At 44.0% G+C, this 144,179-nt stretch overlaps 1 protein-coding gene across 1 annotated transcript; it reads right to left on the bottom strand.

Moving 5' to 3' along the window:
• Nucleotides 1–69,094: 69,094 nt before the first annotated feature.
• On the bottom strand, nt 69,095–143,879 carry SH2D4B (SH2 domain containing 4B). The gene is made up of 8 exons (XM_043926257.1): nt 143,554–143,879; nt 123,317–123,476; nt 121,696–121,843; nt 106,378–106,525; nt 90,889–91,105; nt 87,142–87,266; nt 72,759–72,979; nt 69,095–69,263 (listed from the first exon to the last, which is right to left on the bottom strand). Exons 1-8 carry the CDS (start codon nt 143,735–143,737, stop codon nt 69,171–69,173), a joined length of 1,296 nt encoding a protein of 431 aa, XP_043782192.1. The 5' UTR covers nt 143,738–143,879; the 3' UTR covers nt 69,095–69,170.
• Nucleotides 143,880–144,179: the final 300 nt, after the last annotated feature.

The raw sequence follows: 144,179 nt of genomic DNA, 5'->3' as shown, positions 1-144,179 counted from the left end.
TAATACTTTGTTGCACATCTGAGTTTATAGTGAGACTTCTACTTGCCATATGACTCTTCCCCATCTTCAAATCATGGACTCAGGTGACATGCCACCCACTAATCCTGATGTGAACTCGCCTCTGGAGTCCAGCACTTCCTCGGTGATAATGGCTGGATGGCGCTCTCTCTCTATAGTCTTTTGCAGCCCTTTCTAAGAGACATACCTTGGAGGCTTATGCTCAGTTTTGTTGCTCTGCATTGTGCTGTTAAGACTACCCCTGAGATCCTTCCATCTTCCTCATCTTCCCTTCTCTCACTTTACTGATGAGGAAATCAAGGACAATCATAGAAATAATGCCTCCAGGCCACACAGCTAGATAGAGTGGAGTTACAGCTGCTCATGAATAGAGTCTTCTCTCTTCCTAAATTGAAGCAGGATATTCCTCCTCATAGCCCTGGGAATTCAGCCAGCTCTCCCAAGAGATGAGGACACTGGCCCACAACACCGCCTGCACTGCAGCATGGCACACTCCCCCGCAGACATGACCCCAGGCACTTAATATGTTCAAGTTTTACTGCTGGTCCCCAAGAGGAACTGTTTGTTGCACAGGCACAGCTCATGAGATACAATCACAAAGAATCTTTCCAACTCTCTGTCTCTCCTATAGATTAACATATCCTGCGAGCTGCCCTAGGGCTTGGAATATAGCTTGTACTCAATAAATTCTCACTGACACTGATTCCATTGCTATGTAATTATTACAGTAACATGATAACACAATAATTAGATTAACGATAGCATCTGCAATTTGTTATACAGAGCACTTTGTGTGTGTCACCTCTCACACAATGACCTTCTACAGGCATCATCACAGACGTTGTACAGATGAGAAAACCAAGACCCAAGGTGGCACAGGAAGCAGGATTTTGAATCCAAAATCTGTCGGAAAGCAAATCAAAACCTCGCTCTCTAAAAGGGTGATTGCTTTCCCCCTGCTAAAATCTTCTAATGCCCTTTAAGTTTGCTCCAAGAGATTAGTTTTTTCATCTGCCCCAGGATTAATTTCCAAGATTTTCCTGGTTATTTCTGGTTATTATAAAGTTCTGTAGTCATTTGAAGTCACAAAGCTCTGTCTTGATTGTGAAATTAGAAGGACTGAACTGAACTGAATAATCAACACTTCAATCTTAATTTGAAAATAAGACTTATCAGCTTCCTTGGCTAGGGTTTCCCGCAGTTACAAAGCCTCTCTCTTCTTGCTCATCTTTGTTACCACTTGTTACCTGCTGTTTCTTTTAACTTTTTAATATTTTATGTGGAAACTTCCAGACACACACAAATGTCAAAGAGTAGTATGATCAATCCATTACTCACCTTCAACCGTTATCGCCTCACCAACCCATGGCCAGTCTTGTTGCAACTACACCACACCCACCCACCATTATCTGGCCAATGTTCTGAAAACCACCTCCCAGTGTTGGCCAGTGGAGAAATTTAACGAAGAAGGAAAAAAATCTTACCTGAATAGCAGGTACACTCTTGTGCTCTCTGGGCCTGGCAAATGTTTAAAAGATATTTTTTTTTAGTGGAGGAGATTTGGTGAGTTCTCCAGAGAGTCCTGTAGGTATTGGTCCCCTGTTATTCCTTCAGTGTGAACACGCACATCTCCATTTGGTGAATGGCTTCGTCAGGAATCCAGTGGCCCATCCCTAGAGTTTTGTTTTGTTTTTTTGGCTGAGGTCCCATCAGCCCTGCAAGCAGCCTATTGCACAGCAGTGAAGATGACCCAGACCCATTCCCTCATCAAGAGCCTTCATCTGCTCAGTGGGAAACACTCAGGCAACCCTTGTCCTAATTAATTCTAGAAACATGGGCAAGTGTGATTCTGGTCACCTCTTCTTCAGCTCATCCATCTGTTGCAAGCTTCTCTCTCATCCTTTAGATTTCTAAGTGCAACTCTTACCAATGTCATAGAGTAGTTCCATAGAAGTACTTCTCATTATTCTTGATGTCAGGAATAGGCACACCAGCACCTGTCCAAAAAAAAAAAAATATTCTTCCCAACCCTTTTATACCTCAACATGAAAAGAAGGTTAAGAGCCCTAAATCAGTGTTGCTCAGAGCATGGTTCTGGCAAACAAGATACAGAGCCTGTGATGGGTTATAAACCAATGCATTGCTGCTTCCTTCATCAATAAAGTCTTGCTATTAAAAAAAAAAAAAAAGTCAGCTGAACTAAACAATGTGCTTAGCAATGTAGCTGATCTATTTTCTGGTTCAAGTTCCTCATGTCATTGGAGACTGCAAACAAATTGCTCATGGACCGGCTTGAACAGTTCTTGGCCATTTACTTTGGGAATTATCCACAGTGGAAGCATTGGAATAAACTAGTTTGTTCCTGCCAAAATTTGATTCTTCAATCAAAACTGAGACAGTAAGAATCCTGTTCTAATCCTGAGATATATAAGAAAAGATCAAGGACTCAGACCTATACAGAACAACCACAAAGATCCAGGTTCTAGAAAGATTTCATAGGCATGGTTCCTGGCCTTCACTTCTGTGGTGGTCACTTGCAAATCCTATGAAGTCATCTGTTTCCACTTGCTGAAGCCAACAGCCCTATCCCTGGTTCTTACCCTTCAGAGCAAGCAGTCCAGATTTCCAGCCTCAAATATTATATTTCCTTATCTGTGGGCTCTCTCTCATCTACGAGTCTACTTTGCTCTCCCAGCACAACAACAAATGACTGAGAAGTCCGTATATAATTATCCTGTCTCCTTCACTCCTTACCGGGATGATTCTGAAATACATGCCCTACACTGGTGCTCAGAGTTTCCCAGCGAAGCACAGCCAAGAACTCACCACATTCTGAGAGCTCTTCACAAGGAAGATCCTCCCAACTGCAACTTCTGGAGAGAAGCTCGCCAAGAAACCTGAGATGCTGGTTCAACTTGGCAATTAAGATACTCTGAGAGGAGCGTCAAAGACAAGGTGTTGTTGCCCTTGCTTGCTTGCCCTGTATCTGCTTCATCAACAACAAGGGCATATTATGGGCAAAGGACCATTTGAAGCCAGACTAGGAGAGGCATGGACCTGAGTTCAATGTCAATAATCTTTCAAAAAGGATTCAGAGTGGACAGCTAGGAAGAGCTGCTTACCCAGCCCTTCCTGGACCACGCACTTGGGATCATTCATTGCTAGAGAATTGGAATTCTGGCTCTCAAACCCCACTTGCTGGGGTGATGAGTCATTCCACAGTGTGCAGATTGACCGCGCTCTCTTGCCCTCTGCTGAGTCTGGTTTCAGCGTGCCTGCCAGGTCCCAGGGGCACCTGAGCATCCTATTCAGGTGAGCAGCACAGAATTTAAGCAGCATGTACAAAAATGATGAGGCAGAGGCTGAGTTCTGAAACTCATGCTCTCGTGGGGAGACTGGTGAGAAAGCAACCACAGCCAAATGTGGTTTCTGGGTTTCAAGTCAGAACTTTGACTCTGCAATAAGGGACAGACCTCAGTAAATAAAACATAAAATGAAAATAGGTGAGTTACCTTGGGAAAATCATTTCTTCTTTCTGATCTATTCCATTTTCTCACCTTGAAATTCAAGCCCTAATTTTCGTTGGGGATAGTTTGAAGACTCAGTGAAAGGACTTGTGAAAACATTTTGTAAAATGCAGAGTGTGATAAAATGAAAGGGATGGGGTGATATTTGAATAAATGATACATTTGTATTCTATAATTCTCATTATATGCTAATGGTTACCCTAACTATATAACATTTTCCTTCTAACATTAAATATTAAATTCATCACAAACCATATCTAATCTCTCAGTAAATCCTGCTAGTGATGACTTCGGAATATATCCAGAAGCCCAGCATTTCTCTCCACTCTTGCTGGACCTCCCTGGCCTGTCTGGTCCAAGCCTCCATCCACAGCCTTCTCACTCCTCCCTCCCACCACCCAACATCAACCTTTTAGCAGGCAATTTTTTAAATTGTGGTAAAATAGTAGATGATCCCTTCCGAATGTAAATCAACCATGTCTCTCTGCTGTGGGAACCCTGCATCATCCCCACAAGTCCTAGCAGGGCCCCTCGTCCAATATCACTAGTCCCTGGCTCCCTGTGACACCCTCCACCTCTCTGCCCTTCATTCTCCCACTCCAGCCATGCTGGCTGCCTTACTCCACCTCAAACAATAGCACATTCATGCCTTAGAGCGTTCGAACTTGAATCTGCTATCTGCAATGCTTTCCTCCAGAGCGCTGAGAGCTCACACACCTTCACCTCCTTCAAGATCCTTCTCAAATACCAAAGGCATTCCCCACGCCTTGGTATGAAAAGTAGATTGCCACCAGCACCCAGCTCCATGTCCTACACCCTGTGCCCAACCTTCATTTTTCTCCACAGCACTGACACCATCTCACATGTTAGATAATCTGTTCGTTTTCCTAGAGCCTGCCTCCTCAACTAGACTGTCTTCTCCTTGAGGGCATAGAAATCTCCTTCTTTCACCTGAAGGGTGAATGGTCCACTGCAGTTACCTAATACATATTTGTATGAATGAGTGCACGAATGATTGAAGGACATATTGATCAGCCAATCAATCAACCCACAATATACTCTGCACACCCCACAGAGTGCAAGGATCGTCATAGGGGAGAATGGATACCATGCACTTTGTAATCTGTAAAGCAGTGCTGATTCAGGTTTTTAAGGCAGGAGTGCTGGGATGACCTGTGCTGGGAATCTCAGTACACAGTCTTACAGGGTGTCAGAAATAACTTCACCTAAACGGGACCGTTGATTCTCTGCCTAGGGGCTTAGACTTGGCCTTCATGATTTCTTTCCAAGCATCCTGAATGGACTAGCTCCACGGTCTTTTCTGCCCCCACAAGAATTCAGCAACAGCAGGAATCCAACTCCCCACCTCTGTGCTCTATTTATACTCCTTGATGCCTCTTTATGAAAGTTAAAGTGGTCAGAAGCTGAGAGAGGCACAAATGTGCAGATAGCACTATTGATTTTTCCCTCCTGAGAGAGACCAGGCTGCCAAACTGTGTGGCTACAAAGCAGGCGAAATGGCCTGGCAGGGGTCCCAGTCCCCTCCACTACCACCCCGCCCCTGCCACCAAACACATGATTCGTTCTCTGATCCCCACCTCCCACCCTTGAAACCCACAAGACCCCTGTTTCTCTCTTCTCTGCTCTGAACCTTCCAGACCCAGGAGCCATCACAGTGGCAGTAACTAGCCCAGCAGTTGGTTTCTGCCATTTTTATTTTTAGGCGTGACGCTGTCCCTGAAGAGAAAATAAAAGCAAATAAAATTCAGGCTGCTGCTATTGATCTCCAGTCATTTCTGAACGTTGCTACAGCAACCAACAGGGGCTTTGCAGCCACTCTTTCCCTCCTCCCCACACCCTCCTCCCCGTCATGTGGCACAGGACCCCGGGCCATCAGGATAGCATCAGCACAGCATCCCGTCATGAAAAAGCAGTCGTCCACGGCTTTGGAGGAAAGAATCACCCAGGATCCAGGGCCAGGCAGTCGGTTCTGTCCACGCGGTCCATTCGCTGCCAGGCCAGCCCCGCAGCCAGGCCAGGTCCCAAGCGACACGCAGAGGGAGGCTGAGCAAGTGCTGTTAAAACACTGATGCAGACAGAGGGAGAAGAAAAGGAAAGAAGCCTGCAACATTTCAAGAAGTTTACAGCCTGGACTTTCCCTGCCTCCCCCGAGGAACTAGCCAATTTTCAGCAGCCCTAGTCATGAAGTCAGGGAGATTTGATTTTGGTGGCTCTGCCTGCTTCACCTCCAGGCTCCTCAGGGACCTGGTATGCCCCACCCCCTCCTCCATACAACCAGGGACCTGGCTTCCTGCTCTGTGGTGGAAGCCAGAAAAATCAAATTAAAATATGTATGCTGGGTTACAGGTGACAGCAACATACGGGCCAGGGAGGGGGCCGTGCCTAAAGCTCAGCTCAGGTCAGCTCTGGCAGCTGGGGGGACTGGGAGGACTGGATCAGGACCCCAGCCCCTCACATAGCCTGCAGCTTAATAACAATTACTATCATGGGAACGGTGCCAATCCATTCCAGCACATGTGTGTCCAAGCCACGGGTCTCACCATGGCAGTCAATATACCCATTCCTATGTGAGCACAAGATGGTTAAACCTTCAGCTGCTGCTAGAGTACATGGTGGATGATGCAAAAAAAAAAAAAAAAAACTTTATGGGAAATGTCTTCCAGGTAATAGGTAGCAAGCTCAGAGCTGTTCTATTTCCACCCAAATCAGAGCAGTCTATAAAACCCTTCATACACCAGCAGGAATGGGAGTGGAAGGTGTTTGTAATGGGCAATGCTGCTGCCATTCACTGCTAAGTGTGCTCTGACTGAAAGACTCCTGCAGTGGCCAGATCTCTGCAGCAGAAAATAGCCACAGATGGAGCTGGGCCTGCAACTACGAAATTCATGAACATGCACAGGGAAGGGGTCCCAAGGGCAGCCTGGAGCAGGCCACCACCAAGGTCTCTCCAGCCCCTGGGCTTCTCCCCTCAGATCCCTCCAGTCTCGGAGTAAATCCTTATCCCTGTGTGCTTCGTCCAAGGTGCTCTCCCTGTCTGCCTCCAACCTCCCCTCCCCTTGGAGACCAAGACCTTGAGAAATAAAACCATGATGACTTCTGGCTAGTTCTGCTTTCAGTTCTCCCTCACCCTTGTAGATCAGAGGCCAAGCATCCACTTAGGTGGAAGAAGGAGGAAAAAGAAACTGGGTTATTATCTTTTCTGCCACTAATCACTCTCGTAGTCATTAATCTGAGGACTGACACAGAGTTCACAGTCCCTTCCCGAAAGCTTATGTGTCCTCAGGGCAGAGACTATGCAGTTTGAGATAGGATGCAAATTTAATGTGTACTTAGTGATGAAATTTAATGTATATTGAGTGGTTCTAAGTATTGTAAGTATAAATAGTTATAGCTGCTCCAAATGCATTGCATGCATTGGTCAGTTCATCCTCATAGCATCTTGTATGGGAGGCACTATTATTGCTCTCATTTTAGAAAGGAGGAATTTGAGACACAAAGAAAGCAACTGACGTCCCCCCAAGTCACACAGCTTGGGATTGGTGGAATCATAATTCAAATTCAGGCAGGCTGAGAGCAGAGCCTCTAGCTCTTTACCATGAGGTTTCACCACCAAGACACATCCTGTCTCATCCTATCTGAGAGACACTCCAGATGCTGTGGGAATAAAACAGTAATGCAGTGGTTAGACAGTGCCTTCCTTCCCAGCCCTTTCCAGCTGCCTGCCCCTTTACACCCTCAGCGGGCCAGTGAGCAAGATGACTGTAGGGATAAAGAAGAGGAAAGCCAGGGCTGGCTGGAGTTCATCTGAGTTACAGACATGGCCAATTTGTTGAACTTTTAAAGTACTTCTGAACTGACAAAAAGTCACTGCTCAGCCCCCTCCTTGAGACATGCTCCTCTCGCTGACCCCCACCCCGCCACTCAGGATCCAACAATTAAGCGGGTGTGAGGTCTGTAGAAGGCACCCACTCTTCAGGTCTCTTGAAGGCACCAGAGAGGTTGCTACAGTTTATTCATCAGCCCCAACTTGGCCTGATGCTCTACCTGAGTCTGGTGTCGGGGGTGACAAAGGAAACTGAAGTCCCTAATGGTCTCCTGTGTGCCCAGCTGAACCTTGTTCCCTGCCGGGGCCATGTGTGGCTTGACCCCTCACCAGCTTCAGTCTCTGATTCCTGGTTTTTCCCAGCTCAGGCTGGTTGACCAGCCTCCCAGGGGCATGGCTTCTTCCAGCCCCTCCCTTGAAACTGGGCTTTATTCCTATTTCTTAGGCATGGATCCAGATGGATGCCCCCTTCTGCTTCTGGCACCCCAGCTACAAGCTGCAGCACTCACACCCTCTCCCATCACTCTTCTGCCCCAAGTTTTGCGTCTTGGTGGCATGAACAGCAGGTCCCTCTTGGGAAGGGGAGTGGGTACCCCTGTGGCCCTCCAGCCACTAGTATGGACTGTCCCATCCCCTTACTCCTTGCTAGCAGCTCTTCTATCACCCAGTTAAGTCCAGTTCAGCATTACTGGGAAGCTACTGCTTGTCGGATGTTAGTGTTACAATGAACTGGTTGAGAAAATTGCCCTGTGCTCAACTGGTGGCAATAACTGCTTTGTTATAATAACTGTGCATCAGACACTGTCCCTAAGCATTTTACATTTATTAAACTTAATCGTGATGTTAAACTCATGAGAGGATAGTTATTGAAGAGGCCACTGAGGCACAGAGAGGTTGAGAAACCTCCCCAGGTCACATAGCAAGTCATAGAAGTGTCTAGATTTGAATTCAGCATCTGTACCTGCAACCACCATACTGTGGCTGACATTCTATAGCACAAAACTGTGAGTACCAGGACAGGAAAGACCTAAGTTCTCCCCGGTCCTTTAGACATATGAATTCAAATCCAAATGGGCATATTTAGGAAAATCCTTTAAAATATTTATCCCAAGACCTTTCACATCTCAAAGGCAGCGAGAAAATGGAACTGGCCAGTTTCTGGGTGAAGAGACAAGATTTTCAGGGAGAAGTTTCCTTTCTTGGCTACTAAGAAGTCTTTCACCCTGTTTCAGAGAGAGCTTCAGGCTGCTGAGGGAAAGCAGAGGATTCTGGTTGACCCTGGAGCTGTGCTCACTGGCCACGCCTGCCAGCAAGCCCAGCCACACAGACATTTTCCTTCTTTCCAGGGAACCTGCAGGTAAAGATCAGATTTTCCGGGTGATCACAAATACCCTCTGGCGCGCGCCCCAGGAGAGGGCGCCAGGCCAGCGTCCTCATGGTGCAGTGGCAGCTCCTCGGCACCTGGAATTTGGGAGTACCTCACACAGCCATTTTTCCAGCCAGAGCAGGCTCTTTGCGGATAACCAGCTAGATGGCGCCACCTGCTGGAGAAATGAAGCGTCTTCCCTCTGGCGGTAGCATCAGTGAGCCCTGTTTCCTGTGGCTTCTAGCCCTGGTCCTGGCCTACCTCCTCCAACCCTGAGCCAGGCCGGAGAGGAGCCTTCAACAGAAAGCTCAAGCCAGGGACACAAGTATCCATATCTGGATCTTCCACCGGATTAATTAGCATATTGTTCATTTATTTATCTGCTCTTCTTTCTGCTTCTTAAGGCTCTAACCCCAACCCTCCCCTCCCCTCCGGACCATTTTCGCTGTCACCTTCTGGTTAGGGCTTCTAAGTCCTTAAACATTTTGAGCCTCAGTTTCTTCATTTATTAAGATGCAGCACTGCTGTGAACAAGATAGCACACCTGTTTCAGGCACTCAGGGAGGAGGAAAGGGGACTAGTGATTGACACACATCTGCCTAAATGAACGTGTGCTGGACATAGGTCATGACAGGCCCATAACAAATGGGAAACACACGTTGATAGATATTCTCAGGTTCTCAAAAATTTCTGGACAATACCATTTCCTTTGTAAAATGTGTACAGAAGAACAGAGCCCCTTTTAGGTAAGGATTCTGGGCCATTCATTAACATAACTACCTATGGGCTTGCAAGATGCAAAACTCAAATCATAGCCCCAGAAAGACAATAAATTACTATATAACACTGGCTTTTAGAGTCTTAACAGAACCATAGATGTTATACTTGAAATGCCAAGCTCTACTATTTTACTTAATAAACGTTATTTTTCTTCACTTTCTATTTTGTTACTTGTTCCCTATAAGGTAATTCCCTCCCATCTATTATGGGAATTGTGTCTGAATTGTGTCTCCCCACCTTGCCAACAAAAAAGAGAATCATATGTTGAAGCTCTAACCCTCGCCATCTTAGAATGTGACTGTATTTGGAGATAATTATCTCTCTAAAGGCCCTAAGTTAAAATTATGGTGGGTCCTAGTCCAATCTGATTAGTGTCCTTATAAGAGAATTTGAAAACACAAAGGTTAGCCATGGACTAAAAACAATTTTTCAAGACAAAGAGCTGGTATTCAGATTAAAGAACTCTTACAACTTAATTAAAAGAAGGAAAAAATGTAATAAAAAAAAAATGGGCAAGTTTGAGACAGACATTTCCCGAAAGAAGATATACAAGTGGCCAACAAGCATATGATAAACATATTCAACATCACTAGTCCTCAGAGAAATGCTAATTAAAACCACAATGTGATACCACTACACACCCACTGGAATGACTAAAGTTAAAGACATCAATAACAAGGGTTGGTGAGGTTGGTAAGGATGTGGAGCAATGTGAACTCTCTCTCCTGCATTCCTGGTAAGAATGAAAAATATTATGGCCATTTTGCAAAGCAATATAACAGTATTTTATAATGTTAAATATTCATTTATTGTTGTTGTTCAGTTGCTAAGTCATGTCCGACTCTTTGCAGCCCCATGGATTGCAGCACACTAGGCTTCCCTGGAGAAGGCAATGGCACCCCACTCCAGTACTCTTGCCTGGAAAATCCCATGGACGGAGGAGCCTGGTAGGCTGCAGTCCATGGGATCGCTAAGAGTCGAACATGACTGAGCAACTTCACTTTCACTTTTCACTTTCATGCATTGGAGAAAGAAACGGCAGCCCACTCCAGTGTTCTTGCCTGGAGAATCCCAGGGATGGTGGGAGCCTGGTGGGCTGCCGTCTATGGAGCCGCACAGAGTCGGACACACCTGAAGTGACTTAGCAGCAGCAGCAGCAGGCTTCCCTGTCTTTCACTGTCTCCCAGAGTTTGCTGAAACTCATGTCCATCAAGTTGGTGATGCCATCCAACCATCTCATCCTCTGTCACCCCCTTCTACTCCTGCCTTCAACCTTTCCCAGCATCAGGGTCTTTTCCAATGAGTCAGCTCTTCACATCAGGTGGCCAAAGTATTGGAGCTTCAGTATCAGTCCTTCAATGAATATTCAGGACTGATTTCCTTCAGGATTGGCAGGGATGATCTCCTTGCAATCCAAGGTACTATCCAGAGTCTTCTCCAGCACCACAGTTAGAAAGTATCAATTCTTCGGCACTCATACTTCTTTATGATCCAACTCTCACATCTGTACATGACTATTGGAAAAACCATGACTTTGACTAGATGGATCTTTGTCAGCAAAGTGATGTCTCTGCTTTTTAATATGTTGTCTAGGTTTGGCATAGCTTTTTTCTCAAGGAGCAAGCATCTTTTAATTTCAAGGCTACAGTCATCATCCACAGTGATTTTGGAATCCAGGAAAATAAAGTTTGTCACTGATTCCATTGTTTCCCCATCTATTTGCCATGAAGTGATGGGACCAGATGCCATGATCTTCATTTCTTGAATGCTGAGTTTTAGGCCAGCTTTTTCACTCTCTTCTTTCACCTTCATCTAGAAGCTCTTAAGTTTCTCTTTGCTGCAAGTCTGAGGTTGTTGATATTTCTTGATTCCAGCTTGTGCTTCATCCAGTTCAGCATTTTGCATGATGTACTCTGCATAGAAGTTAAATAAGCAGGGTGACAATATACAGCCTTGATGTACTCTTTTCCCAATTTGGAACCAGTCCATCATTCCATGTCTGGTTCTAACTGTTGCTTCTTGACCTGTATACAGGTTCCTTGGGAGGTAGGTGAGGTGGTCTGGTATTCCCATCTCTTTAAGAATTTTCCACAATTTGTTGTGATCCACAAGTCAAAGGCTTTAACATAATAATGAAAGAGAAGTAGATGTTCTCCTGGAATTCCCTTGTTTTTTTTACAATGCAACAGATGTTGGCAATTTAATCTCCTGTTCCTCTACCTTTTCTAAATCCAGGAATTTCTCAGTTCACTTCCTGTTGAATCCTAGTTTGAAGGATTTTGAGCATTACCTTGATAGCATGTGAAATGAGCACAATTGTGCAGTAGTTTGAACATTCTTTGGCACTGGAATGAAAACTGATCTTTTCCAGCAATTCCATCCATAAGTATTCATTAGAGAGAAATAAAAATATATATCCCCATGAAAAATGCATGCAAATAATTATGATAGAATTATTCATAAAGGTGAAATACTGGAAACAGTGTAAATAATATAGACACACCATGGAATACTACAGAGCCTTGAAAAGAAATAAAATATGAGTGAATCTCAAAACATTATACTAAATAAAAGAAATCAAGCAGAAAAGTCTATGTACTGAATGATTCTGTTCATGAAATTCAAGAAGAGGCAACACTATAGTGACAGAAAGCAGATCAATGGCTGCCTGCGGCCAGGGTAGAGAGAGGGGATCAAGAGCAAAGGGGCACAGGGCATATTTTGGGGGGAAAGGGACTTGGGCTTTATGAAAATGTTTTATTTATTTATTATTTTACCACTTTTATAAACATCTTTATTAAATGTATTTTTATTAATTTTATTTAATTTTTAATTAAATTTTAAAATTAATTTTAAATTTTTTTAATTAAATGTATTTTTTAATTAAAATGTATTTTTTTACTTTTAATTATATGTATTTGACATATAACATTGTATGGCAGAAACCAACATAATATTATAAAAAAATTTTAAATAAAAGTAGAAACTAATAAATTATAAAATTATGTTTAAAATCTACTTATTTAGCACACTTTTAGAATAGAAATACCCTATATAATAGCTTTCAATGTAACATTACTAAGAAAACAGAAACAAGTAGAGTTGAAATTTAATGCTCTATTATGAGCAGACAGTGTTAGGGATAGGGAGATCCTGCCTTCCTCTCTGAGCTCTCTAGTTCGTATCCACTCAACGCCAGCCACAATAGCTTTCTCCCCATTCCTCAGGGCCCTTACTTCAGTTGTAAAGGGATTGTTGTTAATATTGGTTAGGAAGGAAGTAACATAATTGTGTATACTTAATAAAATTCATTAAAGTGTACTTTGAAATAAGTGAATGTTATTATATATAACTGTATATTTCCATAATAAACAAAAAGAGGACCAAAACCAGAGAGAAAATTTGGCCACGTAGAGACTCCAGAAGGCAACTCAGGGACTCTTCCTCTGAGTTTGCCCATGTTCCTGTCTATCCACACGTACTGTACTCTTTTCCTGTTAATAATACCTTGCCTCACTGAAAAAAAAAGAGAGAGAGACAGAGAGAGAAAGAGAGAGGGACACCAGGAGTGAATGTACAGAGAAAAGACAGTGTAAGGACACAGCAAGAAGGCAGTCGTCTGCAAGACAAGGACCTCAGGAGAAACCAAACTTGCCAAAACTTGATCTTGGATTTCTTAGCCTACAGAACTCTGAGACAATAGAGTTCTGTTGATTAAGCCCCCCAGCTTGGTTTCGCTACAGCAGCGCTAGCAGAGTAATGTATCATCTTAGGACTAGAAAGACAGTTGCTGACCTTCCATCGATGAGGAGGTCAGCCAGGAGGAAGGACTCTGGCTGGGCTGGACCTGCACTTACAGCCAGGCAGGGCCTGGTGGGGACCAGCCCCCCTGTTTCCCTCCACGATTCCAGGCCCAGAGAGGGTTCTGAACTGAGTGGGCAGCTGACTGCAGCCTGGAAGGACCTTCCCTTAGGCCCTGGAGAGTGGCTGCCAGATTTCTGCTTCTCTCCATCCTGACTAAAGAGTCACCAATTCCCGCTGCAGAGGAGAGTGCTCATAAACCGCAGTGCCCAACTGCGGGGGTCACGGCAGGGCAGGGTCACCCTCTGCGGGGCTGTAAACAGGGGCTGAAGTTTATGGCTGTGTGAGATGTTTACAACAGAAACATTTGTTTCTCAAACTGCTCTAGGGTTGCTGAAGTAAAATTTCCTCTAAGGCTGAAAAGTACCCATCCATCTGCTTGACAGTGACTTCCCCGCAGGCAAAGAGAGCAGAGGCTTGGGCGACTGGAATGGGTTGGGCTAGGGAGGTGATGACAAATCAAACCGAGACCCAGGTGGTGCTGGGGACGTTGTATACTTGACCAGAAGATAGTAAAAAAAGACAAAAACAAGAAAAAAACCTGGCTCTGATTTGTGAATTTATTTGTATGAAACGTTTTAACAAAGAGTTATAAAAGCGACCACAGTTAATTATACATTCAAAACATTTTATATTGAAAATAGGGGGAGAACAAGATGGTGGAGGAGTAGGTGGACTGGAGTACATCTCTCTCCACAGATACATCAGGAATACACCTTCAGACACAGAAGTGCATGCAGAACACCAGCTGAGAACGGACAGGAGGACCTGAGCAGTGGAAAAGAATATATAGAGCCATGCAAAACTCGGTAGGAGAAAGGAACCAGGAGGAAAAACAGGAGTGTTAGTAGGACTGGACCTGCCCTCGGTGGGTGGGGGAACTGAAGCAGGGGTCCGATCCCCACATCGGGGCAATTGTCTGAGTCAGAGGAGAAACATTTAAGGCTGAGAGTGAAACAGCTGATCTGTGGCAGCCTAAATGGAATGAGACAGTCCTTGCTGCAGCCATACATACCCCGGACAGGAATGCTGGTCCCCTAGAAGGCACCATGGCTAGGAGCTGGAGTTTAGGGATTGTGGATCCTAGGGCAAGGGCTGCTGTTGACTGGGGAGAGACAGATTGAGGGGATGTGAGGGAGGAGACTGTGGTGGGAAATACCTGTGGAGGAAAACCAGGCAGCCGTGGAAGCAGGGTGATACTGCTGAGTCACGGGTAGGGGGTGGAGCCATCACCATAGCCTCTGTCTCCCCACATGCCAGTATCAGCAGCTGAACAATAGAGAGGCTGGCCCATCAAATGCCTGATGCACTGAACTACAGAGTAGGACCCACCCAGGGTGCCCCTTTAAGTGTCTGATGCGCTGAAGTATAGAGTAGGACCCCAGCCAGGGAGGCCCCCCTATGTTCCTGACGCACCAAACAACAGAGAAGGACTCCAGGCAAGGGAACCCTCTAAGTGCCTGAACAGGTGGAACTACAGAGAAAGACTGACCAAAGAGGCCTTCTGATCACCAGCCACAAGGGGCTCGAATAAAGACTCTGATAAGAACATAACTCCTGTAGTGGAGGCAGTTCATGTCCTTGCACACTTGGCGCTGCCAGAGTGCCCATAAGCCAAGCAGCTGTGCCACCTTCATGCTCAACTCTTACTGGGGCAGAGCTGCCACAGGCAAAAAAATCTTGCATCTATGCACGCAGGGGATGCTTTGGTCGTGTCCAATTCTTTGCAACCCTGTAGGCTGTGGCTTGCCAGGATTCTCTGCCAGAAAGTGGGGTTCTCCAAGCAAGAATACTGAAGTGTATTGGCCAATACTGATTGCCATACCCTTCTAGAGCCCTGTATTTCCTGCTGCCCTAGCCGCCAACTCCCCTGAGTACCTGGTGCTGCCAGAACCCCTGCAACCCAAGCAGCTGCACCACCTCCACACCTGGCCCTCACAGGGGCAAACCCAAGTCCTCCAGGGCAGCCTCAGGAGCAAACCCCAGTGGATGGCCCATATCCAGAGGTGGAAATAAAACCATAATTGAAACCCAGGGAAACTGTGGCTAAGGAAGACTCAAAATCTTCCCACCAGCTGTACTGCTGCAGATTAAATCCACATGATCAACTAGGCAGACTCTGTGCCTATGGAATATATAAAAGGTCATTGAAAACTCCCACAAAAGAATACATACGAGGTCTGATAGCTGTGGACATTGGAGGCAAGAACACACCGGAGCAGGACCAGATTAGAATCTGAGCTGCCCCCACAGCAGGTCCAGAGATCAGCACACTGTTGGAGGCCATCCTAGGGAGGTGAGGTGGACTGTGACTCCCAGCGATGGAAAGGACTCTGGCAGCAGTGACTCAAGAAAGACATTTGTTATTTTTATGTTTTAACTTGTTCTATAGATTCGTTTGGATTTTTTTCTTTTTTCCCCCTCTCTGTTGCAGTTGTTGATTTTATTGGCACTCACTATGAAATCCAATTAAGCGTTTGAACTTTTTTTCTCTCAGTCACATTTTTATTGTTATAAACCTCTGCCTCTATGTTTGGCTTTGCAGTTCTATTGAGTTTTCCTTATTTTTTTCTTTTCTTTTTTTTTAATTTAAAATTTTTTAAACCTATTATTTTTTCTACATTTATTCCTTTGTTTGCTTTTCCTACTGTTTTTTTCCCCTTGCAGTTAATCTTTAATGCATATAAATCTTCTTTATCTACCTCTATTCAACTTTATATATCTATTCTTTATTTCTTTTCTTTCTCTCCTTTCCTCTCAACATATGTGTTAGTTTTATTTTCATTGCTTTATTCCCCAATTGGCACCTTGCTTTAGTTTTGTTTTCCAGTTTGTGCTTTCATTAGTTTTGTTCTGGGAGATACAATTTTTGTTTCTTTTGTTTGTTAGATCAATCTGTTGTACTTTATTTTTGCTGGATTGCTTATAGGTGTATATGTATATGTGTATATCCAGTCACACTTTTTATTTTTATTATAAACCTCTGCCTCTGAGTTGGGCTTTTGCAGTTCTGTGGAGTTTTCCTTTTTTCCTTTTTTTCCTTTTTTCTTTCTTCTTCCATTTTTTTTCTCTTTTTTTATAATTTTGATTCTTAATTTTTTTAAACCTATTATATTTTTTCTAAATTTATTCTTTGTTTGCCATTCCTACTGTTCTTTTCCCCTTGCAGTTAACCTTTAATGTATATAAATCTTCATCTACCTCTATTTAACTTTGCATATATATTCTTTCTTTCTTTTCCTCTCAACATATTTGTTAGTTTTGTTTTCATTGCTTTATTCCCCAGTTGGAACCTTGTTTTAGTTTTGTTTTCCAGTTTGTGCTTTAGTTAGTTTTGTTCTTAACTGGTTAATATAATTTTTTAATTCCTTTGTTTGCTGGGTCAATCTACTTTATTTTTGTTGGACTGTTTTGACTTTGCTCGAGAGTGTATATGTATATGTATATACTCCATTATTTTAATTATTATTTGCCTGATTTTGTAACCACCATTTGTCTGGGGTTTATCTTTGGTTTCTCATTTTGGGATATTTGTTTTAATCTCACTTAATGTCATAACAAACCACTTGTGGAATCTTTGTTCCTGACCAGAGATCAAGCCCTGAGCCTTTGGAGTGGGAGCACTGACTCCAAGACCCTAGACTACCAGAGAACTAACCCTGATACTGCTGCTAAGTCACATCAGTCGTGTCTGACTCTGTGCGACCCCACAGACGGCAGCCCAACAGGCTCCTCTGTCCCTGGGATTCTCCAGGCAAGAGTACTGGAGTGGGGAGAACTAACCGTCAGTTCAGCTCAGTTCAGTTCATTTCAGTCGCTCAGCCGTGTCCAACTCTTTGAGACCCCATGAATTGCAGTACGCCAGGCCTCCCTGTCCATCACCAACTCCCAGAGTTTACTCAAACTCATGTCCATCGAGTCAGTGATGCCATCCAACCATCTAATCCTCTGTCGTCCCCTTCTCCTCCTGCCCTCAATCCCTCCCAGCATCAGGGTCTTTTCCAATGAGTCAACTCTTCGCATCAGGTGGCCAAAGTATTGGAGTTTCAGCTTCAACGTCAGTCCTTCCAATGAACACCCAGGACTGATCTCCTTTACGATGGACTGGTTAGATCTCTTTGCAGTCCAAGGGACTCTCAAGAGTCGTCTCCAACACCACAGTTCAAAAGCATCAATTTTTCGGCGCTCAGCTTTCTTCACAGTCCAACTCTCACATCCATACATGACTACTGGAAAAACCATAGCCTTGACCAGACGGACCTTTGTTGGCAAAGTAATGTCTCTGCTTTTTAATATGCTATCCAGGTTGGTCATAACTTTCCTTCCAAGGAGTAAGCGTCTTTTAATTTCATGGCTGCAGTCACCATCTGCAGTGATTTTGGAGCCCAAAAAAATAAAGTCTGACACTGCTTCCATTGTTTCCCCATCTATTTCCCATGAAGTGATGGGACCAGATGCCATGATCTTCGTTTTCTGAATGTTAAGCTTTAAGCCAACTTTTCCACTCTCCTCTTTCACTTTGAGCAAGAGGCTTTTTAATTCCTCTTCACTTTCTGCCATAAGGGTGGTGTCAACTGCATGTCTGAGGTTATTGATATTTTTCCTGGCAATCTTGATTCCAGCTTGTGCTTCTTCCAGCCCAGCATTTCTCATTATGTACTCTGCCTATGGGAGTATCAAATAGCGAGAATTCACACAAAGGAAACCACTTGAATACAAGACCCAGCATCATCCAACCACCAGCAGCACCCTGTGCAGGATGCCTCATCTAAACAACAAACAACAAAAATACAAACCCAATCATCAGCAGACAGGATTACCACCTCACTCAGCCTTGCCCATCAGAGGAAAAACAAACCAACAAACCAACAACAACAACAACAACAAACACTCAGCACAAATCTCACCCTATACATAGCTTACACTAACCACTGGACAAACCTTAGGAGGGTAGAAACCAAAAGGAAGAAAGAATTCAACCTTTTTCAAGGAAAGAATTCAACTATGCTTGAAGCCTGGGAAAAGGAGACCTCAAACACAATAAGTTAAAAAAAATAATGAAAAGTCAGAGAAATATTACAAAAATGAAGGAACAAACTAGAAACACAGAAGACCAACTAAATGAAGGGGAAATAGGCAAACTACCTGAAAAAGAATTCAGAATAATGATAGTAAAGATGATCAGAAATCTTGAAAACAAAATGGAGAAAATGCAAGAATCAATTAACAAAGACCTAGAAGAATTAAAAAATAAACATACAGAGACAAACAACACAATTTCTGAAATTAAAAATACTCCAGAAGGAATCAATAGCAGAATATCTGAAGCAGGAGAAAGAATCAGGGAGCTGCAAGATAAAATGGTGGAAAAACTTCTGAAGACCAGAACAAAGTAAAAAAATGAAAAGAACTGCGGATAGTCTCAGAGACCTCTGGGACAATATCAAACATGCCAACATTCGAATTATAGGGGTCCAAGAAGAAGAAGAGAAAAAGAAAGGGTATGAGAAAATTTTTGAAGTGATTGTAGTTGAAAATTTCCCCAACATGGAAAAGGAAATTATCAAGTCCAAGAGGCACAGAGTCCCATCAGGATAAACCCAAGAAGAAATGCCAAAACACATACTAATCAAACTAACAAAGACTAAACACAAAGAAAAAATATTAAAAACAGCAAGGGAGAAGCAACAAGTAACATACAAGGGAAATCCATATGCTTAACAGCTGATATTTCAGCAGAAACTCTGCAGGCCAGAAGGGAATGACAGGATATATTTAAAGTACTGAAAGGGGAAAATCTACAACCAAGATTACAGTATCCAGCAAGGATCTCATTCAAAACTGATGGAGAAATAAAAAGCTTTTCAGACAAGCAAAAGTTAAGAGAATTCGGTACCACCAAACCAGCTTTACAACAAATGTTAAAGGGATGTATATAGTCAAGAAATACAAGAGAAGAAAAAATATCTACAAAATCAACCCCAAACAATTAATCAAAAAGGCAATAGGAATATTCATATCAATAATTACTTTAAATGTAAATAGACTAAATGCTCCAAACAAAAGACACAGACTGGCTGAATGGATACAAAAACAAGACCCATATATATGGTGTCTATAAGGAACCCACTTCAGTCAGACCTAAAAACACATATAGACTGAAAGTGAGAGGATGAAAAAATATATTCCGTTCAAATGGGAAGCAAAGGAAAGCTGGAGCAGCAATCCTCATATCAGACAAAACAGACCTTAAAATAAAGAAGATTACGAGAGATAAGGAAGGACACTACATAATGATCAAGGGATCAGTCCAAGAGGAAGACATAACAATTGTAAATATCTATGCAGCCAACATAGGAGCACTTCAATACATAAGACAAATACTAACAGACATAAAAGGAGAAATTGACAGTAACACAATAATAGTAGGAGACTTTAATACCCCACTCACACCAATGGATAGATCATCAAAACAGAAAATTAATAAGGAAACACAAGTCTTAAATGATACATTAGATGAGATGGATCTCATTGATATCTTCAGGACATTCCATCCAAATGCAGAATATGCCTTCTTCTCAAGTGGACATGGAACATTCTCAAGGAGAGACACATCTTGGATCACAAGTCAAACCTCAGTAAATTTAAGGAAACTGAAATCATATCAAGCATCTTCTCCTACCACAGCACTATGAGACTAGATATCAATTACAAGAAAAAAAACTATAAAAAAGACATACACATGGAAATTAAACAACACGTTTCTAAATGACCAACATGTCACTGAAGAAATCAAAAGGGAAATCAAAAAATTTCTAGAAACAAATGACAATGAAAACATGACAACTCAAAACCTATGGGATGCAGCAAAAGCAGCTCTAAGAGGTAAGTTTATAGCAATAAAATCCTACCTCAAGAAACAAGAAAAACATTGAATAGACAACCTAACTTTACACCTAAAACAACTGGAAAAAGAAGAACAAAAAAAAATTAGCAGAAAGAAAGAAATCATAAAGATCCAAGCAGAAATAAATGAAAAAGAAATGAAAGAAACAATAGTAAAGATTAATAAAACTAAAAGCTGGTTCTTTGAGAAGATAAACAAAATTGACATGTCCTTAGTCAAACTCATCAAGAAAATATGAGGGAAGAATCAAATCAACAAAATTCAAAATGCAAAAGCAGAGGTTACAACAGAAAATGCAGAAATACAAAAGATTATAAAAGACTCTTATGAACAACTATATAGCGATAAAATGGATAACCTGGAAGAAATGTACAGATTCTTAGAGAAGTTCAATCTTCCAAGACTGAACCAGGAAGAAATAGAAATTATGAACAACCCAATTACAAGCACTGAAATTGAAGCTGTGATAAAAAAATAAATCTCCCAAAAAACAAAAGCCCAGGACCAGATGACTTCACAGGAGAACTCTATCAAACATTTAGAGCAGAGCTAATGTCTATCCTAAAACTCTCAAAAAATTGCAGAGGAAGGAACAGTTCCAAACTCATTCTATGAGGCCACCATCACCCTGATACCAAAACCAGACAAAGACAACACAAAAAAAGAAAACTACAGATCAATATCACTGATGAACACAGATGCAAAAATCCTCAACAAAATTTTAGCTGACAGGATTCAGCAATACATCAAAAAGCTCACACACCATGATAAAGTTGGGTTTATTCTAGGGATGCACGTATTCTTCAATATACACAAATCAATCAATGTGATACACCATATTAAAAAATTGAAAGATAAAAACCACATGATAATCTCAATAGATGCAGAAAAAGCCTTTGACAAAATTAAACACCCATTTATGATTAAAACTCTTTAAAAAATGGGCATAGAAGGAACCTACCTCAACATAGTAGAGGCCATATATGATAAGCCTACAGCAAACATTATTCTCAATGGTGAAAAACTGAAAGCATTCCCCCTAAGATTAGGAACAAGACAAGGGTGTCCACTTTCACCACTATTATTCAACATAGTTCTGGAAGTCCTAGCTACAGCAATCAGAGAAGAAAAAGAAATAAAAGGAATCCAGATCAGAAAAGAAGTAAAGCTCTCACTGTTTCCAGATGACATGATACTGTACATAGAAAATCCTAAAGATAGTATCAGAAAACTACTGATCAGTGAATTTAGCAAAGTTGCATGATACAAAATCAATAAACAGAAATCACTTGCATTTCTATATACTAACAATGAAAAACCAGAAAGAGAAATTAAGGAATCAATCCCATTCACCATTGCAACAAAAAGAACTTAATATCTAGGAATAAACCTACCTAAGGAGACAAAAGAACTGTACACAGAAAATTATAAGACACTAATGGAAGAAATTAAAGATGGCATAAACAGATGGAGAGATATCCCATGTTCCTGGGTAGGAAGAATCAATATTGTGAAAATGACTATACTACCAAATGCAATCTACAGATTCAATGTGATCCCTGTCAAATTACCAGTGGCATTTTTCACAGAACTAGAACAAAAAATTTCACAATTCATATGGAAACACAAAAGACCCCAAATAGCCAAAGCAGTCTTGAAAAAGAACTCCATTCTTCTTTCTGGAGGAATCAACCTTCCTGACTTCAGATTATACTATAAAGCTATAGTCATCAAGACAGTCTGGTACTGGCACAAAAACAGAAATATATACCAATGGAACAAGATAGAAAGCCCAGAAATAAACACATACACCTAAGGGTACCTTATTTTTGACAAAGGAGGCAAGAATATACAATGGGGCAAAGACAGCCTCTTCAATAAATGGTGCTGGGAAAACTGGACAGCTACATGTAAAAGAATGAAATTAGAACACTTCCTAACACCATACACAATACAGAAAATAAACTCAAAATGGATTAAAGACCTAAATGTAAGAAATGTAGACCAGAAACTATAAAAACTCTTAGAGGAAAACATAGGCAGAACACTCAATGACATAAATCAAAGCAAGATCCTCTATGACCCACCTCCCAGAGCAATGGAAATAAAAACAAAAGTAAACAAGTGGGACCTGATTAAACTTAAAAACTTTTGCACAGCAAAGGAAACTATAAGCAAAGGTGAAAAGACAACCCTCAGAATGGGAGAAAATGATAGCAAATGAAACAACTGACAAAGGATTAATTTTCAAAATATACAAGCAGCTCATATAACTCAATGCCAGGAAAACAAACAACCCAATCAAAAAGTGAGAAAAAGACCTAAACAGACATTTCTCCAAAGAAGACATACAGATGGCTAACAAACACATGAAAAGATGCTCAACATTGCTCATCATTAGAGAAATGCAAATCAAAACTACAATGAGATATCACCTCACACCAGTCAGAATGACCATCATCAAAAGGCTACAAAGAATAAATGCTGGAGAGGATGTGGAGAAAAGGGAATGCTCTTGCTCTGTTGGTGGGAATGTAAATTGATACAGCCACTATGGAAGACGGTATGGAGATTCCTTAAAAAAAAAAAAAAACTAGGAATAAAACCACTATATGACCCAGCAATCCCACTCCTAGGCATATACTCTGAGGAAACGAAAATTGAAAAAGACACATGTATCCCACTGTTCATTGCAGCACTATTTACAATAGCTAGAACATGGAAGCAACGTAGATGTCCATGGACAAATGAATGGATAAAGAAGTAGTGGTACATATACACAATGGAATATTACTCAGCCATAAAAAGGAACACATTTGAGTCAGTTCTAAGGAGGTGGATGAACCTAGAACCTACTATACAGAGTGAAGTAAGTCAGAAAGAGAAAGATAAACACCGTATTCTAATGCATAAATACAGAATCTAGAAAAATGGTACTGAAGAATTTATTTACAAGGCAACAGTGAAGAAACAGACATACAGAACAGACTTATGGACATGGGGAGAGGGGAGGAGAGGGTGAGATGTATGGAAAGAATAACATGGAAACTTACATTACCATATATAAAATGGATAGCCAACGGGAATTTGCTGTATGGCTCAGGAAACTCAAACAGAGGCTCTGTATCAACCTAGAGAAGTGGGATGGGGAGGGAGATGGGAGGGAGTTTCAAAAAGGGGGGGATATACGTATACCTATGTCTGATTCATGTTGAGGTTTGACAGAAAACAACAAAATTCTGTAAAGCAATGATCCTTCAATAAAAAATAAATTTAAAAAAATTTATATTGAAAATAATATCATTTAAAAGCTTACATCGTTTAAATCAAGAGTGTCAGGTCTCAGCTGCAGCCTAAGCTGGATCTATGTGTGTGCTCAAGCGCTCAGTCATGTTCAACTCTTTGCAACCCTATGGACTGTAGCGTGTCAGGTTCCTCTGTCCAGGGGAGTTCCTGGCAAGAATACTAGCGTGGGTCGCCATTACCTCCTCCAGGGGATCTTCCAGACCTAGAGATTGAATCTGTGTCGTCCACGTCTCCTGTATTGCAGGCGGATTCTTTACCGCTGAGCCACCAGGGAAGCCCCAAGCTGGATCTGGATCGGTTCAAAAGAGGCTGGTGAAGAGGACTGGGGGCTTCCTGCTCAGCCAAGGGGAGATGGGCCAGGACAGGCTTGACCCAGAAGCAGAGAGTGGCCCAGGGACACGGAAGGACTGACGCACATATGTTGCAGAATCTGCTCACAGGCCAGTCCCAGGAACTTGCTGGCTCCTCAAGAGAACAAAAATCAAATCAAAAAGCAGCTTTTCCCCTAAACATGCTGAAGATCCAGGCGTGGGCAGCATCTACATTGCTCCCCAGGCAGATCAGATTCAAAGCATTAACGGATTTGTTTTCTGTGTACTTCCCTCCCCTCCCCTAGTTCCCCCAGGGGCACCCCAAGCTGAAACAAAGTCTCCAAGACACAGACACTGATCTTAGTAAAAATAGCCAATGGGGATTTGGTGTGTGACTCACAGAACTCAGACAGGGGCTCTGTGACAGACTGAAGGGTGGGATCGGGAGGGAGATGGGAGGGAGGGCTGCAAGGGAGGGGACATGGGTGTACCTATCACTGATTCTTACTGATGTGTGACAGAAAGCCACAAAATTCTGTAAATCAATCATCCTTCAATTAAAAACATTAAAAAACAAAACAACGCTCCAGCTCCAACATGATTTTCCCAAAGCAAGAGCTTGGATTTTGCTCCCTGAATTTATTTAAGGCTGGAGAGAAGGAAGGGAGTAGCTGATGGTGACAAGGATAGTAGAGAAATGTGGGGAGGGAGCATCCGTTGGAAGGAAAAAAGTACCAACAAGCAAAAGATTGGGGAGCCAACTTAAAGGGCCCTGGCAGTCCCTCATTGACCCAACCTGTGGACAAGAGCCCTGGACTCCTGTGAACAGGTAATGTGGGCCTTGGGCAAGGCTAGTGCAGAGCACAGAGAGAAAACCTTCACATGACCATCAGGGAATGTTTGAATGGCCCAGGGCAATGGTGGGCACAGCCCTCGTCTGACAATACCATGAGAATATCGTCTATCGCCTGGTAACCTAGAGGAGAGAGAAGCACCAGTCCCATCTTGTCACAGGTTCTGCAGCGCTGGCTGGTACCATGGGAACTTCAGAGTACTAAGTTTAGCATCTAGCAGAAGTCAACAGCCCCCAGTGGGAGATGCTATGATGAGAGCTGGAGGGAGCAGAGAAGCAGAAAGGTCTGACAGAAAATGGCCAGAGTCAGAGCCATTCGTGAGTACCCAGAACTCCAAGAGCCCTTAGATCAAGGAAGGATTGCAGGGAGAAGTCAAATCTGACCCCATATTCAAACTGTTTTTTTTTTTTTTTTTTCACTTGCTTTCTGTTGCTTTTGTTATAATAATCATACATAATGGTCCTCCTCAGAGAATCCTGCCTGACTGCTAAACTAAAGTGCCTTTATTCAGAACCCTGTCCACCTGTAGACGGCAGGAAGGAAGAAAGAAACTAACACATCCCCCTGCCTGAGGCTTGCCATTTCTAGGAGATTTTTACAAGATTAATGACCTTTTTACTTTGTTTCCTCACCTCTCCCTTACTCCCCCATCTCTGATCCATAAAAAGAACCTGGCATCCAGACCCAGGTAAGATGGTTATTTTGAGATGCTAGTCTGCCATCTTCTCTGTCAGCTGGCTCTCCAAATAAAGTCATATTCCTTGCCTCAACACCTCACCTCTGATTCATTGGATTCATCAGCTTATTATGTGGTGAGCATAGCATGCTTGGACTCAGTAACAGAGGAAGAGCCCAGGCCCTGGGTGAGCAGATGGAGCAGGTCCCCTGAAATCAGATGCCTCCTGTTAGTATAACCCCATTTGTTCTTCCAGCCAGACTAATAAGGAATTGGGCTGATCCAAGACATGGCTGAAAATGCAGCTTTCATCTGGCAAAACCTGTTTGTCAAGTTTATGGCATATCTGATGGGGAAAAAAAATGATGACAGGTACACCACAAATTATGCAAATAGAAAACTAATGTAAGATTTTTAATTCCAGGAAAATGAAAAGTTGTACAAGAGAGAAAATGTAATCATAGGACCAACTTGACCTTTAGTGAACAGTGTTTTTCATTAAATTGAGAGGACTTGGGTGGATGAGGAGACTAAAAAGGGGTGGGGGGTGCAGAAGACAGGAGAGCTGACTCTACATCTACTGATGAGAAGTCAATGGGTAATTGCCTAAAACTGAAAGGTCGAAAACAGCAGTCCAAACTCATAATTCAGAAAAATAAAGATAAATACTGGAAAAAATAGCTAAAGAATTGAGGGATGTTGTGTCTAGGGAGCAGCAGTGAGTGAAACAGGAGAAGGGGGACCAGGGGCATGCTGGGTCCTGCCTCCAGGTCTATGGGTCATCTTGGACCCGTGAACTCTGGGACTCAGTTTCCCTGTTTGAATCATGATGGAGCTGTGTAAGTGATCTCTATTGGTTGCCCCACTCTGGGGTATGGGGTTCTAGAAGTGTAGGGTTCAAAGCACATGGCTTTATGTGAATGGGTGCACTTGGGTACTGGATGTGAGAATAAATGCATTTTTATGATCATAATAATCTGAGTGTTGCACATTTCTGGGCCAGACCAGCCGCAGGGTGCATCTCAGACTGGTGCTCAAATTCTCACAGGTGTACAGTCTATCCAGGACAGCCTCAGCCCTTCCCCAATTCAGCCAAAGGAAATCCTGCCCACTGGCTCCCAGGCTGAGGGCCCAGCCGCAGGAAGGCTCCTCTGGAGTCACTGAACCACAACTCTTTTGCACATACTGACAATCATCCCAGCAGGATCCATCTTATCTCTGCAACCTCCTCTCCACCCAACCCAGCACTCCCTTTGACCTCCTCTACCCCATATGCTGGTCTTCCCTTGTAGCTCAGTCAGTAAAGAATCTGCCTGCAATGCAGGAGACCCAGGTTCGATTCCTAGGTCAAGAAGATCCCCTGGAGAAGGAAATGGCAACCCACTCCAGTATTCTTGCCTGGAGAATCCCATGGAGAGAGCAGCCTGGCAGGCTACAGTCCATGGGGCCGCAAGAGTCGGACACAACTTAGCGACTTAACTACCCCGTATGCCATATTCCACCCCCACAAACAGACTTTTGTATACTCCAGACTGCAAAGTGATCAAACCAGTCAATCCTAAAGGAAATCAATCCTAAATATTCATTGGAAGGGCTGATGCTGAAGCTGAAGCTCCAAGATCTTTGGCCACCTGATGTGAAAAACCAACTCATTGAAAAAGACCCTGATACTGGGAAAGATTGAAGGCAAAAAGAGAAGGGGGCAGGAGAGGATGAGATGATTAGATAGCATCACTGACTCAATGGACATGAATCTGAGCAAACTGGGAGATAGTGGGAGGACAGAGGAGCAAGGCATGTTGCAGTCCATGGGGTCACAAAGAGTCAGATACGATTTAGTGACTGAACAGCAACAAAAATACTCCAGAACTGAAGGACTTACTTCAATGAGAAGAAAAAAGCAGATGGAAACTGACCTGGACACTCCACTTAGAGAGAAGAGGGAAATGATGGTGGAAAAGACATTCAGTTTCTCTAGAGCTTCCTCCAGAGGAAAAACTATTTTGAAAATGAGGGAAGCAGTCCCTATAGATAGAAAGTAACCTTCTACAAATCTTCCAGAAAATCTTCCCGAGCCCGGTACCCAGCAAGGCTATATGTGGCCACCACAAAGCCAAATGGCCCTTCCTTTTACTCCTAAGGCAAGTCAGGACGGAAAATGCTGATTATTCTTGAGACTGAAGCTCTGAGGAGGGAGAGAAATAGCATGTATTTAGGACCTACAATAGGTCACATGCTTTTTATGTGTTTTCTCAGGTAATCCAAAAATAAGCTTCTGAAGCAGGAATCATTACCCTGATTTACAAATGAAGAAACTGGACCTCCCAGAGCTAATGTATCTTGTTTGAGGCTACATAACTAGTGAGTATCAAAGCTGGTGTGTACGTGCAAAGTCGCTGCAGTCCAATTCAATCCAAAGACCAGGTCATGACAAAATACACTCTTCTCCCTTATAACTTCCAACTTGCACGGACTTACTCCATATGATTCTTGATCTGGCTGAGGAGGAGCCTGCGGCATCAGACCCAAAAGGGAATGTGTGTAAGGTGTTTTCTCTGTCCCTGGCTGCCATGTGCAGAGACTAAGCCACATTTTCCAGGCTGGGTATGGATGGAAGACCACAGTATTTTGTTGGCCAAAAGGAGACCATGCTGAAAGCAGCACAGGAGAGGAGAATTGGTGCAAGTGTATTCCTTTAACAAATGGGGAGCTCAAGCACATCATAGTAACTGTTCGCTGCTAAATGGATATCTCGATTTTTTTTCTGTTTCCATGTGTTTTAAATGCATTTAAATGAAGTTGATTATTTAACGATTTTTGTGGGTTTTCTGGTATTTGTTTTGGGTTTTTTTTTAAATTTCATTTTTATTTGACAGTGTTGAATCATCAAAATACTGTAAAGCATTTTTCTGGCTCACTAATTGATACACTCCTGCCTAATTGCCTGCTGTTTCATTTTTTCTATGTTAAAATGACACAAGGTTTTCTGTTTTGTTGCTTCCCAAAAACAAACGGTGCGGCTTCACTACCCCTCCATCTGTGCCTGCACCAGGATGATAGCACAAACCTCAAATTCCAAGGATCATTGGTCCTGGGCAGGGAGTGGGGAACAGGCACTAGGAAGGATGGGGTGGGGGAGCACAGTGGCCTGCCTCCTCTCCACGTTCCTGAAGTTCCTTCCCCAGCACCCATGCCTGATGTTATCTAAGGGATCCACTGACATCCTCAGCAGATCTTAGTTGCCTATACCCTGAATTGCCTTATGCTATGAACCTGGTGGAAGCCCCTGCCTTTGGCTATAGAGATTCCATGTGTAGCCTTATTTATCCATCCAGAAACTATGATCTTAAAGCAACCAACCTCACCCATGCCACAGAACTGTGCTCCACTGACACCTAGAGCAAGTATGGGTCCCAACTGATGCTCAGCACATGGACCTTTCCCAGCATCCTACGTTTCCAACCTCTCCCTGAGCCTCCCTCGCTCCAACAGGAATGGGGTTTGGAGGTATGGGTACATTTTTCTGAGCTCATCTCTGCCCTTTCCATAGAACCTTGCCAAAACCAGAGGTTGGCTGGAAACCCGTATTATGATCCTGGCCTCCTGGATTATAGAAGAGAAAAACTGAGACCCAATGAGAAGAAAGTGGAGTCCAAGGTCACCGTGAGTCAATGGCAGAGCTGGAACCAGATCCAGGAGTCAAACTTCGAACCCAGTGCTATGCTAATTCTAGACTTCACTCTTGCAAAAGAAAACTCAATATCCTGACGTTCCTCTAAAGACCTGGGGATACCTGGAAAAATGGAGAATGTAAGCTGGGAGACCTGGCTTGACAGAAGTATTTGTGAGAAAGGTCAGGGGTTTTGATTGCCTGGAAGAGTCTCTGAGTCAGTGTTGTGATAAGTCAGCTATAAAGTAACCAACAAATGTATTACCAATGCATTCATACCCTAGCTAATGTGACATATATGTTACACATATGTTACATATATACTATACACACACACACACTACATTTAGTTTAACAAACTTTTACTGCCAGAGTAAGGGACAGGATCACCTTTCCGATAAACTGGAGCATTCCCAAAGAAAAGCTACCAAGAAGCCAGGCTAACTCAAAATAATAATAATAATGTGAGGAATTATGTATAAAAGCCAAGGAGACATTTAGTTACAGAAGAGAAGATTAAACATGTGTCAGATCTCAAATAGCTGAAAAATAATGTGAAAAAGAGAATAGAATTGCTCTGGTTCATTTTAGAAAGTCAAGCTTAATTCAATGGAGAAAGATAAAAATGAATTTTAACCACTTAAAGTCTTAAAATATGAAGATTATTATGTAATATAGTGAGCTCCCCATCATTTCAGGTACCCAAGCAGAGATGTCTCCTCAGGGAAACACCAGAGGACTTACTGAGTGTGCTCTAGAATGAATTTGGGTAACAAAGATAAGTTTGAACTAGATCAAGGATATTCTGTCATCTGATAAACTCTACATTCCTTTCCCTGAGATTCAGAGGGGAAAAGTGGAAAGAAAAAGTAACAGAAAGGGTAACAGAGCCGAGCTACCTTTTGCAGGTGGAGTCAAAGAAGGTGAAAGTGTTTTCACCAGTCTGTGTACCTCTTAATATCTTTCATATATTAGCAGGATCCCTTGGTTGCTCATGCATTTTTAGGCAAAATAAAGGTCTTTATTGTCAGAACATAGGGTGACATAAAAAGTGAAAAGCTCCATCTCTTTCATTCTCACCTCTCCCAGAATATCATCCATTCTCTCTTTCTGCAGACTACTTTATTGTATTCTCCAGAGTCTTAGGTTTACGAGTTTAGAATTTATTCTGCTGGTTTCTCAAGTTTATTTGAGGTTAAGAATCATCTGAAGTGCTTATTTTGGAAATGGATTGCTGGGAAACAACCAAAACATCCTGATTTAGAATTTCCAGGGGAAAGTCCTGATATTGCAGTGAGAGATTCTTATCATCAGGGAAGTTTGAAAAATCTTTGCAGAGGCAATTGGGAGGCATTGAAGGTTTGAGAGCAGAGTCGTGACATAAATGGTCATCCTTCAGGGAGATTAATTAGGTGGCTCAGTGGAAGCCAGTGGAGAAGGCAATGGCAACCCACTCCAGTACTCTTGCATGGAGAATCCCACAGATGGAGGAGCCTGGTAGGCTACAGTCCATGGGGTCACAAAGAGTCTGACACGACTGAGCAACTTCATTTCACTCACTTCACTCACTTCATACTCTATCACTGGAGAGGGAAATGGCAACCCATGGACAGAGGAGCCTGGCGGGCCATGGTCCAAGAGGTCACAGACAGTCAGACACTACTGAGGTGACTGAACACGCACATGGAAGCCAGACTATCAGCATCAAGCTGCAGAGAGTTCTGATGAGGGAAACATGGAATCTCTAAGATCTGACTGGAGGGACAAGAAGCAAAGATCCCATAGCCATGTCTTCTTCTTGTGAGCCTACTTCCCTGGCCACAGTTGAGAGGAACAGCACACACACGTGACGTTGGTAGAGGCAACTGCCCAGATCAAAGCCCACCCCTACACTGATTTTCTGGCCAGATGACACTTCACCCTCCATTGAGTACTCATGTCACCTGTCCTTGACCTCTCTTCTGACCCTAATTACTTCCCTCCATCCTACATCAGGGATGTACATGTCCACTTCAGCACTAGACTATAAATTCTATTAGGAATGAGGACTCTACTTCATGCACCTTTGTTTCTATCCAACATTCCCTACACATATACAATAGCCTGGTTATCAAAAATACTTCTCTAACTACAACTACAATGTGTTCCATGGAAACATTGATCCCTCTCAAGTTCCTTCCAGTTCTCAAAGTGGCCAAGATGTTTTACACATGAAAGTTGAGATTGAGACCTCAGAGCTACCACTGCTGCTGCTGCTGCTAAGTCGCTTCAGTAGTGTCCGACTCTGTGCGACCCCATAGACAGCAGGCCACCAGGCTCCTCTGTCCCTGGGATTCTCCAGGCAAGAATACTGAAGTGGGTTGCCTTTTCCTTCTCCAACGCATTAAAGTAAAGTGAAAGTTAAGTCGCTCAGTTGTGTCCGACTCTTCGAGACCCCATGGACTGTAGCCTACCAGACTCCTCTGTCCATGGGATTTTCCAGGCAAAAGTACTGGAGTGGGTTGCCATTTCCTTCTCCACAGAGCTACCACTAGGTATCTGCAATTTGCCTCCTGTCCTCCAGCACCTTTCATGGGAATTCCTCCTTCCTTCACCCACTCAAAAAGTGAGGCCCACGACCCAGTGCCCAACCAGGCCCAGATGCTTATTAGAAGCCAAAGCTCAATGCCAAGAGCACTAAAAGTCAATGCCGCTGCCATCCTCAATTCCAAATCTATTCCAAAAATCAGTGCCTTGTCTTTTCTGTGTCCCACAGAGACACTCAACACATTTGTTCAAAGTATATTACTGTAGGTCTGGTTGGTACCAGGATCACTGCTGGGTTGTAGAAGACCAGTAGGATATAGCCCCTTCAGGTTCACTTATTTTAAGGTTCAGACATCTGTCCCAAGGGTCTGGAGTGAAGGACAGGCTTCCTGGCAATCTCACCTCACGCGTCCCATAGTGGCCTCTTGATCAGCAGCCAGGCATTTGCACCATAATGCTGTCTTCCTCTCAGGGGTACTTCATGTCAAGAGGGATCCCCCTGCCTTCCTCTGAATTAACATCAGGATCAACCCCACCTCCATACACTCCTGCAGACAATGTTAACTCCTAGAATTGACATAGCTTAAACCCATACTAACAAATATCTGTTGGATACTGAGTGAATATTTTCTACCTACAAATCCTATCAGACCCACACCCTCCACTCTCCATCCTGACCCTTCACACACATGCTCCTACATTACAGTAACTAAGAAGGCTTCACAGCTCTTAAAGGATTTTCAACACTATAAGTTGAGGACCTCATAGTGTCTGTCAGAAATCATCAGAGAGAACAATGATATTAATCCTCTTGTACAGATGAGGCAAGTGTCTCAGAGACTAAGAGCTTCTCAGAACTGGAAGGACTGGCCATGGCACTTGGTCCCAGGTTCTCTGCTCTAGTTGCTGTCTTTCTTCCAATCCAGCTTCTCTAGAGGGGAGGAGAAATCACCTTGATGAAGTACCTACTGCATTGCAGGTACCTTCTTTTCTTTATCTCATCCAGTCTTTGCAATGGCCCCTTGAGGCACATGTCATTGCTTCCATTTTATAAGTGTGGTAACTGAGATACAGGGAGGTCAAGGTAACCCAGCAAATAAATAATGACAGCAGGATTCCACCTCACATCACTTGGATCTAAAACCCATGCATTTGGCCCTCACGACTTTGCCCCCCTCTTGTAGAGAACTCCGTGTCCTGTGACTGTCTCATTAACAAACCAGTCTCCATGCTACTGCAGTGAAAGCAACCCTCATAAATAAATTACCTCCCTAATCAATCAAATAATGAGCAGCAAAGGGTGTTTTAATTCCCAGACTTCCAACCAGCTGAGTAGAGCACTATGTATCACTGGTCTGTGCTGCCTGTGTCATGTCACACAAATCCCCAGCTGAAAAACCACAGAACTGAAAAAGCCAACATGTGCATTAGCCCAAACAAGGACATCTTGTCGCAGGACTGAATGCCCTTCCATAAGAACACCTAAAATCGCCAAAATTCTAGGAGTATGGCTAGAGTGTGAAATCATATCTATAGAACCTCTATTAAAACATAAATGATACCCACTACAAACTAGGACTTTGGTTCATTTTTCAGGTAGGTAGTGATACAGACTCCCCTGGATCTCCCTTCTGCAGTGTCCCTTTCCCCACCAATGTAGTGGCTTTCCCGTGGAAAGAGGATCCGGGCCGGGGAAGGTGTCAGGAGAGCCTGACCAGAGATCAGTATGGGGCACAGAGTGGCTGGGCTGTGGGGCAAGGAGGAGGTGCCACCTTGCTTGAGGACCACAGAACTCCTGAATGGTTCCTAACAAGCACCGCCTTGCCCTCTTCCTCGTTTCCACCTCTCATTCTTCCCACCTTGGGGCAAATCCCCCTGTCATCATCCTGTGGGCCAAGTAGGGCAGTGAGAAGGCATTGAGGATACCAGCCCACTTGGCTTCCCTTAAGGGAGAAATCACTCTTTCTGCTCCCAGCATCAGCCTCCTCTGGGGTTGAATACTGGCCAGAGGACCCCCACCATTTCACAGCCACCTCCTGCATGAGTTTTGGCCATGGTTTCTTCCCTCCACCTGGCCCTACCGGCTTACCATGCTTCAGAGATTTAAGTTTTGTCCACTGTAACGAGTTCCCTGAGGATATGAGTAGCCAAAACTCACAGTACACTGAGTCCGTCTTCAATCCCTGAGCCATTTCTCTGAGACTGCTCTAGCTCCAGGCTTTCTTCTAATGTATGAATTACTTTCCCTAAATCGCCACATGTTTGAAACTGAGCTGCTATGATGTGCCAACAACAGAGGCAGGTAAGTGACAGTTGGTTTAAACAAGCACCCTATAAAAATCAGGACAAGATTTGAGTGGTGAGCAGAAGGTTTCTGAAAAAGGCAGCCTCACCTCAACAAGTCCCAAATTGAGCGCCTTCTCTTCCCCATTGTCTCCTCTTTGTAGAGGCTCTGTCCTGATGGCTGGCTTTCTCATCTGTTCAGTCACTCGCTCCAGAAAGTGGGAATCAGTCCTGAAGTCCTATATCCAATCAATAGCCAAGTGCTGTCAATTTGTCTCCTTGATCTGACTCAAACATACCCCCTTCTCTCCATTTCCAGATGACAGGACCAGATTCCAGCCTTTACTGTCTCTCATGTGGATGATTGCCATAACTTCCCAACTTGTCTGCCTGTCTGTGGCCTTCCCCTGAACAACCAATTCTCCCTTAACTTGATGCCTCGGAGGTCTTCAGGAAATGCAGACTAACTTCTGAAAACACTGTGCTTGCTAGCACCCGCCTGCTGCTTTCAGTCCATCTGACTGCAGCCAGAAATGCACAATAAATAACCATTTTCCCACCCCTCCAGGACCAATTTAGAGCCACTTGTAGTTTGACAGACAGCTGTGCTGTTCCACACGTATATTCCTCAGTGTATATTGTTCTCTCCATCTAAATGCTCCTTCCCCAGTCTACCTAGAACATCTCCAACCTTCTACACCTCCTCAAATTATTTCTCAAGTACTGTCTCTTGTACCAACAATTACCTAATACTTCCAGTCTCCCCTTAGCACTCATTAGTTTTGCCTGTGTCCGTTCTATATATTTTGGCAAAATTATTTACTTAATTTAATTTTTTGACAATGCATTAGTTTTACTTCAATCAAGTCAAAACACTTTCTAGATGCTGCAAAGTCCATCTCCAGTTTTCTGTTACAGATTCACTTTTAAAAGGTTTCCTGTGAATGGAATTGTTTCCTTAATTTCTCTTTCTGTTTTCTCATTGTTAGTGTATAGGAATGCAAGGGATTTCTGTGTGTTAATTTTATATCCTGCAACTTTACTATATTCATTGATTAGCTCTAGTAATTTTCTGGTGGAGTCTTTAAGGTTTTCTATGTAGAGGATCATGTCATCTGCAAACAGTGAGAGTTTTACTTCTTATTTTCTAATCTGGATTCCTTTTATTGCTTTTTCTTCTCTGATTGCTGTGGCTAAAACTCCCAAAACTATGTTGAATAGTAGTGGTGAGAGTTGACACCCTTGTCTTGTTCCTGACTTTAGGGGAAATGCTTTCAATTTTTCACCATTGAAGATGATGTTTGCTGTGGGTTTATCATATATGACTTTTATTATGTTGAGGTATGTTCCTTCTATTCCTGCTTTCTGGAGGATTTTTATCATAAATGGATGTTGAATTTTGTCAAAGGCTTTCTCTGCATCTATTGAGATAATCATATGGTTTTTATCTTTCAATTTGTTAATATGGTGTATCACATTGATTTGCAACTATTGAAGAATCCTTGCATCCCTGGGATAAAGCCCACTTGGTCATGATGTATGATCTTTTTAATATGTTGTTGGGTTCTGTTTTTTAGTATTTTGTTGAAGATTTTTGCATCTATGTTCATCAGTGATATTGACCTGTAGTTTTCTTTTTTGTGTGTGGCGTCTTTGTCTGATTTTGGCATTAGGGTGATGGTGGCCTCATAGAATGAGTTTGGAAGTTTACCTTCCTCTGCAATTTTCTGGAAGAGTTTGAGTAGGATAGATGTTAGCTCTTCTCTAAATTTTTGGTAGAATTCAGCTGTGAAGCCATCTGGCCCTGGGCTTTTGTTTGTTAAATACTTAGGAATAAATCTACCTAAAGAAACAAATGACCTATATATAGAAAACTATAAAACACTGAAGAAAGAAATCAAAGATGACACAAATAGATGGAAAAATATACCATGTTCATGAATCGGAAGAATCAATATAGTGAGAATGAGTATACTACCCAAAGCAATCTATAGATTCAATGCAATCTCTATCAAGCTACCAATGGTATTTTTCAGAGAACTAGAACAAATAATTTCATTATTTGTATGGAAATACAAAATACCTTGAATAGGCAAAACAATCTTGAGAAAGAAGAATGGAACTGGAGGAAATCAACCTGCCTGATTTCAGACTATACTACAAAGCTACAGTCATCAAGACAGTATGGTACTGGCATAAAGACAGAAATATAGATCAATGGAACAAAATAGAAAGCCCAGAGATAAATCCAAGCACCTGTGGGCACTTTATCTTTGACAAAGGAGGCAAGAATATACGATGGAGAAAAGACAACCTCTTTAACAAGTGGTGCTGGAAAAACTGGTCAACCACTTGTAAGAGAATGAAACTAGAACACTTTGTAACACCATACACAAAAATAAACTCAAAATGGATTAAATATCTTAATGTAAGACCAGAAACTATAAAACTCTTAGAGGAAAACATAGGCAAAACACTCTCTGATATAAATCACAGCAGGATCCTCTATGACCCACCTCCCAGAGTAATGGAAATAAAAGCAAAAATAAGCAAATGGGACCAAATTAAACTTAAAAGCTTTTGCACAACGAAGGAAACTATAAGCAAGGTGAAAAGACAGCCTTCAGAATGGGAGAAAATAATAGCAAACAAAGCAACTGACAAAGAATCTCAAAAATATACAAGCCACTCCTGCTACTCAATTTCAGAAAAATAAATGACCCAATCAAAAAGTGAGCCAAAGAACTAAACAGGCATTTCTCCAAAGAAGATATACAGATGGCTAACAAACACATGAAAAGATGCTCAACATCACTCATTATCAGAGAAATGCAAATCAAAACCACAACGAGGTACCATCTCATGCTGGTCAGAATGGCTGCTATCAAAAAATCTACAAACAGTAAATGTTGGAGAGGGTATGGTGAAAAGGGAACCCTCCTTACACTGTTGGTGGGAATGCAAACTAGTACAGCCACTATGAAGAACAGTGTGGAGATTCCTTAAAAAGTTAGAAAGAGAGCTGCCATAAGACCCAGCAATCCCACTGCTGGGCATACACACCTAGGAAACCAGAATTAAAAGAGACACGTGTACCCCAACGTTCATTGCAACACTGTTTACAATAGCTAGGACATGGAAGCAACCTAGATGTCCATTGGCAGATGCATGGATAAGAGAGCTGTGGTACATATACACAATGAAATATTACTCAGCTATTAAAAAGAATGCATTTGAATCAGTTCTAATGAGGTGGATGAAACTGGAGCCTATTATACAGAGTGAAGTAAGTCAGAAAGAAAAACACCAACATGGTATATTAATGCATATATGTGGAATTTAGGAAGATGGTAATGATGACCCTATATGCGAGACAGCAAAAGAGACACAGATGTAAACAACAGACATTTGGACTCTGTGGGAGAAGGGTGGGATGATTTGAGAGAATAGCTTTGAAACATGTATATTACCATATGTGAAATAGATCGCCAGTCCAGGTTCAATACATGAGACAGGGCACTCAGGGCTGGTGCACTGGGATGACCCTAAGGGATGGGATGGGGAGGGAGGTGGGAGGGGTGTTCAGGACGGGGGAAACATGTACACCCATGGCTGATTCATGTCAATGTATGGCAAAAAGCATTACAATATTGTAAAACAATTAGCCCCCAAGTGAAATTAATTAATTTCCAAAAAAAAAAAAAAAGTTTTCCTGTGACAATACAGCAAGCCTCTTTTTTTCAAACAGAGAATATTTCCAAATTCATCCTCAAGTAAAAGTAAAAATTCTTGAGGACTGACCCCACTGAATGAACAGAACCTAATTCCACCAAACTAACTCACTGCAAAGATTGAAGTTCATCCCTTGGTTTAAAGAGTTTGAGTATGTATTTTTCTATCTTCCCTGAAAAATGATATTTAAAGGTAATAAATCATGACATACTTTAAGTTAAAGCAAAATAAATCACTCCCATCCTGGGTATTGGCAAATGGCGCAAAGTATCAGGAGACTAACACAAAAAAGAAGAAAAAAAGAAGATTAAGAAAAGCTATTGAGTGGGGCAGAAATCATGGGATAAGTCGCTCAGTGCAAAAATATGGCAAATTTTGTGGGAAATATCTTTGAATATTCTTCTAAAGAGTAGGATATCCTTCCTCAATAAAGAGGAAAGTGACTAGAGAGATGAATCAAATGACTATTATATGACAACTATTTTGTTAAGTGCTTTGTAAACATTTAATCTCACAGCGGTTATGCAAGATGCATGTTATTAGACATTTGCAAAAGAAATTAGGTTGAAATAGAAAGTGTTCCTAGTTTCATGCTAATAAATGACAAAACTAGAATTCAAATTCAAATCTGACTAAAGACCAGCTTCCCAGACCAAATGCTAAATCAAAATAAAGAACATAATCTAATAATAAAAAATTCAAATGGGTCAAACAACAATTTAAAATGAGACCCCCCCACCATGTATTCATTAAAATTATCGATCAATATCTTGTCTTAGACATCTTTCAAACAAAAAATAGAGAAGACCTTAAAAAAATTTTAATGGGGGAAAGATAAACCAGGCAAATATGAAGCCAAAGAAAGATAGGAGAGCAATCTTAACACTTCACAAAATGTAATTCAAAACAAGAAGAGCAACAACATTATATATTGATCAAAGAGAATAACAGAGAAGAAAATATATTAATAATTAGGAATATTCATACACTTTTCAATATAATTTCAAAATACATAAAGAAATACTGATAGAATTGTGGGAATAAATGTATAACTTAACAATTACAGCTAAGAAATTAATACTTACTCCCAGAAACTGATAAATAAAGCAATAAAATTGAGCAAAAATATAGAGTATCTGAATAACGCAGGTATTGAATATAAATGACTTCACACCCCATAAATACAGAGAGTGAATTTTTTTAATTGAACACTTAATACACACCAAGAAATGAGTATGTCTTAAGCCATGGGAGTGTCAGTAAATTCTAAGGACTCAGTATCACAGAGGAATGTTCTCTACTCAGAAAATAATAACATTAGAAATTATCAACAAAAATTTAAGTTCAAAACCTCTGTATCAGGAAACAGGATTACATATTACAAATAAATTGGGGGCTAAAAATCATAAGTAAAGTTAATAAATACTTAAAAACTCAGTAACAACTAAGGTACCCCATTTCAAAATCTGTAGGAATAGCAGAAGTCAAACTTTTCAGATATTTATAAGTTCATCAAGGAAAATTAAAATAAAAATTGAAAGCAAATAGTCAATTCAAAAAGTTTCAGAAAATGTAACAGCAAATAAAAGAAAAAAGGCAGAAAATAATACAGGTAAAGGCAAAAATAAGTGAAATTAATAATAAAAAATAAACATTTAATAAAGCCAACAGCTAGTTCTTTGATACATTAACAGCATAGAACTTTGACAAAACTGATCTAAATAAAAGGGGGAAATATTAAAATAAACAAACAACAGAATGAAATAGGAACTAGCAACAGACACAATATAAATGAAACAATAATAAATTGAACAATTATATACTAAAAATCTTAAAACCTAGATAAAAAAAGTCGATTTCTTGACAATGTCTCTGGCAGGGACAGAGCATGATCCTGACCCAGTGAGCAGCATAGCCTCCACTCCAGACCCCTGCCCCGCAGACTAGTGGTCTGAGCCTAGATGCCAGCAGACACCCTGAGACCCATCTCTAAGAGGATACCTACCTTCCATCACTCTAGGGCCAGAGTTTTCCAAAGCACAAATCTGACCAGATAACACCCCTATTTAAAAGACTTTGGTGGGTCTGACAAACTGTCACAGCCAAGGGCAGCCAAAGGAGACACGGCAATTAAATGAAATATGATATCGCTGATGGGATCCTGAAGCAGACCAGGGACATTAGATAAAAACTCAGGAAGACTGAATAAGGTACAAACTGTAGTTAATAATGATATATCAATATTGATTCATTCACTGTGACAGGGCTTCTCAGGTGGCTCAGTGGTAAAGAATCCAATTGCTAATGCGGGAGACACAGAAGCCACAGCTTCGATCCCTGGGTGAGGAAGATCCCCTGGAGAAGGCAATAGCGACCCACTTCAGTATTCTTGCCTGGAAAAATTCCATGGACACAGGAGCTTGGCAGGCTGTGGTCCATGGGGTCGCAAAGAGTCAAACATGACTGAGCAATTGAGCACGCATGCACTGTGACAAAATTACTGCACTAATATCGGATATTAAATGGGGGGAATTGGGTGAGATGCACACAGGAATTCTCTGCTCTATCTTGGCAATTTTTTCTGTAAATTTAACCACTATTATAAAAATGAATGTTATTGAATTACAAAGAATCTAACAAAGGAGAAAAAAACCTTCAGGGGTTCTCCAACACTTCAAAACTCAAATTCCTTTTTTGGGAAGCTCAGCCCTTCATGAACTGGTGTTCCCAGGGGCCTAGTGACCAACTTTTTTTCTTGGGGATGGTCTTGATTCCTGTCTCCTGTACAATGTCACGATCCCCCATCCATAGTTCATCAGGCACCCTGTCTATCAGATCTAGTCCCTCAAATTTATTTCTCACTTCCACTGTATAGTCATAAGGGATTTGATTTAGGTCATACCTGAATGGTCTAGTGGTTTTCTCCACTTTTTTCAATTTCAGTCTGAATTTGGCAATAAGGAGTTCATGATCTGAGCCACAGTCAGCTCCCAGTCTTGTTTTTGTTGACTCTATAGAGCTTCTCCATCTTTGGCTGCAAAGAATATATCAATCTGATTTCGGTGTCAACCATCTAGTGATATCCATGTGTAGAGTCTTCTCTTGTGTTGTTGGAAGAGGCTGTTTGCTATGACCAGTGCATTCTCTTGGCAGAATTCTATTAACCTTTGCCCTGCTTCATTCTGTACTCCAAGGCCAAATTTGCCTGTTACTCCAGGTGTCTCTTGATTTCCTACTTTTGCATTCCAGTCCCCTATAATGAAAAGGACATCTTTTTGGAGTGTTAGTTCTAGAAGATCTTGTAGGTCTTCATAGAACCATTCAACTTCAGCTTCTTCAGCATACTGGTTCAGGCATAGACTTGGATTACAGTGATATTGAATGGTTTACCTTGGAAACGAACAGAGATCATTCTGTCATTTTTGAGATGGCATCCAAGTACTGCATTTTGGACTCTTTTGTTGACTATGATGGCTACTCCATTTCTTCTAAGGGATTCCTGCTCACAGTAGTAGATATAATGGCCATCTGAGCTAAATTCACCTATTCCAGTCCATCGTAGTTCACTGATTCTTAGAATGTCGATGTTCACTCATGTCATCTCCTGTGAAAAGAAGGGAAATGAAAAGCAAAGGAGAAAAGGGAAGATATACCCATTTGAATGCAGAGTTCCAAAGAATAGCAAGGAGAGATAAGAAAGGCTTCCTCAGCAATCAATTCAAAGAAATAGAGGAAAACAATAGAATGGGAAAGAGTAGAGATCTCTTCAAGAAAATTAGAGATACCAAGGGGACATTTCATGCAAAGATGGGCTCAATAAAGGACAGAAGTGGTAGGGACCTAACAGAAGCATAAGATATTAAGAAGAGGTGGCAAGAATACACAGAAGAACTGTACAAAAAAGATTTTCACGACCCAGATAATCACAATGGTGTGATCACTCACACTCTCCTAGAACCAGACATCCTGGAATGTGAAGTCAAGTGGGCCTTAGGAAGCATCACTATGAACAAAGCTGGTGGAGGTGATGGAATTCCAGTTGAGCTATTTCAAATCCTGAAAGATGATGCTGTGAAAGTGTTCCACTCAATATGCCAGCAAATTTGGAAAACTCAGCAGTGGCCACAGGACTGGAAAAGGTCAGTTTTCAATCCAATCCCTAAGAAAGGCATGCCAAAGAATGCTCAAACTATCACACAATTGCACTCATTTCACATGCCAGTAAAGTAATGCTTAAAATTCTCCAAGCCAGGCTTCAGCAATACGTGAACCGTGAACTTTCAGATGTTCAAGCTGGTCTTAGAAAAGACAAAGGAAGCAGAGATCAAATTGCCAACATCCGCTGGATCATCAAAAAAGTAAGAGAGTTCCAGAAAAACATCTATTTCTGCTTTATTGACTATGCAAAAACCTTTGACTTTGTGGATCACAACAAACTGTGGAAAATTCTGAAAGAGATGGGAATACCAGATCACCTGACCTGCCTCTTAAGAAACCTGTATGCAGGTCAGGAAGCAACAGTTAGACCTGGACATGGAACAACAGACTGGCTCCAAATAGGAAAAGGAGTACGTCAAGGCTGTATATTGTCGCCTTGCTTATTTAACTTATATGCAGAGTACATCATGAGAAACCCTGGGCTGGAAGAAGCACAAGCTGGAATCAAGATTGCTGGGAGAAATATCAATAACCTCAGATATGCAGATAACACCACCCTTATGGCAGAAAGTGAAAAAGAACTAAAGAGCCTCTTGATGAAAGTGAAAGAGGAGAGTGAAAAAGTTGGCTTAAAGATCAACATTCAGCAAACTAAGATCATGGCATCCGGTCCCATCACTTCATGGCAAATAGATGAGGAAACAGTGGAAACAGTGGCTGACTTTATTTTTCTGGGCTCCAAAATCACTGCGGATAGTGATTGCAGCTATGAAATTAAAAGACACTTGCTCCTTGGAAGGAAAGTTATGACCAACCTAGACAGCATATTAAAGAGCAGAGATATTAGTTTGTCAACAAAGGTCCCTTTAGTCAAGGCTACGGTTTTTCCAGTGGTCATGTATGGATGTGAGAGTTGGACTATAAAGAAAGCTGAGCACTGAGGAATTGATGCTTTTGAACCGTGGTGTTGAAGATTCTTGAGAGTCCCTTGGACAGCAAGGAGATCCAACCAGTCCATCCTAAAGGAGATCAGTCCTAGGTGTTCATTGGAAGGACTGATGTTGAAGCTGAAACTCCAATCCTGGGTGTTCATTGGAAGGACTGATGTTGCAGCTGAAACTCCAATACTTTGACCACCTGATTGCGAAGAGCTGACTCACTGGAAGAAACCCTGATGCTGGGAAAGATCGAGGGCAGGAGAAGGGGATGACAGAGGATGAGCCAGTTGGATGGGATCACTGACTCAATGGACATGGGTTTGGGTGGACTCTGGGAGTTGGTGATGGACAGGGAGGCCTGGAGTGCTGCAGTTCATGGGGTCGCAAAGAGTCAGACACGACTGAGCAACTGAACTGAACTGACGAGACCAACTGGTAGAACCAGCAAGAATGGAGAAAGATGGGAAGACTGCTTCTTATCAGGCTGTAGAACAGGGTGGCTAATGGGAACATTAAAAAAGACAGGGTCAAGCAAAGGAAGAAAAGAGAATTCTGAGGGACATCCCTGGTGGTTCAGTGATTATGTGGGTTTGATCCCTGGTCAGGGAGCTAAAAATCCCACATGCCTCATGGTCAAAAAAAACTAAAACATAAAAAACAGAAGCAATCGTGTACCAAATTCAATAAAGAATTTTAAATGGCCCACAGCAAAAAAAAAAAAAAAAGAGAGAGAGAGAGAATTCTGAGAAATGGCTTACTTTTGGGAAGGGCCTTGGTTTTGACCAGGAAAACAGCAAACATTCTACAAGCTTCCCCACAAGGAGCTTTGGCATGCTTTGGGGACTTGTAGTCATAGCTGGGGGGAACCCTGATGCTGTGCTCCCTTAGCTTGAGACCTAAGGATGTTCAGCAGCCAGGTTGGGACCCCGACCTTGGCTTAACAGGGGTCCGTCCACCAGTCAATGCATCTAGATGTGGTCAGGCACGGTTCAGTCAGATCTAAACAGATCAGATGCTGTTCCTTATGGTTGCTGCCACAGATCATATTCAGATGTCACCCTCAATCCTTGGGCTTTACCAAGCCCTGGACAGTAGGCTCAGGGGTCCTTGTCCAAACTTGATCCTTCCTGGTCAAGTTCCCGGGGTCAGTCCAAATTAGCTGTAAGACAATCTCAATTTTATAAGGGAGGTTTGGAATAGAATTGATGATTTCTAAGAACCTTCCTAGCTTGAAAAATATTCTCTGAATTTCTCCACCAAATCTATACACCTAGACTCTTAAATCCCCTTGTCCTTCCTTCTCCAGATTCCTTCTTTTCACCCACTCTACACTCCTAAGAGCCTCTGGCTTTCTTTCCACCCAGACCCCCATGAGAAGAGAATGTCTATGCTTGAATACCCAGCATGGCCTACAGAGGAAATGCCAAGTGGCCACACACAGAAGCTACTTTGCAGGTTACAGACTACATTTCCATCCGTATCCCCCCACTCATCTTTTGGCAAAATGCAGACAGAGGATTAAAGACTGAGGAGGATTCTATCAAGTCAGGCAAAATTAATTAGCTGCAACTTCACTGCTGAGCTACCAGGTAAATTTCACATTGTGATCACTCCAAGCTTCTGCATTAATGTGACAATAACGTCTTTTAAGTATTCAATATCCCATTTTCCTCCATGCATGGGCAAGCCTAAGGATTAGGTACTAGCCTAGATGCCATGCTTGGTTTGGAGCTGGGGATAATCACATTTTGTAGAATGTTTCTCATAGAGAAACACAGTAGCTTCAGGCTTCATTTTTTTTTCTCCTCCCACCTTTAAATGGGAATAATATCTACCTCACTGGGTTGTTAAGACACTTCTAACACAGCACTTGGCATATAATTAGTGCTCAGTATAGCTTTGTATGGCAACAACCATGTGGTATGTCCTCAATAGCAGTGAAGACCTCAGAAGAAAAACTTTTGAGGAGTGGGGATTGTGGTATTTGGGTTACACATAATGATTCAGAGAGCACGGAAGGAAAAAAGTGTGGACCCCACATAAAAGGAACAGCAGGTCAGCTGGGGGGAGGACACAGGTCCAGCCTCTGTGACCATGGCTCACCGAGTCTGCACACCTCCCATGCCACCTGAGCCTGACTCAGAGAGCCCTAGACCCCAGGAAGTCTTCTCTGTGTGAAATGAAATCTTCTCAGCAGACCAGGGTGGGCCCTGGCTCTGCCCTCTGCTGCTTCGCAGAACAGTTCTATAGTTCTTAATCACTCTTTCATGCTCGACTCTTTGCCACCCTTTGGACTGTAGCCCACCAGGCTCCTCTGCCCTTGGGATTTTTCAGGCAAGAATACTAGAGTGGGTTGCCATTTTCCTCCTCCAGGGAGTCTTTCCCACCCAGGGGTCGAACCCTTGTCTCCCATGTCTCCTGCATTGCAGGCAGATTCTTTACCTGCTGAGTCATCTATCTGCTTCTAAATGGCGGCCCTGCAGGAAGCACTTTTGTCCTCCCTGAGGGCCCCTCATTCCATCCTCAGTCCCCAGTGCCCAGACGGAAGCTGTGTTGCCTTGTGCTTAATCACAAGACCTCTGAAGTCAGGCAGATGGAGAGATTCTAGTTTGGCCCTGGTCCAGTTATTTTACTCTCTTAAGCCATAATGCCTCTTCTGTAATATGGAGGATTTAATAGAGAAGATACCTCATAGAGTCTTGTGCATAATTGAACACCAGCCTTAACTCATGTTAAGCACTTACTAGATGTTAGTAATTTTCATAAAGTGGGGGATTTACAGGAGAAGATAGCTCAAAGAGTTTGTGCACGATGCAAGCATAAGTTTTAATGCATATTAAGCATTCCATTAAATACTAATAAATTATTCTTCCTTTAAACTCCGTTGTATTCGTGTTTTCTGACACCTTTAATTATTTTCATAGATAGATAAGTAAGTAGATAGATAGGTAAATAGATAGATAGATAGATAGCTATACCAGAAGCTCTCTGAAAGTGTCTAATTTTCTCCTACTTCACTGGCTGATACTAACTGGTGTCCTCTGTTAATTCAGGCTCTTTGGATACCTCCAAATGGTGGGTGTCCAAGATTTGTTCAAGGCCCTCAAATTTCCTCTATCTACCCCTGGCTGTTAATAACAACCCTATGTCTAAGACCACCCCCAACCATTTTAGCTCTAGCTCAGATATTTCTATTGAGCTCCAGATTCATATACCCAACTGTTTACCTCACATTTCCTTTTGGATGTTGTGCAGTAAAGAATTTAACCTTGTCCCAAAAGAAGTCTAGCTTCTGCCCTTTGCTTCTGAGAGGTTATCTTTAAGCCTTTGAAAATGTCATGCGTGAAAGGAGTATCCTTATTTGCCTAAGAGCCTTGGATCATGCAAAATAGTCTAACAATGTGATTTAGGGTAGGGAATTTGACTTATGTGGTATTGGAAGTTAGGATCAGTCACGTGAGCAATCGATCATGTCAACACAATTGATGCCAATAAAAACTCCAAATACTGAGGCTCAGATGAGCTTCCCCAGTCATTAGTATTCTACACATATTGTCCACATTAACACCAGTAGAACAATGCTGTCCTGACTCCGTGGGGAGAGGACAATGTAAGTTCCATGTCTAGTATTTCTGGACTCTGCTATGAGCTTCTTCTGTTGGCTGATTTCAATCAGTATTCTTTCCTCATAGCAAACCATAAATATGGATAGAACAGCTTTCAGTGAATTCTGTGAATCTTTCTAGTGAATTATCAAATATCAAGGCAGTTTCTAAAGTCCCTGAACTTGCAATTGATGTTGGAATGAAAGTGATCTTATAGACTGTGCCTTCTAACCTCTTGGTAGGCAAATTCTTGTGGATGCCCAATGGCCTCTCAAACCTAGTGTATCCCAAACAGAAACCTTGATCTGATCTTCCAAAAAGTAAACTAACAATAAAATTTTTAAAACCTTCAAAACAATGCTTTTAATAACATTTTGCTCATCACCATCATACCAGCAGAAGGAAAACATACATGGAGTAGGCATGGGGGGTCTTCAGAAGCCAAGACTAGAGGGACATCTATTACTTGTGCTTGCATTCCATTGGCTGAAACATAATCAGACAGTCACACACCCAATATTAAGGTGTGTGAATATAGAAAATATACAAGACTTGGGTGCTCAGCAGAAGAAAAAAGCCTGTTGAGTAGTTAGCCATCCCTGCCATACTTCCCATCAATAGAGGACTAAAGCTCAGTCCCGTATTTCTGCTCTTCACTAGGTTGATTTCTGCATCAGGCTGTCCATCACTGCTGGTTCCTTTGTCTGGACCTCCACATGACTGGCTCCTTCTTAATCATGCATCAGCTCAGATGTCACTTCCTCAAACAGGGCTTTCCTGGGCACCCAATCAAAAGTAACCTCCACTCACCAGTTACTTTCTGACATTCCCCCTGTTTGATTTTTGTCATGCACTTATGTTAAGATCTGAATCTGTATTGTTATTTCTATATTTGCTTATTATCAGTTTGTACATTAAGAAAGGGCTTTCTTGTTGGCTTGGGTGGTAAAGAATCTGCCTGCAATGTGGGAAACCCGGGTTCAATCCCTGGGTCGGGAAGATGCCCTGGAGAGAAGGGAATGGCAACCCATTCCAGTATTCTTGCCTGGAGAATTCCATGGACAGAGGAGCCTCATGGGCTATAGTCCATGGAGTCACAAAGAGTCAGACACGACTGAGCAACTAATACTTTCACTTTTCATTAGGAAACCAATGAGTGCCTGAGCCTGGCACTGACACCCTAGTATTTTTGAAAGAATAAATGAATGAATCCTTCTCTATCCATTTGCCAATTCACCAAACATCATCTGAACCATGCAACCCCCAGATAAGATTTCCATAGCGCAAAAACACCCGTCATTTTGTGGGTTTCTTCTGGTAGACTCCATACTGTCATGAGCACTGAGACCAAAACCCTCAAGCCTTTTTGATGTAGGTCCTAAAGCTCTGATCCTTCTGACTTGTACCTTTCTATCTGCTATTACTGTCCTAGTGGTAATCTCAGAATTTATTCCTGGTAAAACTCTCCATTTTATACAAATGATACAGTTTGTCTCTGGGAGTCTTCAATGATCCCATTGTCTTGGTTCTTCCATCCAAATTGAGTCAGTACATAAATGGGTGCCCCCCACAGGGAATGGGAAGCAAAACAGTGTTCTTTTGGCTTCAGCTATTAGCCTTGCCCCAAACTTAACATTTCAGATACTGTCCTTGTTCAACTAACTCCAGACAAAATTAATAGGCCCTTGAGCCCAACCTGTCCTTATTAATCTTGAGTCTCAGACTCTCAGGAGCTTTGTTCTTCCTGACACGGCCTGACAAGGTCGCTGTCCTGCCCACGTGGTCCTCCTCCCACCTCTCCTACTCGTGCCCTGCGGAGGCTCTGGAATTTCTACAGGGCCCTTGGGTGTCAGTCACCTAGGCTTTTCATTAAACACGCCATGATTTTAAGCATGGCTTATTCACTTACTAGCTGTATGATTCTGAGCCTCTGTGTCCCATTCTCTAAGAAGAGGTAGGTGACCACGCTCATTTGAGGGGCTGTTGTGAGGATTAAAGAAAATAAAATGTGTAAATCATAGAGCCCAGCACAGAGCAGGACTCTAACAGAAAGTTCACATCCTCAAAAGAGGATACGTCCTATGGGTTCACCAGGTCCTTTAGGTCCTCACATCCAGCCCTGCATGTGTTGACATAGGAGAGCTGATGCCCCATTCCTTAGGAATGTTTCCATGTTGGGCATCCCTCAGCCATTATCTGGTACACTCACTACTGCAGACAGGGGCAGAGCACTGATGCCCCAGCAGGCATGGGCTTTACCATTCATGATGATGTCTGAAAACAGGGTTCAGGGGGCCTTGGTTCCTTTCCTGGGAAAGGGTCAAGGGTCAATAGACTGTTGACCCAGGAGTTCCCATGACCTCTTCACCCCTCTGTCTTAAAGGTTTGACCAATATCAAGTTCTGAAAGCTCTCATAGAGCAAACAGAAGAACCCATCAGCCATCTGAGACACAGTTCTACCAACGGCCCATCCTGGGATGCACCATCCCTGGCTGGAGAGGGTCTGTGATGCTGGACACAGACCACTTTCTTCTCACTGACTAGGAAGAGAGGTGAGAAGCCTGCAGTTCTGCCAACAGATCAGGCATAGCCAGGGCGAAACCAGGTCAGGACAGGAGTTGAGAATAGCTACCTCACATCCTCCCATCTCCCCCCACCAGCTCGAGGTGTCTTTGTCCTGGGAGATCCCCTTCTGTACTGGTTGCAGAGAAAAGACCAACACAATAGTGAAAGAGAAGGCAGCTGAAAGGTATTTCTTCTAGGAATAAAAGTAGCAGGTAAAAAAATGAAAGGACTCTTATTCTTTTCATTGTGGCATTTTTTTTTTCTTATGAATAATTGTATCAGAAAGGTCACTCTTTGAGGCTGATGGCTTTCATTGGAATGCATTTGGTTCCACTCCTCAGTCGTGAGGCCTGCATATCATAAGATAGAGAAGCTGATGAGATGACTACTCTTCTAAAATCTTAAATTGCAACCATGTGAATAACTAAAATAAAGCTTTCTGAGGCTCTGAAGTTCTGGCCTTTTAAAAAATTGAATTTATAGGTTACTCTGCTTTCAGATGTCCCTTGCCAATTCTGGCTTGTGAAAAGAACCATAAACCCTGAGAGAGAGGCTGGTTTTCCAGAGGCTCTCAGGAGGCAGCAATTCTGGTTCATCCATCCATATACTCATCATGTATCCACCCATCCATCCACCCATCCAGGCATTCATCTGCTCTTGCAACAACCATTGGCTGAGTGCCAGCCTCACTATAGCGGGAAATTCATAGTGGTGGTCTCTGGTCTTGTGGAACTGGTATTGAAGGTGGGTGGACAAGTAAACCAGTGTAGCAGGATGATTTGTTAGAAATACACTATAACCTCATTTAGAAATGTTGTTGTTGTTATTCAGTCACTAAGTCGTGTCCAACTCTGTGGCCCCATGGACTATATAACCTACCAGGCTCCTCTGTCCATGATATTTCCCAGACAACAATACTGGAATGGGCTGCCATTTCCTTCTCCAGAGGATCATCTTGACCCATGGCCTGAACTCACATCTCCTGCTTTGCAGGTGGATTCTTTACCGCTGAGCCTCCTGGGAAGCCCCCACTTAGAAATACACTATATATTTGCTGGAAATATGCTATAACTTCGTTTAGCTTAAATATACTATAACTGTGTCTTATTCCCCTAAAGAGATATTTAGGGCATTCATTCCTAAAGTCTTGGGTTTCTTTTACCTATTGGATACGTACATGAATAAGTTTTTGTTTTAAAAGTTTTGGGTGAATGGTCCCTCACTGCCCACTGAGGGTCACCCTTCAGCCACTGTTTTCAGCCTACACAAGGCTTTTAAAGACACTGGATGTGGGCAGGTGAGAGACCCCAAATAATCCTGATGTTAACCACTCACCCTCTGCAAGCAGTTGTGTTAGTGAATCTTCTCTGTATTCACAGTGAAGAGAAATTGGGCTGGCAGAAGTTCTCAACCTTGGCTGCAAGTTAGTCACCTGGAACTTTTAAAAATCACTATGCCCAGACTGCATCCAGACCAATTAAATCAGAGAAGCTGGCAGTGAGAGCCAAGCATCAGTTTTTAAAGTTCCCCAGAGGCATCCAATGAGAACAGCTAGTCTTAGCAGAAGAGCTGGCAGCTTTAAACACTGAGGGTTGAAAGAAGAATTATTCCAGCCCTTTAAGATGGGCTGCAGAAAGGGAGGGTTTGGGTTTCTGTTCCTAATTGGAGCCAGATCATCATCACAGGGTCCTTCCCAGGGAAGCAGTGATGTCATTAGCAGAAGGAGCAGAGCAAGAGGAACAGGCAGCCATCATGGTTCATGGAAGCCCCAGGGCACTTGTCTGAGGAGAACCCAGGAAGGGCAAGACCTTGTGGGCAGAACCTCAGGGCTGGATTTTATATTATTTAGGAAGTTTAAGACATGTGTCCTTTTTTGTACCTCAAGGATCATGTAAGTAATTCATCCCTTTAACCCACTCAGTGGTCAGCTAGGGTAGCAAGTGCTAAGGAGACAGACCCTTGGTTGTGGTAAAAGAGGGTCACAAGCTGACCGGCACTCTCTTTTTACCAGCACCCATCAGTCAACCACACCTACCTCGGCTCCGAGCCACACCCCACTGGGTCACATCCTCTGAGCTCTTTAACTCCAAAGCAGAGAGAAGTGGTAGGTTGGGAACACTGGGCTCCAAGTAGCCAAGTCCTCCTAAGACTTAATTCTTCCTTTAACTGCAAATTTCAAGGGTGATGCTCTTCCTTAGGCCCCCTCCCCCCTACCCTGTTGCCTGCTGTACCCTCTCCCCACCACACGCTCCAACTTCCTTCCCAAACAAAGAAGGTAAAAGTGTCTGAAATGTTTGCCCAGCCCCTTTCCCTTATGCGAAAAGGGAATTTTCCCACCCCTCTAAATTTCTCCTGCAGCATGTGGCTTTAAGAACCTCCCCTTGCTTACTGTTAGGATTGTTCACCGTATTTCATAGAAATAAAAAACTATAAGCTTGTGCTCTCTGTTGGCACAGTCTACAAGGAACAGCTGGCAGCTCTGTAAATGACTCCATTAAATCCCATCTCTGTAGTGGGGCAAAGATTTCCACAGCCCAGTGCTTCTCAACCTTGGCTGCAGTTGGAATCATCTAGATGAATTTTTAAAAATAAGATGCCTAGGTCCACAGCTTACCTCCATAGATTTTGTTTTAATGAGTCTGCAAGGGGCAGGGAGGGCTGTACATGAGAACTGACTTCTCAGTACTCCATGTGATTCTACAGGGTGCCCCGGGTGGAGAACCCCTGCAGTGGAGCTGACAAATGTCTGCCCAGGGAGCATCTCTGAGATGCCATGATCAGAGATGCAACTTGATGAAATAAAGCTACATCACTCATCCTCCAGGGGGTCTGCAGGTTCCCATCTGGTGCTCTCACTGCCTCCAAATTCACCTCCAGTTGGTATAGGCACTGCTGCGGCCACCCCATCTCTATGCAAATATATGTTCCAGGGTAAAATATCTTTACTTGATATACTTTTCAACCAGCAAACCCTCTCTAAGCATGTAGAATAAGACAGGTGCAACATACATAATACCCAGCTCTTGCCCTTCCTCAAAGAGCCCCATGTCCAACTGGGGAGATGAGCAGGTGATCAAAGACTGACCTGTATGCTAATGCATATAAATTCAGGGTGCACAGTGGACTTCCAGGGAAGGGGCAACAACAGGTGCTGCAATAGAGACAGCTGCCTGGAGGAGGCAGGTCAAAAGTAGGGTGGAGAATAGAAAACAGTAAGGCCAAAAGGAGGGCTTCCTAAGGAAAGGCCAAAGAGAAAGGACAGTCCAAGGGCAGGAGAAGGTGTAACAATGGGAGGAGATGATGGGAGAAATCAGGCAGAGAAAATCGGGTCTGATCCCACCAACCTATCACAACCCCATGAACTCAGGCCACTACCATTGCCTCTCTAGAACTTTGCACCTGCCTTGTCCTTATCTGTAGAGGCCCTGCCACTGCAAGGGATTCAGGTAGTCATAGGAGAATGAGTGTTCATCATTTGCTAAACCGTAATCCAAACTATCAGTCACACCCAGCCAATTAACAAAAATTCCTTAGTATAGGCTGTTTTCCAGACCACCATATTTCACAAATGTCCTTTTTATAGGCTATTGGTTCAAATGGAGATCCAAACAGTGTCCATATATTGCATTCAGTTGATGTGTCTCTTAAGTTTTTTTTCATCCAGAAGTTACTTCCCCACCCCCATTATTTTTCTTATGTCATTTCTTTTGCAAAGAAGTCAGGTCATTTGTCTCATAGCATTTCCCTCATTCTGAAGTTAACTCTCTACATCCTCATTTGAAGTGTAATTTAAAAGCATAAACAAACAAAACCAGGCAGAGAATCATCAGGACAGGGAAGAGGCAGGGAAGCCTACCTAAGAAATATTCTCTAGAAAAAAAGAATAACCAAACCATTAGCTTCCATTTATGTTAGTCCCTGAGAGGGAAAAGTAGAATGAAGCTCTTTCCATCCCAAGCCTACTCATAGTTCCAAATTTTGGAAACTTGTTAAGAAAAACAGTTACTGGAAAGAAAGGACACATGAGCTAGGAGGGAAATGGCACTTAGGTTTGAACCAGCTCAGAAGAGTTGAAGAAGAATCGCAGCTGTGAAAGAAGTATTTCAAGTGGTCCCATCCTCTGCGGACACCTGTTGGGGGCAGAAGAGATCAACGTCTTGTTTAGTCATAGACAGGGACCCACATTGCCTCCTGCAGGGGAAACACCTTCAACACCAGTGATGAAATCTCAGCTGAGATTTCCTTCAGAGCTTTGGAGAAAGCAGGAGTGTAGGAGCAGCTTCCATACTGTGTGTGCTGACTCGTTAGAGGAGAAACGAGGTTTAAAATGTCCTGAGCCAGAAGTCAATCAGTGAAAAAGTCTTCAAATAATCAGATATATACAACTGATGGTGGAGGCCAGCATTCTCAGTGACATTAGTTCAAATGGAAGTTCTCTCCTCTCAAGAAGACACTGAATAATGTATTGTATATTTTCTCTGGTGTAATGGGAATTGGCTAAAACACAATTGCTTCCATTTTTCTGTTTGTACAACACAGTCCTATAGCAATACTACAGTATGCCTGTGTCTGATGCTTGTTGTTGTTTGGTTGCTAAGCTGTGTCCAAATTTTTGTGACCCCATGGACTGTACGCTGCCAGACTCCTTTGTCCACAGGATGTTTTTATAGGCAAGAATACTGGAGTGAGTTGCCATTTTTCTACTCCAGGGGATCTTCCCAACCCATGAATCAAATCTGTGTCTCCTGCATTGGCTGGTGGATTCTTTACCACTGTGCCACCAGGGAAGCCCATCTGATGTTTATACATCCCAAATATCAAGATTAAAACATAAATTTTGATCAACTCTGTTGGAGGAGGCAATAGCTTACCTTTTTAATTCATTCATAAAATATTATGAAATCACAGTTTTACAGAGATATAATCAAAGAATATGAAACCAAGATATGTAGGAAGTTGAAAGTACCATAGAGGTGTGTTAAGAAGAGCTATTTAGTGAAAACATTATACCATCTTTTTGAACTTGAGGGTGTTTGTGGCATTTGGCAACTTATTTAAATTTGTGTTTTGTTGTTATTTCTTGTCACATTTTACATATTCATTTTTGTACCAAAAACACAAAAAACAAAAAAAAGACTTAGAAAAAAAGTGAAAGTTATAAAATAGATTAATTAAGGAGTGGTAATTAGCTTTGCAAGTTTGACTTAACAAAATAATTATTTTAAATAGACATTATTCTCTTGGGACATTTTAATTATGACCTCACAAAATATTATAGAGGTGAATAGACCCAAGGTGATCTTATGCACCTTATTCCTCAAATAGCTGAGAAAAGGACTCCAGGTCCAAAATGACACTGGGAGTCCTGCAAAGGCAGAATTAGAACCCAGGACCCCCGTCCCCTGTCCACAAGCTCCTGCGCCCACAGGTTTACAGGCTGTGGAGAGGCTCATGGGCTTTTCCGGGTGGCTCAGACAGTAAAGAATCTGCCTGCAATGCAGGAGACCTGGGTTCATTCCCTGGGTCAGGAAGATCCCCTAGAGAAGGGAATAACAACCCACTCCAGTATTCTTGCCTGGAGAATTCCTTGAACAGAGGAGCCTGCAGGCTACAGTCTATGGGGTCGCAGGGTCAGACATGACTAAACAACTAACACTTAACTTAAAGCCATCATTTACCCTGAAACACACACATTAACAAAAACCCCCTACACTTCTGGGCCACAGCTCTAGGTTTCCCAAGCTAAGCAAGCAGAGGGTAGGGCTTTTTCACCTGATTGCATTTTTCGTGGGTGATGAAGATACCATACACATCTACCTAGGATGGTATCCAGTATGTAATAGACATTCAGTACATAGTGTCTATTACTGTTACATGAGTTTTCTCCCCATAGGTTCTGTGTTCTCAGCAGCTTACTGCTCATAGATACCGGTAAAATGCTGTGATTTACACAAACATATAAATCATAGCATCTCAAACTTATGGACATCACAGTTTCATTTTACTAGCCCCTCGCGGCCAAGGTTAGATCCACCTATAATTGTAAACCCGGAGGCTGTGGATCATACAAGTAGTATGACTTCCTACATTACACCCTTCCTATTGGCATGGTCTGAGACTCCCACCTGTCTTTCCTGCTACAGGAGAGGCTGCCTCAGCAGATGCTGCAGGTGCCCCCTGCTGGCCAAACCAAATATCACAGCCCAGGTTCGGTTCAGTTCAGTTCAGTTCAGTTCAGTCTCTCAGTCATGTCCGACTCTTTGAGACCCCATGAATCGCAGTTTACTCAAACTCATGTCCATCGAGTCGGTGACACCATCCAGCCATCTCATTCTCTGTCGTCCCCTTCTCCTCCTGCACCCAATCCCTCCCAGCATCAGGGTCTTTTCCAATGAGTCAACTCTTCGCATGAGGTGGCCAAAGTACTGGAGTTTCAGCTTCAGCATCAGTCCTTCCAATGAACACCCAGGACTGACCTCCTTTAGGATGGACTGGTTGGATCTCCTTGCAGTCCAAGGGACTCTCAAGAGTCTTCTCCAACACCATAGTTCAAAAGCATCGGCCCAGGTTACTCTCCCTTTAAGAGATTCTGGCTCCTTTCCAGCAGTTTAGAACCTGTACAAAAGATGTGGGGCTAAAGTAGAACTTTAGTAGAACTAAAGTAGAACTTCCTACACACGGAGGGGAAGGAAAGTGTTCCGTGAGACTTTGTCCTGTACATGCTCAGTTGATACTATGGCAATCAGAACACCATCCTCAAGATCCTGAAACTATGAAGCCTCATTGTGGAGCCTAGAGAGGGGCCTTGAAATTTAACATGAATGGACGTTTCCTGGGAATCTTGTTCAAACACAAATTCTGATTAGCTGGGTCTAGGTTGGAGCTTGGGGTGCTGCGTTACTAACAAGACCCCAGGTCGTGCCAATGCTGCTAGTCCAAGGACCACGATTTGAGTAACAAGACTGTAGATGAACGTGCATGTACTTTGAAATCAGATAGAATGGTTTGAACCCCGTTTTTTACTCACCAGTCATATGACCTCAGACAAAGATGGTTAAATCATCTTGAACCTTGAATTCTAGGTCTATAAAATGAGCATGCACACACCTGACTGTATTTTTCGTGCGTGATGTAGATACCATATACATCTACCTAGGATGGTATCCAGTATGTAATAGATGTTCAGTACATAGTGTCTATTACTGTTACATGAATTTTCTCCCAATAGGTTCTGTGTCCTCAGCAGCTTACTGCTCGTAGATACTGGTAAAATGCTGTGATTTCCACAAACATGTAAATCATAGCATCTCAAACTTATGGACATCACAGTTTCATTTTATTAGCCCCTCACGGCCAAGGCTAGATCCACCTATAATTATAAACCCCGAGGCTGTGGATCAGTTAGAGTTGGGTCCTTAACAGTGGTCTCAGGCGGCCCTGATGAATGTATATCTTCTCTCACACCCAAACTAGAAAGACACAGAAGAAGTAAGATTGATGCCTCATCGCCACGCTGGAGGTGAGCCGTATTTCACATGTGCTCCAGGCAGACACTGGAACGTGACCTGCACAGAAAATCTTCAGAGGAGCATGTAGAAAGAGACTCAGTTCTGTGAGCTGGAAGGCCTGGGTTCACATACTAGCATCAGTGCTCTGTCACTGAGCCACCTCAAAGAACCCTCTAAATTATCTGAACCTCAATTTCGTCATCTGTAAAATGAGAAGATGAAAATAATGCAGCCAAATTAGACACAGAATGTGAACTGCTTTTAAAAGCATCATACCCATCACCTTGGCTCCCCTTATGTGAGAAGGGTTAGAATTTAAGATAAATGGGGAGGGATCCTTTCTCCATAATAGTTCTGAACCCAAGAACCCAGGAGTTTAGAGGCAGCAGATGTTGCAGAAATATTTGTTTGTGAATGAAATATACTGCGGTTTATTTTACATCAGAGTTTAGGTTATAGAGTGGCAAAAGTCCGTCTCCCCCTCCCCCAACTTGGGTTACATTTTGAAGCAGGGAGTGATGGAAACACTGTAATCCCATCTCCATAGCAGAGCCTGTAAAAGCCTTCCACCGTCACCCTCTCCAGCCCATCGCTGACTCCATCCCCAGTAACTCCAAACTGCCAGATCCCGGTGCCCTTTTACACCTCTGCGCCCTCTTCACAGGCCCCTGTCTTGTCCTCTCCCTCAGTCCTCCCCAAACTTCTGACTCAAGGACCAGTCAGGGCTCTTGGTTTCAACACAGTCTGTCCCTCGGTGACATAAGCAGTAGAATCGCATATCAGAGGATATTGGGGAACTGAGAGAATCACCTAGAAGGCTGGAGAGAGTGGCCTGGCAGGTGGAGGGCGATGCAGGAAATCACAGTCAGAACCACCGCCAAGACTTCAGTGCAAAACAGCCCAGGGACCACCCTTCTGCTGCACTACCAAGCACCGGAACCCGTAAGTGTGTGTTCCACCAATGCCCCCCCTCCCAAGGCTGGCCCCACCCCCACACTCCCCCCATCACCAGTCCAGGAAGTGAGACTGGGCAGCTGCAGAGACTGGGCAGACCCGTGCAGGTGGGTAAATCTGGGGGACTTTGCCCTTCTTACCAGGAAGGCAGAAAATGGGAAAATTGGGCTTCTCAACTTCTGTGGTAGAATCCTGCGTTCTAGCCAGACCCATTCAGATAAAGGGCCCTGAAACCAGGCAGCCAGATAGATAACAGATGCATGTCCACAAACCTAGCGTCATGATGTGCCCAAACTTCCCTACTATACTTTTCTCTGTGTCCCGGAGCTGTGTTCCCAGCACCCCTTAAATCTGATCATGTGGTTTTATATTTTTCTAACTAGGTTTCTCTGACTGCCTTAGGACAGGCTCCCCAAAAACAGACCTTGGGAGGAGAAATCTCATACAAATGATTTATGAAGGAAATTCTGCAGGGAAGATACATGAGGGAGTGGGAAAACAGGACAGGAAGAAGAGAACGCCAACAAGGAGGCGACCTTGGGCAAAAGTGAAACAGAGGGTGGCTTCAAGCTGACCTCCACAGGGGACCTCAGGAGGGTAAACCATGCCTCAGAATTGACTCAACTCAAGGTGAGGGGCTGGGTTCCCACACTCAGTACCCAATGGGCATTGGTTAATGGCAGCCAGGGTTGGAGAAGGAAGGTATAAGTCCAACGCACATCCTTGCACTGTGGCTCCAGTCGCTAGCACCATGCTCCAAGCAGAATGGCAGGTGCCACTCTACTATTGTATTGCTTCCGGGGTGCAAAACAAAGCAAAAAGATGAATGCAGACCTTGGCGGGAGGCAAGCAGGCAAGGGTCAGAGAATTCCAACCTGGGATTTATATTCCCTTCATTATCTTGCAAGTCCTGGCCACACTGTCTCTGACAAAGGAAAGAAATCATGGAGTTCCCAAGGTCAGAGGGGACTTGTCTTTAGAAAGAGTCTAGTGTGAAGTGAACCCTTGTCTCTGGACGGTGAAAGAGCATTTGGAGTTCTCAGGCACAGCTGGCCCACAGCTACCCATCCCCTCAGGAAGAGCCTAGAAGCTGGAGCTAATGCAGATGGCTTCTGAAGTCACATACAATACCCAGAGGACACGGGCAATTTGCCACAGCAGCTCACTTCTTGTCGCCTACTAGCAGGTGGAAGGCAGGACTGGACAGGCTTGTAAGCCCCTGACGAATGTGCTTTCACAGTAGAGCTCCCAGAAGAATTCACCCCGGCTGACTCTGGAGAGAGGGTTATTTTTAATCCTGTGCCTTTGGATTGGCCAACCTTAGAGAAAGAACAGAGCTGATGGGGTGCAGGCAGAGGGAAGGGGGCAATCTCCCCTCCCACTTTAGGATCAAGAGGAAGGCAGAGTGTTTTAGCACAGGCTTGATTTGGGATGCCAAATAGATCTGTGTTCTTCCAGTCTGAGGCACAAATGGTAGCCCTGTGAGTGTGGCAGGCCCCCAAGAGAAGGGACCACTGATTAAGGGTCGCCGTGGCCCAGGTCATGTCATCAGCAGGCCAGTGAGGAACACCACCATCGGCCTCGGAGTTAAGGGCCACTGTGAAGGTCAATTTTATGAGCCAACTTGGCTGTGCCACAGAGCCCAGATATGCGGCCAAGTATTTTTGCAAGGGTGTTTTCGGATGTGATAAACATTTAAGTTGGTAGACTTTGGATAAAGTCGCTTGCTCTCCATGATATTGGTAAATCCATCCTGGGAAGAAGAGAGACTGGGAATTCATTGACTTTAACCTGAAATAACAAAATTTTGTTCAGAAAATGGGGACTTGATATAAATTAGGTTTAACTGCAGAAAATTAAAGTGGCATTTCTCATACAATTACCTAAATCATGAAGACAGTACATGTCGTCATTGTCACAAAGACAGAATGTCCACACTGTCCTGTGCCCCACAGAGGGGATACTTAACCTCAGAAACACAGAGTCTCCATTTCCTTGAAATAGACTGATGCTGAGGTCCAGCCCAGACCAGGTGTTAGCATCTCTAGAGTACGAACATTACTGTCTATTTGGTTTTTTTGTTTTGTTTTTCAGGATCCCTGGAAACTGCTTTAGGTCATCCTGTTCATGCCCATCATGAAACCCTGTGAATGGACAATTTCCTGGCTGGGCAGACAGAAACAGAGAACTGAGGTCCCTTCCCCTCTTTGCTGGCTTGTTTCCCTTTTGTTGTGCAAAGTTTCAAATACAGTCCAATTAGACTCTGCCTCCAGTCCAAACTGTAGTTGAGCTTCACTTCTTCCTTCTAATCTGCAGAATTTACACTAGAAAGTTCATTCCATGCTCAGATCAACCAGTGAGGAAATGACAACCATTTTAAATGGCCATCCCCTTGTTCTGCCAAAACCATAAAACAACTACACAAAGAAAATGGACAGAGTTGCCTGGTAGGAGGGACCCAAAGTCTCCACAGTGTCCCAGCAGCAGAGCCCTGGCTTCCCGGCAGGGACACTGAGCCCTAGGTTCAGGGGAAAAAACCCTAGAGATGCTCAGACAGTACTGACTCCAAGTATGTGCTTCTCTGATGAATTTCCCTTGTCTCCTATTATTGCTTTGTCTTTGGAGATTCAAAAAAGGAGAAAATCTATACCATGGGAAAAGTGGAGAAAGTTAGAAGTGAAATAAACCTTTAACTAGAGATTGTTCAAATGATCACTGCCAGAAATGTATGAAGGATGGGCTCAGTGCTGAAAACGATGATACTGGAAAATCCATGAAAAGCAGCATAAACAAAGGGATGTCAGATCCAGAGGATATGGTGGTCTGCCATCCCGGGGTCCAGTGACCACAGCCAGGCGGTCTGTCTCCTCAGGTGTGGGGAGAAAGGCGAGGGTCACCTTGGGGTGGAGCTGCTGAAACACTACAGCCAAGTTTAAAAGCCAGAGGTTGGGTGATAAGATATGGCCTCTGCCTTCAAAAGCAAAATAAAGAGATCTGTTAACAGACTTCACAACTAGAAAGGTGACTGTGATGGATAGAACAGGACAGCAGGCAGACACTACCTCTGAATATGTACAAGGACTCAAGGTTGGCAGGAAAAGCTGGGACACCTTCAGACTAACGTTGCCCCCCTACCCAGATACACTCTTGACTCCTCCACCTTTGGTGGCTGTCCTGTGTAGATTTCACCAAGAGTTTCAGACCCTCTGGCCACAGGCCGGTTCAGCCACTGGGGCACCCAGCAGAGGTTAGAAACAGGGAGGAGGGTGAAGGCAGGGTACTTATTTCTTGCCCCGGCTGCATCCCTGCAAGGTCACCTCAGCGGGCTCTGTCCCTGGACACAGTCCTGACCTGCTCAGAATGGCCGGCTGCACATGTGCCTCCCGCCACATGCTGTATGGCTCTCTCCACCCCACATCATGAGGGCCTGGGGGTAACAGGTGGGATGCCACTAAAGCCACACAGAGGTCACTGCCCTTTCCACCGTGGGCCCCCTACACCCCCACCTTTGTGAATAAAACCTCATTCGGTGACCCTTGTTGAGGCCCCCTCATCCTTCCTGTTGGGGCCCCAACTGACATTAGACACCAACAGCCCCTAGATCTTTTCCTGGCCAGTCTCAGGTGTCACGGAAAAAAAAAAAAAAAACAGATCACATATGCAATGGGGGAGAAAATGATTCCATTTGAAAAAAAAAACTGAGACAAGACAAAAAGCTTATAAAATCCTATGAAATGTGTCTCCTAACTTTTTCTCCTTTTTGAGTCACCATTGTACTTTTGAGTACAATTGGTTAAAAATTAGTGTTCAGAGACTTTTGAAATTGTTGGGAGAAATGGTTCCTCCCTTAAACCAATAATTGAATTGCTTAATTGAGAACATAAATCTCTGTTGTGAATATTGACGGTTTCTCTTTAAGGGCTGTGTATGGTACACCTACCAGCCTGGGCTCCATTGTTTTATAGATGTGTCAGGTAAGTGCTTTTAACACAAAGTATTCCTCCCTTGGTATGTACTAAGTAATAAAAGTTAAGTTGTTCCTAAAATGATTTTTGTGTTTCTGTTTCAGCTGTGAGTTAGCCTCTGCTTTTTAAGATTAAGAATGTTTCTAATGCAGAGTGTTATTAATTAGTTTTCCCATAGCCCTTGTGTTCAGGGATTCCATACCTCCTGAACAAATTGCTAAGCAGTTAATGGAAAACGATATTTTGTTAGGCAGAATGGGGAAAGTGTCTGATTTATTCCTAAAACAAGGTTTTAGAGTAGGGCCCTGGGTTGCTAGATCACGGATGTTCGTATGGATTTAGTTATTTGTTCAAATACTAATTTTTGTATTTCAGCATACTATTTTGGTTGTTCTGTTTGTTTTTATATGCTTGTAAGCCACAAGTGTTCCTTACTTTTCAAGAAGTCTTAGAAACTGGAAATGAGGAGAGAGGGCTCATTAGCTTAGAGAACTTTCTGTAGTTCTGTTCAACAACCACTAGTAGAAATATAAGGCTGAAAACAATACACATGCAACATGTAAGGGGGTGGGCCCCCACCTTATTAAATTGCCCAGCAGCTGCGCGGGGGAAAGAATCACTAAAGAAAGGCAAAATGACAAGCAATAATCACAGCCAATCAGAACAAGCCAAATGGGAAAAACTCACCAAAACCCCATAAAGATGTGAGAATAAAAAAGAAATTAACCAGTCATACCGGCATAAATAGCAATATGAAACATCAATTAGAGTCAAGAAAAGATAGATGAGGAAGAAACTGAGTTATGGAAGCGCTAGGCTGAATTTTTGGCCGATACCCAAGTTAGGAGCACAAATTGCTCTTGCCCATAGGCTTGCAGAAGTGTCCAAGACACTTGGCTGATGACTGAGAATCTAAGCAGAATGAGTCCCTTATGATGAGTTTAGTTGTACAGATGTTCAGTTTGTATGATAAGGGAGGGGTAGATTATATAATGCTAAAGAGCAACACCGCCCCCCCCACGGCCCTGCCCCATACACATACATGTAGCCCAAGTTTGGTTCTGAAGGACCTTGTAGATCACAGGGGACTTTAAAGCCATTTTCCTGGAACATATGCATACATACACTCATGTCCTTTTATATTGCTATACCATTACTTATGCCAGTTTTTCCTGTTTCTAGAAGCCTCTTTTATTCTTCAACCATTTAGATTTGGATGCATATCAGTGACACTCAATGAATTACTCTTCCCTCTGCTCTGCTTCCTCCTCCTGCCAAGGTGGGGGATGCAAGATGAGGTGTCCATGGAGGGGAGAAGCCCTTTGGTGAATAGGTTAAGGGTCCACCATAGATAAGCTTACTACCTCCACCTTCTGCAGAACATGGATGCTCTTGAGGCCTTCTCTCCTTCAGCTCCCCCAGAGGGGGGCACTTTGATTGCTGGGCCTCTAACATGGGATTCCTCTAGAATAACAAATTTTCCTTCAGAAGAGTATCTGGAATAACCATTTTTTGAAGGGGGGGTTGTTTTTTAAGATTTTTTGTAAAAATTTTTTTAATTTATTTCTTAATTGAAGGAAAATTGCTTTACAATGTTGTACTGGTTTCTGCCATACAACAATGCAAATCAGCCACAATTATATATATCACCTCCCTCTTAAGCCTCTGTCCCCTCCTCCCATCCCACCCCCCTAGGTCATCACAGAGTGCCGGGCTAGGCTCCCTGTGTTACATAGCAACTTCTGACCAGCTATCTGTTTTACACGTGGTAGTGTATATATGTCAGTTTGGCTATGCCAGGTCTTAGCTGCAGCACGTGGGATCCTTGATCCTCATTGCCACATATGGGATCCAATTCCCTGACCAGGGATCGAACCCAGGTCCCCCACACTGGGAACACAGAGTCTTAGCCACTGGACCACCAGGGAAGTCCCCGGCATAACCATTTTTGAGTCTGTCTCTGGCTCTGCAGCCTCACCATTGTCCACATTATACAGTTTCCTAGAGTATAAGCTCATAGCCCAGCAAGTCCATGAGCTCATCCTGTGAGATGATGTTAGAAATGGACATGGACTATTGCCCACAACGGCGACTCTCACAGCTGATCTTAGCATGGTCAATGGAGAAGGGACATTCAGCTGTTATTAACTGTTTATCATGGATCCCATACTTTACAGACATCATCTTTATAAAGCCCAACAGCGAAATCCCTCCTAGAATACATGTGTAACCAAAGTTAGATTGATCAGCTGGTTGCAGCAAGGAGGAGCACATACTAGAAGAATTGTGGGAGTTAGATAAGATAACTTGTTGGAGCTGAAGTTGATCACAACATAACCTTGGCAGGGATTGGTCAGAATCTATAAACTAGGGAGTTGCTGAAACACCCAAGAGATCTTTAGAACACAAAAGTCATGTAAATACACACCCAAATTCATAGCAGCATTACTCACAACAGCCAAAAGGTTGAAGCAACACCGATGTCTATCAACTGAAGAATGGATAAGCAAAATGTATACACATATGATGGGATATTACTCAGTCTTAAACAGAAAAAAAAAAATCTGATACATGCCACAATATGGATGAATCTTAAAGAAATTATGCCAAGTGAAACAAGCCAATGACAAAAAGGCCAATACAGTGATTCCACCTACATGAGGTACCTAGAGTCATCATATTAATTCAGACAGAAAGTAGAAAGGTGGTTGCCTGGGGCTGGAAGGAGGGGAGAACAGGGAGTTGCTGTTTAACTGGTTCTGTTTATGTGTTTTGCAAGTCACAGAACAGTTTTGCCAAGATGTGATTTTTGTTTGAATTCTCAGTTCCCCCACTTCAGACTAGCTGTTAGCAGAGCTGATTTTGAGCTTATCAGTCTTGCTTGTTTATTCCTCTGAACAGCTGAAAGTAGTGGATTCAGGATTCCAACCCAAGGCAGCTGTGATGCTCAGCCTGGGCTTTTCAACCATAGGACTTCCCTAAAGGTGAAAGCAGTCTTTTCAGATCCACACAGCCAGCCCATTTGTCCCCAATCCATAACAAATGCAATTTGACAACAGCGACTATTCCAGGCATCATAAAACATACAGGTATATGGCATCACTTGGCCTCCAGGACCTCACAGACTGAAGGACAAAACAAATAGAACTGTAGGGAAGTATGATTCATTCGAGAAAGCAAATGACCCTGTGCCCTTGTAAAGTATCTATATAACTGTGATAGTGCTTGCTTATATTTGGTTAAAATCCTTTGACAAAGAAACAGGCCTCTTCTTTGATTACTAGAGATGAGTTTCAAATTTAAAATGGAAACATGTAACACATTTACTTAGGTTTCTCAGACATATAAACAATGGTGTTAGCATCTTTCCTAAGGAGTAGAATTTAGATAGAGCAGAAAAAGAAAGCAACAGTAATTTCTCACATACACACCATAACTTAATGCTGGGGTCAGCAAATTTTTCCATAAAGGGCTAGATAGAAAATATTTTAGGCTTTGCAGACCATTGGCAGCCAAAGACTAGGTAAACAAACTAGCAAAGCTGTAGTCCAATAAAACTTTACTGATGGACACTGAAATTTGGATTTAATGTAATTTTCACAGGTCATAAAATATTATTCTTCTTTTTAATTTTTTCCAGCCAACTGAAAATATAAAAACCACTCTTGGCTCAGGCTGTAGAAACAGCAGAGAGGCCAAATTTGGCCTGCAGCTCTAATTTGCAAGGCTTGTGTCTCCAGTTGTAGCCGAAGGTCCAACAACATTGACAGCACCTGAAAACTTGTTAGAAATGCATACCTTCAGGCCCCACCCCGCAGCCACTGGAGGACATTTTAAGAACATCACCTGTATTCATTTACACATCCAAGATTGGAAAGCAGTGGTGTGAGGTCTACACAGGCTCCAAAGCCAGATTGGTGAATCCCAGTGCTGTAATACAACTTCTCTGAGAAGTGCCCCTGGGAAAGTTCTAAGCTTCTCTTTGCCTCGGTTTCCCTACACACAAGATGAGGATGATAGCACCGTCTCCCTCAGCATGGTTGTGAGAATTACACTCACACACAGAACTCAGTATTTGTCGTTACTGTTACAAAATCTTGTGTTATTGTCCCAGCGACTGCTCTGACACAGGCACTGTGGAGAAACCGTGGCCCCGAGAGTTGGAGACACTTGTTTAGAGTCACAAAACAAAGGTCTTTCTGTCTCCAAATTTATCGTGAGGATAATGAAGGATTTAAGGGTACAGAAGGGGTCATGCTCCCTAGGGACTCAGATCTTCCTATTCATGTGTCCTTTCTTTTTTTTTTTTTAAGATTTTTTTCTCATATAGACCATTTTTTAAATCTTAGTGAATTTGTTACAATATTGTTTCTGTTTTATGTTTTAGCTTTTAGGCTGTAAGGCATTTGCAATCTCCAGCCAGGGATCGAACCCACACCTCCTGCATTGGAAGATGAAGTCTTAACCACTGGACCACCAGGGAAGTCCCAACACATGTCCCTTCTAAGGATTCCCTCTCAATAGCCCTTTGCAGCCCTTATTCCTTATATATCCCCTCCCCTGACAGTGTGAAGCTCCAACTCCACACACAGGGACCTTCCCCCAAATCTTTACCCCAAGTTCCCCTTTCATTCCTTGAAATTTATCCTCCATTAAGTTGCACAGTGTTTTTTTTTTACAACTTCTCCTTCTAGTTGTGGATTGTAAATTTTCTCTCTGCTGAGTCCTATAGCTGGCTGACTGTTTTTCATTATATTTGGAGGCCTCAGGGAAAAAAAATAGGCAATTCCTTTATTTGAGAATCCTGACATTTATTAGCATAATAAAACTCTCAAGATGAGATTGCAGTTTTCCAGACAGTAATTTCATTTGCAGGACAACTTACAAGGAATTTATTTTAAGACCAGGTAAAAACTAAAATCTATGAGACATGCAGAAAGTGCGGGCCCCAAATAAAAGGAAATAAATGTGCTGGGCATGGAAAACTCAGCTGTTGTCTCTCACAAGTTAATTAGGGGTGACAGGAACAACAGCTTAGGGAATCAAGTTCTCAACCCATCCTCGTCTGCTTTCAAAGCTGCTTTTGAAAAGAAGTTTCTTCTTGTTAGTTCCTTCTAACACCTCGAAAATCATCACATCATATCCCCTTGACACTTGAAACTATTGTCACTGTTAAAGCAGTGGTCACCAGCAATACCTTCCGTTTCACAGAGCTCTCATATTTATCATTTGACTGATCTGCCAAGAGGCCTAGTGATGGCCATATAGGAAGTTCTCTTCTCAGTTACACTGAACTTCAGTGAGGTTAAATGACATGAACAGAGTCATATGGTTAGTTAAGTAGCAGCCAAAACTCTAATTCGATTCCTCAGAGTCTAATAGAAAGGAGGTAATAATAATAGTAATAATAATAATAGTAATAATAATAATAATCAGGTTTTAAAGCAATTTGCAGTTCAGAAAGCCAATTCTCTCAATCACTTTCTTGCATCCATTCAGGGGCCCTGTGATGCAGGGAAATAGGAGGGAGGCCATGGAGTCAGGATGCAAACTTTATATTATAAAACACGTTTGTATGATGGATCCTTACCCTGGCTTCCCCAAAATGCTAAGCCTGTGGCACATGCTTATATGCTGCTGTTTCACATGAGAACAAAGTCCTGAGGGACCAGAAGAGAAGAAAAACAAACAAAAAAAAAAAGGCAGAAGTGAGGCAGAGATGGAAGGGATGGTACTGATCCAGCTACTACTTGTTTCATCATGACCAGTTGCTCGGTCTTATTGGACTGTCTTAACATGTCTTGCATAAGAAGAACTGCCTCATGGTACAGTCCATCCAGAAGGGAGGAGGAAGGGAGAAGAACTGATCACCAGCCTCTGTCTTCCATTGATCCAAGATTCTCTGCATGGGGAATTAACTTCCCAGCTCTCCTGGGTGGCATGGTGTCTCAATGCCTCTGCAGTAACAGAAGAACAGCTCATAGCACCACACATGGCAAGGCACCATTGGCCAATGCTCACGTAAAGCTGATCAACATGGCGGGGAAGAGTAGAGCTCATCCAGAACTGGTTTTAGTGGTGGCGACTGGAGTAAAACAAGTGGCAAGTAGCCAAGGTGATCTGAGGAACAGGTGAGGTCAGTGGTGGAATACAGCATGAGAGATATCTGATACAACTATCAAGTAAGGTAACCAGTTCACTGATGGCCAGAGTCCATTCATCCTTTTACTCCCACCAAATACAATACTGCCAGCATTATAATACTAGTCAGTTTCAGGGTGTGATTTGAACCCAAGTCTGCTTGATTCTGCAGCCTATAAAATTCCCATGATAACATGTCATATATAAATACGTATAATCCATAAATGTGAAACATGAGCATGCAAAGACACCAATGCTGAAAGTTATTGAGGAGTTACTGAGAGAGTCTTCTTGTTAATTAGAAGAATGCACTCAATATAAACATAGTATAAACAGAACATACTCAGTATAAATAGGCATGCAAGCATGCATGCTCAGTCACTTCAGTCATGTCTGACTCTTTGTGACCCTATGGACTGTAGCCCACAAGGCTCCTCTGTCATGGGATTCTCCAAGCAAGAATACTGGAGTGGTTGCCATTTCCTTCTCCAGGGGATCTTCCTGACCCAGGGATCGAACCCGTGTCTCTTACATCTCCTGCACTGGCAGGCAGGTTCTTATGCCTAATGCCACCTGGGAAGCCCAGTATAAATGGACAGTAGAATCAAAATCAAAAGGACTGTGAGGAGAGAGCTAATTATTTGAGTAACCTGCATAAACAGGACCACATCCTAGAAAGCAAAGGCCATATCAGAGGTCTACAAACCATCCTTGGATTTTTAATTCTCCCTGGGGCTTAGGCACATCTGTAGAAATACATGAAACCACTGCCTCAATATTGCAGAGCTGAGGCCAAGATATGATTCCAAGAAAAACGAGAGACGGCAGAAGAAGAGGGTAATACAAAGACAGGGCAATGCCGTCTGTTCTGGAAGCTGGGACTCAGAAGCCTTAGGTAATTCCAATGATAATATCAATGAGAACAAATATCATTTAAGATACAGTACCTATGCCTTCCATATAAACCCTTTACAATATTTCTTCCCTAATCTCCACGACTTTATAAACAGCGACAAATAGAACTTACTAGAAATCATTGCTGACAAGTGTTGGAAAACTTTCAACAGAAGTGCATTCATTCAACAAACATTGATTGAACATCTACCATAGGTTAAATTCAGAGTTCGGCACTGGAATTATTTGGATAATTAAAACATGACCCAGCCCAGGTGGGATGCATGAGACAAGTGCTCGGGCTTGGTGCACTGGGAAGACCCAGAGGAATCGGGTGGAGAGGGAGGTGGGAGGGGGGGATCAGGATGGGGAATACGTGTAACACTATGGCTGATTCATATCAATGTATGACAAAACCCACTGAAATGTTGTGAAGTAATTAGCCTCCAACTAATGAAAAAAAAAAAAAAAAAAAACATGACCGTGTACTCTAGGAGCTCAGTTTAGGGCAGCCCTGACAAAATGGCTTTATTTTCTGAGGTCATATCTAAATTTTTCAGGAAAGAGCTGCATCAGCAATTAGAAATTTCTGTCCTGGGCACAGGGTCAGGAACCACCAACACATACACTATATATTTCATATTTGTTGAAATATACTAATCCACTTGTTCCTCTGGATGTTAGTGGATCTTCCAGAAGGCCATAAGGATTTGAGCTGGGAAGTTCTTGAGTTCAAAAATAGGGTGCCCAATGAAGTTCAATTGAGAAGGGGGAAAAAAATCATTCAAACAACAGATGGTAGTCTGGTGGGCTGTCCCTCTGTCCACAGGGTTCCTGCAGCAACTCTCCCCCTGAAACAGTGATAATTTCCTCCTAAAAAGGAAAAAAAAAAAAAGGAAAATTCACTTATAATCAGAAAAAGGGAATAAATGTCCACCAGAGAGAGACTGGTTCAAGATAGAAAGACTAAGAATATGTATCTCCCTCCTCCTCATTCAAATTTATAGAAATGACAGAAAAAGTGTTCTTAAAAAGAAAGAAATCTATAAAAGCATGGGAAAATAAGAAGGAAGGCCACCAACAAAGCAAGACCAAAATCAATATGTGATGAGATTGTCAGAGGAGTGAATGTAGGGCAGGGGGGAGAACAAGTTGTCAGAGCGCAGGTTGGGGGAACCCCAGAGGACAGAACTCTGTGCCTCAGGCAGGTGAGGACGGGAGGAGAGGAAGCCGAAGCAATCCAAACAGTTCAGACAGTTCCACTCCCAAAGATGAGCTACTCACTGTCAACTCCAACCTTCGCCACATGAAGAGGCTGGATTTGAGAAACAGGAACTGTATCCACAGATGAACAAATAGGAATTTCAAAGTTCAAAGATTCCCCCCAAAGCCCAAAACTTACAAACATTTAAGGAAAATCATAACCATAAAAGAAAGATGCCAAACTCAAACAATCGAAATGACTCCCAAGAAAATATCAGGTTTATAAAGCAAACTGAGTCTTTCAGAGATATGTATTAAATTCCTCAGTGAAATAAGAAGATAAATCACCCATGAAACAAGAATAGACTATTATAAAATAAAAGAACCCATTAAAGAACCTGGAAATGAAAGGGACGCCCATTTAAGTTCAAAACTTTCTTTCAATAGAAGACCTGGAGAGTGGAATGGACGTTAACTAAACAGCAATTGAGTCGCCAGGAGAACTGATACATCAACACATCAGTAAGAAAAAGACACCTGAGTAGGAAAATGGACAAAGGATATAAACAGATAATTCACAGAAGAAATCCAAGTGGCCATTAAACATGTGAAAAAATCCTCAGCATCAGTGGTAATGAGAGAAATACAGGCTCAACAACAGTGAGATACATTGTCTGCCCATCTGGTGGGAAAAAATTAAAATGACTGATAATCCCCAGTATTGGCAGCAGTGTGGGGGAACAGCCTCATATAGTTTTGGAAGAAGCATGAATTGGCGTTACATTTTAGGAGGGCAGTCTGGCAGATCTTTACAAAGTAAAATGTGCATAGTCTTCTAGCCAGCAATTCCAGTTTGAGGGATCCATCCCAGAAAAAGATTTGCATGTGTGCCCAAAGTGACACATACAACACTGTTTGTGAACATGAAAACCTGGAAGCTACAAAAGTGACCAGTAAAAGGAGGGTGGAGAACGGAATTGTAAGATACATCCACACCGAGGATGTGGTGCATGCCTGGACATGAAAAGATTCCACAGACACATGTCAGTAACAACCAGCTTGTCCTGATGATATACAAATGTAAGGTAATGTTTTAGTGCTTTACACAGTGATATCTCATTGAAACCTTCCTGACCCTGAAGCTGCTGCTGCTGCTAAGTCGCTTCAGTTGTGTCCAACTCTGTGCGACCCCACAGACGGCAGCCCACTAGGCTCCTCTGTCCCTGGGATTCTCCAGGCAAGAATACTGGAGAAGGCTATGGCAACCCACTCCAGTACGCTTGCCTGGAAAATTCCATGGACGGAGGAGCCTGGTAGGCTGCAGTCCATGGGGTCGCTAAGAGTCAGGCACAACTGAGTGATCATGAAGAGGTGAGTACGATTATTAACCCTATCTTACTGAGGAGGAAGGACTTCCCTGGTGATTCAGTGGTAAAGAATCCACCTGCCAGTGCAGGAGACAAGTGCTCAATTCCTGGGTTGGGAAGATCCCCTGGAGGAGGGCATGGCAACCCACTCCAGTATTCTTGCCTGGAGAATCCCCGTGGACAGAGAAGCCTGGCGGGCTACAGTCCATGGGGTCACTAAGAGTCAGATATGACTTAGCAACTAAACAACACTGAGGGAGAAACTAAGGTCCCAAATTTGAACAGTTGCCCAAAGTGACACACAATAATGTAGCTGGGGTTTAAAACTTGGAGCTTGATTTCCAGGACTATGCTTTCAAAACTTGCATTCAAGGATATATCGTGAAAGTGTTAGTTGCTCAGTCATGTCTGACTCTTTGTGACCCCATGGACTATAACCCACCAGGCTCCTCGGTCCATGGAATTCTCCAGGCAAGAATACTGAAGTGGGCTGCCATTTCATTCTCCAGGGGATCTTCCCGACCCAGAGACTCAACCCACGTCTCTTGCATCTCCTGCATTGGCAGGTAGATTCTTTACAACTACATTATCTGGGAAGCCAGAATCATGGTGAAAGTTAAATACAACATGGATCATGGATAAGCGCAAAAGGCACAGTGCTCAAAACAGAGAAGGTGCCAACATCCACACACCCCTCCTTCCTCTTTCCTATGGTTGAAATGTAAGTAGAAATCTGCCTTGATTCTGGTTAACTGAGTTTTCCAGGCAGTTCTCTCCTCCCAGCATCTAACTATTTGTAATTGGATAGTTTTCTATGTGCTTTACTTGAAGTTAAGAGCTGCCCTAGAAACCTGGGGACATCCATGAAGAAAAAGTAATGCGAATTCCAGAGTCCCTTTTAGAGCAAAAACCCAGTGAGATGGCCAAGTAATTCTGTGAACATTTCTACACCCATGAAGCTCGGGGAGATGGGGACCCCTCTGTTGTCACAGCTCTGTCTCCTAGAATCCTGGGCCCCACCTTTCTGGGTCACCAAGCTCCACTGCTGGCTTTTTCACAGGTAGTACTGAAGCCACATTAACACAAAAGTTGTTTCTTTTTATGCACACTGTTTGAAAGGGAACATCTCTTCTGATGTGAGGTCCCTGGCAGGGGAACAAATAGAGTTGTAGGAAATGAGAATGTGCATGCTGCTTCACAGTTATAGGGCGCTGTTACATACAGTCCCCATGTAAGACTCACTGGAGCCAAGCTAAGTATTATTTATAAGACATTTGTTTGCCTAGTTAGGGGACTTAAGCTCAGCATGCATAAGGAAACTGCCTGAGGTCACACACAAACTAAGTGGGACAGCTGTATTTGGAACAAGAGGCACTAGAAAAGCTTCTCTAACTGCAGGGTTGCCTGCTCAACTTCAGCTAACCCTATGAAGCTGCCGGAGGGTTGTCTAGAACATCCTCAAGAGGGACATCCTCGAATGAGCTGGGGGTGAGACATGGGCTTGGACAGAAGGCAAGTCAACCAGCCAGCCCTCTTCTCACTCAGGTACTCAAGGTGAGAACACACCTGTGCACCAGGGTTGGAGATGCCCACATGAGTAGAGAGTTGCCCAGAGAAGAACAGCAATTCCAGAGCCTGGTCTAGACAATCTCTGGTCTCTCCCATCAGGATGGTCTAGATCCCTGTGACCCTAAAGACTTTCTGGGGCTGCCTTCTCACTCTCCACCCTCATCTCTTAGAATGCCCACAGCCTGGCATTTCCTGCCCTCCTCCACATCAGCACCCCTAAGAGGAATACCTTGTGGAAATCAATGAGATCCGTGAGTGTCGCATGGCGATTGGGGTCCACTCCCAGGAAGCTGTAAAAATCCCCAGAGGCATCCACAAGAAAATGCTTGAACCCCTTCTGCAGGCGGTAGGAGAGGGTATAACCCCAGATTTTCTCACTGACCCGGACCAGAAATGCACCCTCGGTCATACTCTCAAGGAGATCTTCGGCATCTTCTCGGCTGATAATTCCTGGTTTTAAAAAAGAAAAGAAAAAAATGTCAGCAGATTCTGCAACCCCTTTCTCATCCGGCCACACTTCCCAGCTCATCCCTGCCCCTCAGCCTCTGTCAAAGGTCCAGAGAAAAGGGGAGCCTAAGGAGCTGTCCAGCACTTCCCTTATTCCAATGAGGGACCTCTTGGCCTGGGGCAAGCGGTGGTGAGCTTGGGGGCAGACTTTCTACTAAGACCCCAATTTAGCATGCTTTCCTCCAAATTAAGCCACACTAATTTGGATTAATTGGGTACAATTGGGCAAGCAAAGAATTAATAATGAGCCGGAATTATAGTGTCTATTGATTACAAATACAAGTCAACAAACATTGCCCTGTGGAGATCCTTGAGAGTCCTGCTTTAATGAACAGACCAGAATGACTTATGATTACTACCCTGGTTATCTCTCTGGTACCTCTGAGTGAGCACCTGAAAACAGTGGTTCCTCTTAGGAAGTAAAAAGATTTCCTCTGTCTATCTATGGACACAAGGCAACCAGTGTCTTAATAGGGGCACAGAATTAAGCACCACTTCAGCTCAAAGAACAAAACATTCTCAGGTTCTGCAGTTCTATACAATGTGGTTTCACCAGAGTATGACAGTCAGGTCTCACCTTAGAGGTGTTTGTGCATCAGTGTCAATCCCCTGAAAGGTTTTTCAGGAGCTGCTCTCCTCTGGGGAGTACCAGAGGGGCCATGTGTCTGGTGGGTCAGGCTTTGGAGGGCAGGGTGGTGAGAAAAGCAGAAGGAGACTTAGTCTACCTGTCCACCCCTGCCCGCACCTGCCTACAGGACCTTCAGCCAAGTCCTCAGCCTCTCCAATGTCTTTTAATATTTAACTGACCATCTTAACATGTCTATTTCAAGGGCATGTTATGACTTTCAAGTGAGACCAAGAATGGAAAAATCACTTCATAAACAGAAGAGCTGTGGGAATGCGGGCTCCGGCTCTCATCTGTTATTTGGGGGAAAGGTAAATTTGCAACAAAATGTTCTCTTACACACCCACTTATTTACCATCTATATACATTCAGCAGGGTTCTGCCAGTCACAGGCAGAGGGCAGAAGGTGGCTGGGCTGCTCATCACGCTGACCCTGAAGTCACTGCCCACTGTCACCCACCACCCCCACCCGCCCACCACGGCACCCCCAGGCCCTCTGCCATGATTCAGTGCAGGGACACTCCCTTCCCCGATCTTTCCGACTTCACAGGAGGAGTGGCAGGACTTCCCTGTGCCCAAAGCAGAGGACACAGGAGCCACCACACTGTCACAGGTTCCGTGTTAAGATAGCCAACAACATAAATGGGGCCAACTCTTTCCTCCTGGGGCCAAGGATTTACCAGGAGGCAATCAAGCTAACAACCTCAACCCCAACCAGGCGGGATAAGCAGAAAACCAGGAAGAGAGAGGGAGGGAAGCGGGTGGGGAGCACTCCAACCACAGGGCACCCGCAGGATGGCACATGCATCCATGCAGGAGGGTAGATGCCCCCAACGGCCTTGGTGGGTTCAGCTGGAGAAGCCACCAAAAGAAGACCAGCCAAAAGGGCGTCCCAAGGATTTGTCAAAAGACTCAGCCACCTCCCTGCCCCAGTACCAGAAGACCCAGATCCCAAAGGTGGCTGGGACAGAGGGACAGGGAAGGAAGACAGAGATGGAGCCAGGGCCTGTGAAGAAGGGCCAGAAGACATCACCTCTGTCCCAAGTCGAAGTACCTCAAGCTGAAGCCCAGTGTCGACTGGCAGTGGAGAGGAGAGTTAAAATGGGTGGAGATTAAACACACTTGATGTCACTTGATTTTTTAATAAGCAAAAGTGACCAGTAACACCACAATGACAATGCCACGTCTCTCCACCATCTAAAACCCTGGAAGATCTTTCCACTGACCTCCATCTGGCAAAGCCTGGCTCAAGAACAGTGGACACCAGGCTCCGAATGCCCGCTTTCTCCCAGCTGACCTGGAATTCTCACTGAAGGATTTCTCTTCTCTCCCAGGAATCACAGGCTGCCAGTCACCTATACTTTACCTTTGTGTGGGTTAGAAAACATCCTTCAAGGTGGTTGAACTGGAAAAAGGTGCCTCTCTGAGCCGAAAGAACTAAGTTTACATTTCTGCCCTTCAATTCGTTCTCCCCTAAACCAGCCCCCGTTGAAAGTGAAAGTGAAAGTTGCTCAGTCGTGTTTGACTCTTTGCAACCCCATGGACTATACAGTCCATGGTATTCTCCAGGTCAGAATACTGGAGTGGGTAGCCTTTCCCTTCTCCAGGGGGTCCTCCCAATCCAGGGATTGAACCCAGGTCTCCTGCATTGCAGGCAGATTCTTTACCAGCTGAGCCACAAGGGAAGCCCAAACTAGCCCCATTGGCTTCTTTTTATTCATTGCGCATTCTGCCTGACCCATCAGGAAATCGTTTTATCCCAGAAGGTGCTGGGACAGCTCACCTTTGGGCTTTCATGACCTTCTTCCCAGACTCTACAGTATATTAGTAAACCAGCTGGGAACAGCTCAAGGATGGAGGCTGGTAGCCATGAGTTCTGCTCAGCCTCCCTCCCAGAGAGACCCTGCGTCAAGGAGCAGCATCTCCAGCTGTTGTCCCTGCAGGATCCACCATGCCCAGGAGGTACTACCTGCCTGATTCAGGGCAAAGGGTATTATAACTGAGTCCAGGGGTGCCAGAGCCACCACGCCTACCCTATGTTGATATTGTTCAGTCGGTAAGTCATGTCCGACTTTTGCAACTCCATGGATTGCAGCACACCAGGCTTCCCTGTCCTTCCCCATCTCCCAGAGTTTGCTCAAACTCACGTCCATGGAGTCAGTGATACCATCCAACCATCTCATCCTCTGCCGTCCCCTTCTCCTCCTGACGACCCTACATGGGGGATGACAGTCTCCTACATGGGACTCCTCTACTGAGCAGTCTTTTCTCGGGGGCTTCCCCTCAGAAGTCAAAATTGTAAAAAAGAATGAATGCTGAGAATTAATCAGCAAATAATAGTGAAATGGCACAAAACTACTCAGTGTCTGAGTTTGTCGGCCAGAGAGAAAAGGCAGATTACCTGCAAAGAATAAACAAATTGGTGGCTGACTTTTCAGTTGCAATAACAAAAGCCAGAGGACAATGGGTTAGTAATATTTTCAGGGTGCTGAGAAAAAAATAATGGTGTTTAATGAAACTCTTTCAAGGTGAAAGGAAACTTAAAGATATCTTCAGAAAAAATCTGAGAGCTTGACTACTAAGAAAATTGTAGAGAATATACCTCATTTAGAAGAAATATAATCCTAGACAGAGAATCTGAGATGCTAGAAGAAATGATGAGCATGGCTACTTTAAGTCAATTTTAAAAATATACTGACTTACAAAGTAACGATAATCATGGGTAATTTGAGGGTTTAAAAAAGATAGAACTAAATTACTGGATAATATCTTATCATTTGAGAGTAGGATGATTAGAATTTGTTTAGGAAGAGGTTAAAGATACATATTAACAAAGCATGCATGTGAAATCATCTGAATTAACCACTAAAAGACAGACATTGAGAGTGGTATAACCTCCAAACAACAGAAGTGGGAAGATGCAATGAGAAAAAAAAATTATTTTTCAATGAAGTGTAAAGCAAGCTAATAGCTGAAAAATAAATACAGTGTAGTTTCATTTATATTAAACTGAAAAACTCACAAAGCTAAACACTGATGTTTGGAGATCAATATATAAACAATATATGAAGCAAAGAAATGATGGACAAAATACTCAGAATAGGGATCATATCTGATGAAAGGAAGAGGAATACATGGGTGAGAAGAAGGCTATGCAGGGGCCTCCAATGACTTCATGCCTTGCTTTTCACCAGGGTCAACAGCACAAGGAAGCAAAGATGTAATCTGGAAACTGAGGCAGAAGCCCAGCATACAGATGGAGGCCCTTGATGGGGACTAAGGGAAACAAGATGTCAGACCTGACCTGACCCACATGTCCCACAGGTGCCCAAGGCTTCTCTGGGGGTCAGAGGCAATCTGACTCACTGCAACACCCTCTGTGGGGCCTCTGCCCAGAAAAGACAGGGCTGAGGTCAGGGGACAGGCTCTTCAGAGCAACAGCCCCGCTTCCCATGGTTGCATCAGGTGAGGCTGAGAAGGTGGGGAACGCAGTAGGGAACATATAAGCCAGTAGAGAACACAGCAAAGGAGTCCAGGATGACTTTCAGGCTCGTGGCCCCTGCACATCAATAGCATGGGTGGGAGTTTGCAGCCAGCACTCCTGGGAGGTGGGGCAGCTGCTGCTCCCCACTCAGGTCTGTTATTGCACCTTGGGCACAAATCCCCGAGCATTCTTCCTGATGCCTCCCCTAATCATCTCCCTGCATTCCTCTCAAATACCACCAAAACTCAGCGTTCACTATCAAAATATTTGCTCCATCTGTACTAACCGACGGCAGCCCCGGGAAAGGAGAGGCACTTTAAGCACACTTGTAAAAGACACTCTGCTCTCACGGACCCATAAATCCACACGTTAGGAAATCCTAAAGCAGACCCAGGATTCAGTTCCCATCCCCTCCACCACTTCCATACTGGTCCCTGAAATCATTAGCCTGAAGTGAATCTGAGTAACCAAATGAGCTCCTTTTATTTCTCTGTTAGGGCTTCTCCCCAAAAAGGAAGAAAGGCAGGCAGGCCAGACATGACATTTTACTTTTTATGGGTCTCAATTTATCTGACATGCATATTTCTTAAAGCTTTCACCAAAGCTACGCCTCACCGGCCAGCCAACAACACCTCCATTACCACTCAGCTATTTCTCATTCATTTCTGTGACTTTCCTTTCTTATTGCCACACTTTCCAGACGATAACATTAAGGGGACTGGAATTATTAAGCTCTTCCTTCTCAACAGTTTCTCAGAGCATCCTGAAGCCACGGAGATTGTGATGAATGAGTTCCAATGCCTTCATTTTTTATAACTCCAAATGAAATTTAGCCACAGCTAAGTGCTGAGACAAGGGTTTCACTGGACAAGCTTCTTGGTTTCAGATATATTATGCACAAGGGGCACCATTCCATGCCATGACTGCCTGCCTGTTCCAAGCTGACATGCCAGGTTCAAATCACGGATGCCGCTATTCATGACAGGGTTGCAACCATCCAGCAAAATGACTTCTGAAACTGGCTACATGAGGATCTTGTGTAGCACTAACCTCAACTGTAAGTAAAAATTCATTATTTGATTAATGCCAGTCTCGTTGACTGGATTGTGAGTTTCACTAGGACAGTTACTTTCCTCAATATGGTGGCCCTCCATTGGTCTTGCCCACTCAGGACCATCTGTGCTTCTTCTGGCAAGGGAATGGTAAGCTTCTTTTAGGGAGCCACACCTTCCCACTCAGTCTATCCAGTTGCAATGGGATGGACTCGTCCCTGCTCTAGGAGTGGTCATGTGACTCAATCCTAGCCAATCAGAGAGTTCATCCATCTGGCCATGATGGCTGGCTCAGGAGTGGGCATGTGACCACATCAGTCAACAAGGCAGAATATTGGGACTAATACTACAAATTACTTGAGAGAAAAGTATGTCCCCTCATCAGCTAGATTTGAAACTAGGAAAACAAGTGCAGGCATGCTACGTCAGGCTGATGCATTGTTTGAGAATAAAAACAACATGGAGAGCAACAGAGCTGAGAGATGGAGAGAGGCCAGTTGCTGAAAACAAGCTCCCTGAATCAAGCAAAGCCTGAAGCTGGACTAATCTCTTTTGAGTATATCGGTTTGATAGCTTTCTGTCAATTGCAAGTGAATGTAAGTGCCACAAGGGAAAGGAAATTGTCAGTTTTGCTAACCACCATATGCCCCGTACTTAGCACAGTGTCTCACATAAAACAGAAGCTTAATGTTAATAATCAACAAATGATTTAAATACCTTACACAGGAGCCTCCTCCCTAGTGCCCCTGGCCAGACAATTCAACAACCTCGAACTCTGACAAGTACTATTATTACCTCTTCCAGAGAATTGTGCAGGCTTCCCTGGTAGCTCAGCTGGTAAAAAATCCTTCTGCAATGCAGGAGACCTGGGTTCAATCCCTGGGTTGGGAAGATTCCCTGGAGGAGTGCATGGCAACCCACTCCAGCGGTCTTGCCTGCAGAACCCCCATGGACAGAGGAGCCTGGCAGGCTACAGTCCATGAGGTCACAAACAGTCAGACATGACTGAGCGACTAAGCACAGGATAAGGGATAAATGAAATACGGGATGTTTGATGTTTACCAGACACAAAGCACAAAAGAAATTTTCACTAAATTACCAGTTAAAACATAAAAGCTGGTGTGACCCCACACATGAGGCAAACCAACCAAACCCCATGAATACAGACCAGTGTACACACGAGGAATGGTACCAGATCAGGCAACACCTGCCCAGGGATGCCACCAATCCAAGTGGTACCTCTAAGCACCTCCAGATAGACATGGCCCCAAGCAGGGGACAGGACCTGGAAGCAGATCAGGGACCCAGATCTTGGCCTCTCTCATACCCTCAGTTGCACATCCTCATGCAAAGTCTAGACAACTGCATGGCAGTCCTGCCCCTGACCATCTCCCCACAAGTGCAGAGAAGACTCTGACACTCAGATGCCCTTTTGGAGAGAAGCGGGGAGTGGGGTAAGACAACTGCAATCCTAAAGCCTATTCTCCCCAAAAGGACCAAGTTAACTAAAGACAACCATAATGAAAAGAATGACACTAAACGGAATGGATGAGAGTTTATTTTTTCTCTACTACCTAGAGGGGTAAAAGGGGGTGGTGATAACTTCATGAGATCAGAGAAATTATAGAAAAGTACACTGCATTTTCATTGTACATTTAAATAAGCTTGAAATGTGGCTGTACAAATGTTGGTAGCACTGTGAGCTCTGCATGGGGGGCAGACAGTCTATTCGTGATGATTGCAGGAGGAAACACACATTAATTGCAAGCCACACTAGCCACACTGATCCCCTGCAGGAAGTGTTTCTAGGAGGCTGCAACCTAGAGCAGGGGACACCCTCCTGCCTTGTGCACTCCTGGGGGCTGATGAGGAGGAGTGTGATCTCAACACGTAAAAGCATCATCTGTATTTTAAATGAAAGCTGTAGGCAAATGGGGCTTCCCTGATGGCTCAGTAGTAAAGAATTCGTCTTCCAATGCAGGAGACACAGGAGACTTAGGTTTGATCCCTGGGTTGGGAAGATCCCCTGGAGAAGGGAATGGCAACCCATTTCAGTATTCTTGCCTGGAGAATCCCATGGACAGAGCAGCCTGGCAGGCTATGGTCCATAGGGTCGCAAAGCTTCAGAGCAACTCAGCATGCACACTTGCAGGCAAGTGGCTCTGACATGTGAATCTATAAAGAACTTAATTACTAAACAAGGCAATTTGAGTATGACAGACTTTTACTACTTAAGCATAAGTATTATAAAAGTCATTTCCAGAAAGCTTCTCGACTACTGTAGCAACCAGACTTCATTCTCTAGCAAATGTCAAAGCCACCATATTTGTTTCTAGATAAGCAAAGAAGAGCTCATGGTGGGAAGGTAGGGGAGAAAAGTCATGTGATCTGACCTAACCCCCATCAGACCGGACAAGCCAAGCCTTCACTATCTTGACTGAAGGGCAGTCTGGCCTCTGTTTACACATCTCAGCAGTAGGTGTGCTCATGGCTCCTAGAGGTATTTTATTCCATCTCAGGACAACTAACTGCTAAAACAGATGGTCAGACTGAATCAAAGTTAGCACCCTGTGATTTTCAAAACTGTTCCATTTCTTGAGGCCCCTGACCTGGAAGACATTAGTGATTGGAAGACAGCAGCTATGCCTCCCACCCCAAGGCTTCCGTCTCATGCCTGTCATCATAAAAATGTGAGACCATGAAAAGGTTCTGGCATGAGATGGAGCCCTTCATCCCAGGGCTGGGACAAGCTTGGGGCTGGGGATCCACGGGAAACTAGACTACAGGTCCTAGAGCAAGGAAAGCCTAAAGGCAGTTTCCTGAGTCTAACCGATGATAGAAACTTCCCAGAGTCAGCAAATTAGGAATAATCTCTTGCAACCACCAGAAATATGACGAGACCATCAGAAGTAAATTAAATCAAGAACAACAGAAATCACAGTATATTGTTACTCTGTGCTTTTATTTAATCCAGATAGAAAATTAAAAAATCAGTTCTATCGAATCCAAGCCATCTAGATCCTCCAACGTCTGTCCCTTTCCACACACTTTAGTTACCCACACCTGTTGTGCATGTTTTGTGCATCACAAAACAACCTCAGCAAAACATCAAAAATGAAAAAGTATTAGATAGACAAGACACAAAGGGCCTTAAATCAGAAACATGGAACTAGCAGAAAGGAAAGAGTTAAAATCTTGAGAACCCCATTACAATCGATGCTTTCCTAAAGCAAAAAATAATTCCACTCCTCTTTGTGATCTTTTTTTGAGACCCTATAGCCAGTGCACAATTTAAAAAAAAAGAAAAAGCAAAAATGTTCCTTTATTTCTTAGTTGGAACAGCTTAAGCAAGAACTTATGAAGAAAGTAGGTCAACCGACCTACTTTTTTTCTTCTTTAGAAATGTTTGCATTTAGGATAAGAGTTGGTGGAAATTTTCCATTCCAAATTCTGCTCTGGAGAGGAAAATCAGCCATCTGACTTGACATGATGGATGGTAACATGCTAACCATCCCTTCCAAATGACCCATGTGTTATCCCTCACAGTTTTTTTTTTTTTTTTAAATTTTCAAGATGGGTATCATATTCATAATGAAAGAAAATTCAGACTTTTATTTTTTTGTAGGGAAGGCTGCTGCTGCTAAGCCACATCAGTCGTGTCTGACTCTGTGTGACCCCATAGATGGCAGCCCACCAGGCTCCCCTGTCCCTGGGATTCTCCAGGCAAGAACACAGGAGTGGGTTGCCATTTCCTTCTCCAATGCATGAAAGTGAAGAGTGAAAGGGAAGTTGCTCAGTCGAGTCCGACTCTTAGCGACCCCATGGACTGCAGCCTACCAGGTTCCTCCGTCCATGGGATTTTCCAGGCAAGAGTACTGGAGTTGGGTGCCATTGCCTTCTCCGGTAGGGAAGGTTAAATACATACCATCTTCCTTTTGTGAAGAGTTGTTTGATGTTATCTTTTTCTTTACTTCCAAGTGACAGGAGTGGTGTACCCTAGGGTATGAAGCCACCATTCACATGCTTCAAATCCTGATATGCATCTCCAAAGGCTACCGTGTTTATTTATTCCATATAACAAGTAGAAGCATTTATTGCAAGTTCTAAACACTTTATAAATATTATACACTTAATCTTCATAACACCACCATTATTTTCATGACTGCTGGCTTCTTCAGCTAGTTCTTGCTTCACATGGATTTGGTGCTCAGGTCCCCACTATCCACCCACCCCAACCCTGATTCTGGCTGCCACCTCTCAACAGGTTTCAAAGTCTCACCATAGTTTCTTATCCTTCTATTGTTCTTGGGAGCTGAGGACAAAAGCCTCAGCTGGCTCACTCTCTCCTTCTCAGCCCCAGACACTCTAGTTTCCGAGATTGATCCCGAAGACTGAACAAGGCATTCTCTGATTTTCCATCAAGCTAGGTTAGGAACTAGAGGCAGCTCTGCTCCAGAAAGTCTGAGGAATGAAAAGGGGTGAGATTTAAAATAAAGAACTCAAGGGGACTTCCCTGGCGGTGCAGAGGTTAAGAATCTGCCTTCTAATGCAGAGGACACAGGTTCAATCCCTGGTCGGGGAACTATTAATAAAATCCCATCTGCCTCAGAGCAAATAACCCCAAGTGCCTCAACAAAGACCCAGTGCAGCCAAAAAATAAATAAAATAAAAGGACTTGAGCTATGCATGAAAGAAGTTCAAGTGAATACACAGTAAAGGGATTGTGAATCCAGAGGTGGCACTTTTTGCCCCAGTCTCCCTCCCTGGCCAGCTGTATATTCAAGGAGCTACCAGAATGGACAAACAAAAATTGGGGGCCAGAGCCATCCCCAGCTCCCATATTTACTACTGGGTAAAAAAGGGTGATTTCTCAAGCTTTTCTGGCCATCAGTGATGCTATCTGTAGAGGGCTAACCATGACTAACTCAAGAAGTTAAGAGTCTCTCTGAGACAGTGCACATCCAACCACTCTGCAACATCTACACAGCCAGGCAAACACACAAGACCTCACAGAAGCAGCCTGCCAGGAGGATCACCAATGGGTACTGATCAGTCAGTCCAGGTCTTTTCTGTTCCATGCAGCTCAGAGAGGATGTGACCTCCCAGAGCATGCAGTTGGGGCAGACCACATTGCCTCTCACCCTCTGCCTCCGCAGGCACAATTCTTCCCACCTCCTTGGGGGTCTGCCTCTCTGCAGGACAGCCTGGTGTGACTGCTCCCCCACCTACCACAGGACTCCTGGAAGAGCCATCCAGGAGCGGGTGTCCACTGCCTGAGCCTCAGTTCTTGGACTGAAGACAGTACCAGTAATAGAGACACAAATAAGACGAAGAAGCCCAACAGTCATTAGGAAGAAAACACCCTCACTCCTTAGCCCACAGACTCCCATCCAGGTGCCCGCTCTGTGGCTAACCCCACACCTTGGCCAACCTTTCCCATGCTTCCAACAACCTGAGAAAACTTTGGAAGCTTGAGGGGGGAATAAGACCAGTGGTCCTGGGGCAGTGCCAGCAGAATCACACTGCAAACCAGACGCTGAGAACAGACATTCTTAAAGGCCCTCTGGTCACCCATCTGAAGACTCCCCTAGCCGTCCCTCTGCCCAACAGTAGCTGCAACCATCTTTCTTCTAGTGAAGTGAAATGTGTCTCTTTAGAACTCCCAGCCCTGAATCCACTTAATGATCTCCCTTTTTCCAGATGGGACTCCAGAGATTGAGGACTAGTGGCTTTGATCCCCCCCCACACACACACATTTGCAAGACAAACATTCCCTCCCAAATAATTACTAAAAATGACTCCTATAACTTCTATGGCCTTCACCTGCTTCAAACACAATCAGATGTGCTGTTAAGAATAAGGTTAAGAATAAGGTGGACAAAGAGCCTGAAGGGATGGACCCACCCTAGAACCCTGCAGCTCTGGGACCTTCAACCATCCTCTCCTCCACGTGTGTCCTGAAGACACAGCGTGGGAAGGTTAGGAAGCAATACCCATTCCACTTGGGAGCTCTGCTTTGCACGGGAGCCAACCTCAACTGCTGTGTCCCTACAAGCTGCACCGACTAAATAGATGGGGAATGCCCTGCCCTGGTGATTGTCAGAAACAGTTAAGAGGTGAACACCCCACCTGAGTGCAGGACAGGCCATCAGGAGGCCCATACCCAGCACCAGAGCCTCAACTCCACTATTCACTGCGCACCAGCAGTCCCTGCCAAGCCCTCAGGGCAAGTCCTCTGGAGACAGCCAGTGGGTTGCTGCCAAGACAATAAGCCATGAACCAGGTGTGACTGATTTTTAGAAGTAAAGCTCAGGAGGAGAAATGGGTTCTGACTGAGGCAGTGTTTAGACAGAGGATATTCTTAATAGTTTCAGATACATGTTGAAGTCCAAAAATAGGTACTTTTTCCCCCAAAGCCAAGCTTATATGCAATAGCTTTTCTCATGAGTATTTTTATATAACCAGAAATCTCTCTTAGAACCCCTGGAACATAACAATGAACACAGGAGAAAGGAGGAACGACTTTAGATTTTCTCTCTTTTTAACAGAGGAGACTTTTATCAAGAAGCCCATGGTCCCAGTGGGAAGCCACCTCCTCCTCCCCTTCCTCTCTGTGCTCCGAGTCCACTTTCCCAGTTTCTCTGGAGAGGAGGAGTCTCAGACTCCAGGAGGCATCAGCACCCATGCTCATGTGCTCATGGACAGCGCACATTTGTTGGCTTGATCTTCATACATATCCCATGGAGTCGATGTTATGGTCACAGATGAGGAATTGACACACCCAGGCTCACAGAGCTGCTAGGTTCTAGAGAGGGCCCTGGATCTTCAGACTCCTGGTCCACATTGCTCTTTGGATTACAGTTCAACAACACACCCAAATGTGTTTGACAGAAGGGAAGAAAATACAAAGTCACAAGAGTCCTTTTCACACCTGAATTTTGCACCTAAAATTCAACTAAATTAATGATGAATGCTTACCCCAGGAAAGAAAAGATTTACATTAGGATTGTGATCAGTTGCATTATTGGCTCAAATTCTCCTCCCCTCCCTGTCTTCATACTCTTTGACACATAGCTTTGCAGTTCCTCACAGGAAAGGAGCAGAACATTTTTCCCATCTTCTCAACTCTGTGACACATTGTGGCCAATGGCACGAGGTGAAAGCGATAGCATGCTGGTTTGGAGGCTAGACTTCAAGAGCCTGGCATCCTGCCACTTGCTTTCCGGCTCCTGAGAAGAGCGTGCCCAGGCTGGCCTGCCGGTCCCAAGAGGAGCACGAGAGCTACATGGAGCAGAGTCCCTCCGCCCCAGTGATGATGCCCAGCCAAGATCAGCCAAGAGCAGAGCCCCAACCAACCTGCAGCAGCGACTCCCTAACAGCTGACTGTGGGGCAGGAGACTGCTTCTCTAGTACAGATTAGCAAGGGGGAGCCCCACTAAGAATGCTATAGGGAATTGCTACAATGGAAAGCAGCTGGACCACACCAGGCCTTCCAGACTTTGGGATTTCAGGTATAAGTATCAATAAAAAGCCTCTGGAGAAGGAAATGGCAACCCACTGCAGTATTCTTGCCTGGAGAATCCCATGGACAGAGGAGCCTGGCGGGCTACAGTCCATAGCGTTGCAAATAGTAGGACACGACTTAGCTACTAAAAAACAACAACAAATCAAAGAAAAAGTGTGGAAACCAACCACAGGATTCCTCCCTTTTTGCTTTTCTGAGCAAAGGCCATATATAAAAAAATAACCACTGCTTACTATCACCATCAATTCATAAGAGACAGGACATGTTAACACTAAAACTGAGGCGAGGATGTGATCTTTGAATGTGACACAGTCCTTTCCAAGCGAAGATAGCTGGCCACCCTCCATATATGAGCCTTTTTCTTTCCTCTTGTCACAGATCAATGAAAACTTTGTCACCAAATAGCTCTGGTCCATGTATTAGCAACGTTTCTGCACGCTTTATGGTAGAACTGTCAGAAGAACACAGAATCAGTTATGTGAATTGCAAGACTTAAATCGCATTTCTGTTTGCTCTGTGACAATAAAAAAACTACATTTTTAAAACTGGGATAAAAAATAAAGCTAAAGATAAATTTGAGGTCCTCTGCCATGCCTTCCATTGGCAGAGCAGCCAATGGCCCTGACAAACCCCCACCTCAACAAAATTTTTTGAGTCACACACTATGCAGGTGCCTAAGATGCTGGTTTTGTGCTTCCATGATTACAATAATGTATGAATAAAAAGGAAAGCAGTGATCCCAATGGAAGCTCTCCCAGGGGTTACAGGGACACATAACTGAGACAGAAGTTACATGCAGGGAATCCCTGGGACCAGCTCCAGGTACACATATGAGGTCACACATAAACATTGACTGTCTTCTTTCTGAGTCATAAAGAGCCCCTCCATCCTTCTGTTGGGTATATGGAGGCCCAGGAGAAGGAAGGGGGTCACAGTGCCCAGAGAGAAATGCCTCTGAGGGGCCCTTGACGGCCAGGCAGGTTGTGAGGTGAGGGCAGTGGGCAAGAGTCCTGTTCATCCCTTCGCAGAGAGAGCAGTGCATGTCCGGAGCCCTGGGGGCCTGCGTCCCCTGGACTCCCGCACAGAGATGTTAAGCCGTGGTCTCTAACAGTCTCTGTGAAGGTCACTCAGTGTTTCCGCACATGCCATGGGGACACCAAAGCCTGTGCCTCGAGCTCAGCACATTCAGGGAGCACAGAAAGGCCAGACACCAGACCTCTCTCCACTCCCCTCTCCGCGGGCGACCAGGAGCACTGAGCCTTCGCCCTGGGAGACCGCCTGTCTTTGTGGGGCCAGAGCAGAATTAGCAGAGTCTAACGTCCTCACTCCCCTGATTGCAGCGGTCCCTCAGACTGCCCCAACCCCAGAGGGAGGCTGAGATGTGGAAACCTGCCCCAGGGATCTGGAAAGTCAGCCTACCGTGGAACCAGGGGGCGATGGCTTTGGTGTTCCTCTCGAAGCCCGCTCGGCGAGGCAGCTGCTCCTCCTTGAACCAGCGGACTATGACTTCTCTGGAGACGGGGCGCAGGGGCCGCTCCCAGGTCCTGCTGAGACAGAGACCACCGAAGTGTGGGAGAGTCATGAGGGAGGGGGCAGGGGGCGGGGCAGGAAGGAGGGGGAGGGAACCAGGAAAACCACTGTGAACAAGCCCGATGCCCACACGCACACTTGTGGAAAGGATTAAATAAATCCAGGTACTTGAGGGCACTCTGCAGATTATAATGTACCAGCTGTTCGTATTTTTCCCCAGAAGAAAACTGTTACCACTTGCTTTGGGGAAAAAAAGCCTACTAGCATAACATTGTAAAGCTACTATAATCCAATAAAAACATTTTTTTAAAAGAAGGGGGACTTTCCTGGAAGCCCGGTGGTTCAGTGGTTAAGACTCCATGCTTCCAATCCAGGAGTGGGGTGGGGTCCCTCAGGTTCAGTCCCTTGTTTGGGAACTGGGATCCTGACTGTTGCCTGGTAAGGCCAACATTTCTTTTAATGTAAAAAAAAAGAAAAAGTCACACAAGTGCAAGCGGGAAATAGGATGGGAGGAGATGTCTGAGGGAGAGAAAAGGCCAGGGCATAAACAGCAGAATCTATGAAGAAGGATCCTAATGTAACACCAGCAAAATCATTATACATACGTGTCCTCCACCCTCCCCAAACCCCCACCGAAGAGGATGCCGGTTTTGCCTCTCTCCATCTCCCCGCCCATCTCCCCTGACCCTGCCATCTAAGGGGACACCTATCTTGGCCAACTAGCTTTCATGATTTATGAGGCAGTATCAGGACAGGGAACAGCCTCAATCTGCTCTGAAAATGGCTGAGTTTCACCTCCAGAAAATAAAAAGGAAAAGGATAGAAGAAAGAGAGCGGGGCAGGAACAGGCAGTATACTGGCTGACTTTTGACCAGCAATCTGTGAGGGTCTGAAGATCCCTAGAGTGAGATGAACAGGGCCACTACTTCCATGCTGTCTGATATTTTCCCCAAAAAGCCCAGATTTTACTTGTTTTTGTGTCTGTATGGTGGCTCCTGGATGTATACAGAAATTCTGTTTTACTGGAGTCATACTAACACGAAGCCCAGTAAGGGTTTGACAGCATATGCTCCATAACAGTATGCACCACTGTTTATGGATATGAAGCAAGATTTGTTGTTGTTGTTTAGTCGCTAAGTCATGCCCAACTGTTTTGTGACCCCATGAACTGCAGCCCGCCAGGCTCCTCTGTCTTTGGGATTTCCCAGGTGAGAATACTGGAGTGGGTTGCCATTTCCTTCTTCAGGGGATCTTACCAACCCAGGGATCAAACTCACGTCTCCTGCACTGGCAGGGAGATTCTTTAACACTGAACCACTGGGGAAGCTCATGTAGCAAAACTCCATTGCATTAATTTATGGTTTGAAAGCGGAGCAGACTTTGGGCTCACCTTAAACAACTGCAACTTTTTCACCTTTCCACCTGAGTGATAGAAGCCTGGCAAATTCTCACTGTCATCGCTGTCTGGTCCACCTAATAGCACTGGCATTTAGAATTCACCACCTCTGTCATCATCTCTTATAAAATAAACATCAGCTGTCCCCTCATGCAGTCATTGCATTTCCTCTGCACCAACAAAAACGGATCATGAGCCCAAGACTTCCTAGTAAACCCCAGAATGAGCTCGTGTTTTTCTTGCCCTAAAATGAATCCATGTACTCATGTGCAGTACTGAACACTGCAGATTTTTAAAAAGATTCAATAAGAAAGACAGGGCCTCCCTAGTGTCTCAGACAGTAAATAATCCTCCTATAATGCAGGAGACCTGGGTTCAATCCCTGGGTTGAGAAGATCCCCTGGAGGAGGGCATGACAACCCACTCTAGTATTCTTGCCTGGAGAATCCCCATGGACAGAGGAGCCTGGTGGGCTACATACAGTCCATGGAGTCACAAAGAGCTGGACATGACTGAGCAACTAACATACAAGAGAGACAGAGGGTGAGGTTCCATTGAACGGCTCAAAGGCATGATCAGTGGGGTCTGTTCTCCAAATACCTTCCTCCCCATAGCCACCTCCACAGGCAGAGCCCCTCTAACCAGCTTTGCTCCCCTGTATCCACCCTTCAGGACTTCCCTCTTCTCAGGAACCTCAGAGTCCCCTTCTCTTTACGAAACAACAGTCCTTCCCCCAGCCTCTTCCTTCACACGTGCATTCCCCAGTAAATAACTATGCTTGAGGGAGTGGGGGGAAATCCCCTGGTTTCTAAGACTCATTCTCCTTAGAAGGCAAGAGGAAGTTATAAATGACAGCAAGGAAAATTCATTCACTCTTTTGTCCCTCTGTTTCCAAGTAGGGAATCTGATTCCCCAGAATGTAAATGCTAGGGCGAGGTGCTCCAAGAGGCCACCTGGCCAGAAGCCTTGCTCCTGCACCTGCAGCTCTCTCCCATCAACCATGTGTCTGCCCCCAGGACAGCCAGGCAAGTACGTGCTGGCACCACAGTGCTGAGGGCAGTGAGGCCACAGGGACCTGTGCCATAGGGCAGCCACAGGAAGCCGGCTGATGCATGGTTTCCAGTGCCTGGGTCTGCCATTCCATCTGCCTGGTCCCTGGTCCCCCTACCCCATCCAAGGTGGCTCGCTTTGGCTGTCCCTTCTCCCCTACTGACAGCTACACCCAGAGAGCCTGGAGCCAGACTGTAACAGTCCATGCAGCTCTGTCTTCTGGGCCTGAAGGACAAATTATTCGTCTCCTTAAAAAAAAAAAAGCACAAGAGGAAGAAGACTTCTAACTATGTCTCTAAATCCAGTAAACATAAAAGAAACTCTGACTTCATAAAAATCAAGAATTCCTGCACGACAGAAAACGTTATATCATAAAAGTCAAAAGACAAATGACAGATTGAGGGGGAGAAAATGTTTTATCACAAAGAAAAGAATCTTTCCCCTTATATTTTAGGAGTTCCTAAAAATAGATCAACCCTGAATATTCATTGGAAGGGCTGTTGCTGAAGCTCCAATATTTTGGCCACCTGATGTGAAGAGCTGATTCATTGGAAACGATCCTAATGCTGGGAAAGATTGAAGGCAAAAGGAGAAGGGAGAAAGGAGAAGGCAAAAGGAGAAGGCAGAGGATGAGATGGTAAGACAGCATCACTGACTCAGTGGACATGAATTTGAGCAAACTCCAGGAGACAGTGGAGGACAGAGGAGCCTGGTGTGCCATAGTCCGTGGGGTTGCAAAGAGTTGGACACGACTCAGCGACTGAATAACAATAAACAAAAAAATAGATGACAAAAAGACCAATAACACAATGAAGAGGCAGGAAAGGAAGAGACAGGTATGGAAATATCAAAAACCCTTAAACATACAAAATACTTCACCTCATGCATAAATAGAAATGCAGATTTAAACTTTCACTGAGATATTATTTCTCACAAAAAACAAAAATCTGACAACATACTGCTGGCAAGGCTAAAGAATGCGAGTGTTCACAAATACCATCTCTGTGGAGGACGAATTGAACTTAACTATTAATACTATAAATACATGTAGCCCTTAATCCAGTGGTCCCACTTTTGGGACTCTCTGTTGTAGATAATAGTTGCCCAAGTATAAAATTAATGTCTACAAGGTTACTTATTAAGGGCATTGTTGGTAACAACCAAAGGTCTCAAACACCACCACGACCCACTTGCCAGGCACGGCCAGGGGTGAGAGCGGCCCCGGGCCTGGGAGGCGGTGGTCGAGTCTCGCCTCCTGCTCGTGGCTCTGGCCGAGCTCTCGGAACCTGGAGCTGAGTCCGGCAACGGTGCCCTTCTGGATCGCGCGGAGCGAGTGACGCTGGTACTCGGCCCGGGCGCGCTGGGCTCGGCGGCTCCTCTCCTCGTCAGCCGCCTTGGATCGGCGCACTGGAAAGGAAGAGAGGGCATGTTCACCACTGTACCCACTTCCCAAGCTTTCTTCCTTTTAAAGTCATCTATTTCCAGGGACTTCCCTGGTGGTCCAGTGGTTAAGAATCTGCCTTCCAGTGCAGGGGATGGGAGTCTGATCCCCGGCCAGAGAACTAAGATCCCACCTGCCATGGGGCAGCGAAGCCCAGACCCCAACTAGAGAAAAGGCCTGCGTGCCACAATGAAGATTCAGTGGAGCCAAAATTTAAAAAAATAAATCAATAAAAAATAAAAATAAAATCAGGTGTATCTGACACCTGAGCCCCTGCTGTTTCCTACAAAAAGCCACAAGAGCCCTTAAGGCCATCCCGTTACTCACCCCTCCTCACGTTACTCATGTGGAAACTGAGTTCCAAAGAAGGACATCACCTTGCCCAGCTGGGTCAGTGGGCAAGCCTGGCAGGGACCCACACGCCCTGCTACCAGAGGATGAGTTATGGGAAACTCTGGAGTCCCGGCTCCGGTGCCCTTTCTCTTTGGTCTCCTGAGACCTTGACAGCTGGTGGGTGCGTGTGTTGGAGGGAGGGAAGAAGGTGCTTCAGTAACTCTGTCACCACAGAGCTGCCGTGTCTGCCGTGACGCCCCTCTCACCAGCACGTCTTTTCGTGTTTCTCGAGGCAGGTTGGACATCTGCAAGTTGCTGCTTCTAAAACTCAAAAGGAAGTCCTGGATCTGGGAAAATGCACAGAGCGAGGAAGACCTCTGAAGCACGGTCTAGAATTAAAACTGATTATTTTGTAGTCTGCATTGAGTCAGGCCCCATCTGCCTCTAAAATCCAGTCCTTTTGTAGAGAACTCCTGGAGCTGGCAGTGTTCTCATTGCACAGGTCCAGGGGCTGCCTTGGCCCAAGCCTTAAGAAAAATCTTACCCAAAGCCTAAGTCTACTCCAAAGTCCATCCAACACCTGTATAGCACACAACTACAACCTACCAATGCCAGAGAACTGTGTTCTGTTGGTGCTTGCAGGATACAAGGCAAATGGTCCTCGCCCTTAAAGAAAGAGCTTCTTCTCTTCTTCAAGCGGTCAAAGTCCATTCTCGAAACACAATATCTCCCAGATCTGAGGAAGGCAGCGGGAAGTCTGTCCCTCAGGAAGTATTTATAGAAGCCGAGGTCACATAGACTGAGAGTGCCAGGGTGGCGGGAGGGGAATTTTCTTTGGTCTATTCATTGCTGCATTCCAATGCCTAGCATACATATGCATCAGTCAGCAGGTGATACATATGCTTGAAGGACTGCACCCCGTTAAGTATTTAACCCTGCCAGGCTCTGAGCTGAATATAGAGATAGCAAAGATGAGACGGTTCCCTCAGGACACTCAGAGAGTAGCTGGGAGAATAAGGCAAATAAATATATCTGCAGCGTAAGGAGAACAGGGACTCCACAAGTCTTGCCGGAGTTTAGGGGCTGCAGCACTCACATTTTGTGAGGGAGTCAGAAGCCACCACAGGAGACTGAGCACCCCGCTGGGTCTGGAAAGGTCAACAGGAGTTTCTCCAGGGAAAGGAGAGGGAGGAATCCAGAAGGGGCAGAGGGCAGGGGCGGGAGGAGGGGAGAAAAAACCTAATTTCAGTTCCTGGGACTAAGAACACCAGAATACCTGCCACCACAAAGTCTCCAGCGTGGGCTTTCCAGTCACTAGGCTACAGACAGAACACAGGAGCTTCTGCCCAGAAGGAGGGCTTCCCTGGTGGCTCGGTAGTAAAGAATCCACCTGCCGACGCAGGAGGCGCGGGTTTGATCCCTGGGTCGGGAAGATCCCCTGGAGAAGGAAATGGCAATGCACTCCAGTATGCTTGTCTGGGAAATCCAATGGACAGAGGAGCCTGATGGGCTACAGTCCACGGGTCGCAAAAGAGTCAGACATGACTTGAAGATTAAACAACGAAATCTCTTCAGGGGCCAGTGAGAGTTGACAGCCCTTGGGGGACAGCCACAGTCAGTGATAGAAGGATGTCACATGCAAAGTGGGAAGACAGGCTTTGGGAACTCAATGAGGAGAGGGCACAGGCCGTGGGTCACACAGGGACTAAATTCAGCCTCCCAAAGTCCAGCCCTGGTTTTGCCATTGTCTTCCTCAGAAACCTTCAGTGGCTCCTGGTACTTGCAAGACAAAAGGCAAATCCCTTGGCCCTTAAGGAGCATCCCTTCCACCCACTTTCTTTCCAAGCCCAATGGGCCTCTGAGCCTCTCCCCGCCTTTTCTTCAAGCGCCACCAAGCTCCCCACCATTCTGCAAACTCTCCTCTGTGCGGCTGTGTCCACCAACTCAAAACAACTCTGATGCACATGCAGACAGATCAGCTCAGAAATGCCAGGCAGCAATACGGAGGGTACTCAGAGGTGAGGACATGGCCGAGGCTGCAAGCAGGAAGCCAGCCCTGCCACCCAGCCTCGATTATGGAAAAGAGACTGATATGGAGTCAGACAGGGTCAGTGGCAGCTCCAGGAGGGCTTCTTGGGTCTTTTTCTCTTCTTGTGTTTCTTTTTCTTTGATACATAATTGATGTACATAAGCTTAAAGTGTTCTGTGTGCTGATGTTGAGATACTTAATTTATTGCAAAATGATGATCACCATAGCATTAACTAACTCATTCATCAGTCACATAGTTACCATTTCTTTTTTGTGGAGAGAAATTTAGGATCCAGTCTCTTGGCAACTTGAGCTTCCCTGGTGGCTCAGATGGTAAGGAACCTGCCTGCAATGTGGGAGACCTGGGTTGGATCCCTGGGTTGGGAAGATCCCCTGGAGAATGGAATGGCTACCCACTCCAGTATTCTTGCCTGGAGAATTCCATGGACAGAAGAGCCTGGTGAGCTATAGTCCATAGGGTTCCAAAGAGTCAGACACCACTGAGTGACTCACTTTTTCACTTTCATTCTTGGCAATTTAGAAGTATATAACATATTATTGTTGACTACAGTCACTAAGCTGTGCATTAGATCCCCAGAATTTATTCATCTTCTAATTTTGTACCCTTTGATCAACTTCTAACTCCTCTGCACCCCACCACCCCTGCCCCCAGGCCCTGGAAACCACCATTTTACTCTTTGTTTCTATGGGTTTGACTTTTTTAGATTTCATATATAAGTGATATCTTGTAGTATTTTCCTTTGTCTTTTTTCACTTAGCATAATCCCTAAAGGTCCATGTATGTATATGTATATATATATGTGGGGGGGGGGGGTCTTTATTCATCCGTTGGCAGATGCTCATGTTGTTTCTGCAACTTGGCTATTGTGAATAATGTTTACTGTTACAGTAAACATGAGGCCACAGATATCGCTTTAATAGCCTGATTTTATTCCTTTGGATATATATACCCAGAAGGAAGATTGCTAGGTCATACGGTAGCTTCATTTTTAATTTTTTTGAGGAACCTCCATAACGTTTGCCATAGTGACTGCATCGATTTATACTCTCACCAACAGTGCCCGGGATCCCCTTTCTCCAACCTTCATCAACACTCTATGCCAACTTTCTTTTGAAAGTCCCTGAATGCCTCCAGGCCTCAGTGTTTACCTCTGTCAAAATAAGAATGATGTGAGTGTCTGCCTCACTGAGTTATTATAAAGATTGAATGAAACATATAAAACACTATAAACGATGAACTGCTTTGGAAAAGCAATGTCTTACTAAATCAGGCCTCTGACCTTGATCTTTTCTTCAAATTTCTCAAAGCCTGATTCTGGAGCCAAGCTGCCTGGGTTCAGATCTCAACTTCATTTACCAGCTGTGTAACAGTGGACAAGTTAGTTAATCACCCTGGGCCCCCATTTTCTCAAAAGTAAAATGGACATAATAATGGTCCCTACCTCGTAAAGTTGCTATGAAGTTATTATGAAATTAATAATATAAATCACTTAACAATTGTGTCAGGTACATTTTGAGCACCATGGTGTTAGCTAAAGCTTTTATTTTCATTGGAAGTGAAAAAGGTGAAAGTTTTCGTTGCTCAGTCATGTCTGCGACTTTTGCCATCCCATGGACTATAGCCCACCAGTCTTCTTGGTCCATGGAATTCTCCAGGCAAGATTACTGGAGTGGGGGGCATTCAGTTCAGTTCGGTTCAGTTCAGTTCAGTCGCTCAGTTGTGTCCGACTCTTTGCGACCCCATGAATCGCAGCACTCCAGGCCTCCCTGTCCATCACCAACTCCCGGAGTTTACTCAAACTCATGCCCATCGAGTCGGTGATGCCATCCAGCCATCTCATCCTCTGTCGTCCCCTTCTCCTCCTGCCCCCAATCCCTCCCAGCATCAGGGTCTTTTCCAATGAGTCAACTCTTCGCATGAGGTGGCCAAAGTACTGGAGTTTCAGCTTCAGCATCAGTCCTTCCAATGAACACCCAGGACTGATCTCCTTTAGGATGGACTGGTTGGATCTCCTTGCAGCCCAAGGGACTCCCAAGAGTCTTCTCATGGGGGGCATGAGCCCTGTCAAAACGCAGACATGAGCAGTTCTCAGTCAGTCCAGGAGGGGGCACCCTTGATGCCCAGTGGCATGGATTCCTGGTCTGTTTACAAGCAGCTTGTGGAACCTAAGTTCCCCAGCCAGGATAGGAAAGCCTAACCACTGGACTACCAGGGAACTCCCAGCTTTCCCTAAAGTAAGCTTTGAAATCTTCAAAGGTTGCTTCTGTTCCTTCTCTGAATCTGGGATAGATTCAAACTGTATCATGTGAATCTGCCGTGGAAACCCTCAGCTGGAACTCAAAGCATTTTTTCTTCTATCCCAGTGAAAACAACCACAAGCATCTTTGGCCCTGAGGTGGCAAGTATCAGACTGTCTTATACCCCAGAGGATGCCACTGCAGAGGTGGGGCCCCAACCAAGTCAACTTTGCTTTCTCCCACGGCCCGAGTTCCAGTCCAGGATGACTTCCCACGGGCCTGTCCAGCAGGCACAGCAAGGGCCTGCACTGCACGCGGGACAAAGCGGGGTCCTGGCCATTCCCACTTCTAAGCTGGGCTCCAAGGTCTCCTTTCTCCATCTGTTAGAGGGGAGAATGAAGCTTGTCTCTCAGAAATAATGTAAAGACAGCTGAACAACATGAAAACTCTCAAGACCAGAAGAAAAGCCTGAATTTATAGACGGAAAAATGGACCAACCACAAAGAGATACCTCTTCACAGCTATCTGTATGGCTACTGTTTTTTAAATTAAAAGAAATATGATAATAACAAGTATTGGCAAGGATATGGAGAAATTGGAACCCTTATGCACTGTTCATGGGACTGTGAAATGGTGCAGCTGCTGTGGAAAATAGTATGGCAATTCCATAAAAATATTAAATGCACAATTACACATGGTCCAGCAATGCCAATTCTAGATACATACCCAAAAGAATTGATAGCAGGAATTCAAACAAATATTTGTATACCCATGTTTATAACAGCATGATTCACAATAGCCAAACATGGAAAATAACACAAATGTCCATCAGTGGATAAGCAGATAAACAAAACAATATATACATAAAAGGAATATTATTCAGTCTTAAAAAGGGAGGAAATTCTGACACACACTACAACATGGTTGAAACTTAAAGACATTATGCTAAGTGAATAAGTCAGACACAAAAGCAAAAGCATTGTATGATTTCACTTATACTCCACGTATTGCACGTAGAGTGGCTAAATTCAGAGTAGAAAGTGGTGGCTACCATGAGCTAGAGGCAGAGAGAACTGAGGAGTTATTGTTTCATGGGCCAGAGTTTCAATGTGGGAAGGAAACAAATTTCTGGAGATGGTGATGGTAGCAAAGCACCATGAATGTACTCAGTGTCACTGAACTACACACTTAAAAGGAGTTAAAATGGTCAATGTGAAGCTGTATCAGTTCCGTTCAGTTGCTCAGTCATGTCTGACTCTTTGCAACCCCATGGACTTCAGCACGCCAGGCCTCCCTGTCCATCACCAACTCCCAGAGCCTTTTGTCAAACTCATGTCCATTGCATGGGTGATGCCATCCAACCATCTCATCCTCTGCCATCCCCTTCTCCTCCCGCCTTCAATCTTTCCCAGCATCAGGGTCTTTTCCAATGAACTGGTTCTTCGCATCAGGTGGCCAAAGTATTGGAGTTTCAGCTTTAGCATCAGTCCTCCCAATGAAGATTCAGGACTGATTTCCTTGAGGATTGACTGGTTGGATCTCCTTGCATTCCAAGGAACTCTCAAGAGCCTTTTTCATCACCACAGTTCAAAACCACAATGCACTTGTTGAGGGTTTTTTACCTTTTTTTTGGCACGCCATGCGGCCTGTGGGATGCAGGATTTAAGTTCCCCAAGAGGGATCGAACCCGTGCCCCCTCCATTGGGAGCTCGGAGTCTTAACCACCGGGCCACCAGGGAAGGCCCCTATCACACTTTAAAATTATAAAAAAAAAAAGCCATTCTGTAACATTCTGGCTTGGGGAGCACTGGGCTTAGAATGAAGAGGCCAGAGCACATCAGGTGTTGCTATTAGCTAGAAGTGTCCCCAGCTGTGTGTGCCCCCAGCCATCCCTCAGTTCTCTCACGTGCAGGTCAGGGGGAAATCCAGCCCCTTCCAGCTTTGCCCTCCTATCACGAGGATGTACCCACACCTGCCGGGCCTGGGGCCACCTCCCAGAACAAGACAACACTTTGCAGGACTGCCGGCCTGCAACCCTCCTGCTCAAAAGACACCAAGACTCCGAGTCTTAGGAGTCCAGTCTCACCCATGCTGGACCTGGGAGTTTCAGCTGCCCCGGGCCGGAAGGGGACAGCTGAGCATTCTGCTTGGCTTTGCTCCTGACTCTCTCTAGCCCGTGACAAGTCTTCACCTCCCTAGGTCTTAGTTTTCCCTCCGTGGAAAATAGAGACGGGCCCCTCTTTGATCCCGTGTGTGTGTGTGTGTGTGTGTGTGTGTGTGTGTGTGTGTGTGTGTGTGTGTGTACTAAATCATTTAGTCATGTCCAACTCTTCGCGACCCCATGGACTGTAGCCCGCCAGGCTCCTCTGTCTGTGGGCTTCTCCAGACAGGAATACTGGAGTGGGTTGCTGTGACCTTCTCCAGGGGATCTTCCCAACCCAGGGACCGAACTGCCAGGCTGCTCTGGAATCACGTCCGAGCCTCTGCTCAAGACTCCTGTTCAGTTCTCCCATGCTGAAGAGAAATGGCAGGAGCTGGGTTTCCTCTTGGCAGCATATCTGTGAGCAGTTACACAGCTCCAGAAACATGGCCAGGCGAGTCATTGCAAGAGGCAGGATTTTTAACACTTTAAGTAACACATTCAGGCACCAAAAACACATTTATTCAGCACACGTGTGTAGTGTCTCCCTTGTGCCAGCTCCACAACTCCAGGGGGCACAGTCACCCATGATGGTCATCAGTACGTACAGATGTTGTGACAGTTTCCTGGTAGATGGCAGTGCAGCACCTTGAAAAGCAGGCACCCTTTCCTAATTTTTCACAAGGTCACCCTATCAGCTGGCAGCCTGGCTGCTGCTAGGGGATGTAAATACAGCAACGAGCAAGACACAGCCCCCATCCTCGGAGAGCTCACTGCCTTGAAGGGGGAACACAACAGCAAATGGTGCATGGAGCTGTGCCGTATGGACAGGGTGCTGGGGAGCCCCAGAGAGAGGGTACCTTATCCAGGCAGAGAAATCCTCTGGAAGACACCTAAGTTGATGCCTGGTAGACACAAGGGATTCAAACAAAAGAGGCCAAGGAGGGGCTATTCTAGCAGAGGAAGCTCAGGGGCAGAGGCCCAGAGGCAAGAGGAAGTTGGAACATTTCTCACAGAATGGCTGGAAGGAAGCAAGAGGTAAAGATGCAGAAACAGAAAAGGCCATTTAGGAAACCCCAAAACACTGACTAATCAATTTCAGTACTTTACCAAAGAGTGATGAAAGCCACTGAAAGGCTTTAAGCAGGAAAGCAGGATGCTGTTGGAGCTTTTCAAAGCTTAGCTACATTGTTGGGAATGAACTTGACAGGAACAAGAATGAACGTTTGCAAAATAGAAAGCTAGACAAAAAGAAATGGGGGTCAAAGTTAAGACATGGTCAGGACGATGAGAAGGGGTGTAAATTCCAAAAATATTGAGGAGGTTGAATCTTTATAACGTGGTAGGTTTGGGGATTAGTAGTGAGCAGAAAAGAGAGACCAGAATGACCGCCAAGTTTCCGCCTTTGACAGCCAGGTGATGAAGCAGGTGGGGGAAGAGGAGGATTGGGTTTTGAACAAGTGGAGGTAGAGGTGATATGAGACTCAGCGGGGAAGGTCCAGGGAGCATGAGGTCTTAGAAGATCACCAGTTGCCACTCATCATGAAACCTATTTCTAGAGCACTTGCCTACAGTTCTCCCTACTTCTGCCCAGACAGAAAAGACTCAGCGCTGAATAGAATTCAGATGAGCCAGTTAGAGCCTGCAGAGAAACCAAATGCTTCAAAGCATCATCAATTTGTAGTAAGCCCTTGGGTGAATAGCATAATGTCTCTGAAAATTAGTGAATAATCCTATATACAGGAAAAGGCACCAATAAAGATTCAGGTTGTGTATGTGTGTAGATGTGTTTAAATTCCGCTCCATCTTCTGCTTCATGGGAACCTTAGGCAACTTGAATTACCTTGTCTCTATTTCCTCAGCTGTAAAATGAGGGCCTCACAGGGTTGCTTTGAGACATCAATGAGAGCGTACATAGATGGGGCTTGGACAGTTCCTGGCACATGGAAAGAGTTCATTAATTATCATCGTGTTTGCTGTAAGATAGGGGGACTGGAATACAACTTTTAGAAAGGGTCCAGTCTCGTTAAGGCACAGAGGGGTAGAGGCGCAAGGTATAAGGTATAAGACTGGGGGCTGCCTAGAGTCCGGAGCCCTTGTCAGGGAAATGGGGAAAATGAAGCTTTGTGAGAAGGGGACGTTTCCTGACCCCTAAGAAAGAGAAACACGTGGTCCAGATGTTGGAGGATATACTTTTAGGCCTCTGGTAGCCTGGGGAACAGCCATCACCTGGGGAAGAATGGGTTTGTCATCAAGGACCATGAACCCTGATGAGCCTCAGGGAAATCCGGTGAGGTCCACCCAAAGCTAAACAAGACCTCTCTGTCTAGGGCTCTCTCTATCTGGACTCGGAGGCTTCTGAGGGTCAGCTGTCAACCATCCTTGTTGGGCTTACAATCCTGATGGCTGCTAACAGTGACCCCATCTGGCCACCAGGGGCAAGATCAGGGGTTCCTTAAGACCAGAATGCTCCCCAGGAATTCTTGAGCAATCAAGAAGAGAGAGAACCCTACGCAGGACGTGAATCGGGCATATGGGGGGCTCAGGCTGGCATTATTCTGAGCTGTAAAACCAAAAATATATGGCATCTGGAGTTTGGGGAGCAGTTGCCCAAGGAGCAACTCCACAGTTTCCCATCCCATCAGTGGAGAGAAAAAAAACTTCTGTGTTATTCTTCAACTGTCCTTCAAACCCAAAATTCTCTGCCCCATCCCATCTCCAGACCATATCCCCTCTCTACAAGCCCCTGAGTTCTACCTGGGTCAAGTACACAGCAGTTTAGAATCACTGACTCTTTCTCTGACTGTACCGGAGCTTAGTTGCTGCACATGGGGTCATTGATCTTCGTTGCAATATGCAGGATCTTTAGTTGTGGCAAGGCAGATTCTAAGTTGCAGCCTGTGGGATCTAGTTCCCTGATTGAACCCGGGCCCCCTGCACTGGAAGCTTAAAGTCTTAGCCATTAAATCACTGGGGAGTCCCCTAGAATCACTGTGTTTAAACCCAGACTCCAGAGCACATGCCCTTCTATGAAGGAAGAGAACAGAACCAACACAACTGGACTCCCTAGTAGACTTGAGCACACATTTTCTCACTCAGCTCTGACCACAACCCTACAAAGGGTTGCCACGAGGATGCAGATTGTGGGTTGGGGGCCATAACTGGGATCATAAAGCTCAGAGGAAGAGGAGGGGTTAACTGCTACACTGTCCCAGTTTTTATAAGCGAAACCATTAGCCAAGTCAGACTGGCTCATCTCAAAATCTCTGGGCGACAAGATGTTACCTAACTCACAGTCCTACAAATTCCTGCTGAGAAATTATTAAGCGAATTTCTGCCTGATATATTCAGAGCTGCTCAGAAGTCAGAGCCTGCTCTGCTGTTTGAACTGAATAACTAACTCTGTATTCAAGTGATACTAAGGGGAACAATTCCCTCTTTTTCTCCTAACTTGGAGAATTTAATTTAGGTGTTTTATCAAAAACTGCTGCTCCCAGTAGATTAATGGCCCACTATAGCTTTCATATTAAGTTAATTGAGTGCAGAATGGCTTTGCTGGATTTGAATGACAGCTTCAGAGTTAAGCTCATCATTCTTCAAGAAAGCATAAAATGAGGGAACCAAAATCATGGGCCTGAATTATCACATCTTTTCTCTGTTTAGGGTAGGTTTTTCCATTTTCGGGTGCCACACAGCCCATTAATTAGCAAACAGGCAGCACTTGCACTAGATGATTTCCATCCTCCATCCCCAGCTAAACACTAGCCCAGCCCATAACTTTCCATCTCGGGGCGTAGGTACAAAAAAAGGAACGCTCCGTGAGTGACAGCCCTTCACAGCTTAGAGAGCACCTGGGTTCCTCTCTCATTTCACCCTCCCAACAAGCCTCAACTCTCCATGTTCACCCGCATTTTACAAATGAAGAGACTGAGCAACAGAGCAGAATGAGAACTTGCTTGAGGTCAAACACTAGGAAGCAGCAGACCTAGGACAGGGCTCCCAGCCCAGTGCTCCCTCCCCAGAACACAGGAGGCTCATGTGACTTCACTCTCTGATTGTTCACTTTTTTTTTTCACTATAAACTTTTGTCCTGCCTTCTTTTTCCACCTATCTCTCTATCCATTCCAAATTTATATGAACGAATTCTTCTTAGGTCTTGCCTGTTTTACCTTTTCAGCCTTATTTCCATCATTACCCAACATGAAGCCCAGGCTGCAGCCACATCAAAACATGTGCTGGCTTCCCTGGTGGTCCAGTGGTTAAGAGTCCATCTGCCAATGCAGGGGACACAGGTTTGATCTCTGGTCCGGGAAGATTCCACATGCCACGGAGCAACTAAGCCCAGGCGCCACAGTGACCCAGCCTTCACTCTAGAGCCCACAAGCCACAACTACTGAGCCCATGCGCTGCACCTACTGAAGCCCATGTGTCTAAAGCCCACGCTCCACAACAAGAAAAGCCATCGCAATAAGCCTGAGCACCACAATTGAAGAGTAGGCCCCTCTCGCCACACACAGCAACGAGACCCAGCGCAGCCATAAACAAGTAATTTTTTTCAGAAACATGTGCCATGTTCCATGCACATAAGGACCTCACTTTTACTCAGTGCTGTTCCCTCTGCTGTGATGCCCTTCTCCACCTTCACCTTTTCTACTCAACGTTCCCAAACCAAATGCCATTTCCTCCACGGGGCCTTTCCAAATGTTCAAATATTTTGTAGCAAAATATTATAGGATTCTTGTGCATTTATGTGTATCAAGGATAGTGGCTTGTAACTTTCTTTGCTTATACTGTCTCTGTCTGGCTTTGGTATGAGGATGATGCTGGCCTCTTAAAATGAGTTTGGAAGTATTCCCTCCTCTTCAATTTTTTGGAATATTTTGAGAAGGTTTTGTGTTAATTCTTTTTTAGATGTTCAGTAGAATCCATCAGTGAAGCCATCTGGTCCTGGACTCTTCTGTGTTGGCAGATTTTTTTATTATTGATTCAACATTCTTATTAGTAATTGGTCTATTCAGATTTTCTATTTCTTCATGATTCAGTCTTTGTAGGTTGTACACTTCTAGAAATTGATTCATTTCTTCTAGGTTATCTAACTTGTTGGACTACAATTGTTCGTAGTAGCTTCTTACAATCCTCAGTATTTTCATGGCAAGTGTTAGGTAGATGCAAATCAAAATCACAATAAGATAGCATTTCATTAGAATGGATATTAAGCAAAACACCAAAAGCGAGTGCTAACAAGGATGTGAAGACATTGACGTCCTTACACATTGCTTGTAGAAATGTAAAATGGTATGGTCACTTTGGAAGACTGTACGGCAGTTTCTCAAAGTGTTAAACATAGAGTTATCATAAGACTCAGAAATTCCACTCCTGGATACATATCTAAAAGAATTGAAAATATATATTCACAAAAACATACACAGATGCTTAGGGCAACATTATCTGTAATAGCCAAAAAATAGAAACAACCCAAAAGTCCATCAACTGATAAACAGTTAAACAAAAGTGTGGTATATGCACACATTAGAATTTTATTGTCATAAAAAAGAATGAATGACTGATCCATGCTACAACACGGATGGACCTTGAAGATACACTAAATGAAAGTCAGACACAAAAGACCACATAATGTATGATTCTATTTATATGAAATGCCCGTAACAGGCAAATCTATAGAGACAGAAATTAGACCAGTGGTTTCCAGGGGTATAGCGGGAGTGGGTGAGTAACTGCCAGTGGGCACAGAGTTTCTTTCTCTGGGGATGAAAATGTTCTAGAATTGGAGAGTGGTAATGGTTGCACGACTTTGTGAGTATACTAGAAACCACTGAACTGCACACTTTAAAAGGATGAATTTTATGGTATGTGAATTGTATCTCAATTTTTTTTAAGTCTGTCTAATGAATGGGGCACATGGTTATGAAATGCTGAAGACCAGAATGCTGGCCAGCAGAAGGCACCTCATATCTCTGCTCTCTCTGCTGTGGCCCTAGTCATCTCCAAAGTCAATCATGCCACAGTTTCCTCCTCTCTCTCACTCCCATAACCAGCCCAAATTACGCCACTCGACTTTAGAAGTTTCCTCTGTCCACTCATACAAGTCATGCCTTTTTATTTTCTGTATGTTTTGAAGTTTTGACATCTGGGACGTTGCTAGTCCTTCAGCTACTGCCCCTCCAAGATCTAGCCATTTCCTAAAGCTAGCAAAGGACCCAGCTACAAGTGCACCTTTCAAATGCAAACGAACCAATGCAAAGCCCATACCCCAACAACCTCGTATATCTCGTTCTTATACTCCTCAGTCTGTCCATCTGCCCTAATCACCCCATTGCCGGGTATAGAGAACTAGAGACAGCTCCTATACCCCAGAGCCTGCTGAAATTATTCAAACTAGCCTGTCTGAAGTGTTTACCCTGTCCTGCCTTACCTTTGAGGCTCCCCAGGTGGCGCTAGTGGTAAAGAACCCACCTACCAATACAGGAGACAAGAGACACTGGTTCAATCCCTAGGCCAGGAAGACCTCTTGGAGGAGGGCACAGCAACCACCCAAGTATTCTTGCCTGGAGAATCCCATGGACAGAGGAGCCCGGTAGGCTATAGTCCATGGGGTCACAAAGAGTCGGACATGACTGGAGCAACTGAGCTCGCACACACGCATGCCTTACCTTTCCCAATGACACCATAGTAAAGGCTCTTGCCCACTTTCTCTACTTGTTTCCTCTGCCTTTTGACTCACTCTGGTGCTTCCTGTGTGGCCCTGCATGGCATGCCATGCTCTCCATTTCTAGGAATCTGTGAGCAAAAACTTCTTGCAACAGTCATTTCCACATCTGCATGTCTATCCATACCTGGTTAAAGCAAGTCTCAAGTACGTATTAAAACACCACCTTCAAGCTTAGTTTCACTTCTTCTTTCCCACCTAACTTACCGCCCCCGACACTCTCCAAGATTAACAGCCACCTAAACATCTCTAATGGCTCAGACAGCAAAGAATCTGCCAGCAGTGCGGGAGACCTTGGCTTGATCCCTGGGTCAGGAAGATGCTCTGGAGAAGGGAATAGCAACCCACTCCAGTATTCTTGCCTGGAGAATTCCACGGACAGAAGAGCCTGGCAGGCTACAGTCCATAGGGTTGCAAAGAGTCAGATATGACCAAGTGATTTTCACTTTTCACATACATCTCTAACTTCCTAAGCACACCACATCCCTTTATCATATTCTGGGTCCTCCATCCTGACTCTTCATCCTCTTCTCCAGCCTCTTCATCCAATATCCCCATGCTCCCAGCAAGCCTCACTTTATAACTTCTCTTCTGGAATGACACCAGAATAGCCACCATGTGACCCAACAGAACGTGTGCCTTTTCCCTCAAAGCCCTTAGCCTGTGTGTCTAGGTATTGCCCAGCCTGCGAGTTCCTCCAAGATACAGACCATGATCTCTCATCTCTGGATTTCCAGGGCTTAGCACACTGCCAGAAAATTATTGGTAACTCAGTAAATGTAGAGTTTTACCCTTTAGTATAAGAAATCTCCCCAACAGGCAAGTAAGTTCCTTGAGGATGGAGCTCTTACCCTCTGGGTCCTTAGCAGAACCATATATATGGCTGACACAGGTTAAAGGCTTCTGGGCTAAGCGGATGAACTGGAATGATGACTGAGCAAATAGACAGGTGGGAGGAAAGTGGCTGAGAAAGCAGGCCGCCTCCCAGTCCCCAATAAGAAAGCTTAGGACCTTCCCGGTGTTCCAGGGCCTAAGACTTTGAGCTCCCAATGCAGGAAGCTTGAGTCAGGGAACTAGATCCCATATGCTGCAACTAAGAGTCTGCATGCTGAAAGGAAGATCCAGAAGACCTAATTAAACACTGCAGAAGGTGACTGCAGCCATGAAATTAAAAGATGCTTACTCCTTGGAGGAAAAGTTATGACCAACCTAGATAGCATATTAAAAAGCAGAGACATTACTTTGCCAACAAAAGTCCATCTAGTCAAGGCTATGGTTTTTCCAGTAGTCATGTATGGATATGAGAGTTGGACTATAAAGAAAGCTGAGCACCAAAGAATTGATGCTTTTGAACTGTGGTGTTGGAGAAGACTCTTGAGAGTCCATTGGACTGCAAGGAGATCCAACCAGTCCATCCTAAAGGAGATCAGTCCTGAGTGTTCATTGGAAGGACTGATGCTGAAGCTGCAACTCCAATACTTTGGCCACCTGATGCAAAGAGCTGACTCATTTGAAAAGACCCTGATGCTGGGAAAGATTGAAGGCAGGAGGAGAAGGGGATGACAGAGGATGAGATGGTTGGATGGCATCACTGACTCATTGGACATGAGTTTGGGTAAACTCTGGGAGTTGGTGATGGACAGGGAGGTCTGGCATGCTGCAGTCCATGGAGTCACAGAGTCGGACCTGACTGAGTGACTGAACTGGACTGAACTGAATTAATTTTTTAAAAAAAATAAGTGCTACTCACACTGTTCTTCCCACTCACGTTCCTCCTTCTCGCTGGGGTGGCTTTGCAGCTGGGCCTGCTTCAGGGTCCAGTAGAGTTCCTTCGCCCTCTGCTCTTCCTGGAGGCGAATCTGCTCTTCTCCTCGCTTCCTCTCCTCTTCCTCTTTCCTCTAAAAAACATCATGGGGACAGAATGACATTAGGTGATAGTAACAGGTCACAGGCAGGGCAGGGCTGAGTTGTCACGTGTAAAGGTGGCCAGAGGAGGCCACTCCAGACTCAGTCTCCACACACGTGAAGTGGTAACAGTTATATCTAATCAGGCCATGGTAAAGAGCAAATGACTTGAAGTATGTGAACCAAATATGTGAAGCTTTCTGCCATAATAAGAGAACTCTGGGTCACCCTTGGTCACACTTCCATTCTGGGGGAAGAGGGAAGTGGGCATGAGGAGGGGAGCCTGGTCTTCTTGGAGGCAAGTTAAGCAGGATATGATTATTGTTGTTCAGTCTCCCAGTTGTGTCCAGTCCTTTGCAAACCCATGGACAGCAGCACACCTGGCCTCCCTGTCCCTCACCATCTCCCAGAGTTTGCCTAAGTTCATGTTCATTGCATCAGTCATGCCAGCCAGCCATCTCATCCCTTGACACCCTCTTCTCCTTCTGCCCTCAATCTTTCCCAGCATCGGGGAATTTTCCAATGAGTCGCCTGTTCACATCAACCACCTTGTCGTGGCAAAGGTGCTTGCGTAACTCAGTGAAGCCATGCCATGCAGGGCCACCTAAGACAGACAGGTCACAGCAGAGAGTTCTGGCAAAACTTAATCCACTAGAAGCGGGCATGGCAAACCAGCCCAGTATACTTGCTGTGAGAACCTCATGAATTGCATAAAAGACCAAAAAGACATGACACCAATAGATGAGTCCTCCAGGTCTGAAGGTGTCCACTATCCTACTGGGGAAGAGTAGAGGATATGATTATATCTTAACCTTATTTCCAGAGAAGATATTTCAAAAAGAAAACAGTTTCAGGGGCCCCAAATCTCCAAATATTGTCCTGCTTTCAAGCTCCAAAAAGGCTGTGTGTATAATCCTTTACCTTTGTTTAATCAAAGCAACATGAACACACGTCAATCATGCATTATATGCCAGCAGGCTTGTTATTAAAAAAAAATTAATTCTCTAAACCACTTTACCCAATCTACCCCACTCTCATCTAGTGCCTAGAGGTCACCATTCTCAAGTATTTTAGGTTTCTTTTATGTGGTTATATCCATGTCTGAATAATGCTGCTAATTATTGATTCATTGATTCTAGATATTAACTACTACCTCTTTTTTATGGTACATGAATATTTAACACTTATATTTCCCACACTGGTGGTAAACCCATATTTTTCTTCTTATCACCCTCACAATAGATTTATATCACAATTCATAATTATATCAAAGATTGGTACATAACTAAATATAGTTCACAGGACTTCCCTGGTGGTCCAGTGGTTAAGAATCTGCCTGCCAATATGGGGACACAGGTTCGATCCCTGGTCCAGGAGGATCCCACATGCCCCAGAACAACTGTGCCCCACAACTACTGAGCCCAAGCTTTAACACCTGGGCTCTGCAACAAGAGAAGCCACCGCAATGAGAAGCCTGCACACCAGGACAAAGCGTAGCCCCTACTCACTGCAACCAGAGAAAACCCAGGCACAGTAATGAAGACCCAGTGCAACCATAAATAAATAAAATTTTTTAAATAAATATAGTTCACTGTAAAGCCATCAAGGGTTCCCCTGGTGGCTCAGTGGTAAAGAATCTGCCTGCCAACACAGGAGATGCACATTGGATCCCTGAGTTGGGAAGATCCCCTGGAGTAGGAAATGGCAACCCCCTCCAGTTATTCTTGCTTGGGAAAATCCTATGGACAGAGGAGCCCAGTGGGCTACAGTCCAGAGGGTCACAGAGTCAGACACAATTTAGCAACTAAACAATAGCAACATATATATAGCTAGATCTATATACATATTTTGTATCATATGTATATTATTTATATATCCATATAGAGTCATGTCTGAAAATATCTAAATGTTACCCTCGCATGTAACTGCTAGTCTAGCTAAGCATAGAATTTGATTAAAATCATTTTCCTGCAGAACTTGGAGGACTTCACTTCCTTATCTTCTAGCATCCAGTACTGCCACTCGGATTCTCATTCTGCATTAGGCACTACTTTTCTCTTTATCTCTGAATTCTGAACCTTTTTAATAGATGTGCCTTGGTGTGGAGTTTCTTTCATTGATTACTAGGCACTCACGGTGCTTTTGATTGGAGTTTCAGGTCCTTCTAGTCTACTACATCTCTGCTTAGGATTTTTCTGATAATTTCTCTCCTCTCATTTGGCTTTATTCTTTCTAGAACTCCTGTGTGTCAACTGCTGGACTTCTTGATTTGACCCTCTAAGTGCCTTATCCTTTCTCTCTTATTTCCTGCCTCTTGCCTTTTTGTTCTACTTCCTGGTTGATTTCACTGACTTTATCCCCCAAACCTTCCACTGAACTTTTTATTTCAGCTAGTACATTTACAATTCCCAAGCCCTCTTTTATTCTTTGCTGGTTCCTTTTTGCTTTGTGGCATTCTGTACTTGTTTCATAAATGCCAAAGCTCATCTCTGAGGATTTTAGAGATTTTTCTCCCTCATGTTCTGATGTAGCTCTATTTCTTCTGTTTTTGTTTGTTTTGTTTTGTTCTTTTCTTTAAAGTTTGTTTTATTTGGTACCTATCATTTGTGTCAGAGGTTTTCTTCTGATGTCTGATGTTCCCTGACTGCTCACAATTCAAAGAGGAAAGTAAGTGTATTTCTGAGGGACTTCCCTGGTGGTCCAGTGGTTAAGAATCCTCCTTGCAATCCAGGGGACACATGTTTGATTCCTGGTTGGGGAACTAAGATCCCACATGCCTTGCAGCAACTAAGCCCACACACCACAACTACTGAGCCTGCACACCACCATGTGTCATAACTAAAGACCCAAGGCAGCCAAATTAAAAACAAAAAAAGTATATCTGAAACAGAGACTCGGAGTGTGTAGTCGGGGTTTCCTTGGGTTTCACTCTAGGAAAACTGGATGAGGGATCAGCCACTTCACTGAGGACCCTCAGGTAGAAATACCTGGAGGTTCTTTCTCTGAAATTATTTGACATCTGTGTCCACCTGGGTGGTGTCTGACCACCAACATCCCAGGAGTTTGCACAGGAGGCAGACTACAAGCAGGACCCCTAGCCTGAGCCCCATGATTCATGAGAAACCAATGCTTTGAGGTACCTTTTTGCAAATTGTCCCTGCAAGTTTCCCAGGACTGTCCAGAAATAGTACCCCAGGACAGGCAGGGGCAACAGTAGGTTCAGGTAAGATGCCCCAAACCCAGATCAGGTCCCATTTAGCCCTTCAGGGTACTCTCTGACCCTCTCCTCCATGCAAAGCGTTAACCAAGTGCCCTATGGAGCTCCAGGATTCATAACTATGGAGTCATTCCCAGGTCCTGTGGCTAGGCCCTGGTTCCAGAAGGGTAGCCCAGCAAGCAGATGAATGTTCCTGGGCAACAGAATATTTTTATCATAGGATTGCCTGAGATTGGGCCACTGAAATAGAGTTAATAGGCTGAGTTTATGTAGTTCAAATTATTAACTTGCTATAGACAAAAACACCACCAAAAAAAAAAAAAATTACCAGTTCTGTATACTCTACAGGCAACCCTGACAGTAGGTTCCATGGGTCAGAGTTCAAACCTTTGCTTTTCCCCCTGATTCCTACCTGCCCCCACCTGTTCTCTCCACTTGTCCTGATACGCTGAGCCCCAGTGTTGTCCTTTCAACTCCTGGTCAGAGGGAGGGATGAAGTAGCCTGAAGAAACAGGTGAAAACAGGGAACTGAGGGTCCAGCCACTCCACGCAGAACTGTGCCACCAGTCCCTCACCCTCGGCACCATCCTTCACTGTACCCGCTGCCCCCGATTCTCGAGCCTGTGGGGTCTCTGGGCTGAGCTGATTCAGGACCACCAGCTCCCTTCCTGCAGGTGCCCCGCTAACCTCCCATCACTCTCCCTCTGTCTTCCAGAAACCAAATTTCTTTGGGCATTATTTTCATCTGCTCTTCCCTCCTCTCATTTTCTGTTCTTGTGGCTTATAATTTTTTCAGTCCGCTGATAGTTTAATGGATCAGGCAGAAAAAACAAAGAAGACGGGAACTGTGAGTTTTGAGCCCCTCGTTTAAAAAAGAAAAAACAAGGATTTTGTCACTTCTGAAATGACACAGATTGAGAATTTTTCTCCAATTCAACTATCACTTTTTTAAATTCTAAAAAAAGGCAAATTCCTAATGACCCACTCTCTAGGAGTTAGGAATTAAGGGATAAAGATGTTAAGTGGCTTCTCCAGTCATTCGCCAAATCCTTACTGAGCACCTAGGAGACTCTGCCTGCTCCAGGCACTGGGGATATAGCCATGAAAAAGGCACTTAGCCCCACTCTCTCAGAGCTTGCCTTCCAATGACAGAAAAACACTCATCAGGTAAAATAAAAAATATATCAGAATATCAGAAGTATTATATTATATACATTATACTGTTATATATCATATTACATATAATATTTATAGAATACACTATACAATATATCATATTATATAATAAAGTATACAGAGAATTAAAACAGGCTAAGTGATCAAGTCTAGGCAGCTACTTTAGACAGCATGACCAGAAATCCTCTCAGAAGGGGCTGATCTGAGACCTAAATAATAAGGCTGATGAGTGAATCTCAGGGAGAAGAAATTTCTAGAGAGAGAACCACAGGTGCAATGGCCCCAGCATTGGAAATGGGTTTGGCATGTTTGAGTAGGGAATTATCCACTACAGCTGGAAGGAAAACAAGCCAAAATTCTATCTTTAATGAGTTTGAGATGCCATCTGACATCCAAGAGACCTGCTATGGGTAGTGGGATGCATAAGCCTGGGACTTAAGGGTCCCAGGGACTTAAGCTCAGGCTGCAGAGGTTGACTGAGAGGCCCTCTGCATGGGGGTGATGTTTCTCAGCCACGGACTTGATGTTATCAATGAGAGAAAGAAAGCAGATCAGAGAAAACAGCCAGAATGCCTTGGGGCACTGAGCCACTTATAAGTTGAGAGAAAGAGTTGGAGCCAGAAAATGAGACTGAGAGGGCAGACCAAGGGGTAAGATAAAAACCCAGAGTGGGCTATGTCTGTGGGGGAAGCTGAGAGAAAAAAGGGGTGGTAAGCAGAGCTGCAGGCTACTGAGACACAAGGATGACAGAGAAGCACCAAGGGACCGCAGAACGTGGTCTCAGGACCACGTGATGTGAGATCTTGTCAACAGCAGCCCTGGTGGAGCGGATGGGCAGCCATCCAGGCAGCATTGGGAGGGAGAGGAAATAACCACAGACAACCCCTTTCAAGACATTTCCTTTTAAAAATGAGCAGAGATAGGAAGCAGCAGCCAGAGAGGGCTGTGGGGTTAAGCTAGAAAAGGGAAGATGAGTTGGTTGGTTTTAAGATGCAAAATACTAGAGCAGAGAGTTAATGACGGATGCAAAACTGGAACCAAAGTCTGTCTGCCTCCAAAGCAGAAAAAATTGAATTTTACCCCAAAGTTGTATTTCACTTTCATCAGTCACTAGTATCTCAGCAGCATAAAAATGAAGCGTCACACTAGCACGGCACTTCACAGTTTACAAAGTGGGTTTCCCATTCCTCCCCCAGGAATCCTTAATCGGATTGTGGTAACCACATTGCTCAATACACAGGGCACTAACCAAGACAGCTTCCATCAGGAACTATAGATCTATCATCCACCCACAGAAGTCTTCCAAACAGCAGTGATCTCAGGGAAATTACAGACAGTTGACGCATGTCAGAGTCAGAGTGCTTTCAACCCCCCAGTCCTACTTCCTTGTGAGGATACTAGCTTTCCCAGCTGCCATAACAAAGCACCATAGACGGGGGCAGGTAGGCTTAAACAACAGATATTTATTGTCTTGCAGTTCTGGAGGCCAGAAGTCCAAGACCAAAGTGTCAGCAGGGTTGATTTCTTTCTGAGCCCTCTCTCCTTGGCTTATAAACAGCCATCTTCTCCCTTTGTCCTCACACATGGTCTTTCCTCTGTGTTCATGCATGTCTCTGTCCAAATTTCCTCTTCTTTTAAGGGTAACAATCATATGGATTTAGCTTGGACTATAGCCCGCCAGGCTCCTCAGTCCATGGAATTCTCAAAGCAAGAATACTAGAGAGGGTTGTCATTCCCTTCTTCAGATCTTCCCAACCCAGGGATCGAACCCAGGTCTCCTGCGTGGCAGGCAGATTCTTTACCATCTGAGCCACCTTGGAAGCCATTGATTCAGGGCCTGCCCTAAAAACCTCATTTTAACTTAATTTCCTCTATAAAGACCTTTAGGTTCAAATACAGTTACATCCTGAGACCCTAGGGTTGGGACTTCAACATATGTATTTTAACTGGACACAATTTGGCCCATAACAAGGAGACTTAGTACCCCCAGAAAAGGGTTATGACTGGTATACCATAGATAAATGGCATTTGACCCAAAATATAGATAAATGGCATTTGACCAACCATCTAAAATTAAATACAGTGTTCCTACTTCAACCAGCTGCGGCCAACAGGAAGCAGCATGGTAAATGGCAGCGCCCACTTCCCTCCCCACCCACTCCTACCCCAACTCCACAACTTTTATTCTACTCTCTGCTTCTACAAGTCCAACTTTGTTAGACTCCACATTTAAGTGGAATAACTTACTTACATTTAAGTAAGATCATGCAGCATTTGGCCTTCTGTGTCTAGCTTATTTCACTTAACATAATATTCTCCAAGCTCATCTGTATTGTCACAAATGTCAGGATTTCCTTCAGTTTTAAGACTGAATAATATTTTTCTGTATATACACATATACTATTTTTAAAAATCTATCTATAGATACTTTAGCTGTGTGGCAAAAAGGCACAAAGCTTCAGTTAGTTATATAGAATGAAAAAATTCTGGAGCTTTAATGTACAGCAGGAGGACTATAAATGAATACTGTATTTAATGGACACGGGTTTGAGCAAACTAGTGCTCTCATCACAGAAAAAAAAAGTAGGTGAGGTGATGGATATGTTAATCAGCTTGATTGTGTCACCATTTCATAATGTATATGCATATCAAAATGTCACATTGTACACCTTAAACTCATACAATTTTGATTTGTCAATCACACCTCAATAAAGATGGAAGAAAATTTACTACCAGTAAGTAAATAAATAGACAGATAGACAGATGGGTGGCATTTCCACAGTTCACTCAATTCTTTTCTCCTGAGAATGGGACAACACCAGAAACCTCGGAATTCCCTGGTGGTCCAGTGGCTAAGACTGTGCTCCCAAGCAGGGGGACTGGGTTTCATCCTTGGTCAGAGAATTAGGTCTCACATGCCACAACTAACAGTTCCCATGCCATAACTAAAGATCAAATAAGTAAAGAAAGAAACAAAGAAATACTTTTCAAAGAGAGCCAGAAACCTGCATCAACCTCCACCTCAAAGGAACATGACCGGTCACTTACTGTGGCAAAGGTAAGCTCTTCACAGAGATGAGCTGACAAAAGAAGACATTTTCCACCACAAATAAAGAGTATTGCATCATCCTCACCCTGGTTTTGCAAAAATACTCAACCTTTACAGCTGAAATTCCCTGAAAACTCTCACTGTTGCTACTTTCAGAATCCTCTGGCCCATCTGTGATCACTGAAGAAAAGGCCATCTTTCTTTGATTTAGCAGCGGAAGGCCAATACAGCCAAAAGGCAGATAGGCAAACACTCGCCTTCCACCTCAGGAGTCGATTGCCTTTTTCTGGCAAGCCCAAAGCCCTCTGAGCTGTCCAGCTGATTCAATCCCCCTTCTCCTGATAACCCATCAGTAACAGCACACCACAGGAGCCCACAGATGCCCAGTCCGTCTCACCCCAATGGAAAATGTCATGAAGACACATGCTTTTTCTGGAAGGCATAGTCCTTTTTGGTTTTGGCCTGGCCCCAATGATACCATCATGTCTTGTAGGACAATGTGCTCCCAAAGGACAGGGCCAGACCTGTGTTGTTCATTCTTCTATCACCAGTACCCCGCACAGGGCCAGGTAGATAGTAGCTGCTCCATAAACACTGACCAGAAGAGCGAGTGAATTAATGAATTTGTTAGGGGAAGGAAGCACACTGATTGAAACCGCCCACCCTGGCCAGGCACCAGAGTAACCATTTGCATGAGTTGTTTTATGACAGGAGATCCTGATAAGGAATACGGAACTAATAAGCCACCACCAACCGGAAGAGTTCGGGAAAGGTCAAAAGGAGACACCACGTGTCCGTCCACCTCCCAGAATCCCTCTCGCTAGCATCCATCCTGGCTGAGCGATGCATGCGCCACCAGGAAAGACTGAATTAGAATGATTGGCCAAAGACCACACGGAAACTAATCCCATCACCATAAATCCCCAGACTGTGAGCCACTCGGCAGAGCAGTTCTCCTGGGTTCCCCTACCCTACTGCTCTCTGCCTGGGCGCCCTTCCCAATAAAATCTCTTGCTTTGTCAGCACGTGTGTCTCTTCAGACAATTCATTTCTGAGTGTTAGACAAGAGCCCAGTTTCGGGCCCTGGAAAGGGTCCCCCTTCCTGCAACAAATTGATGAAGAGAGGGTTTGTGATGATCCGTGATGAGGAAAGGGTAAACCGCCCCATGCTGTGTCTTGTTGATGCCAGCCTTGTCCAAGAGAAATTCAGAGAAAGTCTATAAATGTTTGAGAGAAAATAAAGCAGGAATAGCGTCTCTGGTTGCAGAGCATGTCGTGAGGTGGCCAAAAGGAACTCCAGCCTTAAAGGAGAAAGAACAAAAAGAGAATGGCTTTGAATAGAAAACAGGGGAAAATGAAAGGACAGCTTAGCTGTACCGAGTCTGTTCCCCATCAGGGAAACCAGGAGGAGGCAGGACGAGGTAGGAGACTTACAGGTTGGGAAGGGAGGTCACAGGCCCCGCGGGTGAGGGACAGAGCAGGAGCCCTGCTGCCCACGTTCTGAGGTTGGAAGCAGAGAGAGAAGCATCCAAACACAGTCTGAGGAGTTTAAAAAAAAAGGGGAAAAATGCAAATTTTATCAGGCTCCACGACCTTTTTACTAAAAAAAAAACTTCTGTATGCATGTAAATTGCATTTAAATAGTGCCAGCCACTCAACTGGTAAAGAATCAGTCTGCAATGCAGGAGACCCCGGTTTGATTCCTGGGTCAGGAAGTTCCCATGGAGAAGGGATAGGCTACCCACTCCAGTATTCTTGGGCTTCCCTGGTGGCTCAGATGGTAAAGAATCTGCCTGCAATGCAGGAAACCTGAGTTCAATCCTTGGGCTGGGAAGATCCCCTGGAGGAGGGCATGGCAACCCACTCCAGTATTCTTGCCTGGAGAATCCCCATGGACACAGGAGCCTGGTGGGCTACAGTCCATAGGGTCGCAAAGAGTCAGACACGACTGAGTGACAAAGCAGTGTCAGCCATAACAGAATGTTGTTTAAAAAACAAAACAAAACAAAACAGGTTTCTAGCTATCTGTAGCTCCTATTTTGAAACTCCCTCTTTAACCCTACACAAGGTTCTGGGATTTATCCCCCCTATTTTCTGGATTTCCTATGACCAGGAAAATTCACAGAATTTGCTGGCATCCTCAACTCAGGCTCCCCAGGCAAACTCCCTCCACCACCAAGTTTCTCATATAGGTTCTCTCCTCTCCTCCATTCCCCACTCTTCTCTGTCCTGGATGGAAAAACAAAACCAACAAACACCAACCTCAGCACGACCGTTCCAAGAACATTCTCTCTCCTCCAAGCCTGAGCGTCCTTCCCAGCTCCCCATGCAAGAGGGTGGTACCATATAGCCATCCCTCCACCTGGGGCTCAGATGCCTTGCTCTCTGCTTTCCTTCATGTGTTAAGTCATTTCAGTCATGTCCAACTCTTTGTGATTCCATGGACTGTAGGCTCCTCTGTCCTCCCGCCAGGCTCCTCTGTCCATGGGATTTCCCAGGCAAGAAAACTGGAGTAAGTTGCCATGCCCTCCTCCAGAGGATCTTCCCGACCCCAGGATCAAACCTAAGTCTCTTCCAGTCACTCAGTCGTGTCTGACTCTGCAACCCCATGGACTGCAGCACGCCAGGCCTCCCTGTCCATCACCAACTCTGGGAGTCTACTCAAACACATGTCCATTGAGTCGGTAATGCCTCTTAGGTCTCCTGCATTGGCAGGCAGGTTCTTTACCACTAGCGCCACCTACCAACATCTGACTGATTGTTGATTTCACCACCAACGTTTCTTTGTCCGTCCCCTTTATCTCTTCACAGTCCAAGACTCTGTCCAGACCCTCATCATTTCCCACTTTGACCATTGCAAAGATCTCCTAATTGGCTCCCCCTCACCCTAAATGTTCATCACCTGAATCACACCACCAGTTTTCCTCGTAAAACATGATCCAAACATGGCCCTCTGGATACGTGCAGGTCTGCTTTGCCCACAGAAAATAGTCCACCTCCTTAGCATAGCATTCAAGGGCCTCACACAGGTCTTTCCAGGTTTTTGTCTGTCTCCACCCATCATGTGCTTTTTTCTCTCCTCCAGCAGATCATTTCTCATCCCACTTATCTCCTTTCCATTTCCTGTCTTTATTTGTGCAGGGTTCCTGGAAGGACCTCTGCCCTCTAAGGTGCCGCCGGTCATGGTTGGGGCTGAGTGGCTGCTCACAGAATTATCTCTTCCCTGGCACCTTGTAAGCTTTTTGAGAACAGGGAGTTTATTACTACCACCACTACCCTCCTCCAAACAACCTCCACTTCTGGTCTCAGGGGAAAAAAGCATTAAATTAGATGAATGTTATCGGTGCATTGCTGCATGCAAGATTCGTGTTATGTTAGCATCTTCATGTAGGAAGACACAATAAAAATTATCTAAACCAATCTCTAACCAGATGCGTAAATCCCTTTGGCAAAGCTGTTGCAGTTTTCTATTGCTAAGTATTATAACAACAAGCTATCAGCAAAATTTAGTGGCTTAAAACACAAACGTTTTATGTGCTTGAGATTCTGTAGATACTAGTTCAGGCCGGGCTTGGCTGGGTGGCCTTTCAGCTCCACATTATGTCAGTCATGGTTGATTACTTGGCTGAGGTCATTGACTGGAAGAACCACAAAGGCTTCACTCATGTGTGTGCTGCCTAGGTGCTCCTTCATATAGCCTCTCTTTAGCTAGCCTGGGTGTCTTTGCAGCTAGCCTGGGAGCCTAGGGCAGGAGGGCTTCTTGTAAGGCAGCTTCCAAAAGAGAGCCTTGCCAGAGGGCACAATCTGCTCTTATCCATCCTCGGAATTTACACACAGTCATTTCTACTGCACCCTACAGACCAAGGCTAGCCACAAGGTCACAGAGGCTCAGCGGTGGGGAACCAGACCCCTCCTTTCAAAGGGAGGAGAGGCCAAGAATTTGCTACCAGGCATATTTAATTCACCACTGAAACCTTCTCAGATACTTTTTTTCAGCCTACACATAACCACTTCCTGTGATGGAGAGCCTGTCAGAATACAAGGGAGGTTCATTCACAGACAGCTCTGCCAGAAAATGGGGCCTCCCAGGTGGCTCAGTGGTAACAAATCTGCCTGCCAAGGCAGGAGATGCAGTAGACATGGGTTCTATGCCTGGCTGGGGAAGATCCCCTGGAGAAGGAAATGGCAACCCACTCCAGTATTCTTGCCTGGAGAATTCCATGGACAGAGGAGCCTGGCGGGCTACAGGCATGTAGCAAAGAGTTGGATATGATTTAGCAACGAAGCACGGACGCACTGACAGAAAATATCTCAGCTCATTTACAAGGAACGTCCAGCCCCAGTGTCTGATCTGATGTTCCTTAATGAGCCTTCCAAGGCCTCAAAGATGCTACTTGCACTTCTGAGGCTCCTCAAAGCAGACATAGTTACTAACACATTTATATGTGTTCACACAGAAAAAACACATACAAAAAAAAAAAAAACCCACACAATAACGATAACCTTTGGAAATAACACAAAAGCCTGCATTTGGGTTCCTCAGTGAACATGGGGCCTGGCCACATGGCTTTACTGATTCCTCCATAAACCCCAACACAGAGCCAGCATACAATTTCTATCCCTCAATCACTGAGATCCTCAAGGAGAACATCAGAGAATCTCTGCTGGGAACCAAGCCCCAAGACTCCAGCTCCGCCAAGCTACCCTCCCAGCATCTGGGACTCGGCCCACCTCTGGGGAGGAGGGAGGCCAGGGATTGGAACAGGTGATGCTCACTGCTGGAGGCATGTGAAAAGTACTGGTTTTCTTCCCCAGTAGACTTAAATTGTTGCTGTTTAGTTGCTAAGTCATGTTGGATTCTTTTGCGACCCTATGGACCGTGGCCCACCAGGCTCCTATGCAAAATCCAGCAATACAAACTAAGTATCTCTCCAGTGTGGATGGAATTTGAGCCACTACTATGGAATTACATCGTTAATTTCAATCAATGTAACAATGATTATTGTGGCTATGACAGGAAATGTCCTTCTTTGTGGGAGATGCACACTGAAGACTTAAGGTTTGATGAGGACGCTCCCAGGCCAATGACAGGCATTGTTTTAAAACCTTGTTGGACCACAGTCTCACTCTTTTGTTTCCACGTTGTCTGTGGCTGCTTTTGTGCCATGATGTCTTAGTTGAGTAGTTGTGACAGAGACTGCATGACCCACAGAGTCTAAAATATTGACTATCTGCTCCTTTACAGAAAATAGTTTGCCAACTCCTGGGTTAGAGAGCACTGTGTCCGCAATTTTCTCTCAAACTGTTTGACAGCAACAAAAAAGTGCAAGTATGTATATGTGACTGTGTGTGCACCTGTGGGTATGCATGTGTGGATGGAGAAAGAAAAGCAAAGAGCATGAAATCGAGGCAAAATATTAATAATTGGTAAATGTAGGTGGATAATCGGAGAAGGCAATGGCACCCCATTCCAGTACTCTTGCCTGGAAAATCCCATGGATGGAGGAGCCTGGTAGGCTGCGGTCCTTGGGGTCGCTAAGCGTCGGACACGACTGAGCGACTTCACTTTCAATTTTCACTTTCACGCACTGAAGAAGGACATGGCAACCCACTCCAGTGTTCTTGCCTGGAGAATCCCAAGGATGGGGGAGCCTGGTGGGCAGACGTCTATGGAGTTGCACAGAGTCAGACATGACTGAAGTGACTTAGCAGCAGCAGCAGGTGGATAATATTAATATGTGAGTATTCACATCATTTTTCTTCCCACTTTTCTCCAAGTTTGAATTTTTTTTAAAAGAAGTGTCTTGAGAGTAAATATTCCTTCACTTAAAAATGCAAAAGAATCTCCTACAAAAAAGTGCAACTCATGGGAAAGTCAAATAAGGAGACCAGTAACAATGTAAATCTGTGGCTAGCAGTTGCAGTAGGTTTAAAAGTAATGAGCACAATCACGATAGCAATAAAAATATTAAACATAAAATTTAAAAGAAAAGAAACATAGAGTACCTAAAGAAAACAATAAATTTAACCCAAGTCCAAAAAATAGAAGCCCACAAGAACATATGTCATTGAGAATGTTTGGGATTGGGTGGCCAGTGCATTTAGAGGTATTAAAAAAAAAAAAACTGTATCAAAGATAAAAAAAGAAACTTTGGATAAAAGAAAGAACTTACCACATTCCTGAGTAAGATTTAATGATTCAATATTATAAAAAATGTTCATCTTCCACAAATGCAACAATAGTACTGATGCAATTCAATGAAAACCACCACATGGTTTTTTTGGATATAGGGGAGAAAAGGATACTGAGAAAATAATTCAAAAGTAGCTCTAATGGGAAAAAAATGGATGAGATTAGCCAAGGACATTTTAGAAATGAAGAATAATGATACACTCTAACTTTAATAGATGGTAAAATTTATGTTAAGGTTACATATAATTAAACAATTACATCTGGCTCAGGAATAATCAGTCAAAGAAGAAAAATCCACAAAAGGATCCAAAAGTAAGTAAGAAGTAAGAATCAAGGCAGGAAATCCAATGAGAGGAGAGAGGATGATTTACATAGTAAATGATGTTAGCATAATGGGCTAGCCATTTGGAATAAAATAAAGTGAGAGCCATATATCATACCACACAGCAAAGTGAAGGAAAATTGAGTACAAAGAAATGAAATCTGAAAAGACATACAAAGCAATGTAGATTAGTATTTTTATAAGCTTGTGATGGTCTTTCTATGCATAAAACAAATAATAGAGAACAAGATCCATATAGTTGGCTAATAAAAATTTTAACCTTCTGTACATCATGAACCACTATAACCAAAATTAAGAAAACAGCAACAACACTGAGAAAAAATATTTACAACAGAAATTATATTAAAAGGCCAATGTCCCCATTATCTAATCATTATAGGGGGAAAGTTTTTAAAAATTCAAAAATGGGCAAATGCCATTAATATACAATTCACAAAAATGTACAACTGCTGAGATTCAGCATGATTCTTGTTTTTTCTTCTTTTGGTTTATAGTATTTTCTGAGTTTTCTACCCCCTCAAAAATATATGATTCCTACATAACAAAAAAAAAACCTCAAAATAGGAATCAGAAGAAAAAATATTAACCTAAGCTTTTTTTTTCTTTTTAACCTAAGCTTTTTTTTTTTTTCAGGAAATTTAAGCTTCTTGCTACAGGATAAAGCTCCTTTATCAGCTCCAAACTCTGAGTCTCAGAATGAGCAAACATACAAACAATGTCCTATCCTGAGCAGAAAAATTTACATTTTTCATTTCCTTGAATCCTCCAAAAATCTCAAGGAGAGTGTTGTTATTATGAATATTACAAACAAGAAGCTCAGAGAAGTTCAGCAAGCTTCCCAAGGTCACACAGCAGTGAGCAATAGAGTTGGAACTGGATCCCAGGCTGGTCTGACCACAGATTCAGCTCTCCTCAGGCCCCATTTCAGGACTCTTGGCTTGGGACGCAGAGGGCTGGGTTCTGATCCTGGCTCTGTCCCCAAACCAATCACCACTACACACAGTCTCTTCCCTATCTGACCCTCAATTTCCTCATCTGTACAAGGAAAAGTGAATTAGCCAAGATGGTATGTCAAGTTCCTTCCTACTCAGACATGTCTGATTTCTATTCTCATAAAGCACGCATTGACCAAGTCCAACCAGAGGTCAGCCTGGGGGTTACACTGACATCCAGGCACTGGCCCACCTTGAATTCCTCATGGATGCGCTCCTCCAGGACTTTGGCAGCTTTGCGGTCCTCCATCTCCACCTTCCACTTCTCTGCCAGGATCCGGGCTTTCTCATTGGCCAGAGCATCCCGGAACTTTTTGGTGATCTCTGCCTCCTTCTGTCTCCTTTCAAGAGAACACCCGCAGGTATCAGGAGGTATGGGAAAATAAGGGACCACAAGCCAACAGAATTTCAAATAAAAACCATACCCAATCATTCTTGGTCTATCAGAATGGCAAGTATCTGAGGTTCACAAATGTTGGCAAAGGTGGGGAAAAAAACAGTTTCTCTCCTGTACAGGAGTGTAAATCAGCAGAACTGCTCTGGAAGCCAGGAAAAAAAAAAAAAAACTCAAGAATCCCATTTCTTGCTTGAGTTTACAAAGGTGTAGGGAGATACACATTAGAGGATTTTTATAACATTAAAAAAAATGGCAAACAGCACAAGTGTCCCTCAACAGGACCAATAAGTTGGGTTCCTCATGTAATGGGAGACTACACAGTTACCTTGAATAATGCTGTGGGATCTACAGTAATCAATTTACCAAGGTGTGAATAAAGCACTCTACAGAGCAGGTTTTGCCCTAATGCTCATCATGCTTATCTGAGGTTATGGGTATGGAGTTGTTCTTTAATTAATTCTTTATAGTTTTCAATATTGGTTATATGTCACAATTTTTAAATTATTTTTTATTGAAGAATAATTGCTTTACAGAGTTTTGCTGTTTTCTGTCAAACCTCAACATGACTATATGTCACAATTTTATTATTAGAACATTGTCATTGGGCTTCCCTGGTGGTCCAGTGGTTGGGAATCTCCCTGTCAATGCAGGGTACCAGGGTTCAATCCCTGGTCCAGACAGATCCCACATACGAGGGACAACTAAGCCCACGCGTCACTCAGCCTGGGCTCTAGAGCCTGCGTTCCGCAACAAGAGAAGGCGCCACAATGAGAAGTCCTCTCGCTGCAAGTAGAGAAAGCTTGCATACAGGACGGAAGACCCAGTGCAGTCAAAAACAACAACAACAAAAACACTGTGATTAAAAATTGTGGGAAAAATGTGGGCACCGACCTCATACAAACTTCCAAGTTTAGCAAAAAATACGTCATATGTTGTTTATGAAAGAAGTCTGACCCTGCCAGTATCAGTAGAGGCTTCAGTGTCCATCTTGTGTGAAAAACAGAGGTAACACAAAGAGGAACAAGAAGACTTTAAGAGGGATATTCAAATTGCTCTGCTGTCCTAAGGACAACTCAGTGAGGGAAGAGGCGAAAGAATATCAAAGGTATTATCTCAATAAAGCCGACTATATAAAAAAGGTGTTGTGGTACCCAAACCATAGATGTAGAAAACTGAGGCCTTAAATCACCTCCCCACTAATGAGTGGAACCGGGACTTGAACCACAAGGCCTACCTGATGTAACACTAGTTCTTTGGTCACCTAATGTAGCACAGCTCCAAACAGCCTGCCAGCTGCCTAGCGCCACCTCCTCATTCCCACCCATAATCTATTATCCTGAATTTGAACCCACCCCAAGCCTCCGTGTTCAGGCACCAACACCCACCCCCAACCTCAACACCCACTGGCCCCTCTCACCAGAGTTCCTCAGCTTCCCGCTGCGCCTGCAGCCGCGCTCTCTCTGCAATCAGCTCCTCAGAGATCTCTTCATAGGGCTTGTCGCCGGGACCTTCTCCCATGATCCAGACCCAGACCTCGCCATCTGCCCCCAGCAGCCACTGGATGTGCTTGTCACTCGCTGCCTCACAACAGGAGGAAGAAAGAGAAGGAAGGAAAAACCAAAAAAGGTCAGAGCTGTAATGAGTGAGGAATGACCTGGGCTGACCAGGGGTGCACAGCCATCACACCACCCTACAGAACATTGTCATCTGCAAAGAGGATGCCAGACAGAGATTGACCTGAGTGCAGTTCCACAGCCATCTTCCCCTCCCATTCCCTCTAGGGAGCAATATGGCAGCCAGGTCAGCCTGCTGGAACAAGTGTTCAGGGCTGGAACTGGTGTCCAAAGCCCAGAGACCCTGAGATCTTCAGCAGAGCAGATATCCGGTGACTCACTGAAGGAAGACTTGTGTCACTTCCAAGCCAAGGCTTCCCTGGTGGCTCAGATGGCAAAGAAGCTGCTTGCAATGCAGGAGACCTGAATTTGATCCCTGAGCAGGAAAGATCCCCTGGAGAAGGGAATGGCTTCCCACTCTAGTATTCTTGCCTGGAGAATTCCATGGACAAAGGAGCCTGGTGGGCTACAGTTCATGGAGTTGCGAAGAGTTGGACAATACTGAGCAACTAATACTTTCATACAAGCCAAGGCACTTCGGAGCCAAGGATCTTCTAAGTGTTCTCTCTCTCTCATCTCTCATCTCTATCTATCATCTCCCCTGTCTGTTGACTAGAAGCAGAGAATTGGAGATGGTGGTGTTGCAAGATGAAGCAGCTGGCCCCTGAGTCTCCATGACCCACATCAGCCCATAACCTGAGCAAGAAATAAATTTGTGTTGGATTAAGTCACTGAGATTTTTCAGTCTGCCTGTTCTAATAGATTCCATTGATAACCATGACTAAAATGGAGATCGACCCCAAAGTGGAGTACTGGCTACAACAAGAATATCAACTGACTGTCACTGCTTTAGCAGTGGTGTTTAGCAGGCTGGCTGGCTGCAGATTCATGTGATGCAGGAGCAAAGTATCTGGTAAAGCTGTCAGACACTATAACTTAAAATGGAGACCGTCGTACCTTCTGAACTTGTCCCTCTAAGAGAGGAGGTTGGAAAACACAGCACTGGGAGTATGCATTAGTTGCTAGGCGCTGTGTTTGGCAAGATGTTAAGGGAAAGAAATGAGTTAAAAAAAGAATTCAGCGGACTTCCCTGGCAACCAGTAGTTGGGCTCCACTGCAGGGTGCACAGGTTCAGTCCTGGGTTGGGGAACTAAGATCCCACATGCTGGGTGGTGCAGACAAAAAAATTTTTAATTATTATTATTTTTTTAATTTAACTGTTTAAAAAACAGAAAGAGTTGAGCCCAAGGTCATGCTCTCAGCCTTCAAGTGAGCACGGCAGGCTGGTTCCTGGGAGACATGAGACTCCTATGAAGGGCAACTCCTCAGAGACCGTAACAAACCTTCCCTGGACAGCCTGGAACACCTCCACCCAACCTTCCCTTCCCTCTCCTTCACTCAAGGTCATGCCTGCACTGACTACAGCGCAATGGCTCTCCCAGCCTCCTCCAGCTCCCGGTCCTTTTTCTCTCACAGGTGTTTCCTGAATAAAACCCTTGTGTAATTGTCTCCCACCCTTGTCTCTGTTCCGGAGAGAAGCCAGGCTAAAACAAGACACGAAGGGTGCAGTCTTTCACACGTATTTTTCAAAGAGCCTAAATGTAGATGACCTTCAGTTGAAAAGTAGAGGCATGGGGTAAAGAGGCAAAGGAAAACAGGCAATTTTTGAAATATATCCAGAGAAGAATCTTAGCTGTTGCTCCTGGCACATGGAAGCAAAGAGATCAGAAGCCTACTAAGTCTCTGAGTCTGGACTCAAGGACTTAAACAACTTTTGGGCACCCAACCTCGAGGACTAAGAGGCAGGTTTCAAAGGCTATATCTACACGGTCCAAGGAGGATGAGATTCTCTATACTCACTTCGGATGCAGCCAAGGGGAATAATGAATAAGGAGGAGCCTCCAGGGTACAGTCAGTGTCCATTCAAGGTCATCCTTTCACTGCCAGGGCAGGAGGTCCTCAGAGTCTGACCTGGAGGACTTCATGATGCTACAGACTAGTGACTAAGTGGGGCTCATACTCCCGCCTTTTCCACAGTGGACGTTCTGACCCTGTTCCCCCCACTGTGTATCATGTCTCGAGGGTGTGAGGATGACATGTCTTTTGAGCCACATCAGGACCTTAGCGAGCCTAATGCCGTACACATGTGGACTGTGGACTCTGGGCTGATGCAGTGACCAGGTAAGACTTGCAGGCGCCCCCATTAAGGAGGCAGGGAGTGTATCTATGCAAAGAAAAACAAATGCATGGATGACTAGAATGACAGTTTGTGACAGTGACCACACTATGTCCAGCCACCCACCTCCTCTCCCTAAGCCCAGCAGATGACCACTTTTCTCAGGTTCCCTTCAATTCCCTGGGGCCACATGACTGAATTCTAGTCTATGAAACGTCAGGGGAGTGACTTGTGCCACTTTCAGGCTAAAGCTGGTCAGTGTGCCTTTTTCCACATTCTCTTTCCCATCCACCCAGCAGGAAGTTGACGACTCCAAGATGGTGGAGAAAAAAGAGGCCTGATCCACGAGTCAGTGTTCGAAGGCGAGCCATGCCACAGCTACCCAATCCACATCAAGCTGTGACGTAGTCAGAACTAGACCTCCGTTATGGTAACTCACTGAAATTTCGGAATTTATCTATTGCAGACGGCAGCATTAACTCCCCTGGCTGATATATAAAGGCATTATTATCTTTTTAGTATGTTAAAAGCAATACAGTGCTAGAGGAATGTAAGTTTAATTATGACTCATAGAAGCAAGGAAGCAACTACTACTAGAATTGCAGAACTTCCAAATTAAAAGTGGGCAAAGGTACATGATAATAGGTTTGTCAATCCTGTAAAAATAATTAAAAGGAAAAGAGAAAACAACAGAAAATGAGTAGCTATCATAGCAGGCACTATCAGTAACCTCCTCACCATCCATTCCAGCCACCTTCCTCCCTTGCTGCTACTGCTACTGCTAAGTCACTTCAGTCGTGTCCGACTCTGTGCGATCCCATCCCTGGGATTCTCCAGGCTAGAACACTGGAGTGGGTTGCCATTTCCTTCTCCAATGCATAAAAGTGAAAAGTGAAAGTGAAGTCGCTCAGTCATGTCTGACTCTTCGAGACCCCAAGGACTGCAGCCTACCAGGCTCCTCCGTCCATGGGGTTTTCCAAGCAAGAGTACGGGAGTGGGGTGCCATTGCCGCCTCCCTTGCTAAAAATCCTAATTTGTTTGGGAAGTAACAAGAGATCCCTTCGTTTCAGGAAAGGCAAGTTTCTACTCCAGCCTCAAAGGACAAATGAAATTGGTCTAAACCCATCACATAATATTATTTTCAATGGCAAGTAGTCGACCTAGGAGTGACCAGTCATCCCCACTTTTGACAGAGAAGATGCGGGCAGAAGTCCCAGTGAAAGGCTTTCTTGTTCTAAACAAAAGGTGAACACTTCTTAGGAGAAATAGTTTCACTCTTTCCTCATTTACCTCCCCTCATTCTTCTTGGTTGGAATGAAGAAGTGATGTCAGGAGCTGCTGGAGGACTTTTTCAGCCATGAGGAAGACAGCCACACACTAGAGATGAGTAAGCAGAAACGTGAGAGGAGATGAGGCCTTGACGCTCTGACTGAGAAGCTAAACTAATATATCCACTGCAGTACACCTCCAGACTTCTTATCATTTAGGAAAATTGAGGAACTCCAAGCAATAAAGTTCTTTAATTATTAAACGAAATGTGGTAATACAAATAGGAAAGATTTATTTAATCAGGCAACTATTAATGGTGCATTCTGTTACTTACGGCCAACCACATTCCAAACTGATACAGAGAACAATGAAAAATAACACAGAAGCCCTAAACCCTAAGTATACTCATTAACACAAAAAGGGGAACAGAATTAATTTCTCTATTAAAAATCTGAGACTGTCAGATGTAAATAAAAAGTAAAATCCAGACACTGCCTTGGGAAAGGCCAAGTATTCTCCTTACTGGCTGCAAGGAATAATAAATCCTTGCGTCTCCCAAGCAAAAAAAAAGTAAAATCCAGTTCTGTATTATTTAAATATAACACACACGTAAAAAAGAAAAAGGTTAAAAATAGTCAGCAATAGGCTGTGCAAAGGCAAGCAAAAAGAAAGCAGAAGTGCCATTGTCAGACAGGACAAACATGTCAGACAAGGCAAAGAATATTATGTGATAATAAAAGATGCAACCCACAAAGAAACTGTAACAGTCATAAAACTTTATACAACAAACAACATAGCAGACAACTGCATAAAACAAAACTCCTAACAACTCAAAGAGAATTTGAAAATATATATATACCCATAGTGGAGAGTTCTACAATATTTATTTCAGAAGCTGGCAAGCCAAATAGATTTTAAAAATTAATAATATAAAGTTTTTGAATAATATAGTCAATAAATTTTACTTAACAACTACAGAGCTTTACTTCTTAAAGTTTAAGAATATACTTTTATTCTTCTGATCTTGCAATTTGTGAGAAAAATGTTATAGGTCATATTCTCTAATAATGACACAAAATTTAGAAATCAATGAGGGGAAATAGCCATCAAGAAAATACTCCTAGAGAACTCATGGATCTTAGGGCAAATCAAAACTAAAATTACACATCATCAAGGGGAAAAGTTGTAGCAAAAAAAACATGAGTACAAGTAACAGTAAGCTCAAAAGAAAAATTATAGGTTTAAAGCCTTTTCTTTTTGATGTCCAAGTGAAGATAAAGCTTTCTTCTCCACACATTCCCTCACTGTCCAATAGTTAGGACTCTGCCCTTTCACTGCTGAGGGCCCAGATGTAATCCCTCGTCCGGGAACTAAGATCCTACAAACCACGTAGTACAGCCAAAATAATAAAAGTTAAAATTTTTTTAAAAAGTTTAAGAAAAAAATCTCTCTTGTCCAAACACACAATATAGAAGCAAAATAACAAGAACAAATGTATAGGAATACAAGAGATACCTCCATAGTATCTCAATACTCAATATACTCAGTACCTCCAACATACCTCAATAGTAAACAGAAGTGAAGCAGTCTGCAGGGTGGAAGCCTCAGCTCCCATGTGGATCCTGAAGGAAATGGTCACCAGGAATGTGACTCCTACGGGGCAGAGGGGAATCAAACTTCTCCAGGTGAGACAGGGGCCGGAGGAGGATTCAAGTCAGGTGCTGGTGATGTGCTCGGCAAACTCAAGGGGCAGATAGGAAGTTACTATGGCTTCAGCAGAGGGAGCAAGAAGGGAAATCGCAAATGCAGTTGGAGAAGCATCAGCTTCAGTTCATTCAGCGACCCTTGCATTGGACACTGTTGACCCTGGTAAGGACTCTGCATTTTGTTCTAAGTGGGATGGGAAGTAATGACAAGTGGAGAGTGGGGAAAGTGATATAATCTCATTGATAGTTCAAAAGGCTCACTCTCCCCGTTATGTGGAAAACGGGAGACAAGGAAACCTGGAAGGACAGTGAGCATCTGTAATAGTCCAGGGGCTAGATAATCATTTCTTGGACTAACATGATCCTGGTGGAAGAAGTATAAAGTGGTTAAGATTTAGGATATATTCTGGAGGAAAGAGCAATATTTGCTTAAATTTGGGACATGAGTTGTGAAAGAAAGAGAACAAGAAACCTCCAATGTTTCCGCTTAAGCAATGGAATGAAAGGTGGTGTTACTGAAAGGAATAACATGAAAGAAATAGCTTGGATAAATCAACACTTCTGTTTGGGTCAAGTTAAGTTTGAGATGTCTATTAGACATCTTATAGGCAATCGAATAAAAGAGAGTTCAGAGGAGAGACCAGAACTAAAATATAATTTTTTACAGGCATCACTGTATAGATATTTAAAGCCATAAGACTGATGAGAGCAGATAAAGAGTGAGTATAGGAAGGAGCTAGAAGAGGTGGAAGGACAGAAGTCTAGCACATTCCAACATGTAGATAGGTGAAGGAGCCCCAAGGAGATGAAGACAAAGAAGGCTGTGAGGCAGGAGAACAACAAAAAGAGCTCAGTATCAGAGAAACCAAGGGGAGAAAGAATTTCGGGGATTAAAGAGAGGTCAACTGTGGCAAAGGCTACTGATGGGTCAACAGGATGAAGACAGAATTGACCACTGGATTCAACAACATGGAGGTCACCAACGACCTTGACAAAGGTGATTTCATGAGTCTGTGAAAGGGAACACTTAGAAACCTTTAGAGGAAAATATAAAAGCATATCATTATTACTTTGGGGAAGGAAAGAATTTCTTCTATGAGATATAAAAAGAATATAAGAGACAATGTTGATGTATTTGAATACAGATTAAAGCTTAAAATTTTCTCACACAAAAAAATACCACAAAGACAATTAAAAATCAGCCACCAACTGAGAGAAGATACTTGGGGTATGCACAAGTGTCAAATAATTGCACCAATTAATAAAAGCAATAGTAACAGTTAACATCTACTGAAGGCTTATATGCTATTCACGGTTCAACATATTTTACATGTATTAACTTATTAATGTCTAGAACAATCTTTCTTTACTAGAGTCCTGTGAGAGAAATAAGCCCTATAAAACATAATTTGAATGGTGATTTTTTTTTCTCAGTTCTCTAAGAATGGTATATAGATAGTACTAGTCAAGATGCATTGTAGAAAAGTCAACTCATTACATACTATGTATCCTGTCAAGCAACTATTGTCAAATAATTTGCTAAGACCCCTTTATATTCTTTAAAAATATTGAGCATCTCAAAGAATTTTTGTTTATGTGGATTATACCTATCAAAATTTGCCATATTCAAAATTAAAACAGAAAATTATAATATATATATTTATTTAAAATAATAACATATCAGGACTTCCTCAGTGTCCAGTGGTTAAAACTCTGTGCTTCCACTGCAGGAAGCAGGGATTCAATCCGTGGTCAGGAAGTAAGATCCCACATGCTGCAGGGCATGATCAAAAAAGATAAAATAATAGCAAATCCATTACATAATAACATATACAACACTTTTATGAAAAATAGATATATATTTTAAAATAAAATATATTTAATTGGGAGAGTGGCTTCATTTTCCATTTTTGCAAATCCTTTGAATGTCCAACTTAATAGAAAGCAGCTGGACTCTGTTGCAGTACATAATTTTAGTTGAAGCATATAAAAAAAAATTAACTTCACACAGACATATAATAGGAAAGAGAAGAAAACAGAAAAATCCATGCTTTTTCAGATATTATAGATAATCTTCTATTATACCACACCAAAACTAAAGTGGTAGTTTCTTAAATGTTTGTTGTGATGTGAAATCTGAAACAATATCAGTGAATTTATTGTACTTTGTCCTATTAAAATTCATAGGGCATGTTCATCTCCTAGTTTTGGTCAATGTATCATGGTGACATAAGATGTAACCATTAGTGGAAGCTAGATGCAGAGCATAAGGGAAACTCTCTGAAGGACACTCTCTGAAGGAAACAACTGAAACTCTTCTATAAGTCTAAGGTTACTTCAAAATTAAAAAGTAAAAATTTTTAAGCAAAATAAAACTAAAATCCATTGGTTTATGTTGCACTTTGAAAAGATCTTTCACTCATGCATGATTTAGCAACTTTTCTCATTGTTCCTTTGGAAAATACTGGTCCATTGAGTCGAGCAGATCTTCCAAATGTGGACACATTTTATTTTACAATACATAAAATCATGTCTGTTAATATCACTTCAAACCTCAAAGAAAAGCCTCTACGTATTGGAAATCTAATAAGCTCATTGTGGCTGATATAAGTTTTCAAAAAATTCTAATTTTTGCTTGAAAGCTCGAAGTTTATCACTGCCTTAAATTTTATCAGTTGTTTTCTTTGAAGTGAGAGTCACTTTATTAATTTTCAAATACCCAAGTTTGAAAAAAGACATAGTTTGTCAGTCTTCTTTCAAATAAAAATGGCATTCCATGAAAAAAGAGGCTAGTTCAGCACATAACTCAAAAAACCACATACTGCTTTTCCTCAGGACAGCCATCATACTTCAGTATGCAGCAGAAATGGCTTATGCAGCCTTTCTGTTTGTCACACAATAAAATAATAAGGTTTACTGTTTCATCAAGGAGTGAAACCATCATCAATTTTACTGTGAGTGTATGATGATGAAAAAATATAATCATTTCACTCCTACAAGACTGGAAAGAATAAAAATGCCTGATGAAAAAGTCTGCTTGTTGGAAAGGATATGGAACAATGATAATTCTTATAAATTGCTGATGGTAGAAGGTACTGATACAATCACTTTGATGATATTTAGTAATGTTGAATATGCTACACATTATTACCAAGCACTTCCAAGTACATATGTGCCCAGGAAAACCTGAATAAAAAGGTTCGTGGAAACACTGTCCAAAATATTAAAAATCAGAAACAACATAAATGACCAATAAAGGAAAACAGATAAATACATTTTGGTATGTTTTTATAATGCAGTACTCCATAGCAAGAAAAATAAACAGGTTTGAACAACACAGACTTATCTCTTTAAAAAATGCAGAACCAATAAATTAAATTCAGACTGCATATAGTATAATGTCATTCATATAATGATTAAGCAACATACTGCTTACAAAATATATATTAAAGTACAGAAAAGATATAAGGATGATACATTTTGTATTTATAACAGGCTTCCATTTGGGAAGAGTGATGAGTGAAATTTTAGAAAGATATTGAAGTGTGAAATATACCTTAATAAAAATGAAGAAGGTAGGACTTCCCTAGTGGTCCTGTAGCAAAGACTCTGCACTCCCAGTGTAGAAGGTCAGGTCTGACCACTGTTCAGGGAACTAGATTCATGTCACATGCCGCAGCTAAGACCTGGCATAGCCAAATAAAGAATTTTTTTTAAACAAAGAAGGCACCATGTTAACCCTTAGTAATATGGGTCCATAAGTACATATTACACTACATTTTTTTTTTTTTTTGAGAGTCCCTTGGACTGCAAGCAGATCCAACCAGTCCATCCTAAAGGAGGTCAGTCCTCAGTGTTCATTGGAAGGACTGATGCTGAAGCTGAAACTCCAATACTTTGGTCACCTGATGCGAAGAGTTGACTCGCTGGAAAAGACCCTGATGCTGGGAGGGATTGGGGACAGGAGGAGAAGGAGACGACAGAGGATGAGATGGCTGATGGCATCACCGACTCGATGGGCATGAGTTTGAGTAAACTCCAGGAGTTGGTGATGGACAGGGAGGCGTGGCGTGCTGCGATTCATGGGGTGGCAAAGAGTCGGACACGACTGAGCGACTGAACTGAACTGAACTGAACACTACTTACTATTTTTGTCTATATGTTTAAATATTTTACAGTGAGAAATTTTTAAAGCTTTCTTTTAAAAAAAAAAGATGAAACATGAATAAACTAAGTTCTCAATCTAAGATATTAATAAAAAAATAAATAAAAATAGAAAAGAATTACCAAAGAAAAAACTAATATTAGAGAATATACAGCATATATATTATAAACACAGCCAAACATTTGTTCTTTGAAAAAATGTAATATGATAGGAAACCACCCAGCATGCTTAAATTAAAACATATATATATATATAAACATATATATGTTATACACATATTATATATGTTTATATATATATATGGCATTAGGAATAAAAAAGAGAGTGTTAAACAAGAACTGATTAAAAGAGAGTATCAAGGACTTCCCTGGTGGTACAGTGAATGAGAATTTGCCTGCCAACGCAGGGGACACGGGTTTGATCCCTGACCCAGAAGATTCCGCATGCCACGGAGCAATTAAGTCCCAGTACCACAGCGACTGAAGCCTGCGCTCCCTGGAGCCTGTGCTCTGCAACAAGAGAAACCACCACATCGAGAGCCCGCCAACCACAACAAAGAGGAGCCCCCACTCTCTGCAACTGGCAACAAAGACCCAGCACAGCCAAAACTAAATCAATCAATAAAAGAGAGTATCATGTACTATTCTGTATTAATAGATTTGAAAATATAGATATAGGCATAAATCTTCATAATCTTAAATTAGACAATGGTTTCTTAGATATGACACCAAAAGCATAAACAACAAAATATATATATGTGATTTGGACTTCATCAAAATTTGATACTTAAAACTTTTGTGTTTCAAAGGATGCCATCAAGAAAGTGAAGGGCAGCTCAAAGAGTGGGAGTAAATATTTGCAGATCATATATCTGATAAAGGACTTGCGTCTAGAGTACATAAAAATTCTTACAACTCAATAATAAAAAGACAATTCAGTCAAAAAATGGGCAAAGGATCTAGACATTTCTCCAAAGAAGATATACAGATGTCCAGCAGGCACAAGAAAAGATGCTCAACATCTTTACTCATCAGGCAAATCAAAACCACAATGACATAACACTTCACACCTCCCAGGATGGATTTAACCAAAAACATAAATAATAAAGAGTACTGGTGAGGGTGTGGAGAAATTGGAACTCTTATCCACTGCTTGTGGAAAATTAAAATGGTGTAACTGTTTTGGAAAACAATCTACCAATTCCCCAAGTTATTAAACATAAGTTATCAGAAGATCTGGAAATCCCGCTCATAGATACACACCCAAGAGAAATGAAAACATACATCCACACAAAAACTTGCACATGAATGTTTACAGAAGCATTATTCATAATAGTCAAAAGTGAGAACCCAAATATTCTTTAAGAGATGAATGGATAAACAAAATGTGATACATGCATATAATGGAATCTTATCCAGCCATAAAAAGAATGACATACGGATATATGCTACATTGTGGATGGACCTTGAAAACATTATGCTAAGTGCAAGAAGCCAGTCACAAAATTCCACATATTATATTATTCCATCCATATGAAAGTCCAGAATAGAGAAATCCAGAGACCTAAAGAAGACTTCATGCTAAGTCGCTTCAGTCGTGTCCGACTCTTTACAACCCTATAGACTGTAGCCCACCAGGCTCCTCTGTCCATGAGATTCTCCAGGCAAGAATATTGGAGTGGGTTGCCATGCCCTCCTCCAGGGGATCTTCCTGACCCAGGGATTGGACCTGTGTCTTTTATGTCTCCTGCATTGGCAGCCAAGTTTTTTACCACTAGCACCACCTGGGAAGCCCCTAAAGAATATTAGTGGTAAAAAATAAATAAATAAATAAATAAAAATTTTAAAAAAAAGAATATTAGTGGTTACTAAAGGCTGGAGCAGGGAGAGAGGGGCCTGAAGGGTACTAGTAAAAGTCTACGAGTTTTCTTGAGGGATGAAAATATTCTAAAATTGATTGTGGTGATGATTGCACATCTCTGTGAATATACTAAAAACCATTTAGTTGTACACATTAAATGGGTGACTTGTATACACTTTAAACAGGTGACTTGTATGGTTTATGAATTATGTCTCAATAAAGCTGTTCTGGACAACAACAAGAAAAACTCTCCTGGCGATTATTTGATACAGTAATTTAAAAAATTAGCTAAGGTATAGAAGTCCAAACAAGATATGGACAAACTTAACCTAACCAACATCTATAGAACAGTCCACACTATAATGGAACACTTTCTTTCAAGTGCACACAGAACACTCACCTGGATAGACTACATTCTCGGCCATTATAAAAGAAACAAGAAGTTTTAAACATTTGAAATCATTGATGGAAAGTATAGGGAACCCAACCATGGTAGCCAGATAATAAGCATATCCATGAGATGATAAGATAAAAATAAATGCTCCCTGAGGCCCCAAATCATGTCATTTTGAAAGGACAGGCAGCAAACCGGTATGGAAATGCACCTGAAGAATTTAAACCCCAAAGCTAAATGCAAAATCTGGTTTCAAATGAGAGAATCCTAGGAAGCTTTGCTAATTTTTAATGTGAGAAAACCTGGAAAGCAGTGATGCTAGTAGCCACTCCGAGAGATAACAGAGGGGCCGGCAGCTGCCTGCAACCTGCTACTTCAGCATGACTCCACTAAGGAGAGCTGAGACCTGGCGTCAGGTTACAGGGAGTCACGAGATAACCAGGTGGTGGCCTTTCTCAGAAACTGCCCCTGCTGACCTCCACGTGGAAGAGGAAGCAGTGAGGTGGACAGGGAAGAAGGGAGGTGACAGGCATAAACACCCCTCAACGAGCAAGGGGAGAAAATACAACCCCAGCAGCTCAGCCTGGCATGCCCAGCTGAGGTCCTGCAACAGGCAGGAGGAGTTTCCCTCCAGCTAGAGTTGAGCAAAACTCCATCTGCTTAATCAGTCCATGCACTCCAGGAAACCAACTTACAGTTACCAGGGAGGAAAGAGGGGGTGGGGTAAACTGGGAGACTGGAATTGACATATACACATTACTATATATAAAATGGATAACTATTAAGGATCTATTGTATAGCACAGGGAACTCTACGCAACACTCTGTAATGCCCTGTATGGGAAAAGAATCTTAAAAAAAAGTGGATATATGTGTATGCGTAACTGGTTCACTTTGCTGTACCCCTGAAATTAACAGAGCACTGTAAATCATCTACACTCCAAAAAAAATTTTTAACTAGAGAAAAAAATATACAGCCCATGGGCTCTTGGCAGCATCCAGGAAAATAGTGAGGGGTAGGCGGGCAGGAGAATCCCATCCCCATGGACCAAGCTCTTCGGGAACTTGCAGAAACTCTCTCCTTCTTTATATGTCTCTCCTTAGCCTTGTAGGAGAAGCCCCATCAACATTACTACTATCAAACTTCTTTAACTTTTGCCAGTATTATTGTTTTAATTGGCAATGACATACCTTATTAGTGAGGCTGAAAACCTTTCCGCATGGTCACTGTGGATTTGAAATTTCACTCTTGTGAGTGACTTGTTCATATCTTTCCTCCATTTTTCTACTATTTTTCTTTTGCTGATTGGGGAAGTTTCTTTCATCTCTGGATACAAATCCTTTGCCTGTTACAAATATTTTCCTCTCATTTATCTCTCCTGTTTTGTTTTCTTTTTAAACTCAGTTTGGTATCTTTTATAAAGATTTTTAAAATTTAGTCATATTTATCTTTATTTCCCTTATTTTTCTTGCTGTGTCTTATTTTAAGAAAGCCTTCACTCTCCCAAATATGCTCTCATATTTTCCTTGATTACTTCTAGAATTTTGTTTTTGCTTTTCCTACATTGGTCTTTAGTCACCTGGAATATGTCATTTCACCATAAGAGTAGCTGTGAGAAGGAGGAAGATGCTGTGCCGTGAAGTGTGGGGAACTGGAGCCCCAACGAGCCTGGACCCAGATTCTAACTCCACCTCAGCTCAAACGGAGATGATAACCTATTTTGCTAATTTGACAACATACATCTTAAAGTCTCTGAAATCAGGATGTGTCTTATAAACAATGGTGTATCATGGTTTCATTTACAGCTTTCTTGTTACTGCTACTGCTAAGTCACTGCAGTCGTGTCCAACTCTGTGCGACCCCATCCCTGGGATTCTCCAGGCAAGAATACTGGAGTGGGTTGCCATTTCCTTCTCCAATGCATAAAAGTGAAAAGTGAAAGGGAAGTCACTCAGTCGTGTCCGACTCTTAGCGACCCCATGGACTGCAGCCTACCAGGCTCCTCCGTCCATGGGATTTTCCAGGCACTAGAGTGGGGTGCCATTGCCTTCTCCGACAGCTTTCTTAGTAGTATATAAAAATAGTGTGTCTTTCAAGCTCCAGCATCTTAGATTTCATGAATCTAAGGTGGGCATGCTGATTTTCTTCAACTCCCTTTTTAGATTTCTCTGTTAGATTCAACAGTTTTTCAGTAGATCCACTTAGAGGGCAATGAGTTTGCAGGAACACTGGGGAATAAGGGGCTTGGAAGCCCTGGATTTGGGGGCTGTAACTCTTTGTAACCCATCTTAGATTTCATGAAACACAAAGGACCCAATCTCAGGTCCCTAAGGCAGTAAGATAAACAGGTACTTCAGGGGCCCAGGACAGGTGAGACATTCCATCTGGGTGAGTTCTCCTTCATTCCAGAGAAAGCAGCTGCTCTGAGGCCTCATTCTTCCTGCAACCCTGGCCCTTCCTCCTTAGCCTCCAGAACCTGAGCCTCCATTCCAGGAACCCCTCAGGCCCCCTTCTCCAAAACCTTCAGTGGGACAAGGGCATACCTTCAGTTGTCTGCCAGATCCAGGATGCTCAGAGCTGACAGTTAAGGGCTCCATCTAAAGCTGATCTCTGTCCATATTCAACAAGACTGCACCCTCACCCCTAGGGACACCCACACCTGCTGGGCACCAGAAGCGATTAAGGCGGGTGCCCCCACATCCTCTCGCAGCAGCTTCTGCCTAGCTCCTCCCACTGCCCACCTGGTGAGCCTGTGGTTTTGTAGCTTCTACAAATGCTGGAGACAGGGAGCTAAGGGCTCTGGCAGAGCTGCCTCGGTCAGAACCCTGGCACTGGGCTCAGGGAAGGCCAGGAGGACACGGTGTGGGCCGGGGGCTGCAGAGGCCCCAGCCACGGCCAGTGTGAGATCTTTGCACACTTCAGCCTCACAGCCACCCAGAAAGCCCCTGCCTCATCCCAGATGAAGGGAAGCAGAGTGACACCCCAAAGAATTACAGCCCCCAATCCAGGGCTTCCATGCCCTTGATTCCCCAATATTCCTACATACTCACTGTCCTCTAAGTGGAGCTACAGGAAAACTGTTGGCACTAATAGAGAAATTTAAAAAGGGAGTTGAAGAAAATCAGCATGCCCACCACAACATGACAGCAAGAACAGGGATGGGGCAGGAGACAGCTTCAAATACGGATTCCCTTCATGTTTAATAACTTCTGTGTGACGTGCTAAGAATCCAAACAGTGAGGGGTGTGCTGCTGGGGTGGCCAAATCATTTGTACAAGGCGGCAGGGAGGGGATAAAATATTTATCACTTTCCCCTCAGAGGAAAAATTGTGGGGAACTAGCAGTACAAAGTGGAGTTAGTGTCCAAGTAATTATTGTTATTACCACTTGATTATAAAACCACTATTGGCATAAAAAATAAGTCTTGAAAGATAGCTAAACAAAATCAATCTAAAATTCTTGATTATACCAACAAAACCATGGAGAGGGATATTAAAATATCCTTGTTTCTCATCTTCAATCTATAACATTTCATTCCTGATAAAGGTAAAATGGATTCAAGTACATATTTTTAAAGCTTTAAACGAATATACACTATTTAATATACACTTCAATCGACTCCCTTTAAAAAAATGATAGTATCAAAAGGAGGGGGGAAGAAAATATACAAGGAAATGAACACTAGGCAGATGCAAAGGAAAAAAGCAGAGTCAGTCAACCTAAAATCTAAGCCAAAATCCTAAAAAAAGAAATGAGAAGGAAGGACTTACCCAGCATCCAGTGGTTAAGACTCCACCTTCCAATGCAAGGCGTGTGGGTTTGATCCCTGGGGATCTTCCCAACCCTGGGATCAAGCCCATGTCTCCTGCATGGCAGGCAGATTCTTTATCACTGAGTCACCTGGGAATCCCACAGCTCACAGCCTTCTACTCAAAAGAGAAATCCTTTAATACCTGTCTCCTCAACCAAGCCCTTTGACACAGCATGCACACCGGGGTCTCAGCAGCTCCCTGCCCACAGCCAGCCCCAACCATAATCCTCAGGTTTGTTCCACTTGCTAGAACGGACACGACGCAGCCACAGCCATGCTGACACGGCATGTGCAGGCTGATGGAAGAGACAGACCGTAAACAAGCACACAGACATGAGAGAAAAGAAGACGATAACAACAAAGGCAAATCCAGAGACAGAAAGCAGATCAGTGCTTGCCAGGGGCTGTGGGGGGCAAGGATGGGACATGACCAAGTAATGGATATGGGCTTTCCTTCTGGGGTGATGTATATGACATGAATGGTGGTTGCACAACATTCTAAATGTACTGAATGTCACGGAGTTGCACACTTTAAAATGGTTAAAATAGTAACTTTTATGTTGTGTATATTTTACCACACACACAAAAAATGATACTTTCAGATGAGGTAAGTGCTTTGAAGGAATTCAGGCTGGATGTTATAAGAAAGACAAGGGTGGGGTCCTTGAGAGCAGGAAATCAGTGAAGAGCTCAACATTTAACTGAGAAATGAACGAAGGGGAGAACCCAGGCTCATGAGGATTTGGGAACAGAGTATTCCATGCAGAGAGACACAAAAGGGCTGGAAACTGGGCTGGAGAATGGGCAGAGGCCCTCAAAAAGCATTTGTGTTCCTTTGAGTGCAATGGAAGCCACTGGGGCAGTGAGATCCCTGAGTCTAATGTGTTAAAAGGGCACTTTGGCTGTTCTGCAGAGAAAGGTCCTAGGGCATGAGCCTGAGGCAGGGGGACAGCTGAGAAGATGGATGCATTGGGAATGTCTGCAGGCTAGTACAGGTTCCCACGCCCGGAAAGGGAACAGACTGAGGCTAGGAGGGTCCAGGCCCAGCAGGAGAGGTTGCCATGGCTACTGGAAGGTTCCCAGGAAACAGAGACAAGGTGGATGCCCAGGGAGAAAGACCGTATCCTACAGCTTTCATTAGAGCATGGACCAGGCCTACCTGGCCACCAAGTCCAGGGCAGACGCACAGCGGGAATGGCTGAGAGCTGAGACGGGATGCTGGATCGTGTGTCTCCTTCCAGCCCCAGGTCAGGGCTGCTTGCGGGAGTGGCAAAGGATGGGAGGACAGAAAGAGGTGGGCCTAGCAGGTGGGAGCTGCCTCTAGACCCTTGGGGAACGGAAGCCGTGGGGGCTGGACAGCCGGACTTACAGTCTTCCATAGGCTGGACCGAGGGGCAGGCACAAGGCTGGCTGGGTGGGTGAGCATAAGGCACCTCCGTGAAGCTGCAGGTTTGGCTTGCAGTGTGGCCAATGTCAGCCATGTTAAAGGAGAGAGCAGGAAGGAGAGTGGGGGAAGAGATCTGGACCCCACAAAGAGGATGTCCAGACAGATAAGAAGATGGTCATGGAGAAACCAATTTAACACTGAGAGAGACTGCCAATCGTGGCCAGAACCAGCAAGACCAAGTGGAGAGCCTGTCTGGGTCACTGCAGCAGTAGGAACATGTGTCCTGAGTCCTGTGTCCCAGGTGAAACACAGCTCCAGCCCCAAGAAACCCCAGAAAGGGCCAGGAGGTTGTGAAGGCTGTAAGAACCCACATCGCATGTGAGGAGCTGCAGAGTCACCATCATGCTTAATGGCGGTGGCTTAAATCTAGCAGAATGTAATGTGATAACACACCTTCCTGGAGTCTCAACAAACAACACAAATTTCCATCAGACATCAAATTTTGCCAGAAACGTGACAAACTAGCAAATATGATGGGAAATGTGAAAACAACGGAGGCTGAGGGTCTCTTCTACGACAGGGCAGAACACCAGAAGTGTCTCAGCAAAGTACAAAATAAAACCAAAAAGACACACCTGCATGATCAGGGGAGTGAGATGCACCCAGCCATGACCATCCTCTTTCAGCCCAGCTCACTTCTGCGGACCATCCCAGGACCAGAACAACCACCGAGTTTCTATAACCGGAATAATCCATATCACCAGTGTTTATCCCTACCCTCTGCAGGCAAAACCGGAAAGCAGAGACATTCTCAGCGTCAGGATGCACCTTGCCCTGCCTGAGTCCTAGGGACAGCGAGATCAGGCCTGCTAGGAGCTGAGAAGTGTCCTCAGAAGAAAGAGGGTGGGATGGAGTTCTCCAGGGACAAATGGGACTTGGGAGATCAATGGGCAGGAGGAGGTGCAAGGTCATTCCAGGCTGACAGGAACTAAGTTGTGCTCAGGGATCCCAAGAGGCTGGCACACACAACAGGACGCAGCAGGTGCTTCCTTCAGGACAGATTGGAGGGAGGGAGGCACAAGCTGGGAAGGAAGTGTCTGTGAAAGGAAGGAAGAGAAAAGATCCAGCTGATAGAGCCTGTGCCTGCACACCCTGCCCTGAGCCACCCCATGGCTGCTTCTTTCCCAAGTCTCACTCCTGACACTCCCGTTGGCACGCTCTCTTGGATCCGATCTGTTTACCCATGGATGCAAGAGCTGAAGCTCTGTCCAGTTCACCAAGATCAGAGCTTAGTGATGCTGGCTAAAGGTATGAATGAATGAACCAATGAATACACACACAGATCATCCATTGAATTGAAGCACTGAGTTCAGAAGTGAATGAATAGAAAAACGTCAGTCACTGGACCAAGGTCAAAGTCACAGGATATTCATCCCGACTGTATTCTTAGCAGTTAGGTGACTTTGGAGGATTGGGCTGTGGTTTCCTCATCTGAGACTGGGTCACAGGGTTATGGGGGCATTCAGTGAGGGCAAGCACATGGTAAATATTAAAGGTCTCAGACAAGGTGGGGTGGTTGTTGCAACCCTTTATCAAGATTCCAGGATGAGAAGCAGGCAATGTGCACCCAGACCCATACTAAGAAACTCTTCAGCCTCTGGGGCTGAGCCTGCCCCCAGGGCTTCCCTGAGGTCATCCCAGAAAGCTCTGGGACTGAAGAAAAGAGCTGAGATCTGAGCAGGATCCTGACCTGGAATACACACACTCCTCCTTGTCTCCATTCTTTATAAATCAGAAAATTAATTATCTGGAAAAGAGTCTTCTGCACCAGAAACCCAAATGAGCTTAATGTATAATTTATGCACGAAAATGTAGATGTCAACGTGTGACAAATCATAGTAAAAATATTTTTGTAGTTAAAGCTTTAGGCATCTGTCTTCCTCCCAGAAGAGTCACGGCATCAATGACATGCGACCCCAGGGCTCTGGGCGGGGGCGGGGGGGTGGCAGGAAGGTGGCCTGTCTTTTTCACCAGCAGTGATGAAGCTGCCAGTGCAGTCCCAGCCTTGGCACCAGCCACAGGCAGCCAAGTCATAGCTCTGCCTCCCTGGGGTCCTACTCTGTCTTGCTCAAAATGGGGATTTCACACTCTGTGGAGCTCTGTGTTAGACCCAAGGGTGGAAGATGGAATGAAGAATGATCTCACTCCCGGAGCTTTGAGTCCCCTGGGAGAGCCAGGCAAGCAGAGGATCAAAGACACTGACAGTGTGGCAAGTGCCAGGGCAGGGATGGGTCCAAGCAGTCACCAAGGAGCAAGTACCTCTCTGTGCCAGGAGCATCCCCGAGAGACTGCAAGAGGCAGGGGCCAGAACTAAAGGAGGATAAAGGCAGGAGAACATTCCCCCATGAGAAGAATCATGCATGTAAAGAGAGAGGCTACAGCAAGATGGCCAGATGGGTGCAGGTGTGGCCTGAAGCACATAGCAGGGGCTAATGGTGAGCCAGAGTGAAGAGAGGGAGCCAGGTCACCAAGGGGCCTGTATGTCTATCGAGAAGCAGAATCTTGTCCCAGACTGAAAACTTACAAACTGATCAAGGCTACACCTCACTCTGGTCAACAGTACAGAGGCTAAGAGGAGGGCTATTGTGGACAGCCAATGAGAAGGAAGACGAACAGATTTTGTGAATGGTTAAGTGCAGCATCCACATACAGTGCCCTCCCCAGCAGGGTCTCGCATCTTGCACAACTCAGCAGCCCGCCTGCTTCAGATGTGCCCTCGCTCACAGGTGCCCCAGTCCACAGCCTTGACTGGCACATCACTGCATGGTAACTACCTGAAATGTGGACTGAATGCTTGCTTCTCATCTGCAGTTGCTATTGCCTTTGAGGCTGGTCACTCTTAATGCAGGTCCAGGGGCTCCAGCACAACCGGAAGCATCTCTCACACAAGGACAGGGAGAGGAGGGGCACAGGGCACCGAGCTGGGACCACTGAGCTGCACTCGCAAGGGAGGGAGGGGTGGTGTGTCTTTGTTGCACCCTGCCCTCTGCCCATGCCATCAGGGTCCCCAGGCAGTCCCCTATGCAGCCTTGGAGCCCTGCATAAAAGAGAGGCACCCAGGCTAATGGGATAGGATGCTCACAGAACAAGGGTTTCAAGACCCTGACCCTCATCCCATCAGTACATATTTTAAAGAACACAGCCTCATATTACCAACTTTTCCATCTCCCAGGAGGCCAGGGCCCAGGCCTTTGGTTACTCCCAGCCACCTACCTCGCTTGACCTTGGGGGGCCTGAGGCCCTCGACCTGGGCCAGGGCCTCCCAAGCCTCACGCTCCCTCCAGCGTCTCAGCTGCTCCTCGCGCATTTTGTAGAAGAGGATGTGCTTCTGCACATCGCTGAGCTCAGCGAGGAGCTCAGGGTCGATGTACATGTCATGCAGAATCTGCTGAAGCATGGCGCCACCCGGGATGCGCACACCAGCAGGACACCCCAGGCGAGTCCTCACCCTGGGCTCCTCACGCCACAGCCACTCCCAGAGCCCCTTCTCCGGACAGCATTGTCACTCTGCCACAGCTCCCAGCCAATGACGAACTCATCTCCTCTGCTCGGGACAACAAGAGGGATCAGGCAGCTGGAAGGAAAGAGGCAGCCAAGACCTGCAATGGAGATCCAGCACCTGGAACAGTCTAGTCCTTCTGCTGGGTCCCCAGGAGGCTGGGCCGTGGCCTCCCCTGGGCTCTCAGACGATGGAAGAGTCGAAGCCTCTAGCTCTGTGGCAATGCCCAGGCCCGGCCCTGCCTGGCCCCGCAGGTGTCGAGTGATCTGTTAGTGGAAGGTAACGATGACACCAGCTGTATCAATGACACTGCCCCAGCCAACCAGGAACCGATCTTTCC

This window comes from Cervus elaphus, chromosome 15, assembly GCF_910594005.1.
Source record: "Cervus elaphus chromosome 15, mCerEla1.1, whole genome shotgun sequence".
In the NCBI taxonomy this organism is placed as follows: Eukaryota; Metazoa; Chordata; class Mammalia; order Artiodactyla; family Cervidae; genus Cervus; species Cervus elaphus.
This window is presented reverse-complemented; position numbering and strand designations above follow the sequence as displayed.

Coding starts and splice junctions, on each gene's coding strand:
- SH2D4B (XM_043926257.1), bottom strand. CDS start 143,737: ATGCTTCAGCAGATTCTGCATGACATGTACATCGACCCTGAGCTCCTC. Junction 87,267..90,888: donor CCCCTGGCCGTGCCTGGCAA/GTGGGTCGTGGT, acceptor CTGTCTCAGCAG/GACCTGGGAGCGGCCCCTGC. Junction 69,264..72,758: donor ATCTCATTGATTTCCACAAG/GTATTCCTCTTA, acceptor TTTCCTTTTTAG/GAGGAAATTATCACTGTTTC.